Raw genomic sequence first — 126,496 nt, forward strand, 5'->3', positions numbered from 1 at the left:
TGAGTTGATTGTTCAGAAATAGCTACCAGGAAAAAAAAATCAAGTGAATTTAGGGAATGTCTGAAAAATTCAAAATATTATGAAATCCAACTATTACCTCTCTTTCATTCCCATGCATACGTTCATATGGAAATAACCCCTGCAACTTTACAATTCTCATTTTGCATGAATCATTACAAAGGCCAGGTTGGACGAGGCTTGTGCAGCCTGGTCTGGTGGGAGGTGTCCCTGCTCACAGCAGGGAGGTTGGAACCTGGTGATCTTTAAGTTCCCTCCTAACTTTGACCATTCTGTGATTCTACAATCATTTATTTGCAGGGTAGATTATAATAATTGGTATTCACAGAACATACTTGAAACAATTAGCAGCAGCATCAGTTTCTCTGGAGAGCGAAAGTAAGTGAATTTGTGCTTCTTTTGGGGGTTTAGCATGTTCTAAGCTATTGCTGGCAGTTGGTGATGCTTCTAATTGTCCATGTAACGCATGGAATATTTTTACTTTGAGATTGTTCAGTGCTTTTGTAACCTTTTCATTATTAAAATTAACAGTTCAGAGCACCTGCTGAACTAGCAAAGACATTGGTGCTCAGTTAAAAATAAATCAGTAATGCTGAGGTACACTCACAAAACATGAACTTTTTGTTATCTGTCAATTATACAATCTAGTGTAGATTGTATACATATATAATCTATATATACCCCAGGAGGGCTGTTTTCTTGCACACACTGAATGCAGCCCATATGCAATCTCTTAGTGGCTTTTGCTTTAAATGTAAATGTCAAGATTATTACAAGGCTATTTTTAGATATTATCACACTATACAAATCTTCAAAAGTATCTTTTCCTTTTCCCCCAACCCTCTGGGCTTATCTGTGTGCCTTCTCACTTACAGCATGATTTCAAAGCATTAAGCCATCACAAAAAATAACATGCTTTCTGGGGTTTCAAGATAGATTCTTTCATTGTTGTGTAAATGAAACAAAAATAACCTGAGTCTGAGGAAAACCTTTTACTGAAGTAAGAGCTTCTGCATTTTGCTGTCATGGGAGTGGTGAGGTGCTCTGTGTAACGCCTTGCAAAAATGCCCATCAACTTTTACATTTTGGATGAGGATTTTATAATCCAGGTAGATTTTCTTCTGCAGGGTCTTGCTGCCCCTCAGGCTGAGGCTGCAGAAGGGGCTGCCAGAGCAGCCTGGCCAGGGAGAGGAACTGGGTTGTTGGAGCTCAGGAGGCAGATCATGGGCTCAGCACAGTGAGTGTCTGGAGCCTGAAGCAGCTGCTCTGTGGAATTGCTGGCGAGAAGGTTGGCACTGCAATGGGAGCAGGCACGGTGCTGCCACTGCCTGTGTCCATCTGTAGCACCACGTGCAGCGTGCAGCTCTGGGCATGCCAGTAGGAAAGCACCCGTAAATGGATTCAAAATAGCAAAAAAATAACATCATTTTGGCAAAATTTTACTTGTGACATTCTTTGTCATTTGGGGTGTGTTATAAAATGGGCTGGTTTGTTGAGGGAAGACAGGGGAGTTCTGCCCTTTATTCTTTGCTCCACATAAGCAGGAGAGGGGTTACCAGAGGTGGTGTAACAGAGATACAGGGCAGGGCTCTTGCAGAAAGAGCTGTCTTCCCAGTGTTGATTACATTGGGATCTTTTCTCATGGTTTTGAATTATTTGAAATAATTTTCTGATGTCTGTGACTATGATATATCATTGAGATCATGGAAGAGGAGCCATTCCTCAAGTGTTTAGGAAACAAAACTTGCTATGAGTGTTCATCTGGGTGTGCAGTGGGTGAGAGAAGAGGGAGAACTGTCTCTTTATTTTCCTTTTGTAGCTCTGTATCCTAAGAGGGGAGGTTTGTGTCCAAAAATCCAGGACAAAATAAAATTTCATCTATTTGAATACTATGTAATATAATTCATTATAGAAGTACTTAATTTTATTAATTTTTAAATAATTCATATCACTTTTCCCAAGCACTCTACAGGCCCAGCTGGACTGGCTGCCTGGACTGCAGGAAGGGGTTGCCATCTGCTGGCAACCACCCACCCCAGCCTGGAGCAGGAGTGTACAGGCTGATGCAGCAGGAGAGAAGAATTTTGGGCAGTGGGACCTGACTCCTGATGCCCTGGAGAAGCTGGATGCCTTCCTATGATCCCAACAGTTCTGTCTAACCTGAACAGCAAGAAATGTGCCATGGATTTTGTGTACCATGGATGCAGGTGGGTGTGTGGCTCCTGGTGAGGAAACAGCCTGAATCTGTTGCAGTGACCAGATCTAACTGGTGCCTGTGATCTGTGGCTGCTCTGGAAAAGAAGAAACTAATTAGGAAGTTTTGGCCCCTGTTGTTGTTATTCCATATTAGGTCTGGCTTCTGAGGTGCAGAAAGCAAAACCCAACACATTTGTGGAGCTTAGTCTGGGGCAAGATGTGTTCTCAGTGAAGAACCTGCAGAAATGAGAAAGGCAGGGGAGGATTTAAGTCAAATAAACATCAAACCTGTGTTTCTACCTGTAGATGCTGCTCCCACCTACTGAGCAGCACAAGCCAGTGCTCAGTCCCTCTGGAGCATCTCCTGCCCACAGGCACTGGGCAGGGAGGGTCAGGAGCCTGGGGCATCTCCTCTGCCCTCCAGTGGGATTCACTGGAACAGGGGCCACCCCAGAGGGAGGGAACACTCAGCTTTCTCAAAGCCCCAAAACACTGGGTATATCCTTCCTGGGAAAAGTCTGAAGTACTGAAGCATATTTCATTTGTTTAAAAATAAACTGCAAAGCACTAAAGCATCTGTAGTTTATTTAAATAAAACCTCCAACACCAAACCCACAGGTGTTCCGTGGCTGTAGCTGCAGTGCCCCAGCCAGGGGTGCAGTGGAGCCTCCTCGGGGTTCCCTCTTCAGCTGAAGTTGTCCCGCCTGTCGCAAGAGGGAACTGCAGCACAAGGGTAGGAGCTGCTGCTCCTCACGCTGCCTTTCCCTGCAGGACTTGGCGTTTCCAGTGCACCTCTAGCTAGGAAAGCTGCCCGTGTTCTTTCTGACAAATAAGGTTTATTATTTTCTTTAGTCTGTGCGTGGAACTGTCGAGTTTAGAATGTTTTTGAGAAGTTTATCTCTGGATGGATAAGATCTGGTTACATTTTAGTAGCTTTTTAAGGCTTGCAAAGCTTTTGTTAATTGACTTGTTTGTTATAGTACTTATTAAAGCATATATTTTGCCCAGCATACAGAATTATTTTTAGAAGGAAAATATAAGTTATAGAAAAAGAAAGGAACAAAGATCCATCTCATGTTCTCCCACAAGCAGGTGGACAGCAAAAGGTCATCTCCACAGTTGTAGAGAATCCCAGAACCACCTGGAAAAGGAGGGAGAAAATGAGTTGTCTGCAGGACACAGTGGACCATGGAAGAGCCCCTCAGGAGGATGGTGTCAGCTTCTGCATGGAGATCCTGTGGATTCAGCTGCTTTCAGAAGTGGTAAGTTTGCAGTGTGCAGAGCTCTCAGCTGGGACCATTTGCTGGGTCTCTGCTGCCCTTGCTATGCTTTTGCTTTATCAGAGGGTTTTTTTCAATTCTGGTCTTGAATTTTGTCCCCTTTCAGTAACTACCGACCTAGCCCAGGATTGCTGGTTCCAGTTTTTAAGAAAAGGGACTCCTCCCATGTACAAATAAGAGCAAGGCTTCTGTAGGTGTTTCTGCTGGGCAAGGTGCAGTTTAGGGTGGGTGACTTTATGGCACAAATTCCAAGGCTTGGCTCATACTTTGTTATATTGTTGTTTTCTAATATATGGGAAAATGTAGCATGAAAGATTCTGAAGAAACCTTTCATTTTGCTCTAAATAGAGCAATGAAATCATCTTGCTCCATTTTAATCAATGTTTATGGTTAACTGGAATAATCAGATAGAGAAATAATTTATTTACGTCTTAGATAAACACAGCATTTTAGAAAGCCTTTCACAATTTAAGTTAATGAATGTATCCTTTTTTCTTTAGCCAGTTTGTGTTTGCTATTGTATCCCTTGCTGGCATGATCCAATGTTCTCTCAGAGGACACAGATCAAATAAAAAGGTTTTCAGCCTGTGTATGACTTTGCCCAGCACATGAGCAGAAACCACCCAAGCCAGCATTTGTTTTTGACTGCTGTATCTTCAGCCTAGTAAGTTGTTTTCAACCAGGAAATTCTGGGCTGAACCAAGAACTGGGCCACTCACCACAGCTGAGTGGTTCAGTTATTTGTTTTTCAGGAGTTAAGATGAGGGAACAACCAGTTGCTTCCATCTCTTTGTCTGGCTGTGTCCAGGGCATCCTGGTAAAACCCACGTGCTTGAAAACAATGGTCCCCAGTTACTGGGTTGCTACAGGTGCCCCATGTTGGGACATCACACCTTGCTCCTGTCCTCCTGCACTGCTGCCTCCCCACCCACTCCTCCGAAGCCCACTGGGCTTAGCAGCTTGTCCAGGCTGTTGAGATTCAGTGCAAATTCAAGCAACAAATTACATTTCTTTAAATTGTGAGGAAAATGCCAATTTTCCTTTGGCTGACACAGTAAAAGCCACACCAACAGGTTCCACTAATGTATAAATTATAAAAGGCATCCTGCAGAAAGCTGACATTTCTTAAGTCATAGATCCCACCATGATTTATGTAGGATGGGTTGGGTTTCCTTCCTGAATAATAATAACTGCAGAGGAAGAAATTCAGTGAAGTTTTAATGTGAAGGCTCTGACCTGTGTCCTGGGCTGGTCTGTCCCTGGGGGGTGCTCAGCACCCTGCATGCCCCTGAGTTCAGCTCAGGTGAAGGGCACAGGACCCTCAGGACTGGGACTCCAGAGTTCCCTCCCTTTCCCAGCACCCAGATGGACCCTCCTGCTCTCCCCCCTGTGTTGCTGTGGCTCTGGGTGTGCAGACCAGGCTGGAAACCCTGCCCAGCCCACCCTGCCCAGGCAGCTCTGAACCTGTCCTGCTGGAGCACAACGTTGGGGTGACCTCTCCATCATCTGCAGCTCAGCACTGAGAGACCCAGCTGAGGTGGCTTCTCATAAATTATGTGCCAGGCAGATTTATTCATGGCAGGTATCAGTGTGCCAGCTAGAAGGGGATTTAACCCCTGGGCAGCCACCGAAATGAAACTACACAGAGACTGGAATGGGCTCCTCAGGGAAGCGGGAATGGCACCCAGCTTGGCAATACTCAAGAAACATTTGGACAACACCGAGTGTTGTGAATTTTGGGGTTGTCCTGTTCTGGGGAGGGAGCTGGACTTGGTGATCCAGGCTGTCCGAGGAGGCGGTTGAGCCACCATCCCTGGAGACATCTAAACAGGCAGATGTGGTGCCAGGGGACAGGGCTGAGTGGTGGAGGTGGCAGAGGTAGGGTGGTGGTTGGACTCGATGATCTTGAAGGTCTTTTCCAACCAGAGTGATCCCGTGAAAGACAAACCCCACAGCATTATCATGTTATTTTTAGAGACCGGTGGGGAACAAATCCAGGAATGGCACCGCACATGTGGGTGTCCACACTGAGGGTGCTGCTTCTCCGTGAGGTTTACAGCTTTGTATCAGGTATCCCAGCATGCAGCTGAAGCCCTCTGCCAAGAGAAGTGACACGTGTAACCTGAGCCCTAGGACAGAGTGTGTGGAATTAAATATTTAGCAGCTTAATAAATGGAATTTTTCAGGTATTCAAGTGCAGAGTTATCAAATAAATCAACAATCGGTCTTTATGTTCATGAGGTAAATGTGAGGAGAAGTAATCTCTGGCAATTTCTAAGGGAGCTTTCAAGTGCTAAGATTGGTGTGACTAATAATGCCTCTCATTTAGATGAATTTCCATGCATATATGTTTTGTGAGTGCAATAATCTGATCGTTTCAGTCTGCAGGTCACAAGAGAGTATGGCAAAGTAATATAACAATTCAAGGCAAATAAACATAACTTTTGATTTGCTAGTAAATCAAGGTTGTGATTTTTTTAAAGGGAAGAGCTCAATTGAAAGAAAGAAATGTGATTTTTTGAAAATCGGTACCAATATTTCAAAGCTATAAAGATTTTATTACTTGGAGCATTCCTGTTGTGAAGATGAGTTGGTATGTCCCTCTAATCTAAAGCAGTGTAGCCTACAGTTATTATACAAAACTTACAGGATTTGTAAAACTGAAAGCATTTCTTTGCCAGTCTACTGACTGCTCATGTGGACTTCAGATGTTAGAAGCAGGGATTACAGAAATACAGATTTGACCTCCTAATCCTTGGTGTCTAGCCACTGGTGAACTTGTGAGGATTAGAATGTACTCAAAACATATTAGCTATTTAAACACTGAATATTGCCAGTTTTCTTTGCAATTGTGGGTGATTTTTTAATGAGGTGTCCTGACAGTTGCTTCCTGAATGTCAGACACTAAATCACTCCAACTCAGCACAAGTAGCTTAGCAAGGGTACAGATGATGCTGTTACCAAGCAGATACTTGCTTTCCCTATTGTATTCCCAGCATTCCCCAGAGGGGACTGTGCTGCGAAGAAATTCTGTCTCTGGTACAAAAGAGGAAGAGTTTGCCTCTTACTGAGCTGATAGATGATTGTTTATAGCTGAATCTTTCCCTAACACGTTGTCTAAGAAAGCGGCACCAACTCTGGGAGAGGGAACCTGGAGCTCGGGACGCCAGGATGTCTGAAGCCCAGATGTTTGTCAGGGCTCTGTGTCTCTGAACAAACACAGCCTGGATTCCTGCTTCCCATGACACCCCATGAGTACAACCACACGACGGGGTGGGCTGGGGGATGCTCTGGTTGCTGATGTTAGACCTGTGCCCATCTTTGCTATGGGAAAGCAGATTCCCAACGCCATGTGGTGCCAGTGTCTCTGTAAGCCTACGTGACCAGTCAGCTGTTAAAGAGCTGTACAGATACATCTCTACTTGTGTTGGCTCGACTCTTCCTTCTTTTCTTTTGGATTGGGCTCTGGCTTTAATTGCCCCCTTGCCTGGTACCTTTTGAGGGCTGAGCTGTCAGTGCCCCCATGCTGGGGGTGGGTGCTGGGGATGCTGTTCCATGTGGCAAAGACTCTGGCTGGCACAGCTGCGCTGATGGCTCCCCAGGCCTTCCCTGGCCACCAAGGGGTGCAGAAACAGCTAAATGGCTTGGACAAGGCTGGTGTCAGGTCCTTCACACCATGGCAGGCTCATACAACTCTGTATGACTGAAGGAATAGCCCAAGGACAGTGCTCAGTAGAAGAATGCACTTGGTGATATGAGGGGGGATACTTGTGAGCACAGCTAGGGACAATGTTCCTCCCAGCTCTTCTCTAAAGCTTTGGCACAAAACCCACCCAGCAGCCTGCAGAGGGTCTTGTCTCTCCCCAGGGCCAGTGGCACGTGCAGCCATGCTGGGGGGCAGGGGTGGCAGAGCTGCCAGTCAGCCAACCAGTCCCACTGCAGACTCTGCTTTTTCTTTTTATGAATTTTCCTTTTTTTTCTTTTGTTTGTTTGTTTGTGGTTTTTTTTATTGTTTTGTGTTTTTTTTCTTTGTGAAGTCCCCATGGTTCTAATGAGGAGAAGTTACTATTTTCTAAAACATCAGTATTGATTTCCCTTTAAAATTGCTTTCTCTTCTGGAAGGACTTGCAGCCCTCTGAGCTTTACTCTCTTCCTCCTCCTAATTTTGGCCTCAATTCACTGAAAGCACTGAAGGCATTTAAAGCATTTCAAGTGCATTCCTAGCTTGAAGCAGTTAATGGCACTGAAGTCAAGGAGGTTGCTCACAAGACTGCCTTAAGTGAGACAAATGTCTGAGCACTTCAGTGAACTGGAGGCTGAAAAAGAGATCTCCCTTCTGACCACAACTAACCAGAGTCTGACTCTGTCCATGGAGTGTTTCATCATCCTGGGGCAAACACAGAGGGAAAGGCATACAAAAAGTATAGTGTCATTTGAAACACACAAAAAAAAGGAGGGAATTGTTTTTCTTGTGTATCATTATTCAGCAGGCAAAAAAGTAGGTGCTTTTTGCCACGAATCATCCTTGAGTTGTTTCCTAAGCATTGTTCACTCTCCTTGTTTTTTGTATTTTGAAACTGTCCCTCTGCTTTTTTTTTTTTGGCTTTTGGACTGAGATCTATTGTAGAATTTATGTCTGCAGTTTATTCCTCGGTTCCAAACAGATGTATTGTTTAAAATAATGTCTACATTGTTGCAGTATTCTGTGCTGCAGTTAAAACCTCTGCATCCTGGACCTCTGCTTTGGACATGCAGAACAATCCTTGCTGGGGTAGCAAAACTTGTGAACAGCAGTGACTCCTGTCCTTGCTGAAGGCAACCAGGCCTGGAAAGGTCCCAATCTGTGAAGGTCAGATTGTCTTGTTGGGAATAACGTGCTTCCTGGTAGAAACTGTTTCCATTAGATCAGATGTATATCTATAGTTAGCAGAACCAAACCAGAGAGGATTCTTAGGGGAGCAGCTGTGCAGCCAATGAAGCTGTTGTATCAGAGAGGTGGTTTTTACAATAAATCTGCTACACAGGGAACAGAATCATAGTTCTTTTTGCAACAAATTGGATCTTACTCTAAAAACCCTGCTGTGCAGCAAGGCCAGATAAAGAACATAAAGCTTGTGTTATCATTCTTGTGTCTCAAAATGGCAGGAGACACTGACTGCGTGTGCACGGCATAATGTTACACAGCCCTGAGCTCCATTTCAAGACTATACCCCTTTTGGATAAGCTGTAATGAATTTCCTTTTGTTACATGGTGCTTGGGGAAGCATTTTTAAGGAGAACCATCTCGTTCAGGAATGCAGAGGACTGGTGAAAGCCAGAAGTGGAGACATAACTAGGCACTAGTTGCTGCCAGAGCTGTCACAAACACTGGGAAACCAGTGGGAAATTCTAGGAAGTAGCAGGTCCCAGAAATTCTGCTAGTTCTGAGATTGCTTAAATTTATGAAAAAGTTGTTACCACATGATTGCTGTTAATTGGTAGGCAGCAGTTTCAGGTCCCAAAATATCCTTTAAGTCCTGTGCTAGGGGAAGTGGGAGTCTGAGCCTTTAGCCAGAAGCCTTCCTTCTGTCTGCAGAGACTGACAGGTATGGACCTGTGTTAGTGGGCAGACAATAAAGCTCTGTGTTTCTCTTCTATCTACAGAACTGGAAATAATCCCTCAAAGTACCTGCTTTGAAGTATCTCATTGTACAGACAGAAACATGAGAACCTGGGAGGCAGTGAGCACAAACGGAGGAACAGGTTGGTCAATATATTGATTGCAGAAATTGATGAAAACTTCTCTAGGTGACATGACTTGGCTGCAGTTATTTTTCTGTAATTGATATCTAAGAATTCATGCCAAACTCAAAAGACCAAAAAATGGGGGCTGTTTACAGTATGCAATGAAATCAATCCATACACAGCTAAATCATCACTGATCTAAACCAACTGCCTCCAGAGAAGTTTTGCCAGAGTTGAAAGCTGCTCGGTCACACAGTGGGTGTTAGCATGGTTTCTAAGGTACTGATCACAGCAATACAAATAATTGTATTTCAAATATTCCACGGCCATTCGTTTTTTTGTTCATTCCAGATGAAAGTACTCTGCAGATGGATAGAAGTCCTCTAGCCTGGGGCCCAGAGTTTCCATTCATCCATCTAGGACAAAAAATATTTTTCCTGTAAAAATAACCAGACACGTAATTGCATTTCCTAAGGATATTTTGAAGGCTGCCTCTCCCAGCTGTGTTGCAGGGGTAGCATTGAGCATGTCTCTGCACCCTTCTGCTCTGCCTCTGCAACCACAAACTGGGCAGGGAATGGAGAAGGGATCCCTGGAAAGCAGCTCCTGTGTTCAGGAACAGACCCTTCCTTGGTAGGAAGGCATGTCCATTATAACCAGTTCTAGTCCTTTCAAAATGAAACACTTGAGTTATGAACATGCTTTAGAACAAAAAGATCATGTTGATATGAAAAGCCAGTATTACTTCCACATGGTGCTCTAGAATCCAACTTTGACTTAATTCTTTTTCTTCAGGCTGTCTGACATGAAAGCTCTAAGGAAGAAGCAATCTCCACAGTCACTGGAAGAGAGGAAGCAATTCTAGAGAAAGGTGATAATTGAAATTTATTTTTTAATGCAAAGTATGTAATCTTTAATGCACAAGCACATAAGAAAGGGATAATCCATTTTAGAAGATCTGCAGTGTTTCTGAGCCCTGTCTTGACTTCTGGGAGACCACAAACAACTCTTCTGGACTATACAAACATCCAGATTAGATCACCTGAAAACATCCTGTGCATCTGCTATATGGAATGGCTTCTGAACAGCAATTTGTGTCCTTTTCCATTTTAGAAACACACAGGAAGAGTCCCCATTTCATTTAGTACCTACACACAGCTCTGAAATGGGGTCTGTGTAAGCTGAAGGTTAGACAAAATGTCCTCCTGTCCCTGAAAAAAAAGCACTGGGTGTTAGGGCTTTTTGCTAACACGTGGTGTACCTCTGTGTCCCTCTGAATGTTCTGCACAGGACTTCATTTCCTTAATTAACTTTGAGTGAGTTTGTTACGCTTATTGGTTGAAAACTGGCCAGGATCACTCCATGGGATCATGATATGGAGCTCTCCTTTTATGTGATACAAGCTAACATGCAGCTTGTCCTCTGGCAATTGTCTCCATGTGTTTGCTCTTCTGAATTGGAGACTGCAGTTTGCAGTGATTTATCCTATTTAGGACAAAATAATTCTCAGATTATTTTAGGAATGTTCCTCCCTTGAACTTTGATCCTCACTACCCACAGGAGCAATGAAAACCCGAAGACTCTAGATGTACCTCTGTGCTTTGGGAGGTACAAGATACCTGGGGATGCTCAGCAAGCAACTAATAACTCTAGAAACACATATACAAGTGTTACTGAATGGGACTTGGCTTGGTTTTGTGATAGGAGAGACAAGAGGAGAAGACGTGGGAGAGCAGGAATGAACCGGATCCCTGTCACGCTCTAGAAATGTGGATGCACATAAATATTATGTGAACTTACCACGGGGTCTGTCATGGCTGTAAAGAGACCACAAAGCAGTTTTTGCCCTCTTCAAAAAATTGTTTTCTCTGAAACAGATGTGCAGTTGCAGGAATAGGAAGAGGTAACCTTGAGCTCCTGCCTTTTTAGACAATTGGATGCCAGCAGCCAAGCACTGGCAGCAGGGAGCACGGCAGCTGCAGCATGTTCCAAATATTGCTCTATTTAAAGCATCCCGAGGCTCACAAGAACAACTGCAGAGACAAATCTCAAAACTTGCCAATAAAACCAGCAGAGGGGGGAATGGCAGAACGAGGTAAGATGCACAATTAGATGTGAATGTAACAATGTATTATTTAAATTCATCAATCTGAGCAAGGTAACATGGAAATACTCAGCTATTTGTATTGCGTGATACACTATATGTTTTACTTTTCAGTAACAAAGTGTACTCAGTTTAAAAGCTAATTCAATTAACAAGTTTAAAGTAATTGGGTGCCTCCCATATTTCTGAATCCTACCAGTTTTTGTAGCTGTGATTCTGAGTTATGTTTGACAGTGTTTTAAATCCACCATCTGTGTTGCTGAAATCTGAGTGTAAAGCCCAGGTGAGTGTATCCTTAGTTAGATTTTAACCCAAGTGGCAGTGCTAATTGAAATTTTAATAATGATCTTTTCACTATAAGCACATTTCCACTTACTCCGAGGAGATAAGGCATCTTATAAAAATACCTTTTATATTAATTGTCATTTTCTATTTGATTCACTGTGAGAGGTTTGGATGGTGGAACGACTCTAAGTTTAAATGAGGTGTCAGCTGTGTACACAGTTATTCAGGTAGTACTTTTCCTTGTAAAAGTAACTTTTTTATACAGCTTCATAGCTACATTAGAAGTTTTTAAAGACTTTTATCTCACTTTTTTTGCACCTTTCCCACTGGTATCTAAGAAGGACAGTGGAATTCTACTGAACTCAGATACAACAGTTACAGTTACAGTTCTGGATAAAATGTAAACCCCAGAAAAAAAGAAGATGGCAATTAGCTGAAGTTTATAAGTAATTTTTGGCTGTATTTAGCTTGGAAACCTGGGCTGCTGTGTCCTGTAGTCGAGAACTTGCTTTAACTCAAGTCTTGGGGTACCTGTCCTGTTACACATGATCTCATGGTAATTTCTGTTCTTGAGCTATGACACACAAGTTCTCCCAATGGCTCCCATGAAGCTCTGTCCCTCAGAGCCAGCTGCTTGCTGCCTCTCAATATGTGCCCAGCATTCCTGCTGACCCATCAGGACTTGCCTGCCTCTCCGATCTTACTGCACTGAAACTGGGTTCATGTAACAAAGCACCAGGTTCAGTAGACACCAGGGAAGGCAGCACACACCTGCCAGACGTACCCCAGCAGGATCCAGCCCTTTATTTGTAATAGGACCTTTAGGGGGAAAAAAAGCAAGGAAGGGGAAATGATTCCCAACAGGAGCAGCTTTACCTTGCAAACTATCAAAGGGATAAAAATCCTTACATGAAACAGGGACTTCCCTATGGCAAAAGGACACCCAGTTTCAGAGCAGGATTTTATCTTTTTGCTCTGTGGTTGCTTGTTTTATATTTCAGTGGCTGCACAAGCAGATTTTCTATCTGTATGTTCTCCCTTCCCCTCTTGGTAGATGCACCACGTAGCGTCCCCGTGGGACGTGTTGGTGGTGTGCCTGGCTTTAAAAGAGCAATCTGCAAAACCTTAAATTATTGAGTAACCCTCCCAAGTCTGTCTGCTTGATGTAAACCCTGCAAGGTGTTGTGAATAGTTTTACATTATTCATTAATCCCTTCAAAAACCTGGAAGTCTTTTTAACTGCAGAAAGATGTGCTTTAAAATGTTGCAATATATGTGTAAGTAATGTGATCCCAAAGGTTGATGGGCTGCTCTCTGGACAGCTTCTGTCATTTGTAGGGGACTGAGAGAAGGGTCTTTGAAATTCTGATGCTGTACAGATCTGTATGAAGGACTAGTCCTGCTCTCTGCATGCTCCTTGGAGAGCCATGGCCTGCACTGGACTACATGCCTCCATGTCATGTTTTATCTTGTTCCAGTACTAGTGGGCACTCCAGGCAAGATGTCACATTTGTGACATTTTCTGACTTGAAAGTGGGGAAAGCTCTTGCAGTGGGTAAATCCATCAACCCAAAGTGCCCGGTATCCCTGTAGGGAGAGGGTAGGAGAGGGATGAGTGGGGCACCATGCACAGAGAGCAGGGAGATGAGCTGTGCATCCCTGACCCACTCCTGGCAAACCTCCCTCCGGGGTGTGGGAGCTCATGCAGCATCCCCTCATTGCAGCCCCCAGGAACACTGATACCAAATAATCACAGTATTTATCATTTACTGTCTGAATCTAATGAGACTTCTAACAGGTGCTGCACATGTGAGGGATTGAGTCCTGAAACTGCCAGGACAGCTGCTGTCAATGAAGTCCAGTACAGATGTTGTCCTGGTGACCTGTGGAGACCAAGGACAGAGCCATGCTCTGTCTCCTCCCTGTGCCCTGCTGCTTTTGGAAGTGCTAAGCCTTGTACTGATCTGATTGCAGACACCCCAGCACGGAACTCTCTTGGGGCTTTTGCCAGAATTGTCCCTCGAAGGCCTGCCAGGGTGTGGTGACTCCAAGATAAGGCAGCCCAGCTCACTGCTCTTTTTGCTCTGTGACAGTCCTGGTTTATTTCATGTAGTTAATTCAGTGTCAGTGTAAGGTGGCCTTTCTGAAAAGACCATCTTTTCTCTTTCAGCCCCATTCTCACGCCTTGTTGTACCTCTGCTCCTTGCAGTTGGCTGGATTGTGGGTTGTGCACTCATGGTTTACATTGTCTTCTCCTGATGGAAGTAAGTGCCTTCTGCATGTCCTACACCACCCATGCTTTCTTTGGTTTGTACTGTCAGCTTTTAAAATGTTTGTTGTTTTTTTTTACAGGACAGAAGAATTTACAGCTGTGTTCATTAGAAGAACCTGGAACTGAAACTGAAATTTCTAATGACTGCAATGTGTATAAAATGAATTCTTTTTAATATCAACACTGTAAACATTGTGTACACGTTTTATCTACAACAAAGGTTTGAAATGCTAATTTGAATAATCAGACTGATTTCCCAGCTTTCAAATGGTTTGTTATTGAGCAAGAAGTTTTTGGAGTAGGTCAGAGACCTGCTTGTTCTCTAGCCTAGCCTGTGGGCACCTAGAATTTTAGCAGTTTTGGAAACACTATTCCCAGAGTTTGTGGTGCAATAGTGGATAAAAAAGTGAGCGAAGCTAATCTGTGAGATGGGCCCAGCTGGAGAGGCATGTCAACGTATTTGGGAAAGTTTTAAGTGAATTAAGACAAATTTTAAGTTTCGTAGTTAAAAAAAAAATCTTAAATATAAACCCCAGGGTGGTGGGTACAGTGCCCCTGCCCGAGAGCTGAAGTACTAGTGTCTAAAGAAGTTTTCTGAAACTACATTAACTGCCTCTTTTTAAAAAGCAAACAAACAGTCACACAAGCACAATCATTCATAAATCAAGAAAAGTCCTTTAGAGCATAAAAGGCAGACAGGGAAAGTTGCCTGGAAGCAACACATCCTAAAATGTATGATTTGGACTTTCTAAATCCTAAACCATTTGTTTTTTATTTAATAGTATGCAGATAAATAGCAAAATAACTGCTGGTCTCTTCTGTTTCCATGATGTTCAGGGACCAATTTTGTATTTTTGTATTTTTCCAATCCAGTTCTAGCCAAATGCTGCTGGACTCGGTGGGCACTGAACTGGATCAAGACCATGTGGAAGTGCAGCCCTGTTTTCTGGCGAGGCAGCAGCCCCCCTCTGCTGGCACCAGCCAGAGTGCAAGCTGGGGAGATGGGAGAGCAAAGGTGGAATTAAAAATAAAACTAAATAGCTCGTCTGGAAACAATCCAATCGGTGAAAATTCAGTTTCTACACCCTGCAGGAACTGCTCAAAAGCAGAAATACAAGACAGGGAACTGCTGCCTGGAATGCCATTTTCAGAAAAGAGCTTGGGAATTGCCCCTAATCACCACCTGGGTTCAGGTCAGCAAGGTCATAACATTGGGGTGAAAAGGGAAAAATCTTGGGATGAACACCAGAAACGTGCTGGTCAAACAAGGGCAGGAGCTGAGAGGATCTCAGGTGACCTAGGCTGGTAGGTGTGACCTGATCTACTGAAAGGTAGGACACTGAACTCTTGGCCTTGCAGGCACCTGAAGGTACCACAGTGTTGCCTGAATGCTCCTTGGAATGGTGGAGCAATGCCTTTCTTTAGAAGCTTGGCCTCACGCATCACTGAATATCAAACTTTTTAAACAGCTGCTGCCAGCTAAGGAGCTTAAAACTTTTTAGAAACAGGCAGGAGTTAGTTTCTCATGAGGCCTAGGGAAGTATTTTTACCATTATGGGGAAAATGTCGTGGAATCTATTGCTGTGAAACAGAAACATGTATGTTCTTCAGAAAGAAAATATCAAACTTGCTTAAGGTTGGGAGGTCTGTTGTTCAGCACAGTGTCTGGAATTGTGGCAGAGTTGCTGTGGCCTCCTGATTATCTTGTACCAGGGGTTTTGCCTTTTTTAATTATAATTGGAAATAATTATATTCACCTGCTAGATAATGTGCTTTGAGACCTCCCAGTGGCCTGGTCATTTAAATCAGAAATTATCATCAGGTAATCCAAGTCCCTGCATTTTCACAGCTTTTGAGCTCAGTTTTTTATACTAAGAAGTTGCAGTTCTCAGAAAACTCAATCATGGACAACTTGATCCCCAATTAGAGAACTGACTGTGGGAGGCAAGATGTGTATTTAAGGGAGCATGAAAAAACTTAATGCCCCATGAAGGGACTAGATAAAGAAAGAATTTTTTTATTTTTAACTCCTGGTCATGCAATTTGAATAATTTTGGGAACATGAGGAGGGCACATCAATGGGACGTCCTGTCACCATCTGTGGTCAGTGTCTGTTATCCATTAGGAAAAGAAGCAAAAAATACATTTGACTGTAGTGCAACTATGAAAATTCCTTTGCACCTCCATCAGCTCTTGGCAGAAGCACCAAAGCATGAGAGTCAGTTCTGGGAACTGTCTCAACACCAAGTTACTTCACCTGTGAATGAACCAAGGACAAAGGGGCAATCCTTTCTCATCAAATGTCCTGGAAGAGAGGGGATAAACTTGCAGTTGGAAAGCTGGAGACTCCCAACCTCTGCAGCAGCTGCTGCTTCCGTGTGACAACCTCCAGCATCACCAACTGTTTTCTAGTCACTTCCAGATGAGAACATCCCTTCCCACACGTACACATGGACTGGGTAAGCTAAGAGGCTAGTTTAAGCATGTACCTCAAGAGGACACCTCATTATCTCATTTTGAGGACCAGTGCCTCATTTTCTAAGCCTAATACAACCTCTGACTGTCCGAACTCCAGGCAACAGGGAGGCTCCTTGAAGACAGAGGTAGGTGCACACGTAGTTCAATCTTCTGGTGTGTGTTAAAATCTCCTGGAAAATCCTGTGCTGATAAATGAGGTGATTGCCATGATATGAAGTCCCAGCCTACGTCTCATCTTGTGAGCTCATTCTTCCTTTTGTGAGCCAGCAAAGCAAACAGGGGGTTTCTCACCCTGCACAACTTGCCAGCTGGATCACATGCCTAGTTTTACATGTCAGTTTGTTTACCAGGCACTGATGGAAGTAGTTCTGAAAGATCCACTTGACCCAAGTGACTTTTTCAGGTGTCTAACAACATCTGAAATCAAATGTTTCAAATTAAACTGCTAGAGAGCTAAAATATAAACATTACAATATGTTTTAGCTTTACCTGATTTTTGAGAGCAGAAAGATCTGATTTGGCAGAGGAAAACAAAATAACTTTCTAGTTGCCTTCGGTGTTGTCAAGCTGACTTGCTACGTACAAAGGAAAAGAAGTTCCTGCCAGTTTTATAGAGTAATAAAAAGCATTATTCCAAGAAAATACGCATCTCACATGCTGTTTAGGGACCACTGATCACTCTGCAAAGTTGACCTTTTGCAACCACCTTCAGGACAACCCACTCGGGCATCTTTTCATAATGAAACTTTACAACTCACTGCTGAAGCTTCCCACACTTGCAGGGCTGTTTTGGGTAAGAAAAAGTTTGGGTTTTTTTTCTTACTGAGAAATAAAATGAGTGTTTGGGTGCTAAGTTTTCTCTCTCAAATGGAGAGATGCTAGGGATTTAGGAGAAGAAGAAAACATACACATTCAAATTTCTTCCAAAGCTCAGTTGTGTTGCTATTAAAGTGTGGAAATAGCTTCAGTTTTCTGTCACGGAGCCAGTGCATGGAACACTGGCATTGTTGTGATGCTGGAGAGGACTCTGGCTTCATCACAGATGCCAAGGTCTAAAGAGCTGGATCCATCACCTGAGATCCAGCTCTCAACGAGCAGAGGTGGCCTGCTCACCTTTAGGGTGGGCACCTTTTCCAAGCACCCTTTTCCTTTCTGTTGTTTCCTTCCAGATCAAATGATAATTTCTGTGATCCCAGATGATTTTTCACTCATTATTGTTCAGCTTTTTATTTACAAATGCTGAGTGGAAACACTTGGCTTCCTGTTGCTGCAGAGAACGGTTGCCAGGTTTGGTTCACAGCGGCCTCTGCTCAGCCTTCCCTGTTGCCCACCGAGGGCCTATTTGAGGAGGCTGCTTAGGGATGTCCCTGGATGCCGCGTCTGGCTTCCTGGTAACAGTTCCAGCCTCTTGTTTATATTCTTTCTGTGTTTGTTAATCCAATTTGTGTACATGAGTACACACACGAGTGTTCCTCCCGCTGGGTTCGGCGGGGAGCTGTGGTGAGAAAGCCTCCCTGCGGCCCGGAAGGGTTTATCTTCAGGAGACCTGGGCGCTTGGCCCACCTCTTGTGCCTCTCCTGCCCCCAAGGCCACCTCCAGCACAACACCCTGCTCCCTGCTGGCCCCGCGCAGCCCCGCTGAGCTCAGCGGCAGCTGCCCCTGCGGGAAGGGAGGCAGCGGGGCCTGCGGGGCCTGCGGGGCGGGAGGCAGCGGGGCCTGCGGGGCCTGCGGGGCCTGCGGGGCGGGAGGCTGCGGGGCCTGCGGGGCCTGCGGGTTCGCGCTGCGCTGCCCGGCGGGGGTGGCCCTGTGGCCCCGGCTGCCAGCAGGGCTGGCCGAGGAAGGGCTCCGTGGCTGCGACCGCGGCGGGGCTGGGGCGGGGTGGCCGCGCAGGAGCCCCCGGGCTGCCCCTCGGGCCTTGGCGGGCCCGGCCTGGTTTGCCCCGGGGCGCCAAGGCCTGGGCCCTGTTCCACCCCCGGGCCGGGCCGTGCTGGCTCGGACCGACCAAACCTCGTTTAACTTGTGACCAGAGATGTTGCCGCCACAGGTAGGAGCCGGTTTTGTGTTAATGCTAGTTCCTGGGTGAAAATGGGGGGCTTTAAATTTTTCCCTTTTCCGTGAGAGGCTTGTTTCTCTTCAAAGCAAATCCTGGAAGTTATGTAGCAAGGTTGCATTCTGTTTGTTGCAGTTTTTGTTTACTGACGTTTAAGATACTGATTTTAACCCCTGGTATATCAAGATAGTTGTGGTCTTTGGAGCCTGTCTTGACATACTCTGCCAGAATCGTGTGTCTCAGGCTGCGCCACTTAAAACTGATTTAATAGTTTATTCATTTAATAATCAAATGGTAGCTGCTAGTGCTCCGTGTGTCTTATTCTGGGTAGTAATGGAGAAGGTCCCCAAAGAAGCTCAGTACGTGGATGAGATCCCCTGTTGGGTAACAGCAGTTAACTACAGGGCTGGCAAAGGCAGCTGGGCTTAACAAAGGGCTCTTGGGAACGGGTGAAAAAGTTTTGGTGAGTGTGTATTCTTCTTGGTTGCATCTGGTTGAAGCTGCACCAGACAACTGGTTTACTGAGGAACAAGCCTGGGAGTTCCTGCTGGCTTCCTCACTGACACAGGCTCTTCCATCACAGCAGTGGTGAGTTGTGCTTGCTGCCATCCCTTTTGTGCAGGCTGCCATCCCTCCTCATGGCGGTTCATGACTTTGCCGCACTTCATCCCCTCACAGCTGGACTCCAGGGAAGTAATTGACGTCTGTGAGAAAGTCCAGCCTGGCTTAGGGGGTCTCAACACAAGCAGGACAACTGTCTTTTGCTCCTACATGAGCTTCTCATAAAATACTTAGTCAAGTTGCTGGTGTCAGCCCTTCAAGGCTCGAACTAAAACAGCACCAGAATAGCTCAGCAATTCTGGATGAAGAATATAATTGACAAACCTATTTTTGAAGCACTGTTAAACAACCAGAAGGTAGCCTGTGCAGGAGGAGAAGCTTTCTCAGGACCTGGTTCAGCTCAGGATGAATTTCTGACTTCTGAGGTGCAATAGAAACCATAACATGATTTTCTGTGTGAACCATACTTCCATCTTTTACTGTGTCATCTTCAATATGAATATATGTAGCAATGCTTGTATATAACTAAATGGAAGTGAATGCTGTATTGCATGTTTGCTGTTTTAGTGAGGAAATCAACAGCAGGCTTTTTCTCATTTAATATTCTGCTGGTGGTTGAGATACAGGACTTGGAATAGATAGGAGGCATTTGGTAGCAATCAAGTGGAAATAATCGGTCTTCTCAGATAATTTTAAAACTTGCATCAATAAAACCTCCATATAAGAAGCCTTAGAACAATAAAATGGTCTACTTATGTCCTGGTTTGAGCCAGTATGAAGCCAGTAAAAGGAAAAGTGGCTTCATCCTGGCTCAAACCAGGACAGCTTAGTAGCCTGAAATGTGTAATCTCACAAAGGATTATTTTCCTGTTTTCTGTTGTTTCCCTTAATGTCACATCTAATTGCTACGTGAGGGTCTGCAGGGACAGTGCAGAACAGACTGAATGGTGCTGTTGTTGCCAGGAGATCAGTGTGAAGCAGAAGCTGTGAATGGGAAGTCTGAATAGTGCCAGCATGAGAAATGTCCCAAATGTGTGATTGGTTGAGTCTGCTGTGTTGGTAGGGTTTTGGATGGTACCTGGAAAGGCCCTAAGGGTTGCACTGTTCGGAGGCCAGTGCACATGTTCCTTTCCTGGATACAGGAAACAGTTCCCTCACCTGAGGCAGTCAGGCTTGGAGCAAGATGTAGTAAAGGTCTGTCTTTACACAGCAGAGCCCAGGCAGCACAACAGCCAGCTGAGGGAGTGAACAGAATGTCATGAAAGAGGAGGTGAGTTGGACTCGAGGGCAGGATCCAGCCTTCTGCCTGTTGCTGAGGCTGAGAGGCTGTCTGGAGCTCATTAGCACCCCTTTCTATTACACACTGATTTTATTAGGACAGTTTTTTCTGCCTTAAATCACCACTATCACTTCCTCCCATATTTGGTTCTGTTGTCTTGATACGTGATGTGACAAGAAGGGCTTGAGTTAATGCAGAGCAAAGGAGACCTCGAGACACGTGGAATCTGAAAAATTTGGGGAAGATCTGCCTGCTCTCAAAACTCAGGCATACATTCTTTGGGGGTTTTTAATGTTCATTGTTGTCACTTTCATTTATTTTCTGAACTGCCTGCTTTCTGCTCTGTGGACCACTGCTCCAGTAGTGTAAAGCTGGTTGTATTATATAAAGTAATTCCAAATTCTGCTATCCCCTCTCCCAGGGTGACTGACTCAATATGTGCATCTTGGATTCTTCTGGAGGAGAGTTTATTCTAATGCCTCCTGAAAAAATTTTTTTTTGCTTTTTTTAGGTTAGTGGGAGGATTTAATTCTCAGGTAATTGTCGAGATACTTAATTTAATAACCTTCTGTGAATATTGCAGCTTTGGAATTAATTTTAAAAATATTCTTTTAAAAAAAATTAGTTTACTGTACTTTAGCACTGTAGAGGCTGTAAGTGGGCTGTGTTCCTGTAGCAAAGGGGCAAAGGCAGTAAGACCTGCAAGTGTGACAGAGCACTAGAATGACCCCCTGCTTCTGCTGCAACACCAGTGTGGCCAAGAGGCAGGGAGCTCGTGTGTGTCTGCAGGAAACACCCTCATCTGTTTCTGTGTGGGTGTAAAGCAGTAATGATTAGTGTATGGAGTAGGTTCACTTGGAGGGAACACATCCTGAAGCAGCTGCAAAGATTTTTGCCTCATGGAGTAAGGATTCCTTGATAGGTCAGCTAAGAAAATGAAAGCTGTACTTGTCTGTCAGAAGCTGGTCCAGTAAGTAAAGCACTGGGGCATATCCAGGGGAAAATGAACAAATGCTGTGATGCGTTACAGTAGCATCAAAACTTTCCCCGTGTTAACAAGTAAAGACGTGCAGGTGAAGGGAAAGGAGAAGAAGGAATTTGGACTCTGAATTAATCCCAGAGAATGGCCCAGCAGTGCTAGGCTCTTCAGGGCAGGCAGCCTGGCAGTGGGAAGGCTCTGTCCTGCTGGGAGGTTGAGGCACCCTCTGGGTCACTGCTGAGCTCTGCAGTAGGGAAAAGAGGTAATCTCAGTTCCATGACAATAGAGCCTGAGTTAGTTTCCTTTCTGGACATCTGTATCTGATAAACCTTTCATCATATGTCCTGTGGGTGGTGTGGGTTTTTTTGTGTGTTTTGTGTTGTTGTTGTTGTTGTTGTGTTTTGTTTTTTTTTAATCTTTTTTGTTTAATCTGAATTTTCCTTCAGTGAAGAGTGATTTTTAGCATCAAGATGCTCCATCCCAGTGAGAATTGAAAGGAGGGCATGGTAGCCTTTGAATCAGAATGTGTCCTCATTTAAACTGTGAACTAGTTTAGGAGTTAGGAGTGCTGGAATCTGCAAGGAACAAAATAACTGTGCTACCCAGAAGAAACCAAGGTACCCGGCTCTGGCTGTTCAGGGGACAGGCCTGAGGGCCCGAGTATTTGACGACAGTTCCAGCACAGTCTGTAGGACATGGGGTTCAATCACTTCAGGTTTCCTCTTCAAGCTGCTGACATTTCTCTTTGTGATTAAGCACAATGTTGGGGAAAATCCTTGCCTGGACAATTGCTAGTTGTTAGCCACTGGGGTAAAAAGCTCTCCTAGCAATGTTATACAGGTGGTGAACCCATTATGGCTCCTTTGGACACAGTATGTGCCGTATCTTCTTTCTGTCTTGCTGTATTGTGTTTTTTCCCCTGGGCAGTACAGAAGATAGAGAAAAGTCAGGTCTTTTAAATGTTGGAGTTAATTTAAAGCCCTAGGATTCGATATCTAAAACTGATAGGTTAAAAAAGGACAAAGTGAATGTAGCATATGTAGGAAAATAAGTAACACCTGGTTAAGAAATAGTTGTTAAGGAGTCACTTGTCCAGAAGAAAAAGTCCTTAAGGGTCATTATCAGTGGCAGTTTCACTGTTGGAGCCTTGTCAATTAATTGATCAATGTCAGTATTTATGGGTATTTTACATAGTTCCTAAAGTTTTGTCAGCCTGCTGCTATGAAAAGTCAATTGATTGATTGTTAGATTTTACAGAAGCTGACAATAATACTCTTTAAGTTGTTTATAATACTTTTTTTTGGGAGAAACTGAGGTGTTTTTTTTCTGCAGAAGTATGAACAAGGGCAGCTGTTTGCCCATTGGATCCTGCTGTGTCTTGGTCTCACTCTTTATTAAACTTACTTTGGAGTTTAACTCTGTCTTTTCTTGCACTGAACTAGGTCAGAGAAAGCTGTTAAATAACTGTATTTTCATACCTGTAAATGTGTTTTGGGTTCTTTGTGCATTTCATTGATGTTAACAAGGATACTCAGATAAAGCACAAAGCTGAACTGACATTGCAGCCAAAATGAAAACATGTGAAATGCACCATGAGGAGCTCATGCTCCCTCCAGCTCTTCCCCTCACGTTTTGATGCTCTCCACAGAGCCTCAGAGCTTTGGGAAGGGTGGGCAGGATGTGACAACCTGACCATGCTCTTGGGGCAAGGGGCTTCTGAGGTGACTCCTGAGGTGTATGTGCACCCTGCTGCAGCTTCCATGCAGCCAAACACACACATGAACAGCAGTTGTTCTATGGAATTAATTTACAATTTTTGTTTCATCCCTTCTTTCCCTGACAGTTAGGAATGGAAGGTGATAGATGTGACTGATGTTTGGGCAGCATTAACTGCTGACAAAGGGAGTGTTTGTACCTTAGGACCTTAGCTTTGGCTTGTAGTGCTTGCTCAGGTCCTTCTACCTGCAGGTCAATCTGCCAGTAACAGACTGATAGGAGCAGAAGTTCCTGCTGTAAAATGATAGAATTAAGAGTAGAACTGCACAGCAACAGGCTCCAAAGCTGCTTTTTGTACCAAAGAAGAAAGTGCCAACATTTGTATGAATGTAGGTAAAAGGAAATAAAACTGAGGGAGAAGGTGAAGCTTAAATGGGCAAGAAAGGAGAAAAAAACCACTGCAGATGGAGTATGGGATTGTGTGGTTATTGGCAAGGAATTGATTTCTGTAAGAGAATGCAGAAGGAAGGTGACTTAAATAGCTGGAAAACTAAACCAAGAATAAAACTGTAAAGGGTGAGGGAGTTAGATGAATCTGGGAAGGAGGAGGTACCCTATATTCATCCATAAATCAAGATCAGGTAAAATTCTCATAAAATATTAACATATTTTTCTTTCTTTTAGGCATGGAGTACTCTCCTCTCCCAGAAATTCCTTGCGCCTTCCATTGAGGTAGGACTGATGGGTTTTTTGCTCCTTTTTGCTTTACTTTACTCTTTCTGGTTTTGAGCATTAACAAACATACGCTTCCTAGGCCACTGGTTAATATTTTTTCTACATATTGTCACATATTCTTGACATCTCTGGTGCCAAATCATATCATGCCAACTTAATTCCAAGCATCTTTTCAGTAAAATAAGCACTTTTTCTTAGGCAGTGCAGCCAAGGCCAGTGAAATTCACAGAAAATGCAAACACTGTAGGAACCGAGTGTTTCTGTTAGTGATACCAGGTGTGCTGTTTTTATAACTTTTGGCAGTGAAGCTGGCAATTTTCTGAATTTGCAGGTGGCTTACGCCAAACTCATGGGAATGCTAGAAAGAACCAGTGCATTTGCACACAACTTGAACACCTGCTGTGGATTCTGTGAGTGTTTGCATGTGAGACTGAAAAAGTAAAATATGAAAGTGGCATCAAGTACTGGGTCCTTCAGTCTTGTTTTTGAGGCCTTTGGTAAATGTTTACAGTAGCGTGTCTAAAAATACTTCCCAGACATATTAACACTCTGAGAAGGAAAATCCTTGCTGGACTAATTAGTTAGCCAAGCTGTGATGAAAGGTGTATTCTGATTGTCACTTCTGGTTTAATGTCACATTTCTCCCATCTGACTGATTCGTGCTGTGGTTTGCTTGTGAAGACCTGAATTTCAGTTTTACTGGCGTGAGGAATGGGTAACTGCTGCTGGGTAAACCTGGCTTTCTGAGACATGTACGTTTTAGCTTTCTGTTAAAGTCTAATTCCAGGCTTCCTTGCACTTAGGTGATGTGCCAAGTGATGTTTGGAGAAGTCTGTGTTGCTGAAGGGTGGTGAAGGATATGTCTGGCCCCAGATGGGTACCAGAAGATGCTGAGTCAGGGCTGCACTGCAGGTGTTTCTTGGTTTCCTCTTGGTTCTGGTGTGTACTCATTTCCTACCAGGCTCATTGCAGCAGTCGCTGCTGCCCGCGCCGTTTGGGCTCAGCCAGCAGTAAAGCCAGCCCTGCTTTTATTTCCCTCCTGCTCCAAAGGGGGAATAAGGAGATGAGCAGCTTCCTCTGCACCTCCAGGCCTGAGCCTGTGAGCAGCATAGCCTGTGCAGGGGTCTCTGGGGGGTGTTTGTGGAAGTGATGCAGATGCACAGGCACATGTAAATGACTTTTTGAAGGTCACTTGCTCATAACTTAGGTTGCTTTACTCATAGGCATATGTAATGACTTTTACAGTTTGACTGTTTAGTTTCCTACATTGACCAGGTCCTTCTTGAAACCTTTCTCACTCAGATGCAATCATGGAGTGTTTGTAGGTTGTTTTCTAGATGGCCATGCACTTGATTTCATGATGTCATGGAATGAAAGAAGGATCTGTCTGGCCCTTTGTGCAGGCAGCAATGACTTGTGAAACGTTGCCTTTCCTCTTGTCATGAGCATTGAATCATAGAATCCTACGGGCTGGAAGGGACCTTGAAAGATCATGTAGTCCAACCCCCCTGCCAGAGCAGGGTCACCCAGAGCACATCACATAGGAAGGCGTCCAGGTGGGTTTTGAATGTCTCCAGTGAAGAAGACTCCACAACCTCTCTGGGCAGCCTGTTCCAGTGCTCTGTTTGTGTTTGGTTTATATTTCACATGCTTCTTTCCAAACTCCTAGCTCCTTGTTACAGCTGGATTGTCTATAATAAAATAGACGGGAGGGGGAAGCAGTAACGAAATGGGGGTTTTGGGAAAAGAGTCTCCTAATTCATGAGTATAAAAGCAGCGTCTGATGACACATGCAAAGCCAGCTGTCAGATCTGCCCAGGTTTTGCTTTCTTACAGAGTCTGTTCCTGCTCTAGCCAGAGCAGTGCTTGGTACTTGCCACAAGGCTACCTTTACTTCTTACTGGGACAGTGAAAGAAATTACCATATCCTAGTAGAACACATGAATTCACCTTCCCTGCTCCCTCAGGAACTAGTGTGAATCAAGAGGCAGCTGTTCTTGTGTTTATAGGTTGCTCTGAAGTCAAAAAACCTTCACAATCCAGCATGCCTGCTGTTGCAAACCACAATCTCCAACAATAAATATGCTCTTCTAGGTTTCCTTTGGTTAGTTGTTACATATGTCTTGGTGTTTGGCTCAGGGCAAGTAGGGAAATGTATTTGCAGAGAATGTTGGGTTTGTACTTTTGTATTTCCTATAAAGAACACACGTTGCATTTGGCTCATAGTTTCAGTTTATTATCAAAATGTTTTTATCAGATGACAAACTCAGAGAGCTAAAAGATACATAGGTTTTTAAATATACCTATTGTAGCAGTCATCTGTGTCTAATGGTACTAATTTTTGGAAATTGCTTTGATACACAAAGCAGTAAGTTCCTTTGCAATCTGCACGAGGATGTTTGATACATATCACTGCAGATTTAAAGCCTTTTACCTTCTTATTTAAAGCTCCATTCTTGCAATCAGCTGTGCAGCTTTACTGATGTGAGGGCTGGCATCAATCAGACTCTGTACAAATTCTGTGCAGGATCAGACCCTGGACACTGAGAAGGTCAGCCTGAACACCTGGATGTTGGAAGAGCTCCGTTTTATAGGCTGTCCTGGTGCCTGACCCCTGCTTTACTCAAATTTCCCACTTCTCTGCAGCCACTGATAAAATATATTACAATACTTCAAGTCAAAAGTGTAGCTCAGATTTAAATATAAAAACTATGATTTATACATTACTAGAAACTTTAAAAAAAGACTGACTTTAGAGACAGCAAGAAAAAGCTTAGAAAACTGTGAAAGGGTCTTTGATCACAATCTTACAGATTATATGTTCAAAAATTAATAAATTACCTACAATTTCAGTTTGACTGGAAAGCAGTAAATAAACTGTTGTAAGTAGTGACTTCAGGTAATACACACTGGAATAATTAGTGAGAAGTTACTTAACTACAGCAGGTCTTTGGACTCCTCTTGTATAAATGGTTTCAAGTAAAAATGAAAACATTTGGTAGAACAGATTTATCATAAGAGCAGAGGGAATGGAGTCTGACACTGAGGATATAAGCTGTTGTCTCATTATGGTGTTATCATGTCTAAAACGGTGTTAATTATTATTTCCTTCCTCCACTTGATTAGAAAGATGCATTCACCGACCAGTGGGAGATAATGTGTTATATTTTCAAATGTTAAAAAGCCACTGGCCAGTGGGGAACAGGATTAACCACAAGTGAAATGTTCCTGTACACTCCCAAGGATTTAAATTCTACAGGGTTCTGTGACAGGAAAAGCAGCTGATCAGCTGTAGCAGCTCATTGGCAGAAGTCCTTCATTTGATGTTTTAATGTGTGATTTTTTTGTTTTGTTTTCCCATTTTACTAAGATTTACAGTGACTATTCTAGCATATTCCTCTCAGTGTTCTTCCCTCCTCCCCTTCTCAAAGGAGTTCACGATTTCTCTTGTTCTGGAAAGCTTCTGGAGATGGAAGGCTTCCAGTTCGTCACCAAACTCGGCACTTTTTAGCAGGATCCATGAAGTTTGTCTTGGTGCATGAAAAGGCTTCAGAAAACTCCGGAGAGTTTTGCAGTGATCCTATGACCCTTTAAAACAAAACAACATCGTCTTGTCATTGTTGCTTGCCTTTGTTTAAAACAAACAAGATAACTCACATTTTGTTACTTCTTTTTTGGTGTCACCTCAAAACACCGCGGGAAGCACCCGTGTTTCTGAACTCTGACTGTTGCTTCCATTTCACTCAGATAGTTGCTCTATTTTCTCTTTTCAGTAGTCCCTATTGCAATCCCTCTGAAATATCAGACTGGCCCTTCCTCCTCCCTGGCTCCCACAAATTTCCATTTATTTCACTAGGAGCAGGTTTATTGCTTGTCATTAGTTTTCACTGAGGAATTTTTCAGCTCAAATCTGTTGACAGGTTTCTTGGTAAAGAGACAAGACCCTGTGGTAGAGAGGACTGTGGTGGAACTTTTCAGTGAATCATTTACGTTTTTACACTAACAAGTTTTAACTGAGACCATACTGCTTGTCTGGGCATTCTCCAACAAGGTTCCAGTGAATGAGTTTCCTGGAAAAAAGACTTGTACAAAGAACAGTTTTCAAGTGAATATGGGGACGTTGCAGCTGAAGCAGCTTTTATATGTGTAATTGTGAACATAGAATCATAGAATCCTAGAATCCTAGGGGTTGGAAGGGACCTCGAAAGATCATCTAGTCCAACCCCCCTGCCAGAGCAGGGTCACCTAGAGTACATCACACAGGAAGGCGGGTTTTGAATGTCTCCAGTGAAGGAGACTCCACAACCTCCCTGGGCAGCCTGTTCCAGTGCTCTGTCACTCTCACAGTAAAAAATTTTTTTCTGATATTCACCTTAAACCTCCTATGCTCCAATTTGTATCCATAACATGTGTGAGTATATCTGAGAGGAGCTGCCTGTACCTTCAGGAATGGAATACCACATGCACATACCTAAGCAGGAAACCACCTCAGCTTAAAATGTCAGTTATGGATACTGGTGCCCACTGATTGTGGACCAGGAATTAGGTGAAGAACCATTTCTTTAAGTAATTTTTCATTATTCTGTCAATAAACTTAAACATTAAATTCAAGAGAACCAGAAAGTGTCCACAGAAGCTGAGGTGAAGTTCAGAGCTCACACCTGCAGCTATTTGACCGTCCTTATGAGATCAAAAGCAACACTATTTCCTATCTGGTTTCCAGAGCCAGCAGCAGTACAGGGGACAGCCCAGAAAAAATGATTACAAAAGAAGTGGGGCACTGACATGACCTAGGAGTGCTGCACTGCTCTTAAGGACCGGAACTGCCAAAATGGGCTTTTGCCAAAAACGGAGCAAAAAGTGTTTTGGGTGTAATAAACTCTGCTTACAGTTGTTACTAACAAAGAGATAAACCAGCAGTGGGATAAGAACCCTGCTTCATTTAGTAATATCCTGAGAACTACATTGGGTACATAAGCAAAGGCTTGACCTGCATCTCTTACTGTACTAGTTATGTTTTAATTTCCCATGTTAACACACAGAGTCTCTCTCACCAGCCTTTGACAATTACCTGATCTAAGGTCTTTTTCTGTGAACTTATTTTTCTAGTGGACACAAGATTCTACTTGGTTGGTATTCAAGAGTTGCCAGCCCATAAACAACAAATATACTATGCAATTAACAGTTTTTATGAAGAGCTGCCTGTGCTACCTGTAATGAGAAACAGCCTGCAGTCAGTGTAGCAGGTGTTAAAACAACCAACCAGCAAAAAACCCACCCCACTGCCCCAAATTTAAAAAAATAAAAGGCATATTAGGAGCCATTGTTACATTTTAATAGTGTATCCCTAGGCTCTAATTTTGTGGGTGTCTCGTGTACTGAAATGCTTTCTGTTTTAGAGCTCTTAGGGGGATCTCATCCTGAAAATTACTTGACATTCTAAAAACGTTAGCGTGGTTTCTCATTAGTCCTTGTGTAATCCCTTATAAAACGTGTAGCCTTTTATACAGATCTAAAAACAGCACAATACATGAAGCAATATAGCCAAGATACACACAAATACAATTACACAAAGATGTTGAACTGGTGAACTTCAAAGGGCTCGTGACTCATACAAATGAGGTATGCAAAGAGGAGGCAGAGTCCTGAGGAACTGCTGCAGAGCCTCATTAGCACTGGGACCAAATTGGGCCGATTGTAGGAACTGATGCATCAACTGCCTCTGGAGAGATCTGCAGATAGCACAAAACCCACCCACAGTGAAATGCCAGTCAAGTAGCAACTGAAGGAACAGTCACAGCTTTCACTAAATATTTGAGGACGTGGGATAAACAACATGATTATTTGGTGAAAAGCCCTTGAAAGAAAGATACTGGAATTAATGTTCTGAATTGTATCAGGAGAGAAATCAGCTATTGTGTACGTGAGTCCTGCAGATGCCACAGCCTCTCAAAGCTCACAGATGTTGAGATGTCTGCATTACTACTTCATCTCATGGCATTTGACGAAGCGGATTTATCAGAGCAAAAAACATTGTTACACTACTGATAAATAGGTTGCTCTGACTTAAGTTAAAAAGAGGAGATGCCAGTCTGGCCCAAAGGCTTCCACCCTGAACAGCCAAGTTTCCTGCATGTCTCTTATGAATTCAAGCCCACCTGTTCTGGGGCAGCTGACTGAGTACACAAGGCAGAAAGTACACATTTGTTGAACACCTGGAATGTCTTTCTAGGTCTAGATGGTGAAGGAGTTCCTCAGTGAAACAACAGCAAAGGCATATGACAGTGTATTTTCTCTCTCACGTCAGTATTGCAGTCTGAAAGGAGGTGACTTCTCCATGCTTGGAAGAGTAAAATGCATCTGCACTGTCTCTTGTACTGCCCTCTCTTAAAATTTGACAGCTAAAAGCTGTGTTGCACCCAGCATTGCCTTGGAGGTTCTTACACATGCTGACCTGAATTTGCCTGGGCTGTGCACATCGGTTTTGATGGAGTTCACAGCATATTCTGGCCTGTATGTTCCACACCACACCTAGACAGGGAAGAAAGAAAAGCATTGGTTAGCCATAACATTGTCCATGAGGAGATCTTTTGGTGTTTACTATGAAATATTTAATGTCAGGAGTATACATTTCACATTAGAACACAGAGGAAAAAAAGTATATTTTGTTTTTTTTAAAAAAATTATACTGTTGTCCTCAGACAAGGGCACTTGGGCACAAGAAACTGTCTACCAGACTTACTTGGGGCTGAATTAATTTAGTTGGGGAAGATAAAAATTGCCTAACAAGACTTTATTTTCACTTCGTAGTGAACACTGCTCAGCGTAGCAACTCTGCCAGCTCTTAGGAAAGCTGTGAAAGCCAGCCCACTCCTTCTGACTTACTGTTAAACTGTAACTTCAAGTGATTTTCAGAGCCTTCAGTCAAGAAGGCATAAAATACCTGTGCGAAGTTCAGAAAAAACAGCTGCTTATGGTTCATTTCCAGACCAGGAAGCAGTTTTTCTTTTCCGTGCTTTTTCACAAAGTTTTCATAGGCCTGTAGAATGAGGTAAGCAGAAATGGTTTCAACTGCAAGCCCAGACAGCCAAAATAAAATTATAAAAGGAGGAACATGGTTCTTTGATTTAATTAATCATGGACTGCTTTGGCCATCCATCTCACCAGTAGCCACCTTTAAGCAGAAGGTGACAGGGCCATTTCTGAGTTCTGTGATACCAGTGGCCTGGCTGAATCACATTCATTTTCTCATAGAATGGGCCTTACGTTACTGTTTTACAACAGGTTTAGGGAAGCTGCCCAAAATATATTGGAATAAATGGTAGGAGAAACAGGCTTAAAGAGGCAATTTATTGTAGCGAAAAGAAGTCAAAGCTAATGGAACCATTTCAGCAAGATGGGCACAGCCAAATAAGATTTTTGCATAGCTATGCATCTTTTTACAGGGGAAAAAATAAGAAAGCAAAGGAGAAGAGTTGTTTTGTGAAATGCAGTACCTAAAGAGTCAGCACTACTCTTTGGCAAGCTTTACAATAATTAATGGATTTCATTCCACTGGATTGTTACCTATTAACCTAGAAAACCCTTTCACAGGGTTAATTAATGGCTACATGAAGCAAGGTTGTTCTGTGTTAGAACACCTGAATGTGTTCTGTAGTGGAAGTGACAGTGGGATTCTCTGCCATCAGCAGAGGGGGGTGCAGGGAGGCCCCAGCACACCCTCTGCTCACCAGCCTGCAGACCAGGCTGGACGTTCACCTGCAGCAGCTCTGTCTGTGCAGCCTCTGTGGGCCAGCAACTGCCTGTGATCCTCAGCATGGGGGGAACAGCCATGAGGAAAGACATGCTGCTGTGCTGCTTCCTCGGGCACAGTCCCTAAACAAGTGTCCCTGAGGTGTCTCACAGGATTTGATTCCCTGTGCCTGGATCCCTGGCTAAGTGGCTGGGCTGGGCAGCCAGCCTGCCTCTGCTCAAGGAGGTACACATAATCCCCAAGACAATCAAGATACGATCAGAGGATTCATTCTTCTCCTGTTTATTCATCTTTCCCTCTTCTCCTTTCCATTAGACTTGAGAGATATGGGATAAAAAGCTTCAGCTGTGGCAAAAAATCCCTCTTCTCTCTGATTCTATAGAACACACATATTTGCTGTCTTGTTTACAGTTTGTTTTCCTCTCCAATGTTTATCACACAGATGTATTTAGTATTGCCAGTAAAATAACACACTGATTGCAAGATAAACTTTCCCTTTGTCAATGAAGAGTTTGAGGATCCAGTTCTAGTAACCCCAAACTGATTCTGCAGGGAGAAGAAATTAATTTTATCAATTACCTGAGGTTGCATTATGAAAAGTAGATTTTTTGGTTTGTTTCTGTTCTTTAAAAAAAAAAATAATGCAGAAGACTTTAAAACCTTTTCATAGTTAGAACAGCTGCTTTCATCTTTCTTATGAAGACCGTGTGTCAAACAATTTGTTAGCGTGTCATTATTGAGAGAAAGATGCTGGCAAATTGGAATGTATTGACTGAAGTCAGTGCCAAGCTACTGCATGATGAAAGTCAATCAACTGCACAAGTGCAAGTTGAGGAGTGAGCAGTTAACAGGTCTGGAAGTTTTAGTGGATAACAAACTGAGCAAGAGCCAACAGTGCCACAGTACTGCAAAACAGGCAAGTGTCACACTGGGGTGTATAAACAGGAGCCTTTTATTTAAGATACATGAAGTCATCCTTCTACTCTCCTTGGCACTGGCCAGGTCTCAGCTGGAGCACTCTGTCCAGTTCTGGGCACTGCACTTCAAGAAAGATGTAGACCAACTGGAGAGAGTCCAGAAGAAAGCAGCAAGAATGAGTAGAGGTCTAGCAAACATGACCTATGAGGAAAGATTGAAAGCACTAGGTTTGTTTAGTCTAAAGAAGAGAAGTCTGGGCCTTAAGTATGTAGCAGTCTTCAAATACATAAAAGGCCACAGAGAAGAAATGCAGAGATTGCTCTGGTTCCTCTGCTGGAAGGGAAGGCATGGTGGGGCTCCAGGCATGGCTGCCTCCAAGCTGCAGCAGGGAGGCAGTGGGGCTCCTCTTACAGTACATTTGGATGACACAGAAATGGTGGATTTTACCTGCTAGGAGGAGGGTAGACTAGGTAACCTCTCAGGATGCCTTCTGGACTTTTTTGTTATTTCTATCATGTCATAATAATGATGGATATCTAATTTTTTTGGGGTTATACTTTTGACCTTCTGATTTTTCTCTGGCTACTCCATTCCTTTCAGAAAAAGTATCCCCCTTCCTGGGTTTGTACTGCCTTGTTTTGTTAAATGCACAAACATTCCAGTTTGAGGATCAGACTAACTTAATATGCCACACTGATGCTTCTTTTAGGCTTCCTAATAATTCTTTAAATTCTCACTAGTAATGGTATTTGCCCTCAAAATGTGTATTTCTAGTTCCATAAGTGTTGGTGATGGTTTTGTTGCAGAAGCTGTGATGGTAACGTTGAGAAGTGTGAGTTGTCCCACACATCCCAGCAGGCACTTCGTTGAGCAATGACAGCAGTCCAGTTGTCAAGTGCTGAATATTTTTCCTTGAACCAAGGTTTTAGGGAAAATCATGTTGTTATTATTATCATGTTAGTAACTCATATTATTAAGGCCTGCAACCATCAGATTTGCAAGTAACAAGAAAAGGTCACAGAGAAGCTGACTTGCTCCTCACCTCTCAACTAACATTCACAAAGAGAAGACCTCTGCTTCTTTTAGTTTCAGTTTCTAATTTGGCCAATCTAAGGAGTTAGATATCTATTTCTGGAAGAGAATGACAGGAAATCCAAAAAGCTTACACACACTGCCATGGAAAGCTTAGCAGAAGGATGTCACTGACATCTTTGGGACCCAAGTCACACACAAGTACAAGATGAAATTTTGAAGTTTTTTGAAGAGTTAATAGTGTTCCATGAAGGCAGAGACTGTTGATGGGCTTAGAAGAAAGTCATTCTGTCCCTCCTTCCTGGCATAAAAAAGCTGGTGAAGACAGACAGGTAGCCAGAGGCAGACAGCTGCTTAGGATAACCAGCTTAGCAAGGGGATGGTCCAAGTGTGATTCATTAAATATTTTCATTCTATAAACCTGTTATTCACAAAAGGAAAAAAAACACCAAAAACAAACAGAAAGAAATCAGCTGAAAAAAAATACACTAGAAACAGATAATATGTATCCTGAAATAATTACTAGAACTAAAGATCTAAAACAGCTGGTTGGTGGTTTCAGACCCTGCCTGGGTGATGCAGTAGGTGTGGTCCTGTCCCTAACACAAGAATAATGCTGCTTCTTCAAAGGCTCTGAAATCAATTGTCTTAACCTCTGATGATTTCAGCTAAAATAGAAGAACAGATACTTCTTACCTTATATGCTTGTCTGATACCCCCATTATCAGCAATGTTTTCTCCTAGTGTGTTGATTCCACTCAGCTGTAAAATAGGAAAGTATAGTTTTTGTAAAATAAGAGCTTATCCAGGACCTGTAATGACAAACTCCGCATTTTTCATTCTTTAAAGGCAAGAGTTCCCTTAAAACCTGAAATGCTAGCAGAAGATGATGTTAACAGCTCTGCAAAGCCTTTGCCTCCCTTGTCTCAAAATCCATATGGATACTGCTGTTTTCCCTAATTCTCTTCCTTCCCCTAGAGGCAACTTTCTAGGTTCCTGTATGTCTTTTACCCAGATTTGCTGAAGTTTAGTCACTGTTAATTTATTCTTCCAGTTTTCTCCATGTCTTGAACTCTCAACTTCTTACTGCAGTTCCAGTCAGAGGAATGGGCAGAACCTGTCCATGTAGTCTATAAGACAAGTTAAAATCCAAACTCCAAATAGTTGAAATTACCAGATAACAGACATCAGCAAATCTGCTAGAAAGTATTTTACTGTCTATTAGGCAAGTTGGGTAGTTCTTTGGTAGCAAGAGACACAGGGATACCTGTTTAGCTGCTGTAGCCTTTGTAAGTCAGTGAAGTATTGCTAAAGATGCTGAAGCTTTGGCAATGGAGAATGTGTAATTTTATTTTTAAAAAATTGTATTTTCAACCTCTGGCCCAAGTCTGGGACAGTAAAATCCCTACACAGGAGGGTGGGTGAGCTGTGGAGATGCTTCAGCTGTGTCTATGTGATGAAGGCTGGGTTGTGCACAGGAGACAGAGCAGGGCACCCCAGGTGAGGTGCTGTGAAATGCTGTGTTACCTACATGGGGCTCTCTCCTTCCTGGGGCAGTTCTGCAGCTTGGTAGAACAGGACAGGGCTCCTGCTCAGTGTCAGTAATGATAATATCACCATCACTTGTTTGGGTGAGTTACTGCAATATTGATCTTGGGACAGAGAACAGACCTGATCCTCAAGCTGTTCTTGTGAGATTAGGGCTTCCAGACATGGACACTACACTGAATGCCTGATTCCCACTTTGGGGAAATGAGGTTCAAACGTCCACATTTTCTTTTCCTGTTCCTTTGTGGAATTAAAAGAAGAGCCTTTGTGGTCCCAAAAAGGCTTCTAGGGCAAAGGCATCTGGGACTGCCACTCATTCAGAACAGAAATCTTGCCTCTTTCAGAACAGTCAAGGTAGGTGTGGAGTTCTTACCACTATCTTGAATTTTAAGAACCTCTTCTACTTTTTTTTCTTTTTGGTGTAGGGCTGACAGTGTTGGCCACAAGCCAAGACAGTATTCACATGCACAGGGGTTTGCACATTTAGGACAAAAGACTTTCTGCTTCCTTATTAAAAATACCCTGGGTAGTAACAGATCAACGTGACATACGTGCTGTCCACCTGCCAGGTCCCAGGAGAAGTTTCCATACTGGTACACCATACACTGGGATAGCTCTTTAAAATTCCGTGCTGATTCTTCAGTCCACCAGTCTACGAGGTCTCCATTCTCATTAAAATTTCTGCCTGCAATAACATGTCACCAGAACATGTACAGAGGAAGAGGTTTTCAATGCAGTAAGGAAAGCAGCAAGTGAGTGTAGTCACTCCTACAAAAACATCTCTGTAACGAGGCAGTCATACAGAGGATGCTTTATTATTTTACTTTTTTTTTTTTCTTTGTTAAGAGGGCTGAATTTCGGTGGAAAAGAAAAACCAATTCAGACTGAATCAGAAGATGGGATTAAGGCTCTCTTAGGAAGCTTGGAATGGTTCTGACCTGTGACTCAATGCTGGATTGGTCACAGTGTGGGTCTAGAAACACACGAGGTGTCTGGGCATCAGGTCTAATGGCAGACTCTTGGGCTCACCCCTGTGCCAGCCTAGTGACACAACCTGCTCACAAGTGTGTGTAGATTATGGTGGGTTTTGATGTAGCCTTTGGGCTACAAGTGACCAGCAGCTCCATTAAAAGCCCTCATGTGCTGCAGGCTACAACCTGGGCTGGTGCTGCGGCCTAGCAGCTGCAGCAGTGTCTGTGGGATTCTTTGGATTGCACTTTTGGGAGTCATCATGGGGGACAATACTGTAAAGCCTCAGTAATCCAGATTTGGTTTTATACATGGAAACTTCATTTTATCTGCACCCTGGAATGATTAAGCACTAAAGCACATAAAATATTCTGTGAACTGTAAGTTTTGTAACTAGAAAATTGGTGCCTTACCATTGTCATCAAAACCATGTGTGATTTCATGACCAATGACCATGCCTATGCCACCATAATTCAGAGATTTGGGCTGAGATGCACTGAAGAAAGGGGGCTGCAAAATGCCAGCAGGGAAGACTGTAAAAAAACACAGAACACAGTTAAGGCCTTGCCTCATTATCCTCTGTGCACAGTGTGAACAGACCATGTTTATGGGCTTCAACCAAAGTCACGCTGTGCCCTCAGATTTACCAGCAACAAGAAGTGAACTGAGACATGGGAACTGCTGTAGGATAGTAGAACAGATCAGCAGGATCACTCCTTTACCCTCTCAAGTCTGGGGGAAAGGAAAATAGCTCTTCAGACGCTTGCAAAATCATGATCAGCTTTTACTTTGTTACTATTTTGTTTTGCAGAAAAGCGTTTTACTTTTCCAATTTACAGCACTTAGCATCCTCTGGCTCCTGTATCATTATTAAATAAACCTCACAACATCATGACAAGTGGGAGGGTGTTCCCCTAGAAGAATAAATTATTTTAACATTGCCTTCACCACAAATCAATCTGAGAGAGGGGAATTTATTCTTCCCCTGAAAATACCAGTAACTCCTACTAGAATCAACAAAAATAGGCCAAATGAGAGAACTGCAACAAAGTGGTTCTTTTCACCCATTTCTGTGCTCATTTTTCTATGCTTTTAAGAAACAAATTAGTAAGAAGAAATCGTGTTGCAATTGTGATCTTTTTATAAATGAAGAATTAAAAAAAATGTATAAAATATCCAGTTCATTTTCATTTTTCCAACACAAAAGAAGCAGAAATAAGTGACACATCGGACAGTGAACTTGAAGTCATCTGGCAGACTTTAAATCTTAATAACAGTCATTAAGGATGCCTCAAAATTCCTTAAACTTTTCTTAAAGCCATATGTAAAAGAATGTGTGTTAGGATTTTGCATTTAAGGTAGCTATCGGTTAAGACCTGCAATTTAAATGGGCCTACTTAAAGAAATACTAATATGAAGGTCTTATGTGCTGGGTTCAGAATTTTAAGTGCTAAAGGTAACACAGCTGGTGAGAGCTTTCCTGAGTAAACTTTGTATTTGGGGAAGTGCTGGTTTCATTAAGCTCCAAATATTTTGTTCCAATTGTCATTATTATTTCTACTTGGAGAAAGTGGTGACAGCACCATGTAGGGCTCCTGTCTGCTTGGACTGGAAGCAGCCCTGGAACAGTGACCATGTGCTCCAGGAGCAGTGACCCCACAAGTTTCTGGTCCCAAGCAGCATGGGACAAGTGTGCGTGGCACAGCTTATGTGCAGCTGGTTGCTGGAGTCTGTCTTCTGAGCACTGGATCTTACAGCTGCATTGGGGAAAGTGCTGGAAATGAGGAAATAGGAACTGAGAATAAGCTGGGCTTTGGACTAATATTTCAGCATCATCAAAGGCAGAACATTTATTGCTTTGATGAGATGACATTTGTTTTGGATTGGTCTCTCTGTTTGTTTTGGATTGGTCTCTCTGTAATTACCCTTCTGAAGAGCAGAGTGCTTCATAGAGCAAGGATGGGGCTCTGTGATGCTGGCCCACCACATGGAATGTCACGGGGTGCTGGGCAGGGAGGGCAGGGAGCTGGGTGTTCAGTACCCAGCAGGACAGCATCCTTCCCAAAGGCACACTGAGTGAGCTCATACAAAGGGCTTGTGAAGGGGCCAGGAGGGATGAAAGCCACGTGTACTCCAGGGCATGAAGCTCCAAACTTCCTTTCAGCCAGTGTTTCCTTCAGGTTAAAGTGGTGCTGTACTCACTGTTCATCCCTTAAAAAAAAAGTCTGGGGCCACCAAATCTACTTGGCCCTTAAACTTGTAGGCACCCCCCACTGCTAGTGTTTTCAGGCCTGAATCCCCAGCCTCCTTGCTCTGCACAAAAGCAGTTCAAAATACAAGGAGATGAAAAAACTATGAATTAAACCTCTGATTTTGCTGCACTGAGGCCCTTCTGCAACTCCCATAATATTAACATTGTTTAGCTTCTTGATTTTAAAAATACATACATATCTATGAGTAATTTGGCCATTAATCTGTATTGAGTTAATAAGTTGGTAAACCTTACCTATCTGATTTCTACTTGCTGAATAAAAAGCATTGACAACAGCAGCTCCACTTATCCACCTAGTAACAACAGAAGAATAAATGTTAGAATTTCAGTTCTTAATGGCAGAGCTAATGATTAGAAACTGAAGAACAGAATCACAGGATAATGGAGTTGGAAGGTACTTCTGGAGATTGTCAGGTCCAGTGCCCCAGTGTGCTCAGCTTCTCATTATGCATCAGACCCTCCAATCCCTTCATAATTTTAGTAGCCTTTTCCCTTCGTTATCCAAACTCATTAACAAAGATACTTAGGTTTTATTGCAGCATTGTACAGGCAACATTTCACAGATACAGAAACTAATGTCCAGAATCTGAGGTTATAATGGTATCTACACATCTGGGGAAAACAGAACATTTTTAAGACTTAGAAGGGTTTCTGCATCACTTCTCATTGTCATTTCTCCAGCTGTCTCAACCACAACATCTCAAACATCTGAGTATCAGATTAGAGGCTATTAACATTTTTTCCTTAAAACAGTTTCTTGAGGAATGAAGGTACATCCCAAGATCAGCAGGAGCCCTTGTGGCAGAGGCATGTCTGAGTACATTTCTGAAGTAAATTCCTGCTCATCCTCATTTAATTGTGTTTTCTTTGGCTCAGCAGTCTCTGAGCAAGAGAAACAAAATTCTCAGGGATGAAATTAATCTTTCAGATGAACTTAATTAAAAAGCTGCTCTCCAGGAGTCCACTTAATCCACTCTGGGAGCTAAAAGACCAGACTAAAATTAGTACTCCAGAACACCTAACCTGCTACACCATCTCCCGGTTTCTTTGCCCTACTTGCTAATGTAGGTCCAGTCTTTAAGAAACAAGCAATGCCCTCTTACCTGCCTCTTCGTGGAGGAAAAAGTGCAGAAGAAACATCATTAAGTCATCACTGATTACCCTCCAAGTACCTCCTCCCATGGAAACTGGATTAAAAACTATACACAGTATTTTTAAATACTTACTCCTCTTTGTCCACCTTTTCTCTAAGCTTTTTTAGCCTTTTCTTCTGAGTAAATACTAAGTTTTGAATAATGTTCTCAAAGTATTCTTCTTCTTTGAAGTTCAACTAAAAAGAAAGAGGGAAACATGCTTAGTGGTGATGCTGGTGATTTGCAGTAAAAGACACATGAATCTGGAAAATCTAGTCTTAAGCATGATGGTGGGGAGTTAGAACCAGATGATCTTTAAGGTCCCTCCAACCCAAACCATTCCCTGGTTCTATGATGAGGTAAGCAACACATTTTGAAGAGTATTTTTTGATGTACAGTTAGACCTTGGTTTGCACTGCTCTGCCACGACACAGAGTTGACTGTAGCTGGATGTATGTTGGTGGCTGTATAATTTTTTTTCAGAAAACTTTTTTTCCCCTCTTTATATACATTTTTTGAGTGGAGTTCAGCATTTGTTGGTTTTGACTCTATGCTCTAGGAGTTTCCCACTTGAAACCAGCAGCTACCAGCCTGGTAAACTGCAGTTCCACCTTGGAAAAAACACATGAATAAGGCACAAGTGATGTTTTAAAAAGCTTTGGTTATATGTCTACATATGTCTCATTAATACTTTGACTTCTAAGATATATACTGCCTGAACATACCTGTGTACTAAACACATTACTGGAGTTACAAATGAGCCTACAAGGTAGAAGAATATTGTGGTCACGTTTTGCAGTGAAAGAGCTCAGATGCTGTTTAAATTCTAAGTGTAGTCCAAGGCCACCCTTTAGGAACTAATTCCAATCCATGGATCCACAGGCACAGTCACCGAGTTGGGTGTACTTGCATCTGCTTCAGTGTTACAGCAGCCCGTGGCAGATGTGTAAATACTGAACAGCATTGCTCCATGTTCCATTATAGCATAATCCTTCTGGAATGTGTACATCCCCCTGAGATACCATCAGGACTTCTCACATCTGCACTGCATCAGCTGCACCACACGGGTTCAATACATCCCAGTGTCCACCTGTGCAGCCCAGCACAACACTGAGTGACTGTGCAGGTACAAACAGTGTGGCTTGGCTGGGAGGGCAAAACCACACTTGGATCTCTCCAAACCCTGTTCTAATTCCACTGCCTGCTGTGGACACTTACCTCCTGGTACTCACTGTTCAGCTTCTTGTCATCGGTCACAATCTCATCAGGGTAGCCAATCCTCTCTCTAATTGCTGTTGCCTAGGGGCAAGAGAATTTGATATCCACAGGAAATCCAGCCATGTTTTTAAATCAACCATAAATTGCATAATAAATGCAATATGGAAGCAACTGCAGAAAACCCAGAATGTTAATGATATACAGTTTTTGCTTACATTTTTGTATTCATTGAAAGCACTGTAGAGCTTGTGGTTAATTATGACAATGGAAAATTCTGGGAAGTTTGTTCTGTTCCTTCCTTCATATGTAAACTTAGAGAAATGTGCACAAGACAGCCAAATACATTTAAACTATGCCTTTGGTTTGAAAGGTTGGTTTAAGTAAATAGTAGAAATTCAGAAATATATAACATTTTACAGCATCTAAAATAGAAAGACAGTTAATAACTAGATGTTTTTTAACTTCAGTATGTTGTAAGAAAATATATTTACAAATTTCCAGAAATGTGTGCAGCTTGACTGAGTTTGGGTCTGTATCCATAGTTCTTAAATAGCTCCCACGTCTACATTGGAGTGAATTAATTCATTAAAGTGTTCCCAATTTCTGACAATTTCAAGTCCTGAACGAAGTTTTTTAACTCAAACCTTACTCAGTTCCTTTTGATATTGATTTGTATTTGATAGTAGTATCAGGAGAATTAAAAAACAACAACACAACAAAACCCAAATGCTTCTTAGCAATTCTTTCCAAGTTTTCCATATAAATATGTCTTAATAAACTAACCAGTAAAATCACATTATTTATACAAATAATTAGGCTATTCCTACAAACAAATGAACATTATAAGCAACATGTGGAGTGCGTGTGGGTTTCTGATCCTAACTTTTCAGACAGTTTGCATCTCGTTTTGTCAAATAAATGATTGGTAGCATTGGAAGTATTTAATAGACTTCGTACATATACTGTCTATGTCTAATCATAGTAAAGAATCTATTCAGGATTTTCAGCTTCCTACCTGACTTACGCTGCTGGTGTTGATTTGAAGTTACTGTGTGGTTGGAACTGATCAACACCTGCAGCTGTTGAACTAACACTAGTTAATGTAACTGCATCCCTACTGCCTGGTCCCTCAGAATGGTGTCAGTTCACTGGGTGTTGCCATCCTAGCTTTTTCCAGACTTGACAGTCTGAAGTTGTTTGATAAATCAGTAATATTTTGATAGTTACAGTCCAGAGGAGAAGGACAACATGAGGCAGCAATGTGTGCTTGCAGCCCGGAGAGCCAACTGTGTCCTGTGCTGCATCAAAAGAAGCGTGGCCAGTAGGTGGTGATTCTCCCTCTTTACCTGGCTGTCATGAGGCCTCACCTGGAGTGCTGTGTCCAGTTCTGGAGCCCCCAACCTAGCTCTGAAGCTCTGGAGCTCATGGAGAAAGTCCAGAGAAGGGCCATGAAGATGGTGTGAGAACTGGAGCAGCTCTGCTCTGGAAAAAGGCTGGGATAGTTGGGGTGTTCAGCCTGGAGAAGAGAAGGCTCCAGGGAGACCTTAGAGCTCCTCCCAGTGCCTGAAGGGGCTCCAGGAAAGCTGGGGAGTGGCTGTTTACAAGGGCTTGTAGTGAGAGGACAAGGGGGAATGGAACAAAACTGGAAGGGGGGAGATTTAGGTGAGACATCAGGAGGAAATTCTTCACTGTGAGGGTGGTGAGACACTGAAACAGGTTGCCCAGAGAAGCTGTGGCTGCCCCATCCCTGGCAGTGTTGAAGGGCAGGTTGGATGGGGCTTGGAGCAACCTGGGCTGGTGGGAGGTGTCCCTGCCCATACAGGGGGATTGGAACTGGATGATCTTTAAGGTCCATTCTAACTCAAACCATCCTATGATTCTATGAAATGTTTTTTACAAACACAAAATTCTGGAGGAAAATGCCAGGTCCTGCTCTATAATTAAGAAAACCATGGTATTTTCCAAGCTTTAAAAAAACTAAATTTCAATAAGTTATCATTGAAAACACAACACTGAACATTTTTTAGTTCTCTTTACAGTATGAGAAATAGCAATGTAATACATGGTTTTTTTCAATTGCTTGAATCCCAGTTCAGGGCTCCCGACAATATGTTTCTCTTACTTCAGACTGAGATGAACTGCCTGAACCTACATCTTCCCCTGAAAGAGAACTCCCTGAGGATGTGGTTTGACTTGTTGGTTTTGTCCTGTTGCTTCTAATAGCTGGGCAATTCATCATAAATCATTCCTTCTCATTTTCAGTATTACTTTCTTGTACATATTAATCATCTAGCCCCTTAATCACTGGTTTTCTTGGAAGGTCTTAATCTTGTCCATGGATTCCTGCTATTTTGTCTACTTATCCACACAGAGGCCCCTTCCCATGGCATCTGGATCTGACTTAGGAAGCCTGTAAGCTGCTGTGCCTGTATGTGGGTTTGTCTATATAAAACAGTGATAGATACTGCTGCTTACTTTCTTCAGGAAAAACAACCAAAATACTGATTTTTATAGAAATACACATTACCAATATTTAAGATTTCACTTACTTTTTGCTCTGCTTTCTTTTTGGTTTCTGCATCCATCCAGGTAAGTTCATCTAAAGTGTTTATAAAAACATCACGTATATCTGCAATCATTTCCTCTACCTTGGAAAAAACACCAGTATGTTACAAATCCACATAAAATGATCCAGTTATTTTTCCACAGCTTTAGTTTTCTAACTACAGACTTGTTTTTCCTGCACTAGTTGCTTAAGCTTATGCTGTTCATGGGCCATGCTCAAAATCGGGAGCTCAAGTTAAGCAGCAGTTTTATCCTGTCCAGTGGGAGACAAGGGAATAGACATGAGCTCACAAGGCAAGGCAATTTAGAGTTGCTCAGGCTACAAATGTGTCAGACAGCCACCCATTTGATGCAGAGCATCTGATCAAATTACTGTGTGTGTGTCAGCCACAAAAATTGGTGTATCTTAAACTGGGATTACGGTAGGAGGGATAGGAGAAAACTAAGGTTTAACTAAGGTTAATTTTCATCAAGTTTCTGTGTGACTGAAGACAGAGAGAAATAACAGACTTTCCCTGTGCCCCAGGTTGTCAGTTTGTGAGCTACTGTCATTCTCAAAGCTGCCTGCTCACTGTTGAGGGGCTGCTCCTTGGCCATGTAGGTTGGCTCGGCACGGCCCGTCGCTTGTGTGGTGCTTTGGGCTAAGGCTGGCTCACAGCACAAGGGGAGCAGGCAGCTGCCTCTCTCCCTCCAGTGTGCACACAAGATCTTTGTATTTCACACATTACTTCACACTGTGGTCATTGGCCTGGAAGGCAAGCCAGCTTGAGACAAGTAATGCAGAAGTTCTTAGGTGCAGAGGAATGAGTCTCCCAGCACCTACACCCTTGTCACTCCTCTGTGGATGCTGGCGGAGAAGCACATCTGCAGGCTGGCTTTTCTAGAAAGTGCAGGTTAATAAAAAGTGTAATCAAAGCTGTGTAAAGAACTGCATGGTGACGAGGAAGTGACACTTAGATGGTACACGGGCTGTTTGCTAAAAGCTTTACCACATGTTTACTGTCTCCAGCAAATGCTTCCTCCACATAGAGTCGTCCCACTGCATTCTCCATGTTGCCGTTGACATAGTTTGCACAGCGACGCCAAACAGCAGTTTCTGATGTTGTGCCATAAAGTGCCTGTGAAACATAAACATGGGGTAAACCAGGGACATCTGGGCTTGCAGAAGATGAAGGAGAAGTGTGACTGACTGACTGACTGGCAAAGGAACCTAGTTGACCTTAAATACATGCATTTAATTCACGTTTGTAACAGTTAAGTGGACTCGCTCTGTGGTGGGAACATCAGTCACAGGCTGAGGAAATACAAGAATCATTAGCAATATTCTTTATCCTTCCAAAATGTGAAAAGTGGAGAACAGAAAACTACTCTAAAAGCTGAGAATGGGACAGGTTAAAGAGGAATACCCTGACACAAAACTTTTGCTGTCACAGGGGTGTGCATTGCAGGTCCAGCTCTGACAGGGCCTTTGTGATTATGCAGCAAATTAATTTCTGCAGTGGTAGATTGTGTTTTCCTCCCAAGCAGCAGCTGCTTCTGTCAGAGCCCCCCACCTCTGGGAGCTTGCAAAGCAGAAGATCGTTTACTTGATGGGATGTTGCTGCAAAGTATGCAAGGATTTTGTCATGATATTGTATAAATATGTGATAAAGCTGAGTGGATGTTATAATGGTATGACACCTGAGTGCAGGTAATATAACAGGCAGTGTCATTATAAGGCAATTCTCTGAAATCATGTCCTATAATGAAGTTTATACTCCATAATGAAGCAGCTACCCATCTCTTCAGAGGTACAGGTCAATGACTTTTGGTCTTAAAAGCTCTGTAACATTGAACTGAATTAGTAGGAAAATTACTAAATGTTTCTTTTCACCCTAAAGAATTAAGGACATAGGAAGGGTCTTTTGAAAACTAACCTGCTTATTAGTAAAAAACATACAATTAAGTGCATTACTGTGGATTCATATGTGTACAGTGCTGACACATCTGAAATGACACCTGATCTCATGGGGCATAAATTCTCAGCAACAACATTGTAGGGAATGTAGGTTTTTTTCTATTTAAATAAATCTTGGGGAAAAAGAAACTGATATGTTTCTTCAGTGGGACTAATTGTATCCTGAGGATAAAGTTCCAGTAGCTGTATTAAACTAGTGTGAAGACGTTTGACTTGGAATATATTACTTTGGATGCTGGAGTTGGTAACATGTCAGTCAGAACTGTTGAGTAATCATTTCCAAAGAAATGGCACTGTTCTGTTAACAAAATGTGGATTAATTTAGATTCAGAAAAACACAGAGGCTGAGTACCAGAACAGTGCTTTTCAACAGCTGCCAGGCATGTATCTCATACATTATGTGTGCACTCCAGCAGAAGCTGCAGCAAACACATCCAGCTTTTGTGTGCAAAATTCAAAATACATGTAATTTTTGTACACTACAGCTACATTAAAAAATTCTCTTTTGTGGTTCATAAAAGCCACCTTTACAACTTAAAAGGAGATGTCTTCACCTTACGAAAAGCATTCCTTGTGTCCTTGTAATTACGGCTTAGGCTGTTCACAAGATCCATTATGAATCGCCAGATCATGTAATTTTGAAGGTCTCTGTTTAAGAGAAGAATAAGCTTGTAATGTTTTTAGGCTTTTTAAGTGTACTGGCAATAAAAGTGCAAATTACAAAAATACCTAAATCACCTACCTGGGAGTATATTTATTAAGGATAGACTTCAGCTTGATCAGGTATTCTGGATCATAAACAACGACATGTTCGGTGTTATCAACATTAATTTGTACAGTTGCCATTATATCATTTATGAATTTTGACCAGTTGAATACCTGGAAAAATCAATAAGCATTATTACATGGTTAAATAATAAAGAAACAGTATTTAGCAGTTTTTTCTAGTTTAAATATGTTTGCATAACACCCATGCTCTGCTTTTGGTTTTCCTGCACTACTTGCAAATGGAGACATCATCGTAATAACTGATCTGAGGTAATTCTTATCCTCTGTGCTCTAAAATCCTATTAAAATAGGGTGGTATTTAGCAGAGAGGGGTGAGACGTTTTGATTTCAAAGTAATACAGTAAAAAATGTGATGACCCTTTTAGTCTGGAAAAGCAGAAATTACATTTTAAGTAAACTGTTCAGTTGTCACGTGAGTATTGAAAAGGAAGGTGTTACATGTAAGAAAATCAAATAATCTTTGTACTTCTTTTAACTTTTTTGTTTTGTTTTGTTATGCCTATTACTTTGAAAAGTATTGGTGATTCTTCCCAGTCTGTATCTTTTGAGAGGAAACTTTTATTCATCAGACAAACTAATGTGGCTGAGGAGAGCAGATAATCTTTCAGGAACAGAATCACTTCAGGTTTGAAGAAGCAGACTTCAAGCTAATCTTGGGAATAATTGCTGTTCTATCCTTAGACTGTTACAACAACACTACTAACTCCCATCATGTGTCTTTTGAGCATTTTTGGATAAATTTAGAGCAGATGATTATTGCTGATCTGTAACACTCCCCAGGAACTAAAAATAACCAGGGCAATACCATTCAGTGACAGGAGAAGTCAGTTTCTGACATTCTGACAAATGTAATGGCAACTGTTCAACTAAGACCTGTGGGAGAAGGTAAATAATGAAGCAAATTAAGCCAGGCAGAAGTGAACTGTCACATAATTTCAAGATGAAGAATTCAAGTCAATAACAATAACAGTGATTAGGAAATTGTAGTAGGAATAATAGTATTTCAAAGTACCTCACTGGCCTCAAAAGACTCCATGGTGCTCCCTTCCACTCAGCCCACAGTGCTTCCCTGCCTGCCTGTTGTGCCAGGTGCTGAGGCAGAAGGCATTTATGATAAAAACTCCCCAGGTCTGGTCAGACATGGTGTTCCTGAGGAGGCACACCTCTGTTATCATGCCTTTGGCTGCTCTTCAGCTAGACTCTGTGGTGCCAGGAATTAAAGGTTATACTGCACAAATGGCACACGGCTCGGGGTAAGAGAAGAGGCAGAGCTCAGACATCCTTGGGGAGCTGCAGTGGGAGGAGTGAGGAGAATTTTCCTGAGTCATAGACATGACTTCCTGGGCTCCTCTCTGCTTGCTTTGGGAGCCCATCTTACAGAGGGAATGCAGGACAAACAGGACTTTTTGTTTTGAACTTGTGATAAACAAAGAGGGCCTGAATAGTCACACTGCAATGTATTTCAATCAGTTGGTGGCTACCATCCTAACTTTTGTCCTGGGCACTCTGGAGCTGCTGTGGTAATTATAGGAAGGGAATTTATTTGTACTCTGTAAAGGATGCACCTGATTTCCAGCAAGCGTTGTGTAAGTACAAGCTTTGCAAGATTTACCATCCCGAATCCATCACAAGTCAAGCTCATTTTTTTTTGTTGTTCCTTTGTCCTTTTCCATCTAATTATGTTGAAACAGAGGGGCAAGATCTGCCTTCAAGTTAGGAAAAACAGTGGGTACAAAAGCACAGTCTTCTATATATAGTTTAGTGTCATCAGATGTTGAGGTACTACAGTGTGCATGTCAGGTATCCTATTCAATTTCAAATACATGTAAACTCAAGAAAGGTCTTGAAAAGAAACAATTGTCAGCCTCATTGTTTCATCTCATCAGTCATAAACTAGAGGTTAAAATATCAGAGTATTGTTCACTCACTTCATGATCAATTTCCAATGAGAAGTTGTTTTGGAGCTGGGCCAAAGTCATTTTATTATACAGCAGAAGTGGGTCATTTCTGTCTTCAGATTTTGTTGTTGCCTAGTTAATAATGAGAATAATAATTAAAAGTTAATAAAGAGAAAATGACAAAGTACACTGGGTCAGTTCACAGGAATTTTGGTAAGTGGATGTAGAAAGAAGAAGAGTCTTTCTGGCTTCATGCATTACTCTAAGTTTGTATTAACTGTAAAGTGCCTTACATGTAAATATGGACAGCATTTTACAGATAAAAAGTATATAAAAGGATAGAGTAATTGAACTAAATTTCTGACAGCAAAATGGAGCTTTACTTTTTGGGATTTATTTTGTGTTACAGCATCAAGAGCTCAGGCTGTGCAGGAGCTCTGACTGGAACCACCAGATACACTCAACACAGAAATGTGCTGATGATGTTCATGGGATGATGCAAGGTGTAAAATTTTGGGAGAAGGGAATAAAGGAGCTGAATGTATTGAATACAGGGTGAGTGGTAGGAATGCAGTGTGACCATTCTGATCAGGATGCAGGGGCTGTCCATGCATTCTTGCTGGAACCACAGTACAGAAACAGTCAGAACTCAGTGAGCTTTGTGTTAGCCCAGGCAAGGTGGTTTGGTACCAGTGTGTTAGAACTGTGTGGACATTCGTACCTTCATGGCACGACTGCATTAGGCCTTTCTTACAGGCAATAAAACTGCCTAGCTGCCAGAGAACTGGGTCTGTGGTCGTGCTTTATGGGGCAAGTTAATCACTGCAGTCTCTGGACAGCAAATGTCAGCAGGAATGTCTTGGAATTAGGATGTGGACAGTGGAGAAGAGAGGAGACAAAACCAACACTGAATGGTAACTGCTCCCTTGGTCTCTGAATACTCTCCTGGATATCCCCCTAGTTTTCCCCAAATACCAGTGTGTCCCTTGCTAGGATGCCTCTGCAGGTTTCTGAAGTCCATTCCTGTATCCTCTTTCATACCTTTGTTCTCATGCAGAAGTACCTTGGGACAGCAGCAGTACTTGCTCCCCTCATATTCCATCCCCTGTTAACTTCCACTTTTTTTTTGATGGCAAAGAGAGAAAATGCAGGTACACAAACAACTACAAGAAAATAGTGATCTTGTGATCCATAAGAGTAATTCCTGAGAGAACCTACATCACTGCTGCCTCAAGTACTCTTAACTGACTCAGTCAGGAGTGAGAATAGTAGATTTTACCCATTTAAACTGCTTTGAAAAATCAGTCATGCCAAGTCTGATTTTATCTCTCCATCCTCCTTTTTTTTTTTTTTTTTAAAGCTCTCTCTTTTGCTTTCTCTTTCCTAATCTATTGTGCATTCAGCATTTTTTTCTGTGTTTCCTTTAACAAAGTCCCAAGAGCACAATGCCAGCTCTCTTCCAGCAGCGTTCAGGCTGGTGCTGAGTTCTGATGACAGCTGCTGAAAAGAGGCAGCAGCAGCTCACCCACCACCACCTGTACCCTCCAACAGCAGCAGCTGCTGTAGAGACACTGCAGTTGGAGTTTCCTTTTGAATTCCCCTTCAAATCTTCCTCCAATTCATTGCTTTTCTTGTAATAATTTTCCATCTCTGATCTAAGCCCAGAGGTGTGTTTCTCAGGAAAATGTGAAGACAATCAAAATCAGATGGTTTTAGTTTACACACATGGGGGAGAAAGGTCTTCCTCTGCAAAACATGTGCCCTTACTATCAATGTAACTTGAAAAACAGCTGAAGATAGATTTGTATTTGGCTTGTTTTACAGTCATCCTCAGCTTCAGGTCCCTCTGAAACATTTAATAATCACAACCCATGCTTTTGTTCATGAATGCTCTAATCTCCATTAGTTTTTATCTGTGCAAGTTCAAATTCTAGCTATTTCTCCAAGCCATACTTTAATGGAGAACAGTGTTTAGTTAAAAATGCACTTGGGACAATCAGCATTGTGCAGGACAAACATCACTTTGTGTTACACGGCAGGCCAAGGGTCGGGAATCTGCTGCTCTGCTAACTAACCAGGGTATAATGGGGAAAAAGGACAAAGGGAGAAAAGGCCTGAAAGCATCTCATAACACTCACTTTCTAAACCAGACTAAACAGAAACCAAGTCTCTCTTTCATCTCCTGAAGATTAGGATAAAACATTTTGCTATTTGGAAAACAGCTAACCCAAATATTTTCCCCTGCTAGTTAGAAGGCATGTCTGCCTTACTATGTGTTCCTCTTAGGTGTTCCAGGCCCCAAACATTTTTGGTCAGCTTTGGTCCCACAAAATAATATTAGCAAGTAACAGTTTACAGTTAGCTTTCTTAGGTATTAAGAAAAGAGTCAGTTATTTAAAGGATGCTTTAAAAATATTTTTCTTACATTGGCAATCTCTTTCTCCAGGTCCATAACTCTCTTCATTTCTTCAGAAATCCTGCTCTCATTGACAGGAATATTTCTTTCTTGTAGGATTAGTTTAGCTACAGAAATCATGAAGTCAACATAGGCAGAACATGCCTGTGGGAAAAAATACAAACATTTAAAAACCAAAATGCTTCAAAGTATAGATTAAGATTTCATCTTCATTTTTGTGAACTACAGTTCTTAATCCCTTTCTTAAACAGTTTAATAGTAATTTATTCTGAAATACAGTTAGATCACAAACAGAAATTAACTTTGAAAATTCCCTCATGGAAAATTGCTGTATAATTTGTAGCACTGTTCAAAGCTAAACAGTCTCAACTACTGCTCTGTGTTTTCATTATTTAAAATGAGACATTTAGACATCCATAGTTAAACCATCACCCTTGTTTTTTCTAGCTCCCTTTAATTACAACTCCCCAAAATACCACTTCCAAAGAGCAATGTTCCCAGAAACATAAAACCTAGAGAAATGCTGATGGACTGTGTTGAATTAGCATTGTGGGAAAATTACTCCCAGAAGCAGCATCCCTCCTCTATTGCTTCTTGGAACATTTAGCAGTCATGTTGCTGCATCTAAATTTAGTAGAGCCAGACACACTCCAGACAATATAGTATATACATTAAATTTAACAGATCAGAACTCACTGAGGATAAGAATGGAAATATGGAAGTATATTCTCTTAAATGTTACACTGTCAAATACCTACACATCTCATATTTTATGGACCTTAATATTATTTGAATTCCTCTTGGATAAGCCACACTCACGGCTTCTCAAAAAATGCTGGGTTTTGTGTGCTTTTAAAATCAAATAATAATGCATAATATTAGCCAGCTAATAATGCATCTGTTTTATGCAAAATAGCATTACCTGCTAAACCAGTGATGAACCCTAGGATTAATAAGGCATACATATCATCAACTTTCTTGGTAGAAATATGCCCTGGGAAGCCCTGAGCAGCTCCTGAAAAGCTCCAACAGTCCCTTCAAAAAGACAGGTGCCTCACAGCAGCTGGAAGGACTGGACTGTGTTATTTTAAATCAGGATGGATTATTTTACCAGAAAGAGAAAAGCCTATGATACCACTGACAGCTACAACAACTCACAAAAGAGAGTGCACACCAAGCCTGTAAATGCCATTTTACAATATCCACATGCAATTTATAAAAATTCAATACAGACATTACCCCAACCAGTGAGTCAACAGACCAGTCAATGGAGTTATTTTTGGGCCTGAACTGCAGATGACTGTATGGTCAGGTAGCAAAGAACCAAGTCAGCGCATTTCAGGTGGACTGTAAAAAACTGTCAGATATTTTAGTAGGAGCTTACATGTTAGAGTAACTCCTGTATGAGCAGAGGAGTCATGTATCTCACAAGAGAAAAAGATTTTTAAAATAACTAGTCCACAGATTCCACTTGCAGCTTTGTGGTGGGAAGTCCTGAGGAAGCCAGAGGTTAAAGTGCAGGAGGCTGGTATATCTTATGCTGCATGGAGCTCAAAGAGTAGAGTGACACAGCAGCAGGCAGGGCCACGCAGAGACTGCTCTCCACGTCCAGGACTGAAAGGAGGAACGTCTCTCACTTGAAATATTCATGCTTGGAAGAATGAGTCTGCCTCTCAGTGATAAATGTCTGGGCTCTTAAAAGACTTCCTCCTCTATGTCCCAGCAGTGTCAAGCAGTGTGGTAAATTCAGGTAGGTCAGAGATTAGAATGGGAATTGAATTTAATGCTGCAGTGGGTGTAGGACAAGGAAGGGAGCAAACTGGGATAGGTGAACCAGCTCCTTTGAGCCCCTCACACATGGTAAAAATGTAACTGAACAGCTAATAGGGTAATGATTATCTTTACTAGCATGTGGCCTGTAATTAAATGTAGTGAGTATTAGATCATTAACTGTTTGCATGTCAGCAAAATCCCTACAAACCCAAAATGTTTAGCATGCTTTCTCATTGCTTCTGCATTTAATGACCCAGAAGAAAACTGGCTAATTAAAGGTTACTGCAGTGGCAATTCCAGCTACCACATGACTCCTGCAAATCCATGCACTTCAGCTCTCAAGGATTTAAAGCACATCCAAGATTAGTAACAAGGGATACATAGTGTGAGTGCTAACAGGTTGATGAAAATGCATATAAATAATAACTAAATATTAATTAAAGAAGACCAAATGAGATTTTAGGTATCTGAAGCCATTTCTATGGTTTCACATACTTTAGCTGCTGCATTTTCATTCAGCAGTTGTCTTACAGGACTGTGATTTTTTCAGATGTTTCATGCAGAAAAGTGTGTCTTTGGTTCTGAATGGTTCTTTTTCTTTCTAAGCCTAATAGTGAGATGAGTAGCCCACATGAACTCCACTGGCAACCACAGCACTTGCCAATCAATGCCAGTTGATCCTAGTTTAAAAATGGCATATTTTTTTGTAGAGACAGAACAGAGCTGATCCATAAGCACTCATATTCTGTCTTAATACAACTCTGACAGTTATGAGGGACCTCCTGATTCAGCTGTGAAGCCTGGCAGAAGCTGTGTAACAAAGCTAAAGTTTCTTCATGTTTATTTATTTCCTTCCAATAGGTCCTAAGACGTCAAGTAGCTGTTCCTCTTCTGACTTGCATAATCATGCAGGAATTGTGTGGAAAAGCTGCTACTTTCCTCACACATATGTGGTCACTGATTACAGAAGGAATGGAAGAGAAGGGAAGGGGAAACAGGGAGGGAGACAGGCTGGGATGTCTGGGGTGTAGTGATGCCAGAGGATGTGCAGTCTTTTCATCCAGTGCAGAGACAATTGGTACATACTGGGCTCCCAGTGCAGCCAGGAGGATCAAACTAGGTCACTAACATTCATGGTGTAATATAATAACACCTCATCTTCAGGAGACTTGTTACCTCCCTCCCATTCTCAGCTAACTCATTTCTGCTTGCCCTTAATCTCCTTTCTCTGCATCTTCTTTGTTTTCCTCTTGGCTCTCTCTTCTTGCACACCCACCCATGTTAGATTTCTTTCTCCAGTCTGTCACACATGCTGTTCTGCCCTGCAGAGCAACCTTGTTTAAATGCTTATCATTATTCACCAGTTCTCCCAGTGAAGTTCCCCAGAGGCAGTACTGGAATCTCTTTGGGGAAGTACTGCTCCTGTTCTTTGCCTGTCCCTACCCTTAAGGATGTGTCTGCCTTGAAAGATAGGCTCCAAGTTCTGAAATGTAGTCGGTGAGCTGTCAGCTTCATCTTACCTCTTTGTACGCACCAGTGCATTCATAGTAGTCACGGGAAGGCAGACCAAGCCCAGGCTGATCAATCTAGGGATTCAAATGAAAATGAAAAGGTGCTTAAGGACAAAAAGGCATAGCATTCTACTCTTCTTTACTCACTTAGAGGTTGCTGATGCTTTGCTCTTGCCAAATTACCTCCTGGCCAAAGGGGACTTTATCTCTCATCCTATTCTCCTCTTTTAATTCTCTTCACTCCGCTTATACTTTTTGTCTGTCTTTTCAGTCTCCTTTTTCCTGTTGCTGAACAAGTCACGCTGTGTGTAACCAGTGTGAAAACTGTGGCTATACAGGAGACAACACAGTCCCCAGCAAGGCTGTTGCTGTGTCTTTGAAATTGATACATGCAGTAGAGTCAAGGATCCATCCACCCACTGACTTGGACCTGTGCTCTTGTACCCGCTGCGTCTCAGGAGTAGCTGGTGAGGAGTCACCATAGGTAGCACTGTCATCCTCTGGATTCTCCATTTCCAGAGATCATCTTATATTTACAGGCAGGGCACTCTCCTTATGCAAATGTCCTCAGCCACTTCCATGTCTGTGCCAGCTGCCTGCAGGTCCCCTTAGTGCTTTGGCATCTGAATGCCATGTAAAAACACAGCTCCCCTCATGGAAGCTTCCTGCCCTTGGGACCTCAGCCCAGGTTTTCAGTGACAGAGCTTTCTGCCCAAGTTACATTGTAAGGAAATCATGTTTACTTATTTGCTTGCATGCATATATAAGTAGATCATGTCTGTCTTCTGCCCAGTGTACACATCAGTTGGGTCTTGTTATTCTCACCTCACTGAAAGTAACAGCGTATGAGTGCACAGAATAAAGATGTTAACTCAGAGAATGGACAGTACACCCTGAAACTGATAATTTAGGTTTGAAAACTACATAGATTCCCAGACTCATTGACAACATACTCTGGTAATATTTAAATCACTGATGTTTCTCCTGGTTAACATTTCTGTCTATGCATTAGGTTATTTTCCTGCATTTTTATGATCAACAAGACAATGCCACCCAAGGAGACTTACATGAATGATGTGGGCTGTGGAATTTTTATCATCTGTGCCAACAAAAAAATTAATAAGGACCTTTTTTCCATATCTGGAATTCAGCTGTGCAATAGCTGTCTCAGCTGTCCAAGCAGCACCTAAGCAAATGAAAGGTATACTCTGTCTCTATTTTTGGTAAGCAATGAAAAATACAATAATTTAGAAATTTCAACTGTAAAAGGCAATAAACACAGATTATCTTACCATAGGAAGAATCCCAGTTAGCTGTTGCTACAGGCCAGTCAGATACGTTTGGCAGTAAACTGATTAAAGGCCTTCCACCTCTGCCATCAATGGCAGCTTTTGGAAAAAAATAAAATTAGTTACCATGACATTTTAAAACGTAGAAATGTTACACTATCAAAGTGAGTTCAGAATAATGAAGCTGAGAAATATATCTTCACCATCACCACAACAGAAGTATCCTCTGTTGTGTTTTTACATTGTTCTTTAACATTTAATTTAAAAAACATGTTTCAGTCATGACTGCAAACAGCATATGCAAAACCCTTGTGACCATTGTGACATCGAAGAACTGTTGTGTTTTCACTCTGCAGACAGCTTGAAGTAGTAGTTTTGAAAAGTATTAATAACATTACAGAAAATACAGAAACACCATTTGGAAGCACTGCTAACTGTTTTACAGCTCCTCATTCTAGTGGCAGCATCGAGCTCAAAGTCTTGAAATAAATTATATCCTTGTCTCTCTAGAAGGCTGGTATGCCAGTTATTTTGCACCTCAGACCTGATAATTTCTACAAAAGAAGTTAACTCCCATGTAATGAGAAGAATTTGAGTTTAAATAGCTGCAGCAAACTGGTAACTGAAGAGTAATGTAGTGTTACTTAAAATAGAAAAGCTATTAAAACAGGAGACATGATACTGATTTTATTATTGGCATTCTTACCTGACTTTATAGAAATTACACATTTTAGTTTTCACAAAGACTTTCTGACAATGTATGCAGAGAAATTTGGAGGATATAGGTATTGCTGACTGTGAAGATGGGATTCTGTGGATTACATTTATGTATCCCACATGCAGTAAATTCAGGAGACACTTACTTTCATTTATGCATGATCTGTAAAGAGTTTTTGCCTTCTGCACTGCTGTTATGTCATTGCTGCTTGGTGTGTCCAGGACATCTGCAACACACAGACACCAAATATAGCTGAATAGCTGGTAATTAATTGGAAAGGTGCTGAAGTCTGGGCAGCCCTGCTCCAGTGTCAGCCACAACAGCACGGCTTCCTCAGCATTCTCCAGGAGAACAGTTTGTGGTAGATTTGACCTGAACCAAACAAAAAGAAACTGAAACACTTGTTAGTATTTTAGCTTTGCTAGTCAACTGCATTTTATTAGGATAACATGTAAGCCAAAGGAGAAACTTTATATAGTCCACAAACATAAACTCCACTGACCTTTTAAAACAACCTCTAGTTCATCTCTTAAAATGTCAAAGTTACTATAACGGGAGCTGGTTTCTGGAATGACGTTCCTCTTCAGCCACCCCCCACAGGCATATTGGTAGAAATCATTGCAGGGCTCGGCAGTGCTGTCCATGTTCTGCAGGATTCGGGCTGCTGTAATGCAAGACAGATCACAGCATCAAGAGTCTTTAGAGGAAGCACATTGATACATGTGTTTGCTCCCAAGAGGGAAGTAATATATATATTTAGTTTAGAATAGGCTCAAGCCTACTTGAATGCTCTAGCCCAAACTAAGTACTGTTCAGTGAACAACTGGGCCTTTACTGCCCATAACACAAATCTTTTTCTGTTGTCTGTGTTTACTGACGGGTGAAGTGACTGATGTTTCTGCCCCATGTGAGTGCTTGGTTGGTTTTAAATTAAATGTAAGATGTTTTGTTTACTGACTTACACTTCCTTGTATTGAAACATGGAGAAACATTAAAAGCACAAGACATACCAGAGGTTAAGTATCCTCCGTAATACAATTTAAGTAACTAAGTGTGATGTAGGCTCAGCTGAATCCAGTCTGTTTCAATAGTGACTTTGTTGTGCTGTATAAATTCCTGTCAAGAAAGTTTTCCTATCAGTACTTTCCTGAATCTACATGGATTTTTTTAGACTTATTCCACATTTTACTCTAGAACTGATAATGCCTCTTGCTGTGGCTTGTCAAATTTGACTTTGTCAATCTGGCTTTGTGAGTTGACCCTCTTGAAGTGACTTGTCAAAGATTAACCAGTTACTGTCCTGACATGGGATCCTCTACCAAGATCTGATTCCTTGATGTGTTTCCCAGCTGTTGCTCACAAACCTTCTGTGATTTTTCTTGTTTTTATTCCTCTTCCATCTAGACTGCTTTCATCACTCGTGTGCTGGCACAAGGTCTCTCACAGAGAGGAGAGATCCTAGGAGCCAAGCAAGAGCTAGTGATACCTCTGAATTTCCCAGGATACTGAATATCCTTCCCATTTTTCAGACATTATTTTTAGTAAATGCTAAGGCTTGTGATTTCAAGTGTTCATTCCTCCCACATGGGTGAGTCAAATATTTATAGTTTTTTCTCCATTACTTTCAATATTTCCACATCTACTGGTGGAAAGGAGGGGTGGACAGACAGGCTGGTATTTATGTTGACTTGCCTCCTCCCCATCCCCTGCCTCATTTTTATAGCAACCTTCAACTGGCTTAGGAGTGTTGTATTTTAGCCCAACATCTGATGGCTTTACAATGCTCCAGTGTTTCAAAGATGAAAAGAACCTCGAACCCTTGTATTTTCAATTTTAGACTGCTGTAGTGGCATAAAAACCACTGCAGGAATAGGTACAGTGCCCAGCACCTGATTCTTTTCCTTTGGAGCCAGTGGCAGGCTGACTTCAATTTGAAAGGCTACCGAATCATGCCAACAGCCAGAGAGTCTGCACTTAGGCATGTTTTTACTAGGTTTGACCCTTTGACCCATTCTTGAGAAAGCCAAGTATCCAGTCCTACTGTCCAGTCAATTAGAGCATGAAATTCCCTCTCTGTCTGTAAACTTGGACCAGAGGCAATAAGCACATACAGAAATAAGAACAAAATAAATCCTCTTGAACTTAAAAAAAACCTTCTTACTATAAGGGTGCTCAAACACTGGAATGGGTTGCCAGGGAGGTTGCAAAGTCTCCATCTGGAAAACAACCTAACTTGACCAAACAAGATCCTGAGCAACTTTCTCTAGTTGACTCTGCCTTAATCAGGGCCGTTGGACTGTGTGGTCTCCAGAGGTCACTTCCAGCCCCAACTGTTCTGTGATTGTGTCAGCTCTGGTACTTGTTTCTGCTTAGTTTGTCCTGTTTCATTTAGGGGAAGGGGACCGTTTTGAGTAGTGCACTTTTCTCCTACCCTAGCTTCATCCATTTGCTGTAAAAGCGGAAGATTGCAATTTTTTACTAACTCCTCCTGTTTTAAGGGTATCCTTATGATAACCTCTGCTAGGCTGGAGCAACATCTGAAGGGCAACACTGTCCCTTGGATTATTTTGGCATGTGTTAATCCAGCAATAAAAAGATTAACAGCCAGGACCAGACATCCCATCATTCAGAGGAGTGTGCCAGCCCAGCCAAAAAGTACTGGTAGGAGAGAGAAACCTTCTGACACCAAAAAAAGATGGTTCATATCCACTAACTTGTGACTTAGGTGTTTTTTTTTTTAAACGAAACAAAATACCCAAAATGAAACCTCAGGAGAAACCTATGTCTTGTGTAAATCTGAGCAATCATTAGCAGTTATTTGTAAGTTGCTACTTGTGCCCAAAGGAGCTTTATGGCAAGTTCCTGACAGTATGCATGGAGACATTTTTGCTCTAGAGATAAGAAGTGTGAGACTGATGAATATTTTCTTACTTTAATTCTAATACAGGTTAATTTATACACATACAAATACAGATAAAACTCCTCATTAGTCCTCAGTATTGCTTTGTTGAATGTTTGGGTTTGTTCCTGTTCTCACTTGTTTATTTGATTTCCTGACTCACTAAAGAACACAAAGCCTTACCTCAATTACTTTCAATGATTAATTTTATTGTAGCAGTCCTGATTGCCAATTATTGCTTTAATAGCTTACAAATAAAGTAATATAAGCTGACATAACAACCAGTGACCTGGGAAGGACATAGGAGAAACTGAATATGCTTACCCAGGTGAAACTGATAGAAGAGATACCAAAATTCCCTATTCTTCCTCATAAGCCTGTGCTGTCCTAGCTCAGGAGAATCAGCAGAGTATGTCAGCCTATTCAAAAAATGTACCAATCCCATGGAATCTTCACATGCTGCACTGCAGTGGGTTTGACAAACCTTGACAGCATTATCATGCAGTTACTGATGTTTTACCCTGTGCATAGCAATTGAATTTTCATTCCTTTTTTTTCTTCTGGTCATATATTTGAAGCTCCTCTTTTAAATGTACTATAAATTCTGTCAGTATCTTCATTCTTTTTCAGTGGCTTGTACCTATTGCAAAATTTTGAAATTCACTGCAAACAGTTGTCACAGTATTGGCCAGTTCTAGTGCAAGGCATCCCCATTTCACTTCTGTCTGTTCCTGATTGTATTTCATGCACTGGCTGTATAAGTGTGGAGAAGGTCCAAAACTTCTGCAGTTTCTACCTTGAATGCATTATACCATGGTGGGACACGTAAATCCTGGCTGAGCGAATAAATAACAATTTTAAATTCAAACTGGCCATTTCCATCCATTCTAAGTCCTTTACAGATGTGGAGAGGAAGTTGGGCAGTGGCTGGCACAGCCAAATGTCCTGAGGGGCTCCCTGACCCCAGCTGGGAGGTTCTTTGCTACAACACTCTAACTGACCATGCAGATTTTTGGCTGCTTCTGGCTGCCTTGCTAGGCAGGAACACACACTAAGGCTACAGATCATGAAGTCAGAAGTGTTCCAGTATGACATCACAGCTTTCACCTCTGTTCAGACCTTCCTTGAGGTACAGCTCCACAGCCAGAACTTCCTAAGAGACACTCATTGCCTCCCAGGACCTTACAGGATGGTATGTAGATACTGCAGATTAGCAGCTGGTAAAATACAAAAACTGCCTTTTGCCCAGTTGTAAATATGTGTTCCAGGCTGCACACGTAGTAGTAGTTACTCACAGAGTAGTCCCTCTGTCTGCAGTGGAGCAGTTTTCATGTCCTATATAGCAGCAGCAGAATGGGGATTACACAAGAGCTCTATGTGAGCTCATTTTCAGCAGAAAACACCTCCATAGAGCACATTTATAGCACTGCCCTGGCCCTGAACATGTTTTGAGACTGAATTCTCACCATTTCTTTAGGACTTACTCTTTCAATGTTTGAACTAGACAACTTGTAGAATATGGAGCAGATGACAATCAGTAAATGAGATAAATGTCTGAATAAAATAAGGCTGTTTTTAGTGAAAAATTAAAAGAGAGTTTGACATTAGAACCACACTCTACAGTTCTATTTTGGGGACAGTTTAGTCTATCTACCCTTTTTTTCCTCATTTTGTATTTCATTATTATCTCTGTTGGATTGAGGCAATTTATATTTTTAAAAATGCTCCTTCTTCACTGTTCTGTAAGTTTGTAAGCCTGCCATTTTTCCCCATCAATGTCCTTACTGGGATCCTTTCACAATTTTACTTCTTTGTTGAGGATCTAACAATCAGCAAGAATGTTTTATTCCCTAAATACTTGCTGTTAAAGCTTGTAATGGAAGCATAAAAGAGTAAAACTATTCTGCTTAATTAATTTAACTACTTTTTGATAGATCTTCAGTTTACATTATGCCTTATTTCTCCAGACCTCCTGCTGTTCCTTTTTGAGTTCATTCATGATTACACAGTCTGAACTTCTTTTAACAGATATGCTTATTTAGCTGAAAAGGAGCATACTCAGAGATTTCAAAGACCGACTAGATCCCTGACTTGATTACTTCTCAAATCACAGCACGAGCTTTCATGGTGGCAGGAAAACCTTGGTAGCATAACCAGAAGACAGTGATGACCACCCAAAGTAAATCCTGTTGGATTTAGGCTGTGCTGATGACAACATGCAGTTGCTGAGCAAGGGACTGCACTGGGGCTGCACAAAATGCAAGATGTTTGCTTGGTGAGCTGAGAGTCACGGTGTGCGTGCTGGGACATGATCGATGTTCTGAGCTCCCATTTTAGATTTCTTTCCACCCTCTGTGACTGGGCCACAGGCTTTGTGAACTGTGTGACCAAGTTTTTCTGCAGGGGTGGAAAAAGCAGAAGAGGAATGCCTGCCAGAAAGGAACACCAAGGGAGGGAGTTCAGGGTCCCAACTTCAGAAGCTTCTCAGAAAAACATGCTCAAGAGACCTGTTAGAGGGGTACACAGGTGTAACAGTGACCTCACACTGGCAGTGCAGGGCTGGGGCATTGTGTGCTGAGCCTGTTTCTAAGTCTTAAAGGAGGCACATCCTGATGACTGATCTGACAATGTCACATCACGGGATTTTACATTTGTAGAAGAAATATGCGAAGAAAAATGATTTTGGTTAGCAGATCCCATGCCTCAGTGTACTTGGCTGCAGTTAGATGGGAAACTTACACAGTGGGAATTTTGTTTAAAATTATATAAATTAATTAAAATGTATAAATTTTCATTCTTACCTGATTTTATACAGTCTGGTGTCTTGCAGACCCCATCTAAAAGAGGATACAATTGTATTCTTAATTCTTGAATGGATGTAAATATAATAAAACCTACTGTAAATTTTATTTGCATTGACAGTCACTTCAGAATTCCATTAAATTGCAATGTACAGTAAGATAAAGAAGAATGGGCACCTTACACTCACTAAGTGAATATTTACAGGATCAGACTCTAAAAATGCCATCATCTTCATGCCTTTGGGGTCATTCAGTGCCAGTCTTTCAAAATCTTATGGGCAAAATAATATAAAATTTGAAGAAAAGAGGACTGAAGACAGTTGAAAACTTAGTTTGAATTTAGCAATACCTTTCAATGACAAAAGGAACTGACAATTCTAAGACATTCACTCTGAAGTCTCTTACACAAAATACAAGGTACAGGAACACGAAAATGTTTCCTTTTGAGACTTTAGAAAGAAACATTTTTTATTTCAGAATGGCATTTTTCCATTCCATAATTGAACTAGACTATAATAAAACACTGAAACAAAGTTACTAAGTACTTTAAAATTAACAAAGCATTTCTGATGTAAGGAAACATTCTAATTTGACCCCAAATGGAAATTTTAGCTTCTCTATATTATCTTTTCTAAAAATCACCAGGGTATTTACCCATGAACTATTTTAAAATATTTTGGTATGGCTGCTGAACCACAAACCTCTCAGTTTGACTACACTCACTAAGAGTCCTTGCTGCAACAGCCTCTAAGAGGAAAACCCAGAAATTTCATGCATATACAGGAGTATGGAAGAAGCACTGTTGTTTAGTTTCTTCAGCAGTGTTGTATTTTGTAGAGGTTTTGCTTACTGAAGCATTAATTACAAACAGAAGGTTTGCCAAGTCAGAACAAGCAGATGTTTGTGTTTACCACAACTTTGTGTGAACAAATGAGTGAGTCCTCCCTGGAAAAAAGCAGTTTCGTAACAGTGTCCAGCAGTGTGGATGCAACTTTACGTTTCAGGTAATTGTGCCATAATGTCTAGTGACATACATATGAAATATGGTTATGATGTAGTAGCTATTAATCATCTGATTTTATACACTGCTTGAGGTACAATTTTCTATTACTGGGCAAATAATTCTGAGCTGACCTCATTATTTTATTTTCTTAATATTTATGTAGCACAGCTATATTTACCATGCAACACAGTCTTTTCTAATACAGCATGTTAATTCAGTGTAACTTCAATTTTTCTAACTATATACCAACAACTGGATTCTATTAATTGAATTATTTTTTCCTGATTTCTTAAACTACTAGGATGTTCAAATATATTCACACCTCCAGAGGCACTGGATGTGTACTCACCGTCATACGTTGCATACAGAATGATCATGGTGATGGCCACAATGGCCAGCAGCACCACCACCACAGCCAGCCCTATCTCCAGGGCACTCCAGCGCAGCTTTTTCTTTGGTTTTGGAGTATTCATTTCAGTTATATCCATCTGGCTTTCTGACTTGCCCATAACCCAGCCTCTGCAGAGGAAAGGGGAGAAATCACTGGAGGACTTAAACTGAGCCAAAGCTCTTGAAGCTAGCTCGACTACACAGTACAAAGATATTTTCTGGATGAGTTTTCAGAGTATTTGTAACACTACTAGGTCAGTCATGAAATTAAAAATTCTCTCCTTACACACACACAAACACACACACGTACGTACCATGCACTTCTCATCATTTATGGAGAAGTGAAGAGTGGTCTTCCTTCACATGAAGGGGCAATCAGATAGCCAAGAGAAGCCAATAAAACCAAACCTATTTCTAAAACGTACCCATGGGGTTTAATCTTGTATGATGGTACAGGAGTTCACAAGCAAAAAGCAAGTCTCCCTGCTTAAGTAAAAATTAACTTAATCTACCAATTACTTATCTAATGCCAAAGGTCAAAATATGCCATTGTGCTTTGCTGTCATTTCTTAAAACATCACATAAGCAATTCTTGACTACAGCTTTACAGCTGTCCCTAAAACCAGAAAATAAATAGTTCAGGCTGTGCTGGGAGCATGTCAAATTCACACTGAAGATAGTGAGTCTTCAAGTAATTTCTGAAGAAGTGCGATGAGTACTCTCTTTTGAGGCTAGAGTACTGTAAATTAGAAGTGAGCACAACACCTACCTGTAAAATTGGTGGGAGTGGGAATGGACTCACACTGGCTCATGGAATGTGCATGCAGTAGTAGATTTTAAAATCTATGATGGTATTTCTGTCGCTCTTCAGAGACAACCTCCCCACCGTTTGCAGTACTGCTGTTCCACTGTTCTTTGCCCTCTTCCTCTGCTCCCATTTATTTAGGGCCAGACCTTCCTCTGCTGACAGACATTCCAATGCCCATGCATACAGCCTGTATTGCTCATCGCTTCACAATAAAAACTCAACAGTTTCTATTCACACCATTTACTGGAGATCTTTTCATCCATAGATAGAATACACACCCTTTCCATTCAGTGGGGGAGAATATGACACAAGAAGGCCAACCAGTGGTGCAGGTTAAGGGCATTCAGCCCTTCTTGTATTCATCCCACCCTTTCTTCCCTGCTCTCTGTGATTAGAAGCAGTAAGGGAACCCTTCTTTGTTTCTGCATCCATGCAAGTCTAAGACTTGAATGTTATTGTTCTTCCTCTGGACCTTCTGTTTCTGCCTGTTTTGTGTTCTTTAGTTTCCAGTATTTGTCTTCCTCGCTTTGATGTCCACCTCACCTAGAAGGCCAGCTCCTCTACTGCAAAAACATGTTACTAAGGTGTGCATGTTTATTAACAATATAAAGATGTCAAATAACGCAGTATTATGGACTTAAGAAAAGAGAGATTTTGTGTTCCATGTGTTTACACGATACCTGTCTAAGTAATGATCAATGACCATTTCTCTAAAAGAATAAGAGAACATTGATTTCAGTGTCTCATCTTTTGTCACTGCTCCATGGACATCAAGAGGTATGAAGTGACTAACAGTGCCAGGATCACAGGTCTTTCATGGCTTGGGAGGCCACCAGCCTGCAAGGTCTGCCCAGCCTCTGTCTTCCCAAACCCATAGGGACCACTACAACTGCCTTCATTTTCCTCATGAGCTGCTATTTTTCTCTGAGTATTTTTTTGGTCAAATCAGCAAGTAGCTTCTGAGACACAGGGCTGAAATCCCACAGAACCATGTAAAGGAGTGAGCTATGTAGAGACATTTGCCCTGCATAAACTGTGAGGTATAAATTCACAGATAATAGAAACGCAAATTAACCATGATCCTCTTCTCATTTCCAGTCACATTAAGCAGCAAAAAAATGCTATTTATATTGACTAAATACTGACCAGTCCCCAGAATCCTCTGAATACTTGGAGCCTAATTTAAGAACTGCTGCTTATCTTCTGACTCTGATGGTGTCTTTAGAGGACTGGAAACACAGTTCACTACAGCAGCAAGAACCCTCTACCTTTCATGTGCAAATACGTTCCTTGCAGTTAGCTAAGTTTTTCCAAGTGAGCTAATCTTTCTTTTCCTGCAGGAGTGTTCCTCATGTTTAAAGGCATCCCACTGACTAATTTTTACTTCTAGTTATTTAGAGACCTGATCCCATCTGCATTAACGAACAACAGGTAAAAGCTTCTTCATGTGGTAATTGCAAGCACAGCAAAACTCTAAGAATAATTTAAGCAGATACAAGCCCAGGTGTTCTGCTTTTCTTACAGCTCTCTTAGCGCTTCTGTGATCCCCTCCACTCTGCCTACTAAAGCTTGGATAAAGCTGAAATTATTGTGACTGGTCCCGCTGTAGGCGGCATAGGGAGTTAATGCATTACCTTTTGGGTTTGGGATGTGTATGTTAAAACCCGACTTAAGGCTTACTTGGTTTTCGGCGCGGTCTCTACAGAACATTTAGCACATCACAAGATACTTCCCAGCCCCCCCGCCCAGTAACTCCTGTAGCACGTGCTGTGCAGACGAGCTACCCCAGGCACGGTAAAAAGCAGAAGCACAGCCGGTAAGGACGACTAAGTGCCAGGGAGCATCCTGCCAGTCAGCCCGGGGCTGGCGCCTCTTGCCCCGGTAGGGCTGCACAGCGGGACGGCGCTCGTCTCAGCCTGCCCCGCCGCTCGTCTCAGCCTGCCCCGCCGCTCAGCTCAGCCCATCCTGCCCCGCCGCTCAGCCCATCCTGCCCCGCCGCTCAGCTCAGCCCATCCTGCCCCGCCGCTCAGCCCATCCTGCCCCGCCGCTCAGCTCAGCCCATCCTGCCCCGCCGCTCAGCTCATCCTGCCCCGCCGCTCAGCCCATCCTGCCCGGCGCTGCCGCCGCTGCCACCGGCCCCGGGCTGGGCTCTGGGGAGGCGCCGCGGGCCGGGGCCGCCCTGGGTGGGGAGGGGCCGCGGGCCGGGGCCGCAGTCGGGGCGTCCCGCGGGCTCGGGGAGCTGCTGGAGGGCGAGCGAGCCACGGCCCGGCCCGGCGCCCCAACTTCCCGGTGCCCCGAGCACACAGGCAGGGAGGCTCCTCACGTAGGGACGGTCAGAAATCCCGGCAGGACGGCTGGGGCAAGGAAGCCGCGTGCAGACCCGTCCGTCCATCCCGCCACCGTGCCCGCCCCGTTCCCGCCGGTCCCTCTCCCCGTACTCACCGGCTGCCGCTCGGAGGGGTCCGGCCCCCGGGCCGCCACACACATCCCCGGCCAGCGCCGGGCGGAGGCGGCGCGGGGCGCCCGGAGGCGGCGGGGCAGCGCCCGCGGGTCCCGGGGGAAGGCGGCGGGCAGGCTAGGCTGGCGGGGCGCCGGGCGGCCCCCGGCGGGGCTCAGCGCCCGGCCCGCCCGCGGGGCGAAGGCATCGCCGGGACATCAAAGCCCGGGGCGCTCCCCGCTCCGGTGCCCGCCGCTGCCGCCGCAGAGCAAAGCTGCTGGCGATCAAAGGAGCCCTTGTCTGCGGGCTGCCGGACCAGCAGTTCTCCGGGTGACCTGAAGGCTTCTTCCTCTTTGCGATCGTAAAAATGTGATGGGGCAGGAAACAAACAAACAAGCCCCCCCCGCCCCGACAGCGACAAGCCGCGCTCTTCACCTCGCAAAGCTTCCCCGAGCGCTTAGGTGGAGGGCAGGGAAGGAGCTGCGGTGCGGACGAGCGTTATGTCCGATGGAGCTGCCCCGAGCCGGACCGCAGGCTCGGAGGCCACCTCTGCCCGGCCCTGCCCGCGGGAGGGGGAAGGCACCGGGGCCGTAGGCAAAGCCACAGCCGAGCTGCAGGGCAAGAGGACCGGCGCCTTCCTGCCTGCCTTCTCCGGCTTCTCATTGCTTTCCACTCAGTTTAGGGTAGGAAAGAGATGATGCAGGGGGAAGGTTAGCGGCTGCATCTCTGCAAGGCTTGGTGCCTGCTTCCATGCAGCCTCGCTGCCTTTGTCAAATGAATGCAGTCACATAGCCTCGGCTCGGGCTTACATCCTCCCTCACTGAGTGGTTTCTTCTCAGGAGGGAGACGGCTCTGACTTCTTGCACGGAGAGGCAGCTCCACACTCTGTCATAAGATTTCCCAGCCAACCAAGTATCGAAAGATACTTGTTTTATTCTTACTAAGTTTTCTTTTTATTAAGTTTCATTTTTACTAATAAATCAGCAAACCCGAGAAGCAGCAGGATGAGTTGCTGTCATTCCTCTAGCTCAAACCAGGTATCTCACTTTTGCAGCCTTCCTGAAAGCACTCTGACTACCTCTGAGGCACAAATGGCAGATGAAATTTCTGAAATCTTTATTACCAGCTACACACACTAAAATGTCTGCTGCTTGAGAGGGGCAGCCTTCCTCCTCTCTGGGAAAGGTGGGAACTGAACACTTGACTTCTTTATGGAACTGCGCAGAAAATGATCCACAGAGCAGATGCAGTGGAGAGGGGAGACTGATAAGGTATTAACTGAGCTGTAAAAACGTAGCACTTTTGCAAAATGAACATCTGAAAAAGGAACAAGAACAAATAAGGTTTTATTCTCTGAAAAGGCACACGAAGTACCAAAACTGGTACTTTCAAAAAGTCTAGAGAACAAAAATACTGCATGTTCTTACAGGCAGGAGTGGTGAAAATGCTGATATAATTTCCCACGTCAGTCTTCAAATAATAAAAATATCTCAGTTTCAACCTTTCCTGCATTAATCCTTGCAGAGTTCCATTCTGGTTCCTAGAAGAAGCCACCTGCTCCTGCAGGTCAGTCCTGACATTATTGGGTGTCTTAAAAACACCTTGACACAACAGAAAAAAACAAGCAACAAAAGAATAGAGGAGTCATTAAAAATACATGTGATTTTGTAACTCAGTGCCTACTCTACAGCCTTAACTACAACAAAGCTTGAGGAGCAGGGGGTGATGGGTGTGAACAGATTGAACAAAATGGCAAAAAACCCCCACAAAAGGTCTTGTTTAAAAAAACTGTAGATGAACCGAAAAGTTGTAGTTGCCTAATTCACCACAAAGAGAGAGGACAAGGAGCAACTTGACTGGAAGCCTGTAAACAGTCTGAAGAGGACTAACGTACCTGACAGGCAGTGTGAGAATTTCTGCTCTTGTAGAATCTCTTCTTGGCAAAGGGCATTAGACATTTGTACATATGTAGGGTACCAGAGGTGTGATCTGTGAGTCAGATGCTGAGGTTTCTGTTTGGGCCTTAGTGAGGGAAAACTCCCATCGAGTCAACAGTGTCATATCCTGCCTAAGAACGAGCAGAGACCTGCTACCTGTGCTGCTGTGGGCCCTCGGAGAAGCGAGGTTTGCAGCAGGAGAAGGCACCTGGTGTTGGGCCAGTTCGACAGCTGAAGTGCTGGTGGGTCAGCACAGTTCTGCTGCCCACTGCTCCCAGCTCTCCCAGTGCCCCCTCAGCCCATGGGGAGGGTGTGATGGGGACACGCTGCTGTCCTGCCACCCACCCCCGTTGTCTCAGCTGGACAGAGGGCTTTCACTAGGTGCTGTACACACTCCTTCTTGCAGTGACCTTCAGGCTCTGCATCTGAACATCTACAAGTTCTTAGCTGTTTGGCCATTTTTATGCCCTATAATTTTAGGGATAAAAAGAGACCTGTATCTTCACTCGAGTAATAGAAATACGCTACACATGCTAAGGTGTACACCCAATGCCAGGATGAACCAAAACCAGATTACAGCTTGTATTGATTCCTGTTAAACTCTTAAGTATTTGCTTTCCTCTTACTCACCTTTGTCTTTCTAGTTCTGTAGTTTCACAAAGCTGAGATAAGAAACCAACAACAGAAACGTCACCCCAGAATTGAAATAAATAAATTATGAAACCTTTGCATTCAGAGATTAGAATAGTTTGTTCTTATAATCTTCCTGAGTTGCCTTATGCTTAACTAATCTTGCTGCTTTCAGTGAGAAGAGAGCAGGGTGAAGAGTTTGCAGGTTCCTCCCTTAGGGGTAGGTCTAATGGAACCTGGCAGTGCTGGTGACAGTACTCTGAACTTGGGATGGACAGCCACCAGGCTGAAACAAGTGTATGGAAAATGTATAGAACCAAACCAAGCAAAATATATTTTAGAAAGTCAGATAACGAAAGAGTTTTTGAAAGAGCACACTGCCATTAAATCAGTGTCCTTGAAAAAGAAGGGTTTCTGCTCAATACTAATTTGAGAGGAGATACTTTATCTTAAAAATCAGTGGCTAGGGAAGTATGCTTCTCCAAAAACCGTGCCCATAGGTAGTTCAGAACAACATACAAAAAAGGATGCACTGTCCAGCCTTCAGAAGAACAAACTGCGTCACAACAGCTCAACTTGAATTCTTCATCAAGTGAAGAAAAGCCAACAACCCATTCAATATTGTTTCCTCCAGTTGGTCCAAACCAACAACAGTAAGACCTTATTCTCAATACGACCTCTGGATGACATTTAGGAAATCAGGACTCATTTATATTACTATGAAAAAACATTGATGATGCTTGTGTTTCCTCTTGGGGAAGCTCACTTTCCCAAAGCAACAGAGTCAACATTCAAGAAACAAACAGCTGCCAACATTAACGCTGCCTGTGTGATTCTGACCGCCCACCTTAATCCTTCTGGTCTCTTCTCCCTCTAAAGTCAGATGTCACAGGCAGAAGAAGAAAGTCGAGACTGTCCTGCCTTCCCTCCTTGGCCCTGTGCGTGTTCAGTGCAGTTGGACTGTGAGAGAATTTAGATGGCAAAGTCTGACACACTGTTTACTCATTTGGTTTTTTCTTTTCAGTAGGTTTATAACAAATCGGAGTCTGAGTAATTTCTCATTCAGGAAAGTAAACAGCCTAGATCTCAAAATACTTGCTTCAGTGCCTAAATTATTCAGGTCTAATTGTATTGTATTACAAAGCTTTGTCTTTGTTAGTCGACAGGCTTTGTAGGGTACTGCTTTGCAGGTGTTTGCAAGCCTGATAAAATTCTTGGCTGAAAAGCTGCTTTTTTTTTTTTTTTCTGTTTTTGAGCTTGCCTAAAAGCCACACACAATGTTTTTGTTAACAGAGGCTACCAGGCTTTTTGGGGTCCTGAACTTCTCTGCAGCCATACTGGCTACCACAGTTGTGTTACTAGGAAAATAGTTGAGTGGATTTTGTGGAAGAAATGGGCAAAAATTGAAGTGAGGTAGGGCTGCATGACATATGCAGATAGCATATAAATTACTGATCATGTAAACACAGAAACAAAAGGTGAGAGACAGAATTTTGATGAACTACAAGGATTCCTGTACAGTGCAAATACGACTATGCAAAGCTTAGTCACGCTTTTCCAGTTAACTTTAAAACCACGGCGTTGCAAAACGAATGAGCAGGAGCAGAGAGAGGCCTTTGCTCCGGCAGCAACTGGAACAGAAGCTGCGGCGGAGCTCCAGGAGCCCGCAGCAGCCGGTCTCCGGGCAGGCAGCGCTTTGCCCCTGCCCCGCGGGGCAGCCCCTGCCCCGCGCTCCCCGCAGCCTCGCCTCGGGCGGGCTGTGCCCGCCGCTGCCGCAGTGGCTGCCGCCACGAGGAACGGCCCTGCCGCAGCGGGCGGCAGCTGGGCGGGAAGCCGCGCGTGTGAGCAATGAGGCTGGGCGGGCTAAGGGCTGAGGAGAGCTCGGCCAGCGGGGCCCTGAGGGCGGCTGCGGGCAGCAGGCCGAGCCCCCGCAAACAAGGCGGTAATTGTGGTGCCAGGCGTGAATTCTGCCCCTCTGGACGAGAGCCCCTGTCCCGGTGTGAAGGGGCGGGGGCGGGCGGCCCCTCTCCGGGCTGGAGGGCGGCCCGCCCGGGCTCAGGCCCGCGCGCCGGGCCCTGCGGCGCCTCACGGAGCCCGTCGCTGCCTCAGCGGTCATCGCGGCCCTGCAGCCATTGGTAAGACCGTACAGCTCCATCTGTGCTTCTTCCTGACAAGTTCACGTTTCATTGCATGTATTTCTCCTTCAGAGAAATTATCTGCTTAGATAATCTCCCAAGCCTAAACTTCGCGTGGGTTTTGTTAGCTCTGTCAGCATCTTTGTCGTTCCTAGGCCTTGGGGCTGGTGATTTCCCATTTGCCTTCATTGCAGAGCTTGATGTTGCCAAAGAGCCTTATGGTTGGGACGTGGAGTGATGTGGCTGGAAAGAGGCAGGTCAGATGATAACGTGGGAGGTGTTTTGGGGTTGCTTTTTTACAGGAAATGCGAGAGAGTCAGTAGCAGTTTCCGACCAAAGAGCAAACCGTGGGCAGGGCGGTATGTGGGGACCACAAATGTAGAGAATGTTTTTCATTAGGAGCTTGTAAAGCATGTGCTTGCTCGTTACTTCTGCTGGCTAAATGATAGCAGCTAGTTTATACTAAATAGTGGGATTAATGCTGATAATATGTTGGACTGCGGCACTGTTTAAAGCTGAATCATAATATCTGGTGTGTCTGTACAAGATAATTTAAATTACCAAGAAATAAAGGAGCACAGGTTTTTTGATCAATTTAATAGCTTACAGATGACTTGGCTGTCCAGTTTCACTCAGTTCTGCAGATGGCTTCACACTGGAAGCCACGGAGTAAGCTTATGGAAGGACCTATCCTGTTGTTGACAGAGGATACATGAATTTGAGCAGATTTGTGGAAATAATTACTTCTACTGAAATTCCAAAAGGGAAGGCTATTTTGGATTCCTCTAAGGTTCAAACTGAGTGTGTTGCTTAGTCCCAGAGGCACCAGTGTTGGTATAAAACCTAATGAAAGAGTAAAACTGACTCGGGAGCCCATCTGAGTGCTTGTCCTGCCTCTCTTTTTTGTGTTTCTGACCTCTCCATTGTGTGAGTAAGTGTAGAATAGATATCATGTGGTAATGCAATAACGAGTCATTGCAGATTTCAAGTTTCAGTATTAATGGTTCAGAATCTAGTTGTTTTCTGGAGGTCGTGGGATTAGCAGGCTTGGTTACGTTAAATTCACAACATGCAACCTTGTTCAACTTTTTACTTTAAAAAGTCAATTTTTTTATGCATTCCAATGAAATCCTCAATGCAGTTTATGAAAATGACATCTAGCATTGATGTCAGGAACGAGTTGCCAGCTTGCACTCAGAAGAGCTCTCATATGAGTTGCCTCTTCAAGGTTCTTTTCTTCTGGTGTGATAGTTGTCTGGATGTGTTTGGAGACTAGATACTGCTGAGTTCATGGAACCACAGCACCTGCCTGCCTTCTCTGTCTTTACCTCACATGCACAAATCTAAGCATCCTGTCCAACACCACTTTGAGATATTGTTCTGAATAGCAAACGAGTTATTAATTAAGTAACAGTACATAGTCGGGCACAGCAGTGCCGCAGGGGGGTTAGGTGTGAGGTAGCCTTCTGCCAGAGCACCGCACGTGTGCGTTGTGTGTTGACTACATTAGATGGTGGGGAGATGAGGAGGCCTTTATCAGGAGGGACAAACTCTTTGAAGAACAGTTCGTAATGTGTTTTCTCAGTAGGCTGGAAAACTGTCAGGTTACACTGTGCCAAAGGGTGTGATTTTTTTCATTGTCATGTTCTGTTAAAACAACAAGCCACTGACATACTGTGAGTCTAATAAACATGTTAAATACTAAGGGCCATGTTTGCTGTGAGTGTTGAGTACACTTACAGTCAAGATTATTAAGGCTGGAAGGTTTTCAAAATGCGAGGAAAGAAACCTCTAAATTTAAGATGACAGATTAAAAATATTCATAAGTAAATGTCTAGGTCATTGAAAGACAATCAGCCACAGCTTAACAAACCAGTAGGTAATTCCATCTTGCCTGGCATAGTGAAAAAATTGATAGTCACATTTTTTGTTCTTTCTTGCTGCTTGCACCCTAGACCAGAGTTTCTTTTTGCCATCTAAATGACATAAGCAAATAGTCTGCAAGAAAAATAAGTTCTGTTTCAATGTCACAGATTAGCTGGCTCCAAGTCTCTGGACAATGAGATAATTTGAACAAGCTCCATGACTTAAATGTCACTTTTTGGTTTTTTCTTAATCTGGAATGACAAAGTAAAAGGCTTGCATAACAGGGGTACTGTATAGAACATGGGGAGAGAAAACCCCCTGACTCTGGACTGTAAGAACACTCTGAGAGTTGTCCTGTTCCAAACCTCCTTTTTAGATCACATTGGATAGTATAACTGGGTGATAAAACAAATAGTTCTTCCTAATGGTTTACTATGATTTAAGTGTTTTTTCTACATTAAGATATGAAAGGGCAAAGATTCTGTATGTGTGAATCTGAATGTGAGAAAATAAGTCTCTGCTGAGTGTGTCAGTGAGGACTTTTCCTGCTTTCACTTGAGCCTGTGGCAAAGCTTCTAGTAAGTTTATCCATGAGACACAGGCCTAGGACATCTTCCTGCCCTGAGAAGTCAGGCCATTTAGTTAGGTGCTTGTGTCTGGTCTTTATTTGCATAAAATTAATGAGGTATAATAAAAACAAATACCTGCTCTACATTCTCAGGCTTCTGCCAGGTGGAGTTCTGCAGCGATACCTGCTCAGCACAGGGACTGGCTGTGGCCCCTGCAGAGCAGCCTCATCCTTTGCTGCAGAGAGAAGTGGCAGCACATCAACACCTTAACTTCTTAGTTCACTCGCACTTGGCTGAGAGCCAACTTATACAATGCAAGCAGTATTCTTTTCTCACTTTTAGCTGAACATTTTCCCCTTTATCTGAGTGTTCTTTCCCTTGCTTTTTTTCCCTTACTCTTTTCCAACTGCCGTTTGCTTTTCTCATGTTTTTAGTTTGACTACTCTCTGACCCTGTTTTCACTTGATTTTCCTGTTGGCTTTGTCCTTTTTTACTCTTCTCCGTTTCACTGAAGCTATTAGTGTAAGGCAGATCAAATAATTTCAGGGTTAAAGCAGACCCTTGAACTCACAGTGTTTAATGGATTTGTAATTAGGCCATGTATCCCTGTGAGAATGGGCAGTCTGGGAATTTGCCAGGATTTATAGGGGGATTTAGTAGCCTTCTGAGAGTTTCCAAACCTATTAAATTCCTTAAGAAGTTTTAAAGACACCACTGATAGGCAGGGGAAGATTTTTAGCTAGGGTGTCTCTAACTACACATAAAACAGAGATGAGAAGTGGAAAAATGTTTATTTTGCAGAGGGCAAGGAGAAGTTTTAAAGATTTTATAATTTAAAGTGCAGAACTGGATTTTCAAAGTTATCTTGGTAACACGTGGCTGGCTAAAACCATATGATGTGTGTTTTCTCTGAGAATTTGTATTTATGGATTTGCTCAGACAGAAGTACTAAAATACATGGCCAGCAGCACTGTGTGGGCTGTAAGTAACATGACCACTGCTACTTTTGGATCTTCCAGTATATGATTGTGTTTAAAAAAAGTTGTGAAGTGTTTGCTTTCCTCCATCCTACCTATTTGTCATGTATAATGCATCACCTTTTTCTGTAGCTTTTGGGGAGATCTCATAGTGTCTGTTAAATGCCAGGTAGTTTTATTATGAAGTCCTAGTTTATTCTTGCTCACAGCTGAGAACAAGTGTGAGCTTCTGTTGTTGTTTACTTTTCAGAGAGGAAGGGCATAATACATGCAACCTAAAAATACTTTCCGCCATGTCTCAGTGCTTTGGATTAAGCTTTTGTCTTGGACAATGTGGAGGGCAAGCAAAGGAAAGGCAGAAAACAAATAGTCACTTTTCTCTTAGTAGCACAAAACTGCTGCTTCTTCTACCAGGTTAAAGATAACATAATTAATTTTCTTCTTTTTGTTCAGTGATTGCCTGGTAGAAAGATCACACATCAATAACAATTAGTCTGCTTACCTGTACAGCAAAGTGAGTAGAACATTCTTTGAATCTGACCTCTTCAAATCTGTATTTGGATTAGCAGTGGTTTTGGCTTGTGAAATATTTCTCTAGGCTCGAATTCAGATTTTCTTTTAACTGTAATGTATATCAGCATCTCTCAGACTAGTCTGGGTCCATGCCCATATCTTCTGACTGCGGCAACTGAATGCACTTGATGTTGAATCAGTTTATTCCTGTGGAATGCTCAAGTCTTTAATCTACAGTGACTTTAAGTCAGTCTTGTTTAAATACAAGAATATAAATTCAGCTGTTTCTGGAACCACTACAATTGCTATTTCTGTTACTTGGCTGATGGCATCCTTAGTACTAAAGGCACGTGTTTCTGAAAATGCTGACTGTTGTGAGTGGGGGGATAAAAAGAAAAATACTGGAGTTTCCCTTGTGCCTAATAGCTTGGCTTTTATCTATATAAAGAGGTACAGTGAACTTTTCTTATCTTGTTTACACAACCTCAGAGTAGCTCTGTCACCTGTGGGTAAAGTCATTCTGTTGTAGTCTTAGGGATTACACTGTATTTATATCATTGATCATCCAGTTTAACAGCTTAGAGCTTGGCCTTCCTTAAATGACAGCAGCAGCAGGAGTTGGTAGTCCATTGTGTCATGCTGTGAGTTCTTAACATATGATCAAAATTATCAATCTGAAGAGTTTCTGGAAAACAAATTTGCAGTTTAAACATCAAGCACAAACTGTCCCTTCCTCTTTCTTCACTGAATCAGCTTTTGAAAGGCCAAGAGCTGCTGCAGAGATAACAAGGACTGAAGAATTTACAGCAGGTGGTACCAACTGTGCAAGTACAACTCCCAGCCAAAATAATCTGACACCCAGCTGTGGAGAAGCTTGGGGGATCAGAGAGTGACTCAGGCGGAAGCAAGAAGAGAGAATCTGGCCAAAGCACCAAGCTTGCTCCAGAAGGGTCTTATTATTCTCTCTTCACTCAGTGAGATAACCCTAGGGAATGCCATGCTAAAATTAAAAAAAGACTTCTGGTTTGTTGACTAGTTAAATGTATTCCTGTCCTACCCAAAAAGAAGCAGCAAATACGAAGTGCTGTATCCGAGGGAGAGGGATGCCCAGCATAGCACGAGCCAGCGAAACTGGAGAGTCGGTGAGGGAAGTGGCTCTCAGTACTGCACCACAAGGCCCCAGGAACTCCCCTGAGTCTTGTACTTGCACTGAAGGAGTTCAGGGGAGTCTTTGAGTCCAGTTCTGGCACACCCCCTGTTTTGCAGTGTGAGCTGGTAGATGCACACAGAGAAAATTATGCGGTTGCTTTTCTATTAATTTGGGTGCTGCCACAGGCTTGCAGTGCAGACATGGAGAAGTAGCCTAACTGTTCTAAGTCTGTTTCTTCAGCAGTGGTGGTGTTGATTGTAGATGGTGTATCTGCATTTGACAAGCAAAGGTCCTGTGGAGAGAGAAAGCTAAATGTTAATAAGAGCAAATTCTGAGGCTTATTTTTATAGAGGATAATAGTACTTACTCATTTTGGGTGCATGGCAATTCTTGCTTCTCTCCTAGTGGTAATCCACATTTGCCCTTTGGAAATGTCGTATGCAACCTCTCCCAGGCAAAGGAAGGGTAGCTCATTTGTGAATCTGTCCCCAGTGGAACTTAAAGCATTGCTTGTGGTAATAAAACTGGAGGGAAGGTCATGGAGGGCAGGAGTCATGTTCATCTTTCAACATAGGTGGTACACTTACTTGGTGCTTATTGGGTTTTTTGGTATCCAGTAATGTAAAATGCATCTTGCGTGTGAACAACATAGCTCAAGAGTCGTTTTACAGAACAGTACCTCTGAGCTGTGACTCTCCTGTTTCTGTCTCAGGTTGTCAGGCAGTGTATTGTCTTAAGGTGTATTTTGCTTAGTGAGAGAATGAAAATTAATTCACAGCATCTGGATGTTCATCTGATCTTGACCATCTGAAGAACTCAGTGCCATGTATTTGCCCCATGTGTATTAACCCTGAGTTAGGCTGGCCCCGTGCATTTTTAAATTTCAAATGTAGCATAAATAAGCTTTTTAGATTGGGAGATTTCAGTTGTTTCAGTTTACAGTTAATGTCTTCATAGAGAAGTTTCTTTTACCTTGTATTTCATTCAAGCTTTTCTTGACAGTAAATACCATATTTGTTTATGCATCATTTTCAGCTGTTACTTTGTGTTTGGGAAGATAGTTCAAACGAGGTGATATGCCATGGGATGTAGTTCATGGTTTTTCATTGACTGAAGACTCTAGTGTTTATAAGTTTTTGGTTGGGTTTTTTTTCCACCAGTGTATGTCCTTGGCATGTGTTGTTGCCCTGATTATTGTTTTTTTTACAGATGGGGAATTTGCTTTTACTATGTAAGTGATATTCTGCTCTGAGAAAGATGGCTGAGCCAAAATAATATTCACAAGAATGTTTGTAAATATTTACTCCAAGCTTTTCCCAGGTTTTATGTACTGTATACTCTTGAAACCATACTGAAACACCCTGCTATATCTTGGATTGCTTAATGTTAGATATCTTGGCTGGTCATCTTAATTTATATGGGATGGTGGTGATACAGAAAAGGTATTTTACCTTCTATCTTATGGGTGGGGTTTGGGGTTTTTTTAGACTTTGTCTGATGTGGCTATTGGTTTCTTAAGAAACTGACTGTTAAAGATGGTTGATTCTGCTGGGATCATAAACAAAAATGTATCTCTTATTAAGTTCAACTAGGTAGAATGAGATTAAAACTGGAAGTAGGTATGAGACAAGACTTAGTTTTGTGCTAATGATCGGGTTTGGATTTTGGTTTTATTTTTCCTTTTTGATGGGCTTGTACTCTCTGGAAGGCAGAACCTTGCTTGTGTTCAGGTAGAGATGGAAACGTTCTATAGTAATTGTGATATTGGCTGCAGCTTTCCTCTTGCCAGCATGTTTAAAGCTGGGAAGACTCACGATTTTTGACAGGTGTAGCAAAATCATTGCTGATGTAGTCATCTTAATACCTCAGTTATGTGGAGATTAAAAGATTTCTCAGATGTTTTTGCTAATAATGATTAAAACAAAATAGTTTTTCATTATCTTTCATATGATTTAGTGGAGATTAAAGAGAATAATCCAGATTTGTGTGGAATTTAAAAATTAACCATTTCTGCTGGCAGCATTTTAGGAGATTAGAAATTTGAATCAACTGTCCAGTTTAGATTTTTATAGCTTTTAAAAGGTGAATTCTGAGATTCCAGCTTTAGTTCTTTTAAAGCTTTTGAAAAGTGATACTTTGTTTTTGGTTTTCTCTTAATCTTGTGATGAAGCATGCTAAGTTTTCCAGCATAATAATAATTAGTCTTATGTATCAGGCCCTAACAAAATAAGGATACACCTGGAGTTCATTTGCTTGAGCTGAGATACACAGAAGCTTAGAAAACAATGAAGAGTGGAATATAGGTATGTGGGTATGTGACATTTCTGTAATGTTGGAAAAGGCTCAGGAACAGGTGTAGTTCAGTGTTGTTACTCCTCTTCTTTGAGCTGTGTTTGTTCCACACATGATCACAGCTGAACCTCTAAAGGTTTAGAAGTTCTTTCTGAAGTTCTGAAGTTTTACAAGTTTATCTTGCTGGACCATTTGCTAAATTGAAAGAGTTCAGTTGCTGGTGGAAGAACAGCTTGATTAAATAGAGACAGCCAAAGAGATGAAACTATTGGCTTTCTGTGGTAGGTTTTGCGGAAAGAAAGTTATTATGTTTTTTGTGTTTATTGCAACTGAAAAAAGTAATGTAGAAAATTTCAGTCATAATATATGCTTTAGTTACAAATGTAACTGCACTATTCATTTTGTTAAGCTGTGACCTGCCTTATTTACAAGTATCTGCTTTAATGGAAAACTGCATTAATACCCTGCTGTGAAATCATTACTTCCCTGGGGCTAATCAGATGATCTCTCAGGAATAACTTAAAAATACTGTGTTAAAAGGAACTCCTGGCACATTTCCCTCCCAAATACTAATAGCCTTCTGAGTAATAGCCAAAGTAAGATATAAGATGGAAGCAAATGAAAGCTTGGACATTTTTGGAAATGCAGTCATTGCTATCCTTTGTTTTGAAATGCTGATATTTTACTTTTGCCAGAAAAAGCCTTTCTGCAAAGACAGGCTAAGTTGCCAAACATACAGCTAAGTGGTAGGTGGGTAGAGGTATCCTGAAAGTGACTGAAAGCCGAGTGCCCAGAAGTACTGAAAACAAATTTCAAAGTCTGAAAATATTGTTCACAGTGGGTTTCACGTTCAGCACGACGTGTCTAAAACCCCATCTTTGGTTTAATCCCTGCGTGTGAGCATTTCTGCAGAACTCTACTGTGTTTTTCAAGTTGCTCTCAGTTGGGCTGTTTGCTTTTTTACAGTAAAAAGCAGTGGAAGAATGTCTGAAATCTTACAGAAGTTTCCAGCATATCATATACTTCTACCATTTGTTTCTGGGTACTATTTAAGATGATGCAATTCCATGGGCTATAATTTTTCTTTGCCAAAAAAACATGAATAATTTGTGGATTTTGTATTTTCTAAAGAATTTTCTGTGGCTACCTGACAGGGTATGTTCAATGAACCTTACTGTTTTGTAGAGCTGGAGCCATTTATAGTACAAGTCCCACCTGCTTTCCATTAAATCTTGAATTCATAAAACATTTACATGCTTTTGGAAAAAAATCTAGTCTATCTTACAAATTTTCTCTACCCTCTTCATGCACCAGAAAATGGGTTGCATTAGGGCCCTATGAACATACTGGTTCTTTTTCAATCTGCTGCCATTCTTACTAGGGATTTTTATATGGTTCACTCCATCTCCCACGGGCCTTGCTGAAGTGATACAACTGAGTGTGATCCAACCATGGATGAGGGGATAGTGACATGTCATTGTCTGAATACAACTGGAAAATACTTGAAACTGTCCAACAGCAATGCCTGGAATTAAACAGATGCTCTGAAACGTGGAGCACTGCTACAATAGTATGGCTGTCTGTTGAAGGGCATCCTAGTGTGGTAAAATTCCAAGTCCCTTCACATTAGAAGAATGAAGACTATGAAGCAGCCCTAAGGCCATTAATGGCATTATCTTCAAAGTGTGTCTGGAATAAAGCCTATTAAAGGCATATCTTCAAAGCATGTCTGGCATAGTTGGATTCAAATGTGAGAACTTCATCTTGGAATAAAATTCTAATAAATTTTTAAGTCAGAGGAGTGGTTTGGATCAGGAGGTGTGTTGTGCAGCTCCTCAACCAAAAGAAGCCCCGTACTGTTACTTAAAAAACAAAAATAGCAAGGTTTACGTGGGGGAAAAGAGTGAGAAAACACAAGTCTAGTAGGGCAAGTTAAAACTTCCCTCAGTGATATGAAGGGAATCCTGAGAACTGCCCTTCTGTTTCATGTATTTTAAAGTAAATACATAAACTATAGTTTCTGTATTGCAGTTCCCATCAGATGAAGAAGATAGCTTTCAAAAACCTTCATTGTTGTTACTAAATAGAGTGAAGTTGCTCATCATGGAGTTGGAAAGTTAAGAAGTTAAGAAACTAAAGAAGGCAACACAGTGGCTGATTTGGAAATGCAACTTGGGAGTTTCTGTTCTTTCTCCCTCTAAGATTATATTCCATATGCTTGGACACCATCCAGTGTTTCAGTACTATCTTACATAGGCGATAAGTAACACTAATTATTAACTTGTTGCTGTGTGCATAATGCAGACCACTTTATCAATAAATTGGGAGTTACAGTAGACAAAATCATATCAGATCTCATTCTCAGAAGTACCCAGTTAACCATTTGATGTACCTGTCAAAGAAATCTGTGTACTTTTTGGAACTGCTTTTGTAGAAATGAAGGCTGCAGTTGGATACTGCCATGCAGATAAAGCAGCAAATGTAGAATGATGTCCTGATGTAGCTACACTAATAACTTATCAAGGTAATTCCCTGCTTGATGTCTCCTACAAAGAGGAATGTGATAGGGGGATAGGCCAATTAATTATAGTAAGGGAAGTTTTCTCAGCTGTGCTGTCCTCATGATGAATGTAGAAGCAATCCCACTGTGCAGCACAGCAGCAGGAGGTTTGGGAGAGTTGAGAATGGCAGCTGTGCCTCCTGAGGTGAAACAGGTACATCTCTGAACATACTTAAACTTCAGTCTTTCTAAAAGAGAGAAAAATGAAAAATAGTGTGCTGACAAGGGAGAGAGTTGGGTTGGCTGATGAGCTAGGTTGGAGTATGCTGGGAGGTAACATCTGTCCTTTTAAGTGAAATTTACTTCGATCTGAGGTTTTGGGGCAGTTTACAGAGACTGCATGGGGGGAGTATGTCTAGGAAACTTTCCCTTTAGGTTCTGCCAGTTGAATCAGACCTTGAAAACAGGAAAATACAGCAAGGCTGTGTTACAGCGTGTTTTTTTTAGCACTTCCAGTTCTAGCTTGACCACATTAGGGCAGGTGGGTGGGAAAGTAAACTGAACTTTAGGGGAGCAATATGTTAGGTAGTAGTTAAACTTGGAATAACAATGAGTAAGAGTTTCCTAGTGAAAAGATGTTTTGCAAGTAGTTTCACTTAACACACTGACTACTTTGTCTCAAGTATTTTGCATCAGTGTATTGATGTATTGGCATCTGTCTCTGACTGATACATAGTCCGGAGATGAATTGTACTATCCATATTGCCAATAAAGTAATTTTCTCATAGCTACTGGCCCACTTGCCAAATTACTTGTGCTACGAGGTATTATGTTGAAGTTTCAAGCACAGCTCATGGTCTTCTCTCTGGGAGGTGTTATTTTTCAAAGATTTAGGATGGAAAATAGGCCCAGTGGAATGTCATGTCAGTTGTATCTGTAGGGCAGGCGCATCTACAGTTGAGAAGGTGTGTAAAGATTTTCTGTCAATAAGCACTGAGATAAAACAAGATACGATCTTGTATTGCTCATGATCAAGAGGAATATAAGAAAATACTAATATTCATAATCTATCCCCATCCTTGCTGTTCCTAAGGAGCTCACTCTCCTAAATTAAAGGTGCTGTGTATGTAATTTGAATATATCGTATTAGAATAGAATTCTCTCTTTGCTGTTCTTAGGTTTAGCAACTATAATTTAGATTTCATATTTCCATCTGAAGTTAATTGTTATTCCTTGCAGTTCAGGAGAAGCTGCCAATGGATGCCTAATCAAGAGAACTCAAGCTAAATTATGCTTCATGTCAGTTAATCTTAAATTTTGTGCCAGTGTGCAGAAGAGATCCATCCCATTCCATGAACAAGAACAGCATCGTTTCTTTGGGGAAATTATTGTGTATATGAAGTAAGAATCATAAGAATGACATAATATCTTTGGAGTAATTATTTATTCTGGCCAAAAGCCACAGTGCTTTCCTTTGCTCTTACTATTTTAAAGTCATGCACTTTTGGCAACAATTTAAATGCATCTTCCCAACATAATAATTTTCCATACACATTTTCCCCAGAATGACAAGGACTGGGAATAAAAAATGTTATTTTAGGATGCAGTGGGGGAAAGAAATACTGAATTCCTCAGAAGTTAAGCAAAATCCTAGTGCATCAAAGTCCACACAGAAAACAAATTCAGAGTAATAGATGGTATTGGCACCCATCAAAGAATTCCAGACCCTTTTTATAAATGAGCTGGACTCTGTTTGCTCTGATAACGGGCTTCAAGCCACACAGAAAATAAGCTGTTGGGCATCCAGAGCACTCACGTAAAGACCTCCTGAAGAAACCAAAACTTTTGTGTCTTCCTGTGGTACATTCACAGTCCCCTTTGTTACAGCATGTCTCTTGGCCCCAGTGTCCATGGGAACACAAATGAGCAATCAGGAACACATGTTGGGAGGTGGCATGTGTTCATCCAAGGATGAAATACAATCCATGTTGACAGGAGAATAAATAATAACAAGCCCCAAGTAATGAGATCTTATGGCCATTATTGTGCTGAATGGATTTTTTTACCAGTGAATATGAAAAGTGGATATGAAAATTTTCATGTCAGTCTTAATGAAAGATGAAAGCATTGATCCTTTTCATTGTCACAATGTCTCAATGTGTCAGGTGTGTGCAAATCATAATGAACTGATGTCCTGACTCGGGTGGGGCAACCCAGGGAGATTCAGAGTGGACTCCCTTGCTTCCTAAACTCCCTTCTCAGAGAGGAGCCCAGGTGGTGCTGGATCCAACCTTTGTCTCAGACCTGGCCCTGCCAGGGAGAGTGATTAAAATGTCATGGTCCAAGGAAATGCTCAACTGTCTGATACCCCTTGATCAGATTGAGGTGGAACACTCAAGATCTGTATTTGAATTAGGTTTAATTACAACTATAGAAGGAATACAGATAGTTCAATTATTATCTTACACTGCATGATTGTAAAGGCTGACAGATCACAACAGGGCAATATATCTATGTTTAAGCTGCACAACCTGAGAAAAAAATAATGTTTAGGCCTTGTGTTACTTAATGATTTTAGGAAGGGAGAGAGAGGAGGAGGAGAAAAGTTTAGAGAGATAGAGAATAGAAAATCACCAGCCCTGGGTCCAACGTTGGACCAGCCAATGGGGAGAGTTAGTGTCAGTGAGCCATTGCAGCTGCCTGTTTAACAGGCCTAGTTCCCTGGTTTGGCAAGGATGAGGAAGTGTGATTGAGTCTTAAGACTGAACAGCTGGGGTGGACCTGCCCCCTCTGCCCCTCGGATCATTGTCATGCAGGCAGGCCTAATGCATCATTGATGTTTCCATCCTCTCAGACAGGCCTTTTGGGATGCAAACGAGACTTTGTTCAAGGGGTTACAATGGGGTTTCGACACCATTTCCCACAAGAAGGAATTCTGAGGGCTGGTGCCTCCACAACTGGTGAGCATCTGAGCTCAGAGATCTGAGTAAGTCATAGAGTAGAAACCACAGCTGTGCGGACACTGTTGACTATTGGTGTGGAATGCAAAGGTTTCAGAAAAATCCATGTTGGCCTTCAAAACCCATTTGAAGTCTTAAATCAAAGAGATATATTTGATGCTCTTATAAGAAGTCAGAATTTCTTCCCGTCATGTTTCAGATTACCTCTCTGTGGAGCATGGCAGGCAGTTTACCCTGGAGATGACAAGTACAGGTCATTAAGGCTCCAGACAGACCAATTCAGAGAACTCCATCAGGAGCTTTATTCGTTTTGATATGTAGCTGTATTATGTTTTCCTGCAGTATTCTGTTTCCATCTGAGAAATTACACTACGTAGAGCTGATGACATTGGGTCTAGGATTGCAGAAAGTTGTTTTGCAGATACTTGAATTCTGTCAAACCCAGGGAGACGTGCCAGGCAATTTGAGACTGTTCTTAGTGCAAGGAATAACTCTTAAAAGACCCAGAAGATAGTGTTGAGGCAGCACTGAAGCTCTTGAATGATTCTTGCGCTGTGTAATCTCCCAACATCACAAAGCTAAGAGAGGAGCCAGTGCTAGTTTCTGTGGAATATCTCTGCTGGGACGGGTGTTGTCTAAGTATTCATTCAGCCACACAAGAACATTTCTAGTGTGTTTTGGCTTTCTGAGATTTCATCTAGCTGCTTTTTTTATTCCTTCCCCCCTTCCCCATCTCCAGTGTGTATTCAAGTGTAAGGAATATGACCCCATTGTCCCTTCTGTGCCTCATGTTCTTTTGGGACTGCAGAGTAACTGTTCCACTCCCAGCTGCTACAGTTTTGTGGTATTTGTGCTTTGGTTTGGCATTAATACTGACAGTACCACAGCAGCTTGTTTATAGTTGTCCTGCATACTACATACAGTTCAAGTAAATTGTAAACCTCCTTTTCTCAGTATCTGATGATCAAACTTGATATTACCACAATGACTTTGTCACGTGAAAGCCAGACAAAAAGATGTAGAAATGTCCTGTCTGCGATGGGTATTCCTGTGGCATTTTGTGGTTCCTGGCAGGGAGACACAGACTGCAAATTTGGCTGCCATCCACCCTGTGTTCCCCCTACCAGAGGACAGGGTTTAGTTGAAGTTATTAATCCTCGGCTTCTCCCACTCAGTGATATTTGGATCAGTTTCTTTGTGTCATTAGAAATAGGTGGCCCAAGTAGCGATCTTAATTGCCCTGCTTAGTTGTTGAGTTCATGTTCCAGTGATTATTCTGCAAATAGTACCTTGGTTTCAGGCAAACTATGTGACTAAGGAGGCTGAGCAGTGCGTAGGGTGCATGGAAGCCCCTTCCTCTCTAGCCAGTTTAGAGAATTCTAGTTTGTAGCGTGGGATGGAATTGAGTGTTTTGATGGTAGAAACTGCCAGCTCCTTTGAGGAGACCAGGCTGTTGGCTGCTTTGAAGGACTGTTGATTTTGAGTTGGTAGCTACTGACAATTTAGACAGCTGTAAAATCTTAATCTATAGTTGTAACGTTGACAAAAGCTTTTGTATGGTTGTCTGTGATTGGTAGGACTGTCAGATGCATATAGAGATGATACCAGAGAGGAGTCTTGTCCTTCCTGTCACCATCACAGCTTTCTCACCTCTCACCTGGACTGCAGCAAGGCAGACTGTGTTATCACCCTACCTTATTCAGATAACGAGAAGTTGGGAGTTCACTGCCCAACTGAATGGAAGACTTAATCCCTACTGGATTGTGAATGGAAATTAACACATTTGTCCCACAGAGCCTTTCCTTAGAGGCTATGTCCATCTGTCCAAAATACCATCAGTCCCTGGGATGCTAAAATCCTATATAGAAGTTAATCCTTTTTAATGGAGAACTCTGAAGAAGTATTTCTTGCATATTTTCTTACTTGAGCCAGTTGAAGATGCTTGGATTTGATAATTAAAGGCTAGTGTCTGCTGGGCTGTTCTCTTTTGCACATACCCTTTCCAAATACCCACAGAACTGATGTATGAGAACCAGAAATTGGACATTTTCCATGTGTTAGATGTCTCCAGTATGTCTCTGTGTGATTCTTAGAAGGAACAGAGCATGGCCCTGAGCAAGATGAAGGGAAAGGTTTCATATGCTACCTGAGAAAATGTTTTGGTGGCATTTCCCGCACTAGTACTGTAAAAACTGCTTGGTAAGCTTCAGCTGAGCTTCTGGAACTTGCAGGGTTGCCATGAAAATCCCATTCAAATGACAAGAGTGAACTCAAAGGTTTTCTGGATTTTTGTTGTAAACTGACTGTGATTGTGAGGAGTAAATAAATAAATAAATCTGCCTTATAGACTTATTCTATTCTTGTTCTTCAGTGTTTTTTTAGTGTTTTTCTCCCCCATTTGCCCAGCATAGTGGGCATTTCTTTTCTAAAGAAAGCACAGGAGTTAGTTCCACTGTGGATCAGAGCCAAAGCACTAATTCTTAAGTTCTTCTCCCAGAAAACCTCTTGGGTAAAACAAGGCACCAAACAAAGCAGGAGTTGATACCCAGGGTAAACTTCTGCTCTATTTTAAAGAAAGAAAAATGGAATTGTGCTGATTATATTTGAACTGCAGAGTGATTACGGTGGACAATAGAATCTCTGATGTTTTCATTAAATTCAAAATACATATGGAAGTAATTTATTACACTCAAGGAACAAAACAAGATGAAATGTGTAAATGTCAGAAATGATGCAACATGACTTCACTGTCCTTGAACATCAATGGAGTTTAATGAAGTGTGACACTTATCCAGAAATTGCCAAGGTTCTTCAAACATTTCTTGTTTTTAGCCAGGTGAAATGTTTCATTTATTTTCTAATTTTACTTGATGTAGAAGAAGAGTGCTTTGGAGTAGGTCTTGGCAAACCTCGGTGGTGCTTGTCTGTGAGCAACATCTCAGCTGCTCTGTTGTGCCTCAGCTGGCTGGTGCTGATGCACCTGTGCAGGCCACCATGCTGCAGATAATGACTGCTGCTCCGGGGCTGCACTGGGATTTCTTGGAAGGGTTGGTTATTGCATCAGCTTTTCTGCCCCACCTGTGCATCTCTAAGGAAAGATGTGTTTGCTGTCACTGCCATGGAAGAGGTCATCTGGAATTTCAGAAGCTGAAGGAAATGATGACCTGCGGTGTAACTGGTGTTCCAACAGTTTTACAAGAAGTAGCTTATGATACAGATTCACTGCTGAGTTTAATCTCTATTGCTGTAACTGAGGAAAATGTTTTAGTATATAGCACTTTGAGAAGGCAATGCAATATTTTAGTTTTTTTTCTGTAGGTCTTCTGGCATCATAAATAAATTGTTAATGACACCAGGCTTCACTTGTAGGTATGGGGCACAACCCTGCTCTTTGACAATTTGTCTCCTAGTTTTTCAGCTGACACGATAGCTTCAATCTAAACAGAACAAGTCAGATGAAGCCTTACTTCTTAAGATACATATATAGATCATGTTATCTAAGATCATAAATAAAATATGCCACTTCAAATAGAACCAAGAGGCAAATTTCACTAGTTATATAAAAGGAAGCAAGTCAGAACTGACAGGAAAAGTATGAAAGAAAAAGCACAAGTGTCTGAATTCCCCACAATCAATTCTGCAAGGTATTTGCTAAAGCAGAATTGCCCTAATACTGAGCTAGAGGGATTACTTTTAGTTATTCAGACATACTGTACCATGTGTGAAGAATTCTAAAATGCAGTGTCAAAGCAGAGCTCACAGCACATTTTCACAAGTTACCTAGTTGTTGTTGATATCTGACAACATAAATATGAATCACACAATATGATTCTTTTGCGCATGTGTCTGAATAAATGCAGGTGTTTGGCAGCAGGAGTAGCACAGACCCCAAACATACAGTCACAACAGAACATGTTTTGTTGAGCAATAAGTGAAATCTTATTCCTTCCATTTGTACCAGATGGAACAGCTGCAGCTGGTGTTGAAGTGTTGCTAACCAGGGTGATCATTCAGAAAAAGGAAGCAAATGCTTTGCCCTTTTTCTAGGTATTTAAAAATGTGTTTAGCCATGAATGGGCAGCTCTGCTTTGGAAGCTCTGAACAGGAAGATGGCTGGATGCTCTGTAAGTGAGAGAGGAAGGGTTGAGTTCATACAGTACACGTGCTTCACATTTGTTTGCCCTGATCAGTAGCCAGAATTGTGCTTCAGACACCCAAAGTGTTGGCATAACCTGGCTCCCACCAAAATCAGTGTTAAAATTCCTTTTGACTTGGAAGAGGCAAGACAATGAACCATGACCCAAATGCTTCAATGCTTGCCTGTCGTAGTCCTCCCAGTCCTTCAGTTTAGAAAGTTTTGTTACTCCTTTTTAAACAAGCAATTGTTGGATAGAAGCAATATTCCCACAAAGTAAGGTCCTGAGGCACAACTGTGGGAAGTTAGTGACTGACCCCTAAGAAAAAAAGGCTTTCCTAGATTCTTATTATCAGAAGTCTTGTTACAGCTGAAAGTTTATTTCATTAATTTAAATAACGAAACTACTGATACATCTTTTGATTTTAATTGAGCCCAGGAGTGGTATTTTCTCACTGAGTATGGATTGCTATTCATACTCATTTTAGTCTGAAAACTAGAACCTGGTTTGGATTAACTTCTGCTTGGTGACTTGGTGATTAATTTGTACCTCAATGTAAGAGATTAATCCATTGTCTTTTTCCTTTTTTTGCTGGTGAAAAGACAGTTATTAAAAAAGTGGATTTCAACAACCACATTGATAGAGGTATGGGGTTTTTTGTTTGTTTGGGGTTTTTTTGTTTGTGTGTTGGTTTTTTTTATGGGTAATCCTTTATTTTCACCTAATATGGGACAGTCATATTTATTCAGTCTGTGCATTTGATAGTGTTTTTTTGTTTTTTGCAAAGGGAAAATAGATTTTAATACATTGGGTTGAATTTCCGTGAAGTCAGAAGCCCAGGGCTGCACAGAAATATGCTGAATTTTTCATGTGCTCGCCACATTTCCATGCACAAATCAAACTAATTGTGTGCATGTTTTTGCTTGGGGTCCTTTGCTTCTGTTTTGAAATGGGGGAGTCTTGTCTTTTTATCTTAAAACAGCCTTTCTTAGGAATGCCTGCAGATCACTTTAACTCTCTGCAGGCTATGTTTGCTGTGGGGTAGTGGTTTAGACAGTGGTAAAGTCAGGAATTAGACTGTATTTATGCTCTGTGATTGTAACAAACCCCATAGGTGCAATAGAGACTTGGTTCCACAAGTCCATAGTACCTTTATAGACTGAACTCAGGCTGCCAGCAAATCTGTCAGATGATTGTGAACTCCTAAGAAAAAAGAGGGAGAGGGAACTACAGTGAGGGCAGATGGGATCCACTGAAACAGTGATGCTGTTCTGTAACCCAGCACCTTGTCTGAGGATGTAGCCAAATGTTTCTATAGAGTGATGCTGAGGTTTTCACTCTGGTGCAGGAGGGCACTCAGTCTCTGAACTAGCATAGGTGTCTGTGGCTTTTCTTAAAATACAGGCATAGTCTATCCTAACTCATATCTCAAAGTATGGTCAGAAAAGCTGAGACAAGACTGTGTGCTTTGCCAAGCTAAACTACAGCACTCTTGGTGACAGAATTCAGCATGTTTAGACTTCTTTCTACTCACCAGTCAGATGAAGCGAGTAGAGGTGGCCTTTTCCTGCTGCCTTTGACCATCATGGAGGTTACTCTGGTGGGACTCAATTGCTGAATAGCAGGAGTTTAGAGAACAAAGTGGTTAGTGTAAACCTACATATCCTATTTTTCCTGTTAGCAGATGCCACTGGGAAATAATGATGTGTTCAAACTGACTGTAGAGTCTGTTAGCATTTAATCACCCTTGTTCACAGTGGAGCAGTGTTTTTCAGTGTTGGCAGACAAAAGTGGCTCGTGTGTGGCCATGGAATTCATAATTTAATGCAGACTGTTGTGCCTTGCCAGTAGGTGAGTGTGGTCTGAGTACTGCCTCATGGAAAGCAGAGCGGGTCATCAAAGCATGTGTTGCCTTCCTAGTTGTATCCTGAAAGCTGAACTTGGCAGGCAATTTTATGAAAGAACAAGAGGGAGGTAGAGGCCTGCAAAATTATGCCGACATGTGGATTGTGTTTCAAGCAGGCACCCTGGGAGAGAGATGTTCAGTTCCCAGGCTTTTGAGACATTGTGGAGAAGAACATATGCAATTAACTTCTAAGCTTCCAGCTGCACACACCAGTTATGGCAGTACTTGAATATAAATGGCAGATCTAAAATCAAGGACAGGAACAAGCCTGAAATTATACCTGCACAAGCTGATATGATCAATGTCTTTGATCTGACAGGAAAGAATTTCATGGAGATTGCTAAAATAAAACAGACTCTTCTAAGGCTCCAAGAAACTGTCTCTTCAAAGTGTCACTGCCACTGGAAAGTTCCAAGTCCCCGAGCCTTCCAGTTTGGGTAGCTAGGAGGTAGTTTGATTCTTGCTCTTTGGCCAGGAGATTGCAAAGAGAACCATTGCTTTTATTTATAAGATTCTACAGAGAATAGTGTTCTTGCTCTTCCCTCCCAGCTCTGCAGGGCTGTGCTTTGTGGGGCAGTGTTAATGACTAAACAGGCAGAAAGGCTGGCATACCTGCAGTTACACTGCAGCGCCAGAGGCAGAAAGACACGTGCTGGCTGTTTGTTTGTATTGGATATTATTATTAGGAACAGCCAGCTGCCAGTTTAGTTAGTTGTACAAGAGTAAGAAATAGTTTGCATGCCATGATGCATGTATGTTACATCTGGTTTTAGTGTTAATCCTGACTGATGTTTGAAGAAAGTTTATTGGTGTCCCTGCTAAAATCTGCCAGTCATTGAAAAGTCACTTACACCTCATACCCACTGGTGGTTGGCATGTTGCCTGTATGTATCATATAGAAAAAGTATATAGTCAGAAGTGGAAGAATTTAATCAGGATTCAGGAGAGAATTTGAGAGAGAGAATTGTGTTTAATAAGTGTAGTAATTGATTTGGGAATACTGCAAGTTAATCACTATAACTTTTTTCTTGGATTGGAAAGTTTTAATTCCTCTGTGTTACACAGATGAGGCCAGATAATGCACCTCTCTCTTCTCACTCCCATTTTTATATTGAGTGGCTCCAGTGGGTTTTTCTCATTATCCTCAACTGATGGTCTTACTTCATCTGGTTGAGGGGAATGTATTCCCTCTCTCTCCATGTCTCTCTCACTTTCTCCAGTGCTCTCCAGCCCAAAGAGTTTCTTTGATAGTTCTCACTATCAACTCCCCTGTCTACTCCTGCAGCCTTCCTCTTTTAGCCTCCTTTATTGCTACATTTCCTCTTGCCTTTGCTGTCTCTTTCTATCCATTTCCATACTCTGAAAAAAGTTCCCCAGCCTTGCTGTTGGTAATGTTTATACATGCTGGTTCACGTGAAGGAAATTAAGATGTTGTTTAGCCAAACTGTCTCCCTGCACATTTTAATTTTCTAGATTTATGATAGAGCAGCTGTGGCTGAATCCCATTTGAAGAAACTTTGGGGATTTTTTTTCCTGAAAGTGTGAAATGATATAAACCCTTGGAAAGGGAGAAAGATTTTATCTATTGTAATAACAGTAAAACCTGTTTATGTTCAGGCTATTTGTAATGCAAGGCTGATGCATTCTTTCACCAGGGAGTTTCTACCTAGATTAATTGTCCTTCTGACCAGAACTAAATCTGTAGCTCTGTGCTTTAATACATGTAGGTGGGCCATAGTTTGCAGTAAAACATGATTAGCAATGTCTCACTGCTTCTCTCTCTGCTACATTTCATCTGGGAAGAACAGTGAAGTGGTGTGGATACAGGGAAGAGTGAAACAATGTATTCCCAATGTATTATTTGTTATGGAAACCTGGCACTTCAGGTGTTTTCAGCAGTCAGGGCCTAGCTTCACATCTGAGATGGTCTTTTTGGTTTTGTGGGTTGTCTTATTTTTTGTTTGTTTTGTTTTGCTGGTTTGGTTTTTGTGTGTGTGTGTTTTTTTAACATAAAAATACTTACTAACCTGAACTTCAGTTTTACAGTACAGGAGATAGAGATGACTGCTCTTTAAAGGAAACACTTTGCCTTCCCAAATGTAATTCTGTATTGAAATGAGCAGAAGAAACCAGAGAATATAACATCAGTTTGAAATGAACAGGAAAAATAAATTATAAATAAGACTGATGATAAATAAAATAAAACTATTCCACTTCCTCATGTCATTTAACAGCTTCAGCAGCCATCTAACTCTTCTGTTTTCTGTCAGTCATTGCAAACATGCAATGTGCGATTTACTATAATATCTTATAATAAAGACACATCTTTGTTGCATCTTTTTGACAGTTATTAGTATGGTCCCAGAATTAGAGGCAGATCAGTCTTCAGCCTCAGAAAGATTGTGTGATCTTGTCTGAGACATCACTGCCTAACCCAGCAGTAGTGACTTTAGCTTTTATGTTACCATGAAATGTCTTTCTCAAAGGTCATAAAGTTATTGGGGGTTTTTTGTAACTTTGGAGGAAGAGAAACCTCTTCTACTTTTCCACTTCTTGGTTAAATGCAAAAGAATCAGTGACATGCATGATGCTTGACACAAGGTGAGTGTCAAGAAACCTTTTTACTGTTTGTTTCTTCTTCCCAGTTAGTTGAGAAGTTTCCTCTGGTTCCTCAAGAAGAGGAGTGGAGGGAGGGTAGTTATACAGACAGTTTATACAGATGTAACCATTTAGCTGTGCTTTCCGTGTTCACGTTCCTGTGTTAGGGATGAGTGCTGTGCTCTAGAGCACAAAGTTTACACAGCAGGGCTTTCTGCTTTCCTACCTTCTGTTTTCTGACCTGCCATTTCTGCTTCTAGAAATAATTGTTTCAACAGGTGGGGTAAAAGTGGTTGATGGCAGATTTGTTGTAAGATGTATCTGCTTGGAAATCTGGGGTTGTGGAGGCTAGAAGCAGGAACACAGGTATTTTCTTTTTTACTATTAAGAGTCATAAACAGAGATGGACAGTAATATCTTTCAGTTCTTGTTTATAATTTTATCTTAAATCATGACCCCGAATAATAGATCTCTATGTTACGCAGTAAAGGAGTCTGAAGTACAAACAAGATGGTTTGCACAAAGTCCTGCAATGTGGGGAGTCAAACACTTCTGAACTTTTAAATCACAGTCTAATGCCTTAAGGCTGGGCCATTCTTCACCTTTCTTTTTGAGATCAGGACTTAATAATGTCATTCCTTACTGGGCAAAAGTGTTGTTAGAGCATCGTAGTGTCAGGTTTAGCAGAAGAAATGTTTTCAGAGCAGCAGGTCGGGAGACAAACTGAGACTGAGTGTTGTTTTTGGACAAATTGCCCTTGAGATCACCCTAGAGTAAGATACATGAGGTGTACTGGGCTTGAGCAAGGAATAAAAGATGGACTAGAGCAGAAGGCAACACATCAGACCAGCTGAATATTGATGAGATGGGGAAGCCAAAAGACGATTGCCTACATAGTCATACTAATGAACCAGTCAGGCCTCTGCTCTGCTTTAGAGGGAGGAGACACTTAAGTTACATTTGGGAAACTCCATGAGAAGGTATTATTGTAACTGAATCACAGAATCACAGAATGCCAGGTTGGAAGGGACCTCAAGGATCATCTGGTCCAGCCTTTCTAGGTACTACTCTAGTTTATATGAAGTGGCTCAGCACCCTGTCAAGCTGAGACTTAAAACTGTTCAATGTGGAGGAATCCACCACTTCCCTTGGGAGACTGTTAAAATGGTTGATTGTCCTCATGGTGAAAAAGTTACTTCTTGTGTCCAGTCTGAATCTCCCCAGGAGCAACTTGTGCCCATGACCCCATGTCTTTTCAATGTGACTCCTTGTAAACAGGGAGTCTCCATTTTCTTGGCAGCCACCCTTTAAGTACTGGAACATGGAAATAAGGTCTTCCTGAAGCCTTCTTATCTCCAGGCTGAATAAACCCCATTTTTCCAGCCTCTCCTCATCTGGCACGTTCTCCAGGCCTCTGATCATCCATGTACATTGATACTCTCACTGGTAAAAATTGTACTATTTGTGGTGTAAGGAGGGGGTCGGCAGGCGGATTTGGGTTCTTTTTCTCTGCCTTTCCCCACTCCTCAGGAAATCAGCATAATTATAGAAAAATGCCAGAAGTTACATTGGGCTGAACTGTATTTTGGCAATGCTGCTAGAAGGTGGGATTTGTTTCCTGTATTTCTTTTTCCATAGTCATCACCCTGTGTCTGTGTATTCCTGACAGGGTTTTTGGGCAGTGTTTGGCATCACAGTTTAAGACTCCTGAGGTCACTGGAATGGAATTCCTTCTTATGCCCAGGTTCTGTGGCCAAACTCCAGACCCCTTCGCACCACAAATGTAAGGCTGTCAGCAGTGAGGTACAGCACAGCTGCTTCCCAGTTCATTTGAAGTACAGTTGGAATTTGTAGTAAAGGAAAATAGGAGACAGATCTGAGGTGAGAGAGGAACATAGTCAAAGCACTACATCACAGTGGGACATTAAATGTCATTTTGAGAAGTTTTTCAAAAGGAAAGGGGGTTCATTAGATCTCTGGAAGTATTATGTGATCCTTTAAACATCTTTTGACCTTAAGAATACATTTGAGTTCCACAGTGAGACTGGTAAAGCACTACTTTGTTATCTTCTTTTACCAGATATAAAATCCATGTGACCTTGTGCTCCTAGGTGAAGACAGGCAATTTATCACAGAGGAAGATCACAATTTGAGTTTTTCTTCTACATTGTGCTTCTCTGCTTGTCACTGTGTGAGATAAAAACACGGGGATGGAAAATGGTGCCACTGATTTTTATCATTGACATAAATGAGTGCTCCATCCAAACTGCTTTTCCAATGGTATTGATTTATTTAACAAAACCTTGCTGCTTTACTAGAGAGGCCATTATCTGCATTTCCATGGCTTCTCTCATTAGCAAGTGGCATTTCAAGAACAAAGCCACCTCTAACAATATGTGCTTGCAAATATTGACAATTATGTATTGAAATGAAAGGTCTTGTGAACAGGCTTACAAATATTCTGTCACCTGGATAGGATTCACAATTTACTGTCTCCATGATCTGTAGTTAAAAGTAAACTCTGATCCAGCTGACTAAGAATTAAGGAAAGGTTACTGCAACATAGCTAAATTAGTTCAATTTTCTTTAGCATAAACTAAAAAAATTAGCACAAACTAAGAATATGACAGCCCAGCCTGCCTTGGAGCAGCTTGTCGTGCTGCCACAGCCCAGGTGCCCCATGTACCTCGTTCCCGTCAGTCTGTGGTGAGACCAAGGGAGCACAGCCTGGCAAGAGATATCAAAATATCAACTCTGACATAAGACAAATGCAAATAAAAGAAGTGGAAGAGTGTTGTTGATTTCATTAGCAAGAGGCAGCAAAACCAATGTAGCTTTTTTGTCTATAAGAGAAACACAAGGAGGAAACAAGTTTCTGTCTTTCCTGTGGCCAGGCACGGGACACAGATTCAGAACTGTTGGTGTGGAGCAAGGCAGACGTGTTGTCAGGGCATCAGGAGGTACCACAGCAGAGTGACAGATCCCCAGCAGTGCTCGTCTCCTGTGCAGCACACAGTTGGTGTGAGATGACTTTGAGTTCAAGTTTATAGCTGGGTAGAAAGAGGCATAAACAGGTAGTTGCTCAGGCTGGATCCTTAGTCAGGGTCCTCCTCTGATGCTTTCAGTAATCAGGAGCATAAAAAGGTATTTTTTTTTTCTGTTTTCTTGTGCCAGCAATGAAAGCAGGGAAAGAAAAGGAAAAAGATGGCGTACAAATGAAGTTTAAAGAAGGAATGAAAATGAAACAAATACATTTTCCATGGCTTCTGCAGTGTGATTTTACAGAAATGTTTTCCCAGTGAATTAGCATTTGATGTACTGCTACTTTCTACATAATAAAATGTTAAAAAAAGAGAACCTTTAAATAATAAAAAGAGGGAGACGTTTCTGCTGGACATGAGCAGAGCAGTCCCCAATTTAACTAATGTATCTGTACGATCATTCTGGACCTTTGTCAACCCACATTAAAAATACTTCATCAGTTTAACCCATTTCCTTTTCCAAGAGAATCCTGGGAGATCACTGCTGCTAAGTGAATTAAGAGACACAGTCAGTCTAGAAAAGGAAGCTTTGAATGTTTAATTTTTCTGTTGCATAATGCACTGTGTGACACATGGGTTGTCTCAGGAGGCATCTTACAAAGCATTAGCACACTGACAGCTGCAACACAGCGTGGTTTGGGTGCTTGTGTAATTTTCCTTGTGGGCACAGAGGTTTGGACTGAGTCCTGCAAGTGCTGCTACCTGTTCAGGGACTACTCAGTGGAGACAGTGTTTATAGCACCTGTGCGTGCCTCATTCTTTTGTTGTTCATTGGGTCTTTTTGTGTGTTTTGTGAGTTTTTTGGGCATCTGATCTGAACTCTCCTTTTAAGACTGGTAACAGCTTGAGGCAACTTTGAATCAGCCCTTTCATCAGGGCAGTGTGGATGAAGTGTCAAATTTTATTCCATATCCTCTGGTAATTGCACATATCACAGACCTCTCAACTTAACAGGGAGCTGGAATTCAGCTCTTTTGTGTTGCAGAGGGAAACCTCTTATAATCTTCTGAAAATAAAGTGAGGCAAATACCATACTTTTGTTACCAGTAGAGTCTATCTTAAAATGTTTAAATAAATATTTCATATGCTGGTAAAGCAAAATTATGTTTATGTCCAAGGACTGAAAGGTGTATATGTGCTTGTGTGAACCAGACATTTTAGAATTTTATTCATACATATTTGAAATTTGGCAAACAACGTCTCACTGGGTTTTAAGGATAATTTTCTAAAAAGAAACCAAACCCTTTCCTAGAAAGGAAAGTAAAAAAAAATGGTGAGGCAACTTTTGTAGCATATAGTTCATGGCCATTTTCAAAGAGCAGAAGTGGTTAGCTGCAGCAAACTACACTTAAAAACCACTGTGGAGGTGAGCAGAGACATCTTAGAATATAATTTTCCTGCATGTCTTCATGTGGATGTTTTTCTGTACACAGCTGCACACCTGGGGGAAGAAGGTGAGAAGTGTTCAGTGAAGAGAGCACAGGAGGTTGGGAAATAAACAGTGTGTTTGCCCTTTCTGTCAGCTGCTGTGGGCACTTCATCAGGTCCGGCTTGATGAGAGTGCCGTGGGCTGTTTGATTTTGGCCAGCAGTTGCTGCACATCTGCTGCAGTTCAGGTACCAAGAAATGCTCCCTGAGCCTATTTGGGGTGTGAAGGAGAAAAATTAAAGTGCGGTCTGACTGGTGACCCACCCAGCCAGCCGTTCCGTGTAATTGTTGGTGTCTACGACAGGCAGTTCAGGAGGCATCACATTATGCTTGCTTCTACTAGATTTGAGCTATAAATAGAGAACTTGAGGCTTTGTGAGTGAAATACTCCCCTTCGCAGCCATTAAATACCAGGTTTACAGCTTCCCTCTGCTACACGTGTCTGTCGTAAGCAATGTGTGTGTATCCCCATGGGTGTCTGTACCTACTGCAGACCATTTTCCAAAAGCTGAAGTTGCTCAGCAGGTCTTATTGCATTATCATTCTCCTAAAAGCTAATCCAATGCTTTCTTTTTTCCCCTTTCCCCCTTTAAAAAAAAAAATAATAAAAAAAAAAAATCTAACTTTTGGCTATCGCTGGCCCTCTTCTATTGAAATCCAGTAGTAGGAAAAGGTGAAGCATCAGATCCTGAATTATCTTGAGGAAAAAATCCCCAAATCAACTCGCCATAGACATCAGAGTGTATGACAATCTCACCTCAGTTGTCCTGCAAAACATTTTGGAGTCTTATAGAGAGACTAATATAAAATATCCTGAATTAATCTGTACATTTGCATCATTTGATCAGTCAGTTCATATCTGAATGTCACTTGTGCTGGCAGTTCAGGGCCTAAAGCTGAGCCCTGCTTAGCGTGATGCTTTCTCCATAAATCCATTAACAATTGAATATTGAAGGACTCTTAACTACACTGTTTCTAAAAATGAGTTTTCACTTACAATCTTTATAGTTTCTCTTTTAACTGGGTGTGCTTGGCTCCTATAGAAATGGATGTTTTTTCAGAAGGATTGCTAATTACAATATAGAGAGCTCTGTAAAAGCTTTCTCAGAAAGTTCTGTTAATGCATTTAAATCCTGGAGATCTGAGTCTCATCTGACTTTCTAAATCCTGTGCAATAATAGCTCAGACTTTCCAGAGTGCACAAGGTAGGACTGGAATTGTATTCCACTGACTTATTGTCAGACTTCATAAAAGACTCAATGTTTAGCTCACACTTGAGAAGTTTTTTGAATGTTCATAAATCTTTTCTGTTCTTAAGCTCAACATTAAGTGGGCTCCAGTGAAGGGTTTTCTGTATCACTATTACTGTGCAACCAAATGCAGATTTTTCACAAAGTGATGGGGTGTTTAGATTGAGTAGTGGATTAAATACAGCTGTAAGCTTTTAGCTGAGTTTTTATCTAAAGCTGAGAGTGAATGAATGACATGGGGTGTGTCCTTGCATTCCTCCACTAAAAGGAGCTCTGAAGTGCGTTGCAGTTTCATGACGTAACACTCTTCTTGCTCCTGTGAGACAGCAACACAGAAACATTAGGTTTTAAAACATTGGGCTGACTGACAATAATGAATGTTAAAAATAATTAAATACCTATCAAAACCTAGTAGATGTTGCATGTGAAGAAATGGTATTTTTTACTTTGGCAGTTCAGATTTTCCTCAAATGCCATCTCCAGGTTTTGTATCTAGACCTTCATAAGCAGAAAGTAAAGTCTGGGCAGGTTTTCTTTTTAGATTGCTTGTTAAATACGGAGTTTTATTCAGAATAAATTGTTCCCAACAGCCTGCTGTCTGAAGTTGCCCCTCCACGTCAGGACAGTGATCTTTGTCTGAAAGGCACAGATATGATCTACTGCAGAAGTACATTTATTAAACCAGATACTTTTTGTATATTAGACTTATTCACAGCATAAACCAGAACTAAATTCTGGAATATGATCTCATGGCAATCAAATGACAATAAATGCTATTAAGAGCACTTATTAAGAGAAGTCCAGGCAGAACATTTGCTCCTCTGCCATTGCCAAGAAAATGAATCTTGATTTTGCACAGTGCTTCCAACTTCCATTTCGTTAATGATGAAATGATTCAGCTGATGAAGCTGATGCATTTGATGTCACCTCAGACAAAAGAAGAAAGAACATTTTTTGCACTCTGCAATAGAAGACCATATTTATAGTCTAGTCTGTAGACTAGTTTGTAGCACTGCAATGGGATATCTTGAGAAGATAAGTTGATTTGATGGGACTTAGTTATCTCAGATGTTATTACCAAGAAGAATCGATTCTGATGAAATAATTTTTCATTTTTATAAATCAAACATTGTATGGTGGTCATGTAATACAACAATGTTCCATATACTTTTCAGTAATCAAAATTCTTAATAAAGATTTATTTTTATTGGGTTAAAATTAAGTTTTATTCCCTTACTACCTTTATTTTACACTTACCAAGGTCTGCTAACATGAATGGATTTGCTTCTAGATTTAGGTCAGAGAGAGGTACCACATCCAGCAAAGAAGTACTTTGGGAGTTGAAGCAAAGATTTTATATATTTTATTTATATAAAAGCTCAATTCTTGATTAACTTGCTGAGATTTCAGAACGTAATTTCAGATGTAAACAAGTGAAGCCAGAAATCCTAGGAATGATGTGAGTGGAACCACAGAAAAAGGGATGGTAATTGTGAAGCCCCAAAAGAAGCAGTTGATGAGAAGGGCTGTGATGAGTTTGTGTCTGACAGCCCAAACCTGAAGAAAGTACAGAGGAATGATCTGTTTATGAAAACGTGCATAAGGTTAAGGAGAAACCTGTGTCTTCTCCCATGAACTTGAGCTGGGGTGACATCACCTTCTTTTAGGAATTCCAGCCCTTCCCAGCACTGCATGTGTCCTGCACGGGGGTCTGGCTGCCATGTGGGACCTGCAGGTGGCACGTGCCAGAGGTGCCAGGGAGGGAGAACTTGGGAAGAGCAACCTCTGACAAACAAAAACTTTCGTTTGCTTGGCAGTAATGAAGAGCTGATCCTTGTCAACAGGAAATTACTTAGGATGCCTTGAATAGTTATGTGCGGGGAGGGTCCAGTGATTCCCACAGGGGGAACCAGCTGAGCTGGTAGCTCTTCCAGGAGGAAGTTCAGCCTTCTCCCGGGATAGGTAAGCTGTCCCAGACTGAAACCATGGATCTTTGGGGCAGAGGAATGCTGAGTGAGAAGTTTTCTGGTTTTCCCTTGTCTTGTGCATCTGCATGTGATCCAGGGGCATCTGTACTGTGACTTGATGAAGAGTGGGTGTAACTGGGCTAGGCTAGGTTGCATGTGTACCCACTTCTCTGAAGTGAGGTTGTGACAGAACCACTAAACCAATCCTCTACGTGACAGTACATTTAAAACCAGAGGTGTGTTCACAAAACTGAAGAGCTGTGTTCCTTGCCTGCCAGCAGCATTCCTGTGGCTGAAAGTGACACTTGTGATTGAAGGCTCCTTAACCAGAGCATTGCTGGTCCTGCCCAGCACAGCAGGTTTAGTGCACAGTACCCTGGGCTTGAGGGTCTCATCTGTGACATAACTGCCATGCCAATTAGCCCAGAACTGTGATTGACCAGTTCCTGCATTCTGTTGCAGCACAGATGTTGCTTAAATCTTTTATTTGAGGTCTTAACTTATTTAGTGCAGGATTCCTGTGAGCGTGCACGCTTGTGTTATCCTGGTTTTTAATGTAGAGGACGTTCTCCATTTCTGCTTTCTAGACAAGCAGCACTTAATTCTGACATTCCTTTCTATTCCTTTCTTCCTATGAGTTTTCTTTGCTGACTTCCTATTCTTGTAGGATACATGGGTGGCACTCTTGAAGTACAGACACTTAGCAGGGAGAAGCAAATTCTCCATCCCTGAGATGCAGTAATAATTCTTACTATTTTTACAAATATTTAACTATTTTACACACATACCCTGAAGAGAGGACTTCTTTCAGAGGGACCTATAATACAAGAAAGAAAGAAGTGGGAGAGCAAAAAAAAAATTTCAGGGCATGGTAAAAGATGTAAGTAAAACTGCAGTGCTATAGCTCAGCTTGTATTGATGATATTTCCCCTGTATGCACATTTGGATCATGAGGTGTAGCACTCCTACTGAAAATAATAATCAAAAGTTGTGGAAAGTTTTCATTTAATTCCATTTCTTTTAAAAGAATTTCGGACAGTGTGATTTCCATGAATTTTAGGAAAAGTTATAATACAATTATGGAACTGACTGTTAATTTTGATAGATTGTCACATGAGGATCAAGTCAAGCTGAAAGAAATTTAAAAGTTGCAGCTGCCATGTGGGCTGTGACAGCTATGACTGCAGAGAGGGATGATCCAAATGGCTTTGCTTCAAACCCTTTCATTTTCCCGCTTCCTTGAATCTGTTCAGACAATCTCAGGTCACTTCATCTGCTTACCTTCCACAACTGGCAGTCACTGAAAATTCAGAGTGGATTTTACAGACGGAACAACATTGCCATGACCAGAATATTCTAGTGTTGTTCCAGAGTATTGCAAAAGGAGGGTGGAGGAATCCCTGGAGAAAAAAAAAAAAGAAAAAAAAAAAAAAAATATATATATATATATATATATTTTTTTTTTTTTTTTCCCCTTGGGCATTTTTAGTTAAAAATTTGTTAATTTACAAGGTTTTAATGAAGGTGTGTATTTTCTGTGGTTAAATATTTAAGATTTAGAAGAAATTCCTTTCATATATTATCACAAAAAGTATTAAACAAGGAACAGTTATTACTGTTAAATGTGGAAAATGTAATGGGCTGAGATGTTGGAACACTGGAACAATGTCTGGTCAGACATTGGAACAAGTTGCCCCAGGAGGTGGTTGAGTCACCATCCCTGGATATGTTTAAAAATCATCTGGATGTGGCACTTGGAGACATGGGTTAGTGCTGGACTTGGTGGAGTAGGGTTAATGGTTGGACTCCATGATCTTGAAGGTCTTTTCCAACCTAAATGATACCATGATTGGAGTTGGCATACTGGATTTGGATGAAACAAGCAGTTTAGCTGAAAGTTTATGAAGAGTTGGAGATCTGTGCTAAGTGATGATACCCGTTTCCTCCGCGAGATACAGCAAGTCACAGAGCAGACTGCAGCTCGTTTTGGATGAAGTGTATATCACCAGATATCATGTATGTACAGTTAAAGGCAAAATACCCACCAGTTTAGAATGAAAATAAACATGGCTAGCAGAAACTTGGCAAAATAACTATATTATAGGTAAAGGAATTTTTCCCTAAATAAAACTAGATGATTCCAGAAACCAAAATCCTGTGATGTTATTTGGAAGTAATACAGAAGTGAAAGGCATCAGTACTATTCCTCTGATCCAGTGACCCAGTTAGGATTGACATATGCAAATGACCTATTTGTACTAAAGACTATTATTTTAGTTCCCTTTCTTTTGAATACTCTGTTACTGCATCCATAATGTTCTGTGTTGATGGGCCAGTGCATAATAAGGTTAACTAGAGAAGAAAACATGCAGAATGTGTACTGACATCCTTGTGAAATAATGATAGCAGAGGTGCAGATTCTGTCATGCAGCAGAAGTTCATGGAAATGTCCGTTTCAATGTTGAGTCTTGAGACATCTTGGAACAATCTTGGAAGATTTTTCTTCCAAAATCATTCTATTATTTTGAAAGGTCAACTGAGGAGGACAGAAGTAGTATGAAAGAGTGAACAGAACAGTGCGTATCTCTAATAGCAAAAGAGGTTGTCACAAAATGTCCTGAAGCACATTTCTGCCTGATTTTTATGTTATTAGTGAAAGTAAAATAATTATTCTAGTTATGTTTCTAATAGTCATTATAAGGAATGGGCCAGACTCCTGTTACCAGGCTATTTTTATACCTCTCCAAATGGAGCTCTAAGTGAGTGCAAATTACCCCTGTAACTTTACAGATGTGAGTAGATACATCCCATTATTAGAAACATTTAAAAGAACGGTTGATGGAGCAGAATTTGTCCTAGCACAGCTCACTGCAAATTTATTATACTCAAATTTTACTTCCCCCTTCTCCTTCTAGAAAACAGTGGGGAGATTTGATGCTAATGAAAGGCTGATTTCACTGCACCGGAGACTAGAATTGTGTGTACCCAGTGAACACCTTTGGTGGGCACTTTTCTCTCAGTTCAGTCAGCATGCCTTGGTATGAACTGGGAGTCTGTGGAATTTGTTTGCAGTCCTTACGGCCTTATGTAGCTTTTGCTCAAAACTTCCTCAAACAGACTGAGATCAAAAGTCAACTGGAATTCTTTTGCTTAATACTTGAGTGAAAAAATCAGTAGCCTCCCACAGCCTCTACTTCCACACCCAAGATCTTTGAGCACCCATTGCAGCCGTCAGCAAGGGTCATGCCCGTAACATTGGCAGTTAGCACTGTCAGCATTGGCTGGCTTGAAATTGCCAGGTCTTTTTCATCTGGGTCCTGAAACAGCTGCGGGGGGCAGCGATTCCTGGCACGTTGTGAGGAGCTGGTATTAAAAGTAAAGTCAAGTCATCCTGTTTTCAAATCCGCATACATTCTCCTACACTCCAGCTCCCACATATGTACACATTCTTGAAGAAACCTCTGGTTGAAGTAGAAATAGTTTGCAGAAGCATGGAATATTTAATCAAAGACAGTACACACTCAGACCACACATAAGTGGGTGAAATTGCAGCATGAGGTGGCTTCTCATCACTCCGACCCCTGAGCAGATTGGCGGTGTGGGTAGCTGCTGCTGGAGCTGTCTGCACAAGCTCCTTGGCTCTCGTTCCTGCAAAGCTGCCAGGTGCTGAGAGAAGTACATGGTGTAACTCTGACCTTGTCTCTGTAACATTGAGCCTGAGGGATTCCTTTTAAGTCACTGTCTGCCCAGAAGGGGAATCAGAATGGCATGTTGAAGTGTAAGTTTGCATATATTTGTAGGTGGGCTAGACCGTGGTGTAGTTAATTGGAATCCCACCAAAAAATAACTGTGAGACGTGATCTCTCTGCAGTTTAGTCTGCGGCGCAGCTAAGGTCATCTGGAGTCATGTTTGTCCCCATTTGAAGCTGATCAGAATACGAGGAAACAGAAAATAATACACAAATTGCATCAGCGTTTTCCCTATCTTAGTAAACTGGCAACTTGAAGTGCAGGAGTGCTGACTAGCACTGCTCTCATTCCCTCTTGGAAACAAACTTCTGTGTCCAAAATGTTGATGGGTGGGTGAAGTTAAAAGCAACTTCTAACAATTCTTGTTTTCTTGATCACCTGTGTAGAAATGCACATCCAGCTGTCCCGAGCGGCACTGCACCCTTAGAAAGTCTGGATGGTGGTGGCAGTGGGGCATTACTAAGGAACAGCCACAGTTCTTCACAAGTTTCGCATCCAGGCCCTGCCTGTGAGCTTTGAGGTTCTGCCTGCACCCTGCTGCCTTGACCTTACCATTCCGAAAAGCAGTGCCCTGATCTATTGATGAGGGTTATAGAGCTTTTTCTTCCTTACAGACAGGAATAAATAAATGTCTGGAAGTTTTGATATCCAGTGATGGGAAAGGTACAGAGCCATAGGTCTTCATTAATGTTGCTGCAAATGGAAGCTGCATATTTGAACTTGTAACACTAATTGGTGTGGCTGTAGAGTCACAGGGAAGTGGTGATCTGAGTAAATGTCCTTCTATCAAAGATGATTGGAACCTGAGGACATTTTCTCCACTAAGCTGGTGTTACATGCAGCCTTAGAAGACAGGGTTCTAGAGATCCAGAGGTTCTTTGTTGTGTCCTGCCAGGGCTGTTGTTTTCAAATAGATTTTCCAGAGCTATTGAGTATGAGATTAAAAGTTGTGTAAGATGATGAGGTGATCCACTCGAGTGAGTCAGTCACGTGAACTTCCACTGAAAACATTAATGTTTAATTTTAGATTTTTTGAACTCTGGAAGTGCAGTCTGGGTTGGTACTTCTGCTTCCAAGTCTCCAGTGAACCAGGTCCTGAGGTTTTGATTCAGTCCTTATTCATGTCTGATTCAGTCAGACTCCCACAGAATTTGGTGTGAAAAAACGAGTGATAATCTGTCATAAAAATTACTCAGGATACAATGTGTGCATGCTCCACAGTTAAAGCTTTGTTCTGTTGAAGCGAAATGGTGCAAATCCATGTAACACTTGAGACACTATGAAACAGTGAAGGAGTATTTCAGGGAATACTGACCACTCAGCTAACATTACTTTTATTTCTGACACACTAGGGCTTGAAACTCAGATGAAAGACACATAGAATCTGGCTTGGAGAGGTCATAAAAGCAATTGGATCTTACTTTCTGGCTGATACAGCAAACGTCTGTGGAAAAGGGGGATTATAATTATTCCATCTAGTCATTAAGTCTTCCTGCAAGTACCTATAAGGGCTGTGGGTAAGGAAGTGACTGAAACCATCCAGCTAGAGCATCAAAGAGCTCCCAGCAGCAATAGTGGACATGTTACCATCCACTAACAGAGATGCATAGACCAGCAGCCATCTCTGTTTCCCATCTTGTTGCTCAGCAGTGGTAGGATTTCATCGTGGAAGACCCTCTAGAGAGGTAGCAGCAGCTTGGAAGTAGAGGCCCTGCAAGAACATTAAGATCTGTGGGCACGTTACGTGTTGCAACCACCTCTTACCTCATCTCCTGCCATCCATCTGTAAAGGTGTTTTTCTTCCCCATTTCCCATGAGAGTCCCTCCAGCAGTGTCATTTATCTGTGTTCCTCTTTCTCCCACCTCCTGGCTCCCACATGCTTGGTCCTTACTCCATTCTCCTTTCCATTTGCATTTTGCCTTTACGTGTCATTATAGATCTCTCTATAAATACAGAGGAAAATACACTTTCAATAGCATGTAACCTGTTTGCTCTTTCTCTCTTCTTGTTCTATCTCCTTTCACCTTGGGAGGTTGTGGACAATTCAAAGGATGTGTTTGTGCAGTCCAGGAATAATTGGGACTGTTGGAGAGAATGAGAGGTTTGTCCTTACCCCTCTGACAGGCTAAGGGTTTTTGTTCTTAGTTGAGGCAGTTGACAGCAGTCATTTTGTGTGGATGAAGTGCTAGAAAATGTGTAAGAGGCGTAACTGTTTGAACTAGCATTATAGTTAAAAGTAATTCTTACCAGATTTGCTTTCTGTTTAATTTCATGATAACATGATTCCCTTTAGCAACTTTGAAAATTGCTCAGACTTTTACTTTCTGCTGTGCCCAGCAGAAGTGAGAGGATGTATACCTGAGGAGCCCCCACGTGCACCCTGGGGAAGGAGCAGGGATACAGTTATTTACACTGTGAGGTGATGAAGGAGGTGGGAAGCAGCCACTCTTCTGGACATGTCCACTTTATGTCTGAATTGATTTCCACCTGGAAATTCAGCTGAGATTTCTTTTTTGCTTAGTAGCACTGACTCCTCCTGTTGCAGTTTTGAGCTCCAGCTGCTTCCATCTGTACATAGTGACACTATGCTGTGCAATGCTACTTCTGCTATAGCAGCAGATTTTATTGTAATTAAATTCCCAGGTGAGAAATGCACAAGAGAGAAAAGCAGGGAGCAGGCAAGCTCCTGAAAGCTCTTAAAGATTGCCTTTTTTACAGCAAACACTGACTGAAGACTGATATGCAGAAATTTCTGAGGTTTTATCAGAAATAATTACTTGTTTCCATAATGAAGTGTGAAAAAAAGAAACACAGTGGCCTAAAAGTAGATGAGAGACCATAAGATTCCTTGTTTAAAATAATAAACAGAGTGAATCATTAAGAAAGTGTATGTAAGCTCCTAAAGTTGAGATTAGACGAGAAAAATGCTGACTGAGTCACCGTGATAAGTGCTTCATCTCTCCAGAGGTCAGGGGTGATTTGAAAAAGAGGAATCTTTTTTCCTCCTTATGAAGACCATTGTCTCTATGCTGCTGCTTCTGCTCAGTCCTTTCTGACAGCATTCAGTTCCTTCCAGGCACCAGGAGTGTGTCATGGAATGTGAGGCCTCACAGATGTTGTTGGTCTTAACCTGCATGATTGTTAAAGTGTAAGAATATCCAGATTTTTTCCCCTATGAAAAAAATATTTAGTTCATATTTACTGTGTAAAAAAAAAATCCTTTTGGTGTTGGTAGTGACATGGAAATCTCCTCAGGTACAAAGTCACCAGCCTGCTGACTTACGTGCAGTGTACAGCATGAACTGCAGCTGATGGTCAGTAATGAACCTGAAGACACAAGCAGGATGATCTTTAATTACCTGTGTAGTCACATGAGAGGCAGGAAGAGCTCTGCTGTGTTCATGGTGGTGCTGAGAGGCAAGATACTTGATCTGCCTTTAACTTTCATGTTTTAGTTGTATATTTTCTACGATTTGCAACTGATATTTTTAGTTAGGAAGAACAGTAATGTGGCAGCATGTCCTCCTTAGGTGAGGAAAATATGGCATGAGGCAAACAGCTATTAAGAATATTTGTGTAGAGATCACATCAGTAGATTTAATCTGTCAGATAAGACAATCTCTGAATGAAAGTTTGAGGGCATCCAAGCCAAAAACCTTCTGCTCTTAGGCACCATTCCCTTGCTGTTACGATTTTACACTTAACACTTATTACCTGCTGCCATCAGTAACTTGCCAACTTAAAAATAAGAACAAGAATTTTGACCCTAGATCCAACCTGGAATCAAGCATTTTATGTATCCCATGTGTTAATCCCACCACACAGAGGTTTCTTTATAGCACCAGGAGGTGGGAGGAGGGATGTCCAGTGTGTTGTGTTTATTCCTCCATGGGACTCAGAAGAGCACAGAGGCAGTTGGAGGCAGCTCTGTGAGATGCCTGAGAGCCTTAAGGCCAGGAAATACACAAATCTAGGTTTAAAAGCTGTTGTTCTCTGTCCCTTTTCACAAGAGTTTCAGCTCAGGCTTAAGGTTTATCCCTGTAGCATGTGAAGCCTCTCTAAAAAGAAAAGAAAAAGACATACTGGTGAATAGTAGATCTTGTGCCAAGAGGTAGAAGAGACTCATCAGACAGAGGTCAGCGTGTTGCTAAAAAAAGGCGCAGAAAATTACCTTTCCCATCTGCTTCTTCAGAAGAATGAAAACACACCAAGAGAAACACACAAAGATACACAGAAAATGTTGATTTTAAACAAATTTCTTGTACTATCCAAGCTTATTTCAGTTCTTGTTTATACTTGATTTTGCCACAAAACACCCTCTGCTCTGGGTTCCCAAAAGCAGGGAGTCCATCCAGAAGTTCTGGCAGTTGTACTTTGCTTTAGGAACTTAAAGACATAAGGGGTCTCACAGACCTCTCTGGGACACCTTGATTCATACATACACCCCTGGGCATCCCTGATCTCCTGCTGAGCCTCAGAGGCCACGAGAAGCTTCTGTCCCTGTCAGAGCCCTTGGGGATGGAGGGGAGAGTCCTTAGTGACATTGTTCTCTGGGAACAAAGGGGAGTGCATTTAAAACAAAAACTTTGTTATACTGCTGAACTCCCCCAGCTGCTGTCAGAACTTGCACAACGCAGGCATCTCTGATTTGGCAGAGATGATTTTTTAAGAATTGATTTCACAAGTTGGTTTTGTTTTGCTCTTGCTATGGGGTGAGCAGTGTGAATGCCACAAGGAAACAAAAGGAAACATGCCTTCAGCCAAGTTCTCTTCTCACAGCTCTGTAAACCCTCTCAGGGCAGCTCGGTAGCAGCAGCAGAACTGAGAAAACATGCTTTAACTCCACACATCCCTGAAGTGTGTGTATGTCCTGTTTCCAGGATTAGGGAGACAGAAAAGAGCCAAGCACGAGGCTGAGTCTTGCTGCACTTCTAAAAGTGGTGTGTTGCAATGCAAACAAAACCTAATTACTAGGTTCCCCAGCACTTCACCATCATGCCAGGCAACCACAGGTGGAGCTAGCCTGCTGCTCTGCTTGGTAAATAAAGGAGAAGAAAACATCATAAAATCCATTACTTAAGACAGGTTGCAATCTAAGTAAATAAGTCACAGTAAGTGTATCGAAATGTCACAGTAAGTGTATCAAAATATCACCTGTAAGATGTAGGGGGTTGGAAATAACTCAGTCTTTCCCTTGGTTTCCTTGGGTGAGCTGGAACTTGAATAAATGATCTGCTTATCTGTGGATGCAGAAAACACGTTGAGTGTCACATTTTTACTGATACAACAGCTGAAAGGGAGGGTATAAGTGTTGCACCTTGCAGTTATCCTTGTTATAACAAGATAAAAAATGGCTAGGGTGAGACTCCTTAGTATCCAAAAAAGCATTCTGTGTGGTTCCCAATCTTCCCATTCCACGCTGAGTGATTTCCCCTGCTACCTAACTTTGTATAATGAAGCTCTGAGGAATTAGAATAGTTTTTCACCCTTTACCAGCCTGATTTTTGTTGCTTTGAGAACTCAAGTACAGGAGTGAGAGTTGGGGGTAAAGTTCAGTCATTGTATCAGTGTCACCAGTGTGTGCACATGGTGTGGACCAAACCCCTGTGGCGATGACAAACTGACTCTGATCACAGCCAGGACCGAGGCTGCAGGTTAAGAAATAAGTATAAAAGTTCTTTATTTTGCCACTCATCTTCACAATGTGTTTGGAGATTGCAGAAACATCTTACTGGGCAAAGAAACTATGCCCTATTAAAGCATCTTTAATAAAGGAGCAGCTGACAGTCTTGCTGAATTTGACTTGTGTATTTGTTTTGCTTCTTGTCCTGTGTTTCATTATTGTCTGTAGAAAAACAAATGATTCACCCTAAGCTGCTTTGACTTCTTGCTGCAATACAGATGGAGAGGGATATGGGTGTAAGCATGGTCTTTGTGTACAAGAGAGAAATCTGACTCAAGTGTGAGCACAGGAAAATGAGAATAATAAGGAAGATGTAGTTTTATACATTTAGCAATAAATAACTGGCTAGTTTCTTTACCTGTTGTTATATGCCACCCCCTGTGGTATCTGGGCACAGCATATGTGAGAATAGTCTGTAACATGTAAGGACAGACAGTCATGGTACATTGCCCATTGCTGAACTAAACTAAACAGGAAAGACCTAAGAGATAGGGGGAAAAAGCAAAAACAAAAACCACAAAAAAACCCCACAGCTTTTGCCTTCCTAAAGCGTCTTTTCAAAGTCAGGAACAAAAACTTTATCCTTAGACCTACGAATTGACCCCAGCTCTGGTGGGCCATATGAACCAGACAGTGTGATTTGCAACTTTTTTGCGAAGACAATCCAATTTTTTCTATCAAGTGTTTGGATTTGGCTATTAGTGTATGAATATGGGAGAGCGGCTCCCTCTAGTGATAAGAAACATTCATCATTTCCGTCTATCTAGGGCAAAGGCAGTTGAGTAATAAAAGGCTTGTAATTGCACAAATGTACCTACAGCCCATTCAAAGATACTCTGGCTTAGTAGGTTGCTTTCATGAGCTTGCTGAACCAGAAAACAAGAGTTCACCCACTTCATTTAAAAAAAAATAGAAATAACTTAAAATGTAATTTTAACATGTATTAACATCAGGGCAAAAATCTTTAATGTGTATTGTACTTTCTATTTTCATTTGTTTTCATGCACCTGGTTTTGCTCCCTCGTGCGGCAGAAGTAACCAGTAAAGTGTTGCTTGTTTGCTCTCTTAGTGTGTTGCTGAGGTTAAAATTGCCTATAGGGGCTATTCCTCCTTTTCTCATGGAGCACATTTTCCCTTTTTTTTTTTTTCCTATTTGCTCTTGTTTTCCTGCTCTGAGTCATACTCTAAATTTTTTTTTTGTAGAAATGCAATTCGCTTTACATGGATTTTCAAATTTCTTCTCTTTCTCATGCATAGATGTAGATGATTGTATGATTTTTGTGAGGTATACTTGTATACTCTGTTTCTAAGATGAAGTTGTTATTTTTTATCACGAGCATAACAAGAATTATGGCCACTGGTGGTACCTGAGGAAAAATATTCTGCTGTCAGCCCCCTTCTGTGTGTCCTGACAAGAATACTGGTGGCAAGTGTATCTGAAAAAAATAGCTGGAACTGGGCAGCACTCAGCCTAGTTTCTTCTAATCCAAAGCAGTTCTTTGGTGCTTGTGTGTATTTATTGGTGGTCCTTTAAAGCATCACTAGGCTTTGCTGTGATTGCTGCTCTACTTTTGTGGTGTGCCCGTTGAGTATTCACTGTTAAACAGCAGGAAAACCTGCAGGAAAAACAGGAACACCTGCTCTGGAAAACACACACAGGAAACACTTCATTTGAGTGGGCACTGAGAAAGACAGCATTTTGCCTCATCCTGTGGCAGAATGGCATTTTTATTTCATTATATAAAGCCAAATGTAAGACAAGAAGTATGTGGTAAAATCACTCAAAGCACTTGACATTAGCTGTACTGATAACTAGTACTAATTGTAGAGGAAGCACTTAAGTAATTCCCTTGAATTAAATAGCATGAAAATTAACAGTGATTGTAGTTTAGTCTGAAAGTGAGGATACTTGATTCATTACAGTAATATGATTTATTAAGCAATAAGGGGGAAATTTGGTTGCTATCAATCAAATATATTAGTTAATTTGTTACTGGACTAAGCTTGAGACAGGGCATGGGTAAGGTTGTATTGCCATCACTTTCACCATTTCTCCAGCCAACATTTACTAATCCATCACAGATGCTACTTTTTACACTGCTGCTGAGAGGGGAGTTCTGTATTTTCCCTTCAACAACTTACTCAGGCAATGGGAATGTGGCTTTTATCCATATCCCTGTATTTGTTTCTGCAGCATGGTTGGGCCATCCAGTTGATCTGAGCAGCTTCTCTAGCTCAACCGCTACTTGTCATTTTTCAAAGCAGCTCATACTCTCCAGCCCTTTGAAGTAAAGCTTCTTTACTGAGTGTACATCTAGGCTTTGTGGCATTCACATGACTTCATAGACAGTTGTTCCATTTGTCTTGGCTGGGCATGTGAAAGGTTTTTTTAACTGGAGAGATTAAACTGCATTCAGGATGTCAGATGACCATGGCCAACTGGAAGTCTGCACTTGGAAAATTAACATGTCTCAATTAGGAATGTTTTGTTAACCTATCAGCAGTGTTGGTTTTCTAAGGTAGTTACCAGCTTCAGCCCTCAGTAGTGACTGGAGGAGATAAGAATCTGACCCTAGCAAAGAAATGCTCCCAGTGCTCCCTCTCCCCTTACTTTATCAACCAGACTGTTCAGCCCAATTTTACCATTGAACCATGACAATAACAGTGAACTCCATTGTGTCCAGTGGTGGTTCAAGACCTTAGTTGGCATCTCAGTCACCCCTGTGAAAGGGTGACTAGGAGCAGAACTTGGCTTTTTTAGCACAGGGCATGTGAACAAGATCTGGTTTGTTTTGTGGGTCATATCTATTTATTTTTCCATGTATGCGCAGTTACCTGGCATACCTCTGGTGCAAGGCTTTCTGCTGAAAGCAGTTAAGTCAGAACTTGGAGATGTTTAGAGTGGAAAAGTTACGTGAGCAGTATAAATGCACAGGTAATTAAGAGAGATGAAAAAAACAGAGAAGCAAGTTGGAAAATGAGCCTGTATTCTGTGCCAGTAGCCCTGGCAATGCAAAAAGAAGAGGACAAATGTTGCAATAACCTGATGCTCACGGGCTACCAAACTAGGTTAGAAATTGAATCAAATTGGGAAACAGCCAGTTGTTCATCTTGTCACAGCTCAGCCACTCTCTCCTGCCTGTGCCCTTCACCCATGTCCTCTCCCAGTGCTGGAAAAGAGAGAGCTCTCTAGTGCCAAAACTTGTCGACGAGTCATAGCTTGTCGAATAGCAAATCCAGAGTGGGTCAAGGATACACTTCATAAAGGAAATATCATTCAGTATTCCCAATGAAAAGGGGCCAGATGTTTTTTTCCACCCTCAATTTTTTGCCACTTTTCAAATTCCTAAGTAAATTCAGCTAATTTAAAGAGTAAGGATTTCCCTGTTTTAAAAAAATCTCACTGCCTCTTCCGAATTCTGTTTGAATCACTTCAAGCCTTTCTCAAACTGTTTCCTAAGAGGAAACCTTTCTTTGGCTTCAGGCATTTTGGCTCCACTTCCCTGTAATCTCTTAACAACATTATATCTCCTGGCAGGATACAGGTTCTTAATTGATTGCTCTGTGCATTAGTGTTACAGATAGCAAGTCTAAAAGCCATTTCTGGCATTACTGCATGTACTGAGGAGCTTTTTGCAGAGACTGGGTTCCTTGATTCCCGTGGCTGAACTTGGGCTACAAAGGTTGTTTTGATGGTCTCACTCTGCTTTTGGGGACATTATCCTAGGTTTGAGAAGATAAATATAGAACAAAACTACTCAGAAAAATCTAAACTTGATATATCATGACTGAACAAAGCAGAAGTAAAATACACATATATCTCACTAACCCTTACATGATCTCCAGCTTTTTGGCAGAGAGGTGACTGTATGTGATGAAGATTAATGTTTCTTTAATTGCTCTCTTTTAACCTTTACTTAGAAACACACTGCACTTTCTTTTCAGAATATGAAATCAACCTTGCTGCCTGAAGTCACTGGAATTTCACACATGTGAAAATGAGAAGAAAGCTGTGAACTCTGCATCCCTGAATCAGCAAAACATAAGCAACAGATAAGGTGCATAAGAGTAGAACGCAAGGTAAAATTCTTACATGGTGTCGTAAGAGACTGTAGAGCTTTGGTTTTCTTCCTTTTATCGTACCAGAACCTTCTATCACACACAGTAAATTCTTCTCTAATTCTGTTTGAGCAATCACATTTGAAATCTCAACAAAATACAGATGGTCTGACAGATTTGAGAATGCGTAGTGAAAACTCATTTATGTTGTCCTGTTATAGAACAGTCAGCTTATTCTGAGTACTAGTTTTGAGCTTTGGTCAGTTCTGAGGCTTTCTAAATGGTACATTCTAGGAGAAGACCACAATTATTATTTTATCTCCTGTATCCTTGTCATTAATAAGGGAAAAGTTTTGTGCTTGTTAAGGTGCTCTGAGGTCTCTCCTGAATTCTGCAGAAAGATGTGACTTGTGGGAGGTGAGAGGAGGTGTTTAATGCTTATCATTCAGTGAACTGAGCCTGAAAGGTTTGCTTTTGATCACAGCGTTCTTTTATAAGGGATTATTTACACAAACTGTGGCTTTAGTCACCTGTCCTCCTTGGTGGCACTGCCTCTGTGTGCCTGTGGCAGCTCTGCCATTTGTTCTCTTCGTGCAACTGGCACTAGAACGTGCCATTTGCTGTCTCTGGCCATCCCAAGATTTGTTTTCCCTCTGAAGCCAATCCTGTCTGGTTCAAGAGTGTAAGAATGATGTCCCTTCAGTTTGAGACTGCTGCTTGAGCTGTTATCAGTCTGCTGCACCTTGTTTTTGCATTCCTGAACGCTGGGGGACACTGCTTGCTTGTCTCTTTCTGGCTGCACTATTGAACACACAAGGCATACTGTTTCTCTTAAACTCAAGGACCTGAATTCATGTTTTATTCATCCAGATGTTCCACAGCTTCTAAAATTGGACTCAAGGGAGACAGAATTCTGCACAGTCATATTTTAGTTTATTAATAAAAATAATGGGTCAAAGAAGTTGGTACTTAAGTTTCCTGTAGAAACACTAGTGGAACAACTGGATTTAGCAGCTCTGTACCTAGACCAGACAGAGGGATGTGAGGGTAAGCTGCATTTGTCACCTCTATCTATGCAGTTAATCAACTGAATCATACAACTTGTATCCGGTGTATAAGGCACAAGATCTTTTTTGCATAATAGAGCAGGAGACCTTGTACTTTCAGTCCTGGTTTTCAAACCAGGCCTGGCAGCTGGAGACAGCAGTTCTGGGTCTTCTAAATGACCTTGAGGTGCAAAGCAGCTGTGAAATGTGAGGAAACATTTTGGTATGTTAGTAGGATTTAAATTCCTAACCAAATGCACTGGGACCAGTTGTGTCCAAAACCTCAGATCTTTTATCTGTAGGTTTGGCTGCTCTTTTTCTGTCAGCTCACTGAAACCACTCCTGCCTCTACCAGCTTTGAACTGCAGTTCAGTTGCTTATCCACAATAAACAAACAACCAAACCCAAAGTTGCAGGGAAGGAGATCACATTTGTGTCTAAAAAACAGCATGAGTCTCACTGGCTGAGGAATCTACCTAAATTGCACCAGATTATGGCTTGATTGTATAAGAAAAGAAAGGACAGCTTACTTACCCTTGCACAGGCTGTGTAAGATCAGTGTATGACTGTCAGGAGCAACAGGGGTTTCACCCTGCAAGAAGGGGACAGTGAATACACAGTTTCTCCCTGTAAGACCTAACTGGAAGACAAGAAGTACTGAGGAAACACTGAGCTGATCTGAGCACTGCCCCTAGGGCTGCAGCTGGGACTGTCCTGTTCCCAAGGCTGCAGAGCCCTGTGTCCCTATGGTTGTTGAACAGCCAAGATCTGGGAAGGCTCCTTTGTTTCAGGTCCTACACAAGTTTTTATTAGGTCACTCCTGAGAGCATATGATTCTTATTCAAACGGAAGCTGAAATATGTGGGGTTACATGTAAATAAGCAGCTGGACTCCTACGTTTTATTCAAGATAAAAGCTATTTGTAGATCAACAGTGAGTCATTGCCTGTGGCATTGGAGGGAAACAGGGAAGTGGGTGATAGCATGGCTTTTATTGATAGGTGGTGGAATATCTCATTTGGGCAGCAAACTGCACATAATGTAAATTATATTTCTTAGATTTCCTCTCTGGAGTAAATGATGGATTGGGGGAGAAATGTCAAAAATTAATGCATGGAAACTTATTTCTGTGGTGTATATGGGTCCACATTGACTTCTATTGTTTAAACATTATGGTGGGTAAAACTCAAATGGGACAAAGGCATAAATAGGAAACCACGGAGGATGCTACTGATTATTCAGCATAAGAAGTCAGATATCTCACTTTATTCTCCGTTGCTACTCTTGCAGTTTGCATGGCAATCCCCACCTGGTGAATAAGGCAAGTAGTACATTTGTGGATTCTATACCCACTTTTTTTGGAAGCTTCTCAAGTTATGTTTCATTCCAGAGTGAAGAAACTGAGATGTAAAATTTACTATTAAGCATTGTGTAGAGGAGCAGGTGTTAACACTCAGGTGATGCAGGAAACTGAACCTTTTGTTTCCTTGTCACAAAATAAATACCAGCTCTGCAACTGTGTTTTACCCACGCTGCAGAAAAAGAGCCCTGTGATGCCAACACGGGCTGACACCACTTGTGTTCTAGTAGGAGCTCATATTCCTGCTGCCTCAAGTGTAAATCCAGTTGCAGTCTTTGCAGCTATGTTCTCCCAAGGGAGGATGAGAATTGCCTGCTTTCAGAAGATAGGAATGAACACCTGAGTTTTTCCTTAATACTTTTAAAGATTGTGTTCAGAACAAGCTGGTGAACTTCACATGATTTTATCAAGCTCTGTGGCTGAAAACATTAATAGGTGGATGCTGCTGAGCTCCGTTTCAGCTGCAGAAGATCTGAAGTGTGTGGTTCTCAAAGAAAAGTGCTATAATTCTTTGAAGGCTACCCTCTCAGAACAGTCTGAAGCACCAGCTACTGAAATGCTGCAGTAGAACTCCTCCTGGGAAGTACGTTTCTGACTGAAGAGGTGATGATTTAAGTGCTCCCACACCGAGAGCAGGAGGAGCGGCGCACAGCGGGCTGTGGGCAGGAGCACTGCAGGACATAAAGGACTCTCCTGCCATTTCTGCTTCTCCCTGTCAGGTGATCTGGAACATACATCACATTTAGCAGTTGTCAGAGGTTGCCAGGCTGGTCTGCTCTGCAGTTCCCTCTCCTCACGCATCAGGTTATATGCATAGAATTGCCAGCACAGACTCCCTTTGGCAGAGGGTGACAGTGTGAGTTGCCTAAAGTAGGCTCACAAAGCACCTGCAGGGTTTTTTTTCCCTAGCAGTGCAAAGTTCTGCTATATATTTGGTTTTTTTCCCCGAAGACAACTTACCAAAACCTGCAAATTAAGGGATTTAATGAAAATAAATGTTTATTAGTGTGAATAATGGTTATTGTCAACCAGTAACTCACACTAAGCAAAGCCAGGTACTGCAAAACCTGGAGGCATCTTTCTAGTTGTACTTTTCAGACTGGAATTACTGTGTTGGTAAGTGGGAGTATTTGTGCTCAGGAGCATACCAAAACAAGGAGGCCTTACACCAGCTTCTTTCTTAGATAAAAAAGTGTTTATGTCTTGAGCTCATTTTAGAAGATATGCTTTACTAAGCATTATGATAATTTTACTTTTGCATGTATTTATATTCCAAGTGGGTGTTAGCTCTGGAATTCAGGAATATCTTAGTGGCCAAATGCTTACAGAACAGAGTAAAAAAAAAAAAGAAAAAAAAGAGAGTATGGAAAGATCAGTGAGGACAAAGTTAAGTAGATGTAAAAATGTCCCCCCATATTACTCTTAGTATAAAACCTGCTTAGTGTGTTCATGGTGATGAGGGAGAGACTATACCATTTCATAGCATCATAGCATGGTGAAGGTTGGAAGGGACCTTAAAGATCATATGGTTCCAACCTCCCTGCTTATGAGCTGGGACACCTCCCACCAGACCGAGCTGCACAAGCCTCATGCATGCTCCCATGCACCTTGTGAACAGACAAGGAAAGGAAGAAATATCCATTATATAAGGATAGGAAGTTTATTCTTGGGTTTGAAGAATGCAGTTTTATCAAGAGAGTTGGATTTTTTTTCTAGGGAGACAGTAGATCAGTGAAGGCCTTTCTCTTTGTTCTTCTTGGAGGGAAAATTCAATTTTTCTGGTTTTCTGGGTTTTTCTGGTAGTGAGGTGGGTGGGTGCAGGCTGTATGGGTGGGAAGCATGTCTGTGCAGCAGTTTTCTCACCATGTGCAGATCTGAAGGCAGCTGCTATCAGGGGAACAGAGGGAATGTCTCACTGATGTCAGTCCTTTACCCATGTACCTCATGCTGACACATGCCTTTCATTGAATAGACAAGACGGATCATTGCTCTTCCAGCAGGCTTTCCCTAAGCCCTGAGGTTGAAGACAAGTGTTAGTTCATTTTTGCTATAGATGCTCCTTCTTTTGTTTTAACTGTAACTTGGTTTGCAACTTCCAGTTGCTTTGGGAAACAGTTTTCTGTGACTTTAATAAGCCCTTTGCTTTCACTTTTTCAGATTAGGATAGAATCAGTACTGGAATTTCTGTTCATTCTTTTGTTTCTTTTTTGCTACTTGAATGTCTTTACAGCATTTATATGGACCAATTTTTGTCAACATTTTGTGTCTGCATGACTGCGCTTGCATTACCTGGCTGACACATGCCACAGCAAGTTGCTGCTCTGATCATACAAGTCAGCCAAATCTTTCCCCAAGATTGCAGTAAAACTTGCCCTTTTTCCATACTGACTGACTTCTTTGGGGTAGTACAAGCTTATTAGCCATGAAATAAATGCACTTTTTTTGACCCTCAGAGCTTCTGAAATGGCAATAGGTAAATCTGTTTGGCTATTCTGAAAGTTCTGCTTCTTCCCACTGTAGGCAGGGAAAGAAGAATAATTGGGATAATCTTACCCCAGAACTCCTCGCTGGCAAATACTTGCATTAAATATATGAAGGATCACATCCCAGTACGTTTTTTTCTGATCTTCATATTCTTTCCTGTTTTCTTTGCAAAACAATGACAAATAATTGCTCTGAGGCAGTTTCTGGTTTTGGAGTTAATTGGCTGTCTTTGAATTAAGAAAAACTCAATTGAATCAGCCACTTTTGTTACATTTGCATAGAGACAAAAGTTCAAGCCTTTTGCATGCTTTGTTGATGGTCCATTTTCACTGCACATAAAATAGGAGAATTTCCTGGTGTGTTTGGACTGAATCTCTGCACCTGTGGCTGGTATGAAGATGTATCTCTGAAACTGCTTCATCTTTCCTGGCACCCCATCCATTCTAACTGCCTGTTAAATGGGACTTATTTTAGGCTGTCTTCCTCTGCTCAGCATTGATTCCATACAAATGAAAAGAATAACCTTTCCTTATTATTTTTATTGTTCTCATCTAGAAGGATAATTACTGACTCAGTTCTTTTGAAGAATTATTAAAAGAAAAACCACTTTGACATACTTAAAACCGTGCAGTAATTCTGTTCAGATGCTGTGGAACCATTAGGAATGATATAAATACGCAGTTACCATGGGATCCACTGCCTGTCACCTGTACCTCACCTCTCCCAGGAGACAATTCCCCTCTCATTTCCTGCCTGCTCTTCCCAGAACTCCGGGCAGCAGAGGCAGTAACAACGATCTTTACTGCTGTTGTTGCCAGGGAAGGGACAGTTTTCCAAGGGCTGTGTGTGCATATAGACACTTGCTAGGATGAGCTCTGGGGTGCTCAGTATATTCCAAAGATACTGATCAAAAAAAGGAGAGAACAAATCTGGAAATTGCACAAGAAGGATTTAAAATGTGCCTGTCATTCTTTAGGGTCTGTGTGTATGAAAACAATAACCAAACTGGGGCAGTATCTTCTCTGATGTCTTTTTCCCAGCAGCACAGTGTACTCCTATCAAAAGTACTTCAGCACTGGATGATTGACATCCTGCCTCGTGTGGTGGCACAGCATGAGCCCGAATTATCTTGTGCTTCTCCTGGAGTAAGAGATACACCAGCTTACCCTAATATCTTTGAATGCTAATACCCTTTTCCTATGTATTTAGGCATCACACCACTTGCACTACTGCTGTGTTTCTGAAGGCTTTCTGGCAGTGTTTAAGTCTGTCACCTCTCACAAAGTGTCACAGCCCTATGTTGTTTCTGCACCGACTTCACCAAAAGGAATATGAAAATATTTCAGCAGCTCTCAAGTATATAAAGCTGTTAAGACCAGTTAAAGGTCTTCTCATTGCTAAGTAACACTTGGCTTGGTGTTAGACCTGGAGGGTGCTGAGAAGTGTCTGCGAAGTGTGAAGAGTTCAGGGGGAAGCAGGGGCAGAGTATTTGTAGTGTACTCTCCAAAGGACTTCTTAATACTTTCCTGTTACTGGCAAATCACACCTCAGCCACATTGGGGTGTGTTGTTTTGCAGGGATGGTGTGCACGTAGCTAATTCCCAGGGATACTGCTGCAGTTCCCAAGGGATCACAGAATCACAGAGTTTTTGGGGTTGCAAGGGACCTCTGGAGATCATCTAGTTTAACCCTCCTTCCAGAGCAGGATCCCCCAGAGTAGGTTACACAGGAACACATCCAGGCGGGTTTGGAACGTCTCCAGAGAAGGAGACTCCACAACCTCTCTGGGCAGCCTGTTGCAGTGTTCTGACACCCTGACAGTGGAAGAGGTTTTCCGTATGTTTACAGATAGCAATAGTGATGCAGCCTCTGAATGCTGAAGCCCAGCACTTCTGCTGGCTGACCGTCTTAGTCCACCCACAGCACAGCTTTCTTTTGACTTTTTGACCAAAATAGTGTGTGGATGGGCACTGAGCAGTGCTTTGCTCAGGCTTGAATGGTGCACAGCTTCTTAGCACTAAGATCAAATGGAAATAACAGATAAAAGATTGATAATTAATTTGGGTTGGGAAATGCCATCCATCAGCCAATCAGATACTATCAGCATCTCCCTTCAGGACTGCTTGACTCTTTTATGACTATGTTTACTGTGAATTTTTGCATCAGAAAATAAACTGTGTTTCTTAGAGATGTAATTATGTTGAGTAATCTGTGGCAGCATAAACTCCAGTGGCAGGACTTGAGCTAACATCATCCATTCTTTTTGTACTTCATTAGGTTGTTCTGCCAAGGAAGGAACCAGACATTTTACAGAGATGGCTGGATACTGAATTTCTGACGTGGCCCTGCAGATAGGCCTTGGTGTGATTCTAAAATAACTCCTGCAGGTTCTCTCTAGTTATTCTGGATAAGTGCTTAAGGTGGAATCTAACCCTGTATTTCTGCTTGATTCTGAGAAGGCTTCTTGGAGGCTGTTCTGAGAAGACTGTCGAAGTTATTGAGCCATTCCTGAAAATTTCCTTTAATCCTGAGTTCTGCTGAAGTCTTCAGTCTGACTGAAGACCCCAGAATTGGTCCCAGCTTGCAGAGCTGCAACACTATGCATGAACTGTGCTCTCTCTATGTTCTTTTATTAAAGAATTGGTTTTCTGAAGAAAAAAGGTAGTAGATGAAACAAGGCAGAAACCTGTGTGTATTGTGTGATGTTAAATCCCCCTTGTGCCCTGCAGCTTTCTTACCTCATAGAAATTGAGAATAATGCTGGTACACTCTAAAAACAGTTTTAGCCACCATTCTGTGTTTCCATCTCTTCCTCTTTCCTGCAGATAACTTCCTAAAGCACAGCTTGGTATGCCATGAAGAACACAGCATCTTTTTGGCAGGCATGTATGCAAACATTGCACTGCCTGCACCCAACCCCACACACTAGGACAGATCCTCTCCTGGTTCTAGCCCCTTCAGTTCTTCTGAGTCCTGTGGATCTTAGCAGGTTGGTCAGACAGCTTTTTTCCTTTAGCTTAAATAAACCTAGATCACTTTCTTTTAAGAGCAATCTGTTACTTGGTATGCCTTTCCTGCACTGCTATAAGACTTAAATAACATTATTCTAGGGCTTGTTCTATTCTTAGGTCAAAGCTTCTGTAACATATGAATTTCCTTAGATTTTTTTTTTCTGCTAAACAAAACCCTTGTAGTTCAAAATGTTTCTTAGGAAGATGTTACCTGTCATCTTCCAAGGGATTGAGGTGAGGGACTAGACTCAATATTGCCTTCTCTGAAAAATAGGAAATTTTGCTTGCTACACAGCAACAAAAATACCTAATAGGTATATTTCCTGTTCAGAGATTTCAGGGTGATTGTTTGTGGGGTTTTTTCCCATAAAAATAATTAGATATGAATGATCTAAAATATTTAAAAGCAGCAATTTGAAAGAAGACTAATTGCTAAATGTTGACTTTTAACATTTTCTTTCTGTATTTTCAAGTGCCTTTGAAAGATTAAAAATTCATAAAGTGAAACCCAAATGAGTGAAAATGCAGTAGGATATATTGCCTGGAATAGCAGAGCTGTAAGGAAGCTGTGTTATGTATAAAGCTCTTCTGTCTTCATGAAATCCTAATGAAGCTTGAATTATGTGATTGAGTTTTATTAGTTACTTATAGAAGCAATATTTTGTTCACATCAATAGGCTTAGACTGTTCTCCAGTATGTCAGGAACAAAAGCAATCATGGCTCATAGTCACTTTTGTGTTCCAATTAGTGAATGTCCAGGATGCTATTCCCAAACCCCTAGTTTTTTTGAAAACTGTAACAAATGTTTAGAAATCCAGTGCATGTAACTCCTGTTAGAATTGGAGAGTGAGGTGGTATCAAAACAACCAGTTGGTCACTCAAAGCTGGTTTAGATTAGTGGAAATCTTGTTTAATGTGGCTCATTTTCTATTTTTATAAACATAGTCTTTATGTATTTGGAACAATTTTCTTACAGAGATCTATTTGCAGAAAACGGATACCACAAAATAGAAGTACTATATAAATCCATCTGTCTTGCCAAAAAAATTGTTTTGGAACACTTTAAAAAGAATAAGTTCTTAGAAGTCAGCTATGCAAGGGTAGTGGGTCCTGGGTAGTGCCCACAATTTTCTGTTTCCTAAGAGCTTTCCTCTACATTAGAAAAATGTTTAAAAAAGGAACTTCTGACACTTCTCTCATCTTACCTTTCATTCGTGTCTTTCCATTTGCTTTTTCAATAAAAGAGTGAAAGACATCTAAGGTTTTGTTTTCTTGCTTAGCTCATATAATTTAATTCTCTTCCTCTGGCTGTGATTTTCAGGCTGGAAGAGGATCCTGCCCACTGATCTGTTTCACTGGTGGTTCAAGGTGGCCACCAGCCCTGGCTGGAGCAGTGCCCTTCCAGTATAAGAGAAACAACTGGAAAGCAGTTTTCTTGCAGGAGCACTGCAGGTCTTGCTGCTTGCACCTACTAGCACTTGCATGGTCTTACTGCTGTTGTATCAGTCTGTGCATATTTAAGTGAGATTGAATGTATTATTGTGATTTTATGTCAGAATATTTGTCAATTTGACTTCCTTGGCACAAAAAATGCAAGGTGATGGTAATGGAAATGAATCAATGCTCATTCTTGTTTCATAGTGAAGATCTGCGTATGAATCACAAAAGGCTTCATTTGGTCCCACTATTTATGTAGAAAGAGTATTTTATGAGGAGCATGAATACAATAGTTTCCTAAGCAAATGTATGAATTGCTTTGATATAGGAGTGCATTTGATACATTCATGATGGACAGATTCCCTGCTGGTGAAGTGCATTGGGCTGGAAATAAATAATAACTTGCCAGTGGAAATTCAGTTCATACACCACAGGGGTCCTCATACATAGCTGTGTCCCAGGCCTCCCCCGTGTCCTTCGGTTGGAATCTGTATGGCATCCTGGAGCAGGCAAGTCTCAACTGGCAGGAACGTTTTCCCCTTTCTGCTTCCCTCATACCTGCCCCTCCTCCATGTGGATGCTAGCGTGCTGCTTGCCTTATTCAGTTATAATTTTTGAAATGAGGAATGAGTTTTACAAGAGTAATGTTTGTATCACTAAGTGGTGCAGTTGGGAACGTGTATCTTCTCTGGTTTTGTGAAAGAAGTGCCCTCCGCAGTGAATGTAAAGTGTTGCAGGATTAGACGGGAAAGCAAGGATGGAGGCTGTGTTTTGCCAGAGAGGAGTCTTGGTGTGCTCTGACAGGCGTTCAGACCGCATTAGCATCCTCCGTGTCTGACTAACAAAGGAGCTTTGGGACTGTGCAGAACTAATTATGCTGAGAACTCGCTGTCCTCCTGTGTATTCCTGCCAAGACGTAAAGGTCTGGCTGCAAAGGTTCAGCAGATCGGCTGCTGGCAGGAGGGGCCGTGCTGTGCAGAGCAATGTGACATGGGAAGCTTGGCTTGTTGCTGGGCCTGGGGCTGCTGCCCCCTCGGTGCCCCCGGGAGGGTTGGTCACTACTCCCTTTGTGCCCGAGGTCACTTCAGCCAGAGTCTCACAGCCAGGCTAGGGAGAGAGTTCCTCCTGTGCTGAGAGGTGGTGCCGAGCTTAGCTTGGGGCTTGTTGAAGGAGTTCATTTTCGTTTGGGAATAGAATAATTTCTTGGTGTTATTTCTTGGCCTGATTGTCTTCCAGAAACCATTACCCCTGCCTGAAATGAACTCAGCAGCCCTAAGCATGAAGTGCACATGCAGTTTTACACACTTTGTAGTATTTGCTGATGTTACTCCTTGCTGAAAGTTATGCAGAGAAGTCTGTTGTGAGTCTGTCGTCTCACATTAACGCGAGTGTGGGTGGCTGCTCACACATGTGCTCTGTGCCCAGGAGCTCACTCATCACTGCACTGATCGGGTATCAGAACTGTCTGGAGCTGCATCATGTGCTACAGGGCAGGGAGAGATACAGACAGAGCAGGAAAGAATTGATTTTTTTTTTTTTTTTTTTTTTTACTGTTCAGCGTTATACCTGCAGGCTGACACAGGTTTAAACTTCAACTATAAATGTATGTTTTTTTCATAACATTTGCTACTCAGATTAAGCAAATTGTTAAAGCAGCCACCCAGCCATATTTACTTGCAACCTCTAAGAGCCAACTCAGTGCTTTTCCACTCTTTGCTAACTGTTTTTGCATCAGCACAATCATGAGCTCCATGCATCCCAAAGGATCACGTTGGCCATTAGAGTAAAGCTCTTGAGTTAATACTCACTTAAATACCAGTTACTGTGGAAAGGCTTGCTCTGTGTTCAGTCAGATATCCAATATCATTATAATTCATGGCTGTTCTCTACACACAGGCAGCCCAAATCAAACACATCTGTCTCTGGCATTTTTATTTTAACAGATGGCATTTCCAATTCCCAACACCCCACCACACTACATGTTAACATTACAGGCTAGCATTACCTGTCCATTTAAGATAAACAATATGGAAAATGTCTTCATCATTTACTGGGGACATCACAGGATTTTCATACTGGCAAGTATATTTTTGTGGCACAAAGGAGGTTAATATTCATAGTTTTGTGATTATTGACACTTCGCTGGGAGGGTGAATATAAAACAAGCAATTGCCTTTACATTGAAGGGCATAAAATTTTAACTGGAATTCGTTTATCTCTAGGACATAATATATTTTATACTGCAGCTATGCCATAAGAAATAGTATTGATTTATTCTATGATGCTTTTTCCTGCAAATTAAATTCCCAAAAGCAAATTTGGTTTCAATTTTTCAAAAACCAAATGCTCTGGTTTAGTGAGCTGGAAATGAAGTATTTATTTTCAGATGGACTAGGAAAATTTGGGGAAATCCATCTACCAAGGCATGCTCTCTGTTTCAAAATAAAATAAAAAAAGACCTCAATAGATTCCCAAGGCTGAAGGACAACAACTGGAGTTAATATTGGAAGTAAAGGTAAAGATTTTTGATACAGAGCATCTAGTTTTCTTCTGTGGGTTTTCTGTCAGTTGATGATCCCTGTGCAGGGAGCAACTGAGAGGAACATCTGCCAAGTATATCCCACGTGAGACCTTATCTAGGATTCTCTGTTCACTTCTGGACCTTTCCTGTTAGGGTGAATGGGAGAAATCTCATCCCACTCCCCCTCAACTGACACACATGTGAACCTTACAATTTCAATCTATATAGTTTTGTTTTGTTTAAGTTTTTGGTTCCTATACCAGTGTTCCTGATTCTGTGGTGCTTGGATCTAGTTGTGAAGTTAGTGGGTAAGGGGATCACCATGCCTGCATGAGAAAAATGAGATGCTAACACAAGAAGACAGAGCTGACAGTGCCCCACAGCATGTTTGTGAGTGTCTAACTACACAATTTATGTGTATGGGTTTTGGGGTGGTTTTAGGGCATATGGAGCCACTTCATTTCTGTGTACAAATATTTTAAACTATTTTAATGCAAGATTAGGGTATTAGGTATTAGGGTGCTAGTGAGGTCTGCAGGATTTTTTAATTAAAATTGCCATTTTAGAAATTATTTACATTTAGCCTCACCATTTTTTAAAATGGGAGATAAACAGACATTCAGGACTCAGGCTGCATCTGTACATGAACTTGTCAATGCTCAGTGCTAAAATTCATTCCATGATTAAATAGTTTGCAGTTACCATTGTCATGGTGACCTTAGCTGTACTAGATAAAGGATGTACCAATTCTAAGAATCTGAGGAGAATAAAAAAAGCTCATAAATATTTCTCTGTAGAATGGTGAAATGAAAACACATATTTACCCTCATGAATTCTCTTATCAGAAGGCAAAATGGAAGTGCCAGCCACCACTGGGTTCTTAAAGGAACATGTTCATCCTTTCATTGCTTGTGCCATAAAAATTACTGCACTAAGCCATTTTAATAATGTAGAAACAGCAGTCATTTTACTTTATATGCACAATTAGAGAGATGTATTAAAAGCCCAGTCCCGGTGGAAGCAAAGCTTGGAGCGATCATCAGCAGAGCTTTGCTACACTGACTCTGCATGATCAAGTAGTTAACAGTAAAGCAGAGTTCTTGTAATATTTTTAAAGCTTCCAATAACTGGCTGCACTCATGTGAGCAGGCCAGAAGGAGCTGTTGGTGTGAGCAGATAGCTGGAAGCCCAGTGCCCACCTCTCCACAGCTAGGCCTGCAGTCCTGCCTGCCAGTGGCGGGCCGGGCCGTCGGTGGGTGCCCAGTGGAAATGCTGCACTGCTGGCAGGAATAGCAGAAAGATGAGGAGAAACTAAAGAGAAAAAGGGCTTTGGGAAGGCTCTATTCAGTGTAAGAAAAGCTTGGGGGAATCTTCTCAGTATGTATGAACACTTGATAGGAGGGAGCAAAGAAGGACCCTGGCCCTTCTCAGTGGTGTCCAGGGAATGGACAAGAGGTGATGGGCACAATTGATTCCAGACCTGACCAGACAAGGCCTTTAGCTTCTCCTGCTTAC

The 126,496-nt window shown here is 41.9% G+C and overlaps 2 protein-coding genes and 1 long non-coding RNA gene across 4 annotated transcripts; 2 read left to right on the forward strand and 1 right to left on the reverse strand.

The window, feature by feature from the left end:
* Nucleotides 1-3,350: 3,350 nt before the first annotated feature.
* LOC127387840 (uncharacterized) lies at nucleotides 3,351-10,083 on the forward strand. The gene is made up of 3 exons (XR_007890221.1): nucleotides 3,351-3,476; nucleotides 9,138-9,236; nucleotides 10,014-10,083. It is a non-coding gene; the product is annotated as an uncharacterized LOC127387840 (long non-coding RNA).
* A 1,098-nt stretch (nucleotides 10,084-11,181) lies between these two features.
* Nucleotides 11,182-14,122, forward strand: STRIT1 (small transmembrane regulator of ion transport 1). Its single transcript, XM_051626639.1, has 3 exons — nucleotides 11,182-11,313; nucleotides 13,778-13,871; nucleotides 13,960-14,122. The coding sequence occupies exons 1-2, from the start codon at nucleotides 11,202-11,204 to the stop codon at nucleotides 13,864-13,866; spliced, it is 201 nt and encodes a 66-aa protein (XP_051482599.1). The 5' UTR covers nucleotides 11,182-11,201; the 3' UTR covers nucleotides 13,867-13,871; nucleotides 13,960-14,122.
* An 11,769-nt stretch (nucleotides 14,123-25,891) lies between these two features.
* Nucleotides 25,892-66,256, reverse strand: MME (membrane metalloendopeptidase). 2 transcript variants are annotated; one of them, XM_051626673.1, is made up of 23 exons: nucleotides 65,780-66,256; nucleotides 62,489-62,658; nucleotides 61,137-61,172; nucleotides 55,939-56,100; nucleotides 55,582-55,662; nucleotides 54,722-54,817; nucleotides 54,497-54,615; nucleotides 53,439-53,504; nucleotides 50,155-50,289; nucleotides 47,760-47,861; nucleotides 45,785-45,921; nucleotides 45,597-45,690; nucleotides 44,075-44,203; nucleotides 43,070-43,168; nucleotides 40,521-40,601; nucleotides 39,396-39,499; nucleotides 38,404-38,462; nucleotides 36,311-36,430; nucleotides 35,480-35,613; nucleotides 34,077-34,142; nucleotides 30,621-30,716; nucleotides 30,132-30,208; nucleotides 25,892-27,265 (listed from the first exon to the last, which is right to left on the reverse strand). In XM_051626673.1, exons 2-23 carry the CDS (start codon nucleotides 62,646-62,648, stop codon nucleotides 27,166-27,168), a joined length of 2,253 nt encoding a protein of 750 aa, XP_051482633.1. In that variant the 5' UTR covers nucleotides 62,649-62,658; nucleotides 65,780-66,256; the 3' UTR covers nucleotides 25,892-27,165. The 2 variants fall into 2 exon arrangements, with proteins under 2 accessions (XP_051482633.1, XP_051482634.1); XM_051626674.1 differs by lacking the exon at nucleotides 65,780-66,256 and adding an exon at nucleotides 62,844-63,051.
* Between the last annotated feature and the right edge of the window lie 60,240 nt (nucleotides 66,257-126,496).

Source organism: Apus apus, chromosome 8 (genome assembly GCF_020740795.1).
Source record: "Apus apus isolate bApuApu2 chromosome 8, bApuApu2.pri.cur, whole genome shotgun sequence".
In the NCBI taxonomy this organism is placed as follows: Eukaryota; Metazoa; Chordata; class Aves; order Apodiformes; family Apodidae; genus Apus; species Apus apus.

Excerpts from the sequence above, each read along its gene's own strand:
- STRIT1 (XM_051626639.1), top strand. The coding sequence starts at position 11,202 with ATGTTCCAAATATTGCTCTATTTAAAGCATCCCGAGGCTCACAAGAAC. Across the intron at positions 11,314-13,777 it reads GGGGGGAATGGCAGAACGAG|CCCCATTCTCACGCCTTGTT; the intron begins GTAAGATGCACA and ends TTTCTCTTTCAG.
- MME (XM_051626673.1), bottom strand. The coding sequence starts at position 62,648 with ATGGGCAAGTCAGAAAGCCAGATGGATATAACTGAAATGAATACTCCA. Across the intron at positions 54,818-55,581 it reads CAGATCATGCATAAATGAAA|CTGCCATTGATGGCAGAGGT; the intron begins GTAAGTGTCTCC and ends TTTTTCCAAAAG. Across the intron at positions 53,505-54,496 it reads CCACAGCCCACATCATTCAT|ATTGATCAGCCTGGGCTTGG; the intron begins GTAAGTCTCCTT and ends TTGAATCCCTAG.